The sequence below is a fragment of the Synchiropus splendidus genome, chromosome 12 (genome assembly GCF_027744825.2).
Source record: "Synchiropus splendidus isolate RoL2022-P1 chromosome 12, RoL_Sspl_1.0, whole genome shotgun sequence".
NCBI classification, from domain to species: Eukaryota; Metazoa; Chordata; class Actinopteri; order Syngnathiformes; family Callionymidae; genus Synchiropus; species Synchiropus splendidus.
In genome coordinates, this window is record NC_071345.1 from 571,106 (window position 1) to 715,284 (window position 144,179).

The 144,179-nt window shown below is 51.9% G+C and overlaps 2 protein-coding genes across 4 annotated transcripts in view; both read right to left on the minus strand.

Annotated features, from left to right (window-relative positions):
* The window catches only part of fam184ab (family with sequence similarity 184 member Ab), a 60,749-nt gene extending 33,216 nt beyond the window's left edge, over positions 1-27,533 (minus strand). For 2 of the 3 annotated variants that reach the window (XM_053880230.1, XM_053880228.1), the window contains exon 1: positions 26,985-27,533. In XM_053880230.1, the coding sequence (XP_053736205.1) occupies positions 26,985-27,152 (168 nt within the window). In that variant the 5' untranslated portion in view covers positions 27,153-27,533. The remainder of the gene's footprint in view (positions 1-26,984) is intronic. The other variant, XM_053880231.1, reaches the window with a different exon arrangement.
* A 10,568-nt stretch (positions 27,534-38,101) lies between these two features.
* man1a1 (mannosidase, alpha, class 1A, member 1) lies at positions 38,102-114,603 on the minus strand. Its single transcript, XM_053880940.1, has 12 exons — positions 113,865-114,603; positions 87,323-87,419; positions 69,482-69,597; positions 64,889-64,969; positions 56,308-56,402; positions 47,072-47,195; positions 46,738-46,831; positions 45,402-45,517; positions 43,967-44,186; positions 43,374-43,546; positions 43,193-43,308; positions 38,102-42,488 (listed from the first exon to the last, which is right to left on the minus strand). Exons 1-12 carry the CDS (start codon positions 114,381-114,383, stop codon positions 42,362-42,364), a joined length of 1,878 nt encoding a protein of 625 aa, XP_053736915.1. The 5' UTR covers positions 114,384-114,603; the 3' UTR covers positions 38,102-42,361.
* Positions 114,604-144,179: the final 29,576 nt, after the last annotated feature.

Here is a 144,179-nt window from a genome sequence, read left to right on the forward strand (position 1 = left end):
TTCTGGAGATGCTGCTGGTTCTTTATGAGTAGGCAGCAACTGTTCATCTGTGAGGTACATGGAGCGAGGTCGAGGTAGCACCTTCCCACAGAACTGCTGCAACATTTTAACCAATGACCAGATAAGATTCCAAAGTAAACCAAAGAAGCCGGAGGGATAAAAGCTCGCCAGAGATGTTCCATGCCATTTTACTGCATCCCCACGCCACCACATCAGGCGTCCCACTGCACTCACTTGAAGCTCCCCATCAGCAGTTCTTCCAGGTCATGGTCTCTCTCCTGCAACATTCACCAGATCGCTGTGCATCAAAGAGTGAAGCAGAAGGAACGATGGTCCAGACCGGCGCTTGTTCTCGGCAGGACACTGGCAAAGCCTCCGGAGGAAAAAACGACCTCATCGTGATGTGATGATGTGACGATAGAGCGATCATGAAATTGGAGCCGTGGGAGTTGAAAGCTCTTGACAGAAAACCGGCGGCGTGACATCCACCGACTTCCACGAGCGTCTTGATCATCTCCCATGACCTCGCCTCTCTCTGCTTCTCTGACCTCCTCTTCGTCCATATTCACACAGCAACACTGGAGAGACACCAGACGAGTCACATGTGGACTTCAAACCACAGCCACCCCCTTTAAACATTTCCCTGAACTCCGTTTAACTCCAGCTGCTACTTCTGTGCACCAGTGGAGCGAGTGGGGACTCTTTGTCGCCCGAAGACACGAGTGAGGAAACGAGAGACTGCTCCGGTAATAGAAGCAGCGGGATATGGCCAATCCTCCAGACAGGACCGCAGAAAGTCTGAGGGTGGCAGACGCGGGGTTTGGGCCACACTCATCAGCAATAACACGGGACAGTCATAGGCAAGTGGTGAGAAGGTTCCTGGCGACAGAAAAAAATGACACCTGTCCTCGTCTCTCAACTCTGGCAGAAAAAGCATGTCAGCCAGTGGGAAGTCAACGTGGCAGCTCAGAGCAGCTCTTCACCTCCGCCGGAAGTTGAGCAAAACAAACAGACGACTTGGATGCCACCCTCCCTGAGACCATCAGGTCCTTCAGAGGGTCAGAGGAGCTCCGTGTCTTGAGAATCCCAGCTTCTCTTCCAGCCCTCCTTCTTGCCGATGAATTTTCCGACTCTGTAAACCTTCCTCTGATTCTTCCAACTTTGTCGTTACCTGAAATGTGGCACAAGCAATGCATTGAAGCTGTGACCCTGTTGCCCTAAATGTGTTGCATCCCATAGTGTTGCGCAACAGTGCAAGCCTCCTCTCTTCAGACCAGGCAGGTTTGGGTAGACAGCGGCAGGAACAGCTGACGCGCAGGAAAGGAGCCAGAAATTGTCAAAATAAATGAAGATGTCACATTGGAAAGTAAACATAACTGAACCTTTCTTTCCCAGCATTTACAGACACCTGGAGCAGTGACTCTCAACCACAGGGCCGGGGCCCATGGTGCCTCCGAGAGGGCCGCCTCATGTGTCGTCGTTTCACACCTCTGAGCCGCGAGAGGCTCACTATTCATACATTAGTCATGTATGGTGGCAGTAGTGAGTCACTGAACTGATTTGACAGAAAAGACACAATGGTAGAGAAAGTGATGTCGCCCTCCAACAGTAAAAACTGTTCATGAAAGCACCTGGTGAAGCAGTTCTGAAAATGTTCATGGCGATACTTTCAGTGACACTTTATTATGTCTTTGTGGGAGATTAAATCAAATATATTATTCTTATTTCAAGATGTTTTGATCATGTTTATTATTCCGTACTGCATACTCGGCATCAAAGTATTTTTTTCCCCTTTTTTTCTTGAGTAAATGCGACGAACATGACGTGCACCTGGTTCTGGACCTCCCGTGACAAATCCACATCTGCGATGACGACCTGATTTCACCAGTCATGAATCCGTGCTGTTACTTGAATGGGTCCGGAGATCAAAAAGGTGAGGAGTCCCGGGTCCAGACTGTTGTCCGCTCAGGAACGTTGATTCCACTTCTCATTTCCTCGTCGTCAATCAGCTCATGTGACCTCCATTTCTTCCTCCAGAGGAATCCATCAGCATTGATTCCGAGTCAAATGACATCCCCAAAAAGTGAATTGGTCCATCTATCTTACACTTCCCTTCCAGCCACAGGTTGAGAAATGGAAGGTGGCGGACGATAAAATCAATGGGGACCAATTAAACAGCAACACGGGTGGAAGACAGGCGGGCCGAGGGAAACGGGAGCCGACAGCCACAAACATGCAGCAGGCAGCTCTGATCCATGATACGTGGATTCACTCCCGGACCTGGAGCCCACCTCTGCTTGTCGGAGAGGCTTTACGACCAACGTTGGGGGCGTAACAAGGACAAAGTCATTCCCACGTCCATTAAAGCGCTGCCCTCTCGCCCACTGCTTCATCACCCCCCACGCGCTATAATGGCGAGTCTGAGTCACTGGTGAGGGAGAGACACCTCAGGCCCGACGGGCCTGTTGAGAACTAGACTGAGGTGTTGACTGAGTGTGGCAGGATCTGTCATAGATGAGCACAGAGAGCAGACGGTACCGTCCCCAACACACATTCAAGAAGAAGAATACAGACGCCACATGGAAAGTCCAGGAGACTCCATGCTGGGCCAGCGTCCTGAAGGACGGCTGAACCTGAAGAAGCAGTGGTGCTTGGGGCTCTGGGAGAGCAATGTTCTGACCCTGCAGAGACAGGGATTTCTGTCCCCATAGGACTGACGGCAGTCCGCTGCGTGTAGCCAGAGTAAGTCAGAGAAGAGAACTGACCTCTCTGGGGAAGAGTGATCCTACAGACAGGGTGGGGAAATATGAGCAAGGGAAGGATAGCTGAGAGACCAACCCGCTAGGTCATGAGGAGACGACAAAGAAGGAGCCGAAACGGAAAGCTGCTCGCCTCGGTCGTGACCAACAGCTTGCTCATCAAGGAGCGATTCAGAGCAGATCTGCTACGCCTCCAAAACAAAAGACACCAGGCCAGTTGGCTCTGGCAGCCGCTGTGTGACACGCTTCTCACGAACGCCTTTTTCTTTTGACATAGCATTTCCACTCCTCTTGGACGTCTCTGCATCTCATGGCACCACGGCACAGCCTGCCGATGAGCTGAGCTCACGATAACATTTGAATGGACAACAAGACAGAGGACCATTTTGGAGTGACTGGGAGAGTGCTGTCAGAACCTGCATCCTGGTCTTCTTATGTTAATTTGCTGCTCCATACTTTCATCTGCTGGACAAAATGAAAGGCTTAAAAGCTCAGGCGGAGAAGGCCGAGCCGCTTTACAAGTTGTCCTTAATTCAATTCCGCCTCTGACTTTGTGCTTGTTGTCATTAGTCTTATCAACTCAGGTCCGTGTTAGCTGGTCATCTGAAATGTGTCAATCCCTGCGGCCGGCCAGAGCCAGCTCCCAAATATCCCTTTACTCACTGCGGTCCAGTTAAGCCAAATTGGAATTTGGCTGGATTAGAGTCCGCGGCCGTGGCGGCCGACCAAACGCATTTGCCAGCGTGCCGCTCCGCCGTGAGGGAAACTGGCTCGCGCACCAAACACAGCACTGAGTCTTGCAAAGTTAAGTTGGCTGTAGCTGTTTTTATCTTCTGGAACAAGCTCTTGAATCATCGCTGCACTTATTTTGCCACCAGCAGGGATCAAAGCTGCTCAGAAAAGACTTCCCATCATCTCGAGTTGTGCTTTCATTCCCCATCCGACAGTAAGGCTCGGTCCAAGCCAGTCTCTGCTCTCTACCAACCATCTGTCCTCCCTAACTTTGTCACCAAACTTGTCCCTGTGATAGACTCGTTTCTGATCTCGTCTCCAACTCTTCTCACTCCAAACACCACTGCAGTCCCATAAAACCTGCCTTTCCCTCCTGCTACACGGCCAGCACTCTCTTCTTCTCCTCCCCTCATCTCTGTCCATTGCTCCCCGGAGTTTTTTCAGGTCCGTTCCTCTTTTCTCCAGTTCCTCCTCCTCCTCCTCCTCCGTTCACTCCATTGTGCCTTGGAAACGCCTCCCGCTGGTCTGTCCAACCCCAAACAGGACCTGCCCCATGACCCGATCCTCCTCTCACAGCACAGTTTTGGACAGTCATCTTTGTTGAAGATAAATCATGATCCTTGTTGTACACACACCATGACACTTCTCCTCTTTCAACTCCTCATGATGTCTACATTTCAAGCTCACTCCGCACTCCAATCTTTCATGTGGCCCCATGAGGACGAGCGGTGGCTGCCAGCGGAAGCTTGGAGAGTGCGCAGCTCCCTCGTGTTGAAAGTGAGCTGGTGGAGGATCTGATTAAGATGCATTTGGTGTGGAGTATTCCAGGCACGTGGCTCAGGTGAAGAAGAACCTCGGCGCTGCTCTCCTCATCTGGCCTGTGAACAGTCCCGGCTCCTTCCTGCACAGCCGCACCGTGATGCTTCACCCCACTCATCTCAAGCATCCATAAGCACGGAGGCAGTGACAAATATTGCCACGTCTAAAAAAGGGCACTGGCACTATTATCTTGAATGAAATGTGCTCATACATATTCAGCTGTTCCCGGAGAGACACTTTGCTCGCTTGCAGGCAAATAAAAACACAACTTGAATTCCTCCAGAGGTCATCGTGTCTTCTTCAGCTCCATTCTTAATGTCTACACTTGGCACAACTTTAAGGAGTCACATGCTGACGGGAGGCGCGAATCAAACCTGTGAAGGTCAGGTGTCGTCACAGGAGCATGGGTTTCCAGCAGCGCAACAATCTTTAGATTCAAAAGCCTGGCCAAGCCAACCATGGAGGGAAGCGAAAAGAGACATCAGCAACCCGAGCTCTGCAGACAGACGCTCCACACTTTGGCAGGAGGCAGCCAATATTGATGCCAGCCACCATGAGTCTTCGCGTGAGACACTCCATTCATCCCTCTCTGCGCTCCTGCAGTCCGTGCAATTGAAGGCTAGAAAAGGACCTGATCTTCTAGTCTGCAACGGTGCAGTAAGGTGGCTGTCACGTCGCATTCAGACAAGCCATGCTGCTGTTGCCGGGCCTACAAACTCTACTGAGCACCACAGCAGTAGTTTTTAAGTAGTTGTACTACAAAATCACCACCACCTACGGCGAGATGACATTTTAGGAGGCATCACCAGATCCTTGACAATGAGCTTGCCACGCTCAAGTCTGAGGACATTTATTCCCTTCAAAGGATCCAGGTGCCTGGAGTCTGTCGGGGCGGGACAAGGGGGGCGGTCTGGACAGAACCCTCGTCTGTGACAGGACGACCACTCACACCCTGCCACACATGCAGCCAGGCGTTAGCAGGAAACCTCTGCTTGGTTTTGGACGGAGGTCAAACACAGGTTCACCGTGCTGTTATTGGCAGCAAGGGCCAATTTAAAAACGGCTGTCCCTCCACTGTCCGATCCTGTGGTGACGTCACCGCGGGAACTGGCAGATGGAGGTGTTTTGAGCGCTACTATCAAAGGCTGGTAGTAAAGCTAGACATGGCTCTCTGAGTAACACGTGCAGTTCCAGCCATCAGAACTGTGTCGGCAGGAGCTCGGTGTTCTCCAACTAAAAGATGCCTCAGAGATCATTCCAGGTTATCGACCATCAACATTAGTCTGGCAATAAAACCTAAAGCTGTCAACCGACGCGCACACACACACACACACACACACGCGCTTGTGTTTCCCCAGCTTCCACTGGCTTCTCAGCTCTAATTCCCTCCCAGCGTCCCTCCTGTCTCCGCAGATACCACAACACCAGACAAGACTTTCTTACACTGGAGAGAAAAAGCTCCAGGGACGTTTCCAGCCGGGTTGGTGGAGGAAGGAGAGTTGTGGCCTTCTCCATCTGATTCCCCGCACCGCAGGCCTTCCCACGCACACGCCCACGCACGTTTAGCCTCTCATCTCTGGTCGGCTCGCCGCTCTTTTATGTTTCCCCTACTGCTCTGGCAGCGAGCTGCAGAGGGCCGCGTCCCGCTTCGCTGAGGATTTGACGAGTTTCCGTCGGCTTGTTCGTTGAATGTCTGTTACGTTATTGGGCCGAGCACAGAGCCGCTTCTCGAGGACAGCGGCATCGATTTTGACGTCTTCAGCCTGCACCAGAATTGAACAAGAGACGTTCAGCACGGAGACTGATGGAAGTGTTGTATCATTCTCTTTGAAGGGAAGCTTCACTGGCACGTTGAGCTTCCAAATATAACCAGACCTCAGCTCACACTGGCTCTGTATTTGGGCGCGGCAGTCGCCAGCAGCACGTACAGGGAACTGGCCTCTTCATTAGACCAGGCAGTGACTCTGTCGCTTTTTAATTTGGACGCTAAATGAATAAATTGTTCGTCCCCGACAGTGGCGCGGCACCATCGGGAGAAAAGACCAGGCATAAGTGGATAATAAATTGATGCAGATGTTGCAGCGCTCAGTTGCACTTGGCCCACTCTCGCTTCACTTTACAACCATTTCCATCTCCATCCGCCAAGAATCTGGGCTGCAGCATGTATCCGGGCTCCCGCTCGACTGGGCCTGCCCCGGACAGCGAGCAGGGTTTCTGTTTTTAGGAAGGACGGAGATGAACTGACGGGTCGGACCTGGCTTCTCAGGTGCCTTCTACTTCAACTTTAGATTTTGTATGAAGCGCTCCTCTGGATACCAAACCTATCAACTTGAAATAGCCTCACAGCAAACCATAAATAAATAAGGGGTGCGATCACAGAAGGTGGACTGTCACCTCCGGTTCAGCATTACGAGTAAGGTCAGGAGTCCAGTTGGACTCAATCACACCTGTCCAGTCAAGCTCCTCCTGAAGGTGCCGCTGGCTTCTTTGAGGATCCCTCACGGCCAGGCCGCACACTCAGGCCTGCAGTTCAAAGCCAAAGCGCAACACTTCTCCTCAAATCTTTGTTTAACCTCTACACGTCTCTGGCTTAGATCTCCAGGTCTAATTAGCTGCCTGCATGGAAACTAAAAACACAGCCTCAGGCGACTTTCCTATTCTGAGGCGAAGAAGAGGGAGATTCCGCGGCCCACCCGGGCTGTTGCTGAGCCACGCCGGAAGATTCAGACGCACAGAGAAACAAGTGACTCCACGCTGACAAAGATGAAAGTCTTGTATTCCAGTAACTGCATACTATGAATATTGGGCTCAGTCAGGTTCAAGCTTATTGTGGATAAGCTGCTGGCGTTGTGCTCCGGCTGGTAAAGAAAGATATGGCTGAGATTTTACAAATGGAGGTGGAGCTCTCGACTGGACCACACTCTCTGCTGGAGAGAGTCCAGTCAACCGGAGGAGACCCAGAGGAGAGCCGGCGCTGCTCCAAGAGAAGACACACGAGCCGGTTCCTTCAGATCAGTGGATCGATCAAGCAACCGCCGGCACACAGACTCTCGGACACCATCTCTCGACCTCGCCGACACTAAAAGCTGCTTTTGTGGACGGACTGACGGATTTCTCAAGGCCGTTCTTTCCCCTCCTCCTGACGTGCTATAATCCCACAGCCAGTCTCGACCCGCAGAAGAGAGACGACTTGACTGACGCAGTCATATGCAGTCAAGTAAAAGCCTTCTTAAACCTTTGAGCAAGACTGTTTTTAAATAATCGACTAGAACCGTGAACCACCGACCAGTGTTAACTTGGATGTTTCAGTAAAGACCAAGTGAAAACTGGATCGGCTCAAACGTTCATTCCCGCAGCCTCGCGACGTGAAGCTAGCGACGCGGAAGAGTCGGAGCGCGTGGGCCTCTGCACGGCGCACAGCGGAGGCAGCCCATTCACCTGCTGTAAATGGGAGCCATCTTCTCATAATGCCAAGGAGGATCCCGCTACAATAGCAGCGGCGGTCGCACAATCGCTCTTGGCGCTAATCTGGCATATTTGCAATAAAGCCGGGCAGATAAAAACACAGAGGCTCCTGGAAGCAGATGACAAGTGTCACGGCTCAGCCCAGATAAAACTGATGAGACGGCATTATCTTTCTTTCACAGAAGAGGGGAGCGAGAAACGCTAAATCCCATTTGCCTTGTTGAAAGGCAACATGAAGAAAGGAGAAATGTGATGTCATATCCTCTAGATCGGACACTTGGAGAGCAGCGCTTCATGGTCCAGAGATTCTTAACCGTAGAGCGCCCCCTGGAGGGCCGCCACAGGTGTTTCGTGTCACGCCTCGGGGCCGTGAGTCGCTCAGTTTCAAGCACTTGTGTGTGACCAGTGACCACGGTAGAGAGTCACTGAACTGACTTGACAGCTGCAAATCTGTGATAGTTACCAACTATGGAGAAGAAAAAAAACAATAAAGAACATGATGGCGCCCACAACAGTACACACTGTTCATGAAAGCACCTGTTGAAGCAGTTGATGCTTATATCTACTTATACATTTGTTTTATTTCATGATATTCAGAGATCATATTTATTTTATTCAGACTTGTATTCAGTTTTTCCAATTGTTTCAACCGTTTGGATCAAGCATAGATTTTTTCTTTCTTTAGTAAATGAGATGAACATGACTTGCACCAGCTTCTGCTGCTGGCTGGACTTTTTCATAACGATGATCACATGGTCTCATGTCATTTCACAAGGTTTAGGTTTGTTCAAATATGGTTGTTGATCACAAATGAAGGAGTAAAAATCTGTTCTATTACTTGAATGAAGTGAAGAAGCCATGTCTTAGTCAACGGCTGTTTTACTGGAAAGAGAACCACTGCACCTCAAGACAAGGCAGCTGAGGAGGCTCGGGCGTGCTGCCAGAACCTCCAGGACCAATGAGGCGCTCCACTGGGAGGAGGCCCTGGGGCAGACCCGGGACAGCAGGCCTCTCAGTTGCCCTCCTCTGCCTTCCCCGGGAAGAGCTGTAGGAAGCCTCTATCTGCTTTGGCTGCTGCCCCCACGACCTAATCTTGGATAAGCACTGGCAACAGACTTGAAGTCAGCTGGAAAAATCAGTCTTCACAGGTGCAAACACACTTCAGAACTATATGTCGAAACTGAGTGGGTAAACTGTAATTACATGCTGCACTGACAGCTGAGGAGACGAGGAGGACATTTAAACAGTGCACCTCACAACACACACATCAACGGAGTGGCAGGGCTTAACGCAGGGGTTGCCATGGCAACCGGCCACCGCTGCCTCTTCAGGAGAGGGCAGTTGACAGAGGTGACAGAAGAGTACGGAGGAGAGCAGACAGGCAGCGGCTGAACTCTCTCTGATGCAAGCCTGTAGTTCAATGGCTGGCTGGCAGGCAGCTATCAGCCCACCACCGGGATCACCAGGAGGCATGGCCCGCAGCGATCAGCACCAATCATGCACGGCACGTTCATATCTGCAGAGGCGTCTGCCATGTTCCAGCAGAATCCCAAGTGTCAGCAGAGGCGATGGACAGTGAGCGCAGCTCCGCTTTAATGGCCGGAGCGGCGCTGCATCGGTGTTTCAACAGCTGTCACTGTGTCCTCAGGAAGGGCCTCCGACACTGGGGCTGGAGCGGTGGATGGGATGACTGAAAAAGAGTAGGTATTCAACTGATGGAAACATCAGGTCATCTACAGCGCCTCCTGTTCCGTGTGGTGCCAGTCGCTCAGCCCAACAGCTATAAAGCGGAACACAAGCCAACAGCCAAATGACACAAAACAAAGAGGCAGGACCTCACCAGGAGAGACGCGGGGGCCGCAGGAGACAGTACACTTCCAAACTCAAGGGCCTGAATCAAGTGGGTGTTTCAGTCTGACCCTGGAAGAGATTAGCAGGGAACCAAAACAGTCGATGGACTCTAGAGCGCACTGTCTTCTCAAAAATCTGAACGTCGACATTTGGCTTCAAACAACAGCAAACACCCCGCACTAAATCCAGGAGAGAAGACAAGCCATCCACTGACATCAACCGATATCAGGCGAATGCGCTGGTGAACACGGGCTGGTGAAAAAGGAACAGTCGGGATGCTCAGGGTTTTAGCAGCCCATCACCGATACCAATCAGCCAGAATCACCACCGATCACATGGATTGACTTTAGAATCCAAATGATGTGATCTTCTGTGTACATGATGTGAAAACATGAACCAACAAATCATTTTCATTCAGACACGTTTTTATACACCTCTTCAAGAAGATAAAAATAGGGGGAAAACCTTGCAGAATGCAGCAACTCTTCTGTCAAAAGGACGACTGAAAAACATTTCATTTGATGTGCGACGTCGCAGTTTGGTGAATGGCAGAAAGTTTCCACTCTGGACGTTTTCTGACTCGCGACTGACGAACGCTGCCCCTGACTCCGCTGCTGCTGACTCCGCTGCTCACCTAGCTCAGTGAAATGAATGATCATTTCTCCGGAAATAAGCTGAGTGTCATGCTCGAACCGGTGGGTGTAGCTAAGCGTTAGCAGGGCCTCAACAGCCCGCTGCTGAGGAACCAGCGCTCTCACTTTCATGAGCCCGGAAAACTCTCCGTGCTCCATCAAGTGCTGGAGCTTGAAATGGCATATTTAATTTTAACGCACATTTTATCATGCATGTGCCGCAGGATGCAAACCTTAAATGACAGCTTGAAAGAAGCTCCACAGCAGACAGCTGCTTCGCGGCTGCTACTGAGTGAGCAGCGAGGAGCAGACGCATCACGACCCGCGGGGCTTCATCAGAGCGCCGGCTGTCACGCCTGATCCATTGTTGTGATCGGCAATGACAGGTAGTGATCGGCATTCACCGGTCACACCGGAATCAGCCGATCACGATCGGTGAGCGGTCGATCAGAGCATCCCTAATGAACAACATCTCCATCCGTTGTCTTTGACGAAGCTATTGTTAGTGTCCGCTGCAAACAGCAGCATGCCTGAAGTGGAGTATCGGTCCCACCCCAACATCTAAGTAGGACCAGCAGCAGGCTGACACGCGAAACACATCCACACCCGGCAGCATTTGGACCGACACACTGAGAGAGAAGATGGAGACCAGAGCAGCAGCGGCCTGTTAACGTTAGTGCGAGGTGACAGTCTGACCGTCCACCGCTTGACCACAATTAGCAATGAGGGTTCTTCTACATCTCCATTACCCAGACAGGAGTTTCAATGGTAAACAACCGTCAGAGGACTCAAGCGAAGGGAGACCGCCAGACTGTAATGGAGGTAAAAACAGACAGCTTTGTGGGTCGACCGATCCCAGAGCAGGTGTGGGCGGTGCTGGAGCTGGGGCACGTGACTCAAAATCTCAATTGCTGATCTAAATAGGACCAGCAGGAGAAAGAATTCCTGGTTTTCCAAGTGGCTGCATATTTCTCTTTTCAGCGCCTCCTGTTTGCTCTGGGACGACACTGCTCTTCCCTCTGAGAGCATCCGGCCACTGAGGGTCCATGCAAAACGCACACCAAGCACTTTTCAAACTCCCCTCGTTCCTCACGCTGCTCCACCGTGAATCCATGCCAGGGCTTTGGCGCTTCAGCCTGCCAGCTCCATCCTGCTTTCTGCCGTGCCACCTTCTGTGTGTCGCTCTCACCAGCAGCCTTTTCGCGCGTCTCTGCCTCCCCTTCGGCTGCTGTGACATGTGTGGTGAGACTGCTGAGGTGGCCTCGCTCTTCACATTCACGCTGTGACCAGTTCAGCTGCTGCATAAAAACATCTGCCCCTCGCGCTCCCTGGTCAAGAAGAAGAATGAACAGATCAAACCCACAATGTAAACTTCACCTGTTAAATATCGGAACGTTGCCTCATCACCTGACTCAGCCACCAATGAGTATCTCTGAGGGCAGCAGCTGACAGCGCATCTCTGGTCTTCAACAACAGAACTGCTCGTCCAAAAAAACCTCCATTAGCATTGGCTTCTGCAGCGGTTAGCTTGAGTTAGCTTTGGTCCGTTAGCCTCGAGGTAGCTCTTGACTTTGGCACGGAGACTTGAGTGTCTTGCTCCGTCTGATCATCTTCTCATCATGTATAAATATACATAGCATCATACTAAAATAAAACGGCTTACATTTCTTTGTTGATTGGCCGATCATGATGACCTGATAAAGGGCCACACTGCCACTGATCAATCGGTGCATCCCCACATGATATGACAAAAAGTTTGCCACTGGGATCGTGATACAACGTGAAACCTCGCTGCACGGGTCACGACAACATAAAGACTCAGCACAGAAGTGACAGGGGCTTCAGCGAGCCCAAGTGAGGTTTGGATTTCTTCCCTGAGAGCTTCTGAGGCTTCTGATGCTCGAGCTCAGGAGAACGAATGAATGAATGAGATCACTTGTTGCCAGATAGAAAAAGAAGGCTCCAAAGCAGCTGTTGAAGCAGAAGCATCAACATCAGTGAAGCAAGAATCCAAAGCTGCTAATTGTTTGTTGGCGTGTGAATATTGCCAATTATTGCGCAGCGAAGCTCTGCTGACAAGGCCCTCGCTGCTCTGCAGAGAGCAACAGCTGCTCATCTATTCTCAGACCTGCTTTCACAGCCAAAGACAAAAACATGCTGAAATCCCTGGGCTTCCGTTTTCCTTGTTTTGAAAGAACAAAGCTGGTGAATCAGCGTCAAACAGGTTCCACCGGAGGACACTGCCTATGCTAGCACACAGGCCATGCGTGTTCGTCTCATGCCGTCGTTGCAGCGTCTGTTGCCGCTTCTGTTCGGAATCAGGTCAGATGAGTCACCAGCAGCTCACAAGTCTCTCGCTCTCTCTGCCACGGCGGGCACCGGTCGCTACCTAAGGGCTCACCCATACGTCTTATGTGTCCGCAGCCTCAGTGAAACGGAGTGTTTATCCTTCATGCAAATCATCACAGACATGGAGTGGATACGGTTCCCATACAACGCCATCACGGGGTCCTGAGCAAGCAGCCCAGCTAACAAACGGCATTCTGAGCATCAATATCACGGACGTGCGCCCGCTTTCTTGGACCTGGCCATAAATACCGGATTGTTTTGACTTGTATTTTTCCTAACTCTTTGAAATGAAATGTCATCTCTTGTTCTTGGTGCCGCCGTCATATAGTAGACATGTCGTCTAACCAATGACTTGGCCAATTGAAAAAATATAGGGCAGAACACTCGGAGAGTGAATATTCCACCGCAGCGGCCCAACTCTCAACAGAGCCAAGATGATGAAAAAGTCAGGCTAAAGTCAGAGTCTGTTCGACTGAGGGTGAATTGACAACAGCAGAATCGTTGAAGCGCCAGCATCAAAGTGACAAAGTTGAGTCTCAGACAGTGAAACAGACGCACCGTGATGGTGAAGTGCTTTGGTCCTTCCGATTGCATTCCGCGCCAGTGGCTCAGAATTGAAAACATGTAGCAGTAATGGCTTCTGCAGAAACAAGTCTGTCGGTGTGGCTCGTGTGTGTGTCGGCGGGTGGGGACCGCTGTCCTGCGGCTGTCCCGCTCTGACCGCCACAGCCACAAGCCCCGACCTGGAGGCCTCACGCAGCGGTGCGCCTTGTTTACGGCCATGAGGAGTTGATCTGAGCTGACCTCGGCTGCCGTGTTTGCTGTGTGTGGACGTGTCCACAGCTGCAGATTGATGAGGAGCACTCCATCACCTGCCAGCCAGCGACTGCAGCAAGCGCACGCGCGGTCGCCAGCCAGAACGCCAAGATTTACCTCCGCTTGGTCAGAAGAGCGACGCTGTAAAACAAAGCGCGGTGGAAGCAGCGCTCTGACTCAGCAGAGGGCGCTTGATAAGGTTGGAGCGGGATCCACCACCGTCCATCAGCAGCAGGGTCAGTCGGCGAGGCAGGAGGACGTGTTGGTGGCCACGGGCGGGTGTCCCCGGGCCAACGCTGAATGGGACTAAATGAAGCGCTGCTCTATTAAAAGGCATAGTGGGTGATTTGGGGAGCCATCTCCAGATCATATCACAAAAGGAGCATTAAGAGCATCATGACTGCAGATCTTTATGGCACTTCTCACCAAGCAGCCCCTGGTGAAGGTGCTCCCTTTCGTGGTTAGGAGCAAGACATCAGCAGTGCCACCACCACACTTTCCTCCTGCTATGACACCAGTGGTCCTCGGGGACTCAACACCTGGCTCCAGCGAAGGCTTCAGTAGAGACTGACCTTTGACCTCTCACTGCATTTGCTCTTCAGAGCCTTCTACAGGTGGCGCAGTACCCACCGCAGCTATGCAGAATAGATGAAAGATTCCTCAGTCACTAGTTCTCTTCCACTGAACACGCACGCTCCAGATTTGAACCCTGAACCTTCTTGCTGAGGCAGCGGTGCTAACCACTGCACCACTGTTCTGCCCACATCTACTGTGCACAGAGATGATGTTGGGAAACATGGCTTCCAAGCGTTAGCATGTGGGCTTAGACGTACGAGTGAGGCAAGCGCCAAGAATAGCTCGGTGCACGCTGCCTCTCTCTTCCATTAGCAGTGGCATCAGTGTCTCTCACACTCGCAGCCTGCAGCCTCTGTTTTGTGTGTGTCGGCGCGCGTCTCTGTGTGATCGCATCATTTCTTACACTTCAGACTCAGTGGGAAGGAGAGCAACCTATTTAGCCAAAACAAGGAGACATTTTGGGAAGCACCAGGCTGCGCCGCATATTTGATGGCTCCGACCGAAGAACCACATGAAGATGATGAGCAGCAACGCTTCAGTCAGGTCCACAAATAGCACAGCATCCGCATCATCTGTGGCTCCAAACATGGGTGAGCTTTAACTGCAGACGTGCAGCTGGAGCTCTATCACGATACCCGTTTTCATGTCACTCGATGTCCATTATTCCCCATATTTCATGTGACCTCACTCCTGCTGTCGGGGGCGGTGTGTTCGACCATAGAGAGGGCGACCAATAACTGTCCCCAAATCAAGGGAACCGTGTGGGACCCGCAGCAGCGCGTGCAGCAGAACCGTCTGCTGACACTCAGAACTCAAGGATGGCGCTTCACTGTGTAGATGAAAAAGTGGAACTGTGGACTGCTCCCAGATTTGGCCACCACTCCCCTTAAATTACAGCCGAGAGTCTGTCCAGTGGATGACTGCACGTGCGACGGGCCGTCGGAATGATGGGGACAGGAAGCTGCGGACTGACAAACAAGCCCACTGATGGAACACCAGCACGAGCTGGGAAAACACTCAGCACAAGTGGTAATAAGCGGCAATTCCACGGATGATTGGACACATGTCGTGTTTACTGCAAAACAAGAAGTGACAAAGAATCTCATTCTACACTCGGACAAGCAGCTTGTACTGCATTTGTACCTCCCGCCGACTCCACTGAGCCGTCTGGACTGATGGGCGGCTGGAGCCGAGGAGGATGCTGTGAAGAGCACACAAGAGCTCAGCGGCGTCACCGTACTGTCACGCATCACCAGGGATGGATCTCAATGCTCTCCGGCGCATCAGCGGCTGGGACCAGGTGAGACTGCAGCACACAGACATGCTCACACCTGAGTCCCTGGGCCAAGCTCACTTAGGCAGAGTGACTCGTTCATGCCCAAACCCAAGTTGTGCAATTCTTCTCTTCCTGTACCTCTGAGCTCCATGGAGAGAAGAGATTTTCTAGCCAAACAAAGGTCATTTCAACAGGAACCGAACACGTCCTTGCACTTGTCGCCTCCGGGACAATCTCGTGCCAGTCTGCGATTATGCAAATACTGCTCAGAGACGGAATACTCCAATGCCATGTAAGCCACATCACCATCTTTATCAGCTGTGAAGGTTGATCGGCTCGCATTAATCTCTTCCACACGAAGCTAACCTCATTTCACAGAGTCCTAATGAAATTACTCTCATTCCACAACCTCCTCATGCTGCCTCGCCACCGTCAAAGCTCAGGCTGAATCTGTCCAGCAACGTCACTCCACGCTGCCAACACTGATCTACACTCCAAACCACGTACGGATGAGGTCAGGAGAGCTGACACTCATCAGACAGACAAACATGACAGGAAAGAGGCAGCCATGTTGGCGAGGGAGGCAGAGACGGTCACATCTCGCCTGCCGCGACACTCACATTTCCGCTGGTCGACGCGGCATGGAAGAGCGACGCCATCAGTTGGCTGTCTGACGCCAGGTCAGTTCAAAACTTTAAACAATTGTTTACAAAAGGAACAGAAAGTCTTTTCATCGGACGAGCCACATGGCGCCGCATGACACTCCTGTGGGAACGGCATGCAGCGTTTGCCGAACAACGCGTGAACATATATAGAAATATACACTTGTTGCAGTCCTTTTTCATGGAAAGGCTATGAAACATTTTCCAAACCAAATCTCTGGTGAAGAATGAAACAGACCAGACAGACAAGACTCAGAATTGTTTTCTTGTTCAACTGTGTGAAAACCATCACCGCCTCACAGCTGATACGACTCTGCGCCTGTCTTGCATCACTATATGAAGGAAGGTGAACAAAAGTGTTGAGGAGGCAGCGTGGAGTCAGGGTGATGATGATTGTTTTAATGAGTCAGGCTCAGTTATCTGAAGGAGAGAGGCCCATCCTCCAGACCCCCAGGCCTTTTCTGCACCATCACTTTGTTACTGTGACAGCTTTTATGATATTTGACCCAATGTGCTTGGTGTTAAGTTCTAAATGACTTTTGTACCAATATATCTTTACTGCGTCTTTTTTCCTTTCTTTACACAGACAGTTATGTTAGTGGACAACATCGATGCTGGTGTGTCGTGGAGGGGAAGGGGCTACGGACGCCTTGTTTCAAAATCAAAATCCTAGCTCAAAGCCTGGTTGGCAGCCCTTCACTGGGCCTGTCTAGGTGACCGGGTGGGCGTGTGCTGAAGACCATTTGGACACTAGAAGGAGAAGAACAACTCCAGAGACTGAAGCATAGCAGAATTCTCTTGAACCTGTCACCTGCCTTCTTTCCGCATGACAACCTCCTGTCTAATCTGCAGAGGAGCACACTCCTGAGCCATCGCACCAGCCCGAGCAACATAGACAACTTAGAGGATCAATTCATCTGCAACGTTCCTGCAGGTCTCTGCAGCGGGTTACTCGTCATCCGCCACCCAGTCAAAGGTAAACCTGTCTGTGTTTTTACAATGTAGAGCTGTTGCACCTTCAAACATGGCCGACAAACTCAACTGTCTCAAGAAGCGTCTCATTCTAACTCCAGGATGTGGAGAGTTTCAATGAAAAACCTGAGGAGCTAAAGTCACCTCCTCCACAGGGTCACCAGGGTCATGACCAGCCCTCTGGAACCTCATTGGTTCAACTACTTGATAGGTTGGAGCAGAAACCTGCACCTGGCGGAAGCTTTGAGTCACGGCTCGTGAGCCTTCATAATCCGTGCCACGGACCTGCACCACCATTGATTCACATATCACAAACCATGACCCGACACACCATGCTCAGTGATCATCTCAGTGATGGCCCAGATGTTCAGGTTGCCACCGAACATCTGATCCAGTTTGCCATCGGGGGACAGCAGAAAAGCCAGCGCGACACATGAGGCGGGGAGCAGAGGAAAGGCAGTGTTATTGATTCCACATAAAGCACCACAGGACGGGGCAGTTTCCAAATGCTGAGTCATGGCGACGCTGTGCGCTCACGTGGAGCCCCTGTGTGTGACGTGACCCGCAGAGTGTCAGCAGACTGAGAGGTCAGATCCTTTTCAATGAGTGACATGCAATAGAGGCCTTTCAAATGTCTGATGAGAAAGGATGAGTGTTGGCTCCACGCTGGCTGCTCTTCCTCAAGTGTCATCACAGATCACAGCTGCAGCAACCTGGTCTTTCCTGCAACTATCACTCCAGATAAGGACAAAAGGAGCACGTCACGAGGCAACAGCTCCAAGACACGTCCCCAGCAAAAGAGCCCTATTTTTCAAGATGCAGACCACAGGTTGACACAGCGGTTTGGTTGGTCCTGCTGTTTCTGGCTCTGAAAAAGGCCCCAATATCCCCGTCGGGATCCGTTTCATCTTATCTGTAATGGGAAGACACAGCGAGCGCTGCCAGAGCCAATCCTTCTGCTGCTGGACGTCCTCTAGCTGGCGGGAAGGACAGACTGATAAACAGAGACAAGGAGAGACAGGAAAGAGAAGAGAAGTAAACAGGCTGCCCGAGACGCTCTCGTGGTGGTTCAGTGGTGTTCTTCACTGTGGTCACCATGGATGAATCGCTTGCCGTCCCATCCACTCCTACAGCCACAGACACCTCAACTAGAGGTGCTACTCTGAGTCTCTCCTGGTTGCATCTTCTTCCTACGGTCACCGTAAAGCTGGTGAGTGCTCCAGACTGTGGTCTCCACACTGACCCGGGTTTCCACACTTGTCCACATGGAACAGATCTCATCGGCGACAGGTGCTGCACGCTGTGGTTCACAGCGTCAACACAGAATTCAAAGGGGGGACTGTGGCGGCTCATTCATCAGTTCAACATGACACAACGGATGTCTCCTCTCTGGTCCACTTTGTTTAGGTCTCCTCAAGTCCAATTATCTGATCCACATTGTCTCATTTTACAAATTAATTCATGGCCACCGGGTCCTGAGAAAAGGAAAAGGTCTTTTTCAGACCATTATTTCTGACCTTTCATGCAAAGCCTTCTGCGCCACAAGCTACTCTCACCTGTGCTGCCTACTGAATGACTTCAACCACCGCCAACCAAACCAAAAGACCACTCCAATACAGTGGAACCTTGGTTTTCCAACGTCCCTGACTTCCAACAAATCGGAGTTCGAATAAAAAATTCAAGATTTTTTTGCTTATGTCCCTGAAAAAAGCTGGAACAAACAGAACGTGCACAGACCGATCAGCTGACCCACGAGGCGCTTTGTTATTGTGTACAACGCAGCCCCTGTGTGCAGACGTGTCCCGTTAGCTCCATTTACTGACTGTTTCTTCTTCATACTGAGGTGTGAAACCTTTCCTGTCTCCACACTGGACCGTGGCAGAGTGTCACAGGGGCGGTGCTGGAGCAGCACTCCAGGGTATGATGTCCTGTTGTGGGCTGGAGCTGGGACAGGGATGAGGCCAGTCTGGGACAGAGCCTGACTTGGTTTAGGACTTTGTCACAGCCAAACTGCACAGAAGCGCACATTCAGAGCTGGACACGCACCGGGCACCTCTTCCCTTCTGGAGAGACGTCACTCACTGGGCAACCCCTCCCACATGCAGCGGCCACACACATAGAGGAACGCAAAAACATAGCACAAGTGAGAAGATCTTGAGAATAAAACAGACTGCAACATTCCCTCCTTTAGCCAGAAATAATTTCAAGAACCATTTGGAAGCGATTAGGCTGTCAGCAGTTTTTTAAGTTCTACATTTACAACCAGCCAGAGGACACAGACGCTCCTCCAACAGTAGTGTGGAACTAAACGGTTTGCGGATGGATGAAGCAAAGAACCAAACAAAATGAATTGCAGCAAGCTTTGAGGCTGATAGAGATGAAGAAGGTATGTTCACTCTAAACACGACTTGGCTACTCACTTTGAGCGGCCGCTGGTTTCCAGCCACCAAAGAGACCGCGCCCCCCATTCCCCGCCTCAGAAAATGCGTTACAGGTGAACAAAAAGGTCTGATTTTTGGCTTTTAGCTGGGAGGGCGTCTTGCCGTCGGCAAACATGAAACAATGGACGTCTGATTCTCCACCGTAGATTGGCCACCAGATTACGCTGGTATATGGTGGCATCTGGCGGCCAAGCTACGGTGGAGAATCAGACGTCCATTGTTTCATGTTTGCAGACGACAAGACGCCCTCCCAGCTAAAAGGCCGGTTCAGATCAGCTAAGATTTTTACCTTCAGTGTTTGGTGTGACTGAAGACGTTGATAGAAACGAACTGAAGCTGAGACCCAGACTTATGATAATTAATGCCCAATGCACTACACTCGCACGGGTTTGACACACCAGTTACACACAATTCAGGAGGTTGTCATCACCTTACAGCAGGCCTGTGCTTAAAGTGGACCAGCTTTGAAGGAGATACTTGAGGAGACAGTTGCGTGTCGCAGTGTCGTTTGTTTGAGTGTGAAAAAGTCAGGCAGGCGCTTGAATCTCCATGAAAAGACCTCTAACCCCGGGTGTGTAATGGGGTCCCTGCTAGTGCCGTCTTCACGCTGCTGCTGAGAAGACAGATTTCCGCCTCCGAAATCATTCTCGGCACGGACAGGATCTGCCAAAACATTCCCATCTGCTCGAACGTCAGACGCAGAGGCTTCTACCTTGTAGTGGTGTTCTGTCAAAATCACGTCATGGAAGTCCAAACGCTCCTGGGAGGAAATGACTGCTGGAGATTTTATGCAAATCTGTTTATTATATAACAGGCCCAACAAATAAAGATCCTTCACCAGCATCACAATGTTTCCAAGTCCACGCCGGACCATTCCTACTGCCTTGTTTTGAGCGCTAATATGCTATTCCTCTGCGAGGCACCGTTGTTGTTGATGGAAACCCTGCTGGAAGGTAACAGCCGAGGACAAGTCGGTCAGACTTTATCAACCTTCCACTGTACACGTCACAACAAGGCGCGTACAGCGCCGCGCTGGCACTCATTGGCCCTGCAGTACAAACAGTGGAACCAACCCTTGATCAACAGCTGTCCACACTGAGGGTTTGGTGGAGGGACATCTGCACGACACAAGCCCAGACTTCTGTCACCTTACCTGAAACAGATGGAACTATAAACCAGCGGATTAGTGGCAGAGGTCAGCGTCATCGGCTCATGAACAAACGCCTATAATCGAAGTAACGAGTGCATGACGATGTGGGAACTGTCTCTGTCACACACACAGCCGTAGGAAGGAGTCAGGGCAGAACGAAAGCGCTACGGTGTGAGCGCCCACATCAACCAGCACCAGGGACTGTGCGGGGCCAGAGGCGCACCACAGCAGAGCACCAGCACTGCCCAGACACGGCAGTCTGGGATGCTGGGTCCACACGGCAGGGTCCATGGGACCTGGGCCAGGCCATCTGAGGACCTCCAAAAGGAAGGCAAACAAGCAGCTCTACTCCAGGTAGGACTGAGAGAGGCCGCCATCTTGGATGTGCCCGGTGGAATCCATTTCTCATCTCATTCCATCTGTTGTTTTAGAGCAAGTGAATGAAAGTGGGAATGGAAAGGTCTGTTGAGAGGAGAGCAAGGTGTTGTCTTGGTGAAGAGCACGAGAAGAGCGTCTGAGGCCTGAACCACTCAGGCAAACAATGTGCTGACATCTCCCTCAGAGCAGCCTTTCGTGCTGCTCCATCATTCAGGGGACTGGACAGAAGATCCACTAACTCCAGCAAAGTGGTGAGGGCAGAGTCTATGATGTCTACAGCAGCCAGAGCAAATACACTGCATACGGCGTAAACAGTGATATCAAACTTGGATGTTTCATTGACAAACATCTGGCGGCCAAAGGATTAACTTCCCGTTCAGTGATGACGCCTGATGTTTGGGTCTGAAGTCTGGCATTAGCAGCAGTCACAGGTCGGAGGAGCCGTCTCATCGTAGCTTTTACAGTCAGCCGAATCCTCCCTGAAACAAGCTCTCTGCTTGTAAATTCAACTGCCTGTTTGCAGACAAACTCCAACTGGAAGTCAGCGACTCCTCAAAAACATTCGCCAAACAAACCAGACGTGGCCGACAATCGGTCACGAGCTGGCGTGGCTGCGAGTCTCGCCGTTTGCCCAAACATCTCAAGTCTCCGTGAGGCGCCTCGGGCACGTCCAGAGGACACATCCAAGGTCAAACACCGAGGCCGACTCATGTGTCTGCGTGGCTCAGTGTCCGGGACAGCGTTCTCCTTATCTGCCTCCCCGTCTCTTCCCGTGCGTGTGTCTCGCTGCAGTGGAAGTCTGCCAACATATGGCGTGTGGAGGCGTATCTTAATGAAATCTGACAAAGAATGGTGACAATCAGTGGAGGTTAATAAGCAGTGCTCCTCGTCGCAGACTCTTGTCAGCTCTCAGATTTCCTCCCGACAAATGTATGTTTAGAGGGCTGAAAGGGATTCTTTCATGTCCAGCACCAACATGCTGAGCCATCAGTCTGCCTGGTCATCGCTGTGAACTGTCCGAGCGTGGCAGCAGGGGAAGGTCACGGGCATGAGGGGCAAGGTCACGGGCATGTGGGGGAAGGTCACGGGCATGCAGGGGGAAGGTCACGGGCATGAGGGGCAAGGTCACGGGCATGCAGGGGGAAGGTCACGGGCATGAGGGGGAAGGTCAGAGATTAGCTCAGGGAGCACCCTCAACACGTCATCTGTCACGGAGTTAAAGAGGATTAACCAGTTTGGTACAACAGACAGAAAGATACAAAAGAATGAATCAGCAAATGAGGTCGACTTCAGCCAGAACACTGTCGTACTTAATCCTGGTTCACAGCGAGTCATGCGGCGACAGATGCATGTCCCACCACCAGAAACCCTGGGGTGTCACGTGCACCCGAGACTCACTGATCCAGTCAAACAAACCGTCTCTGTGGACATTACAGCGTCAATCACATTTTGCCCAAATGTGCGCCTGCTCCGGGCACTTGGGCGTCAGAACTGGAGCAAGGACGAATGACGGTAGGTGGCCAGGCCTCACGAGTCACATGATCCCTTACATAAGAGGGATGGACTGGTGCTCCGCAGGGCAACATATGGCGTCACAGTTCAGGAAAGCCAGTGGACGCAGTGCGATGCTCGGGGCAATGACCTGCTGCCACACGCAGTCCTGCGCTTGATTCCCACACGGTCCTGATGGAAGGCTCCTCCGACGACGGCGGCCAGACAGTTGTCAAGGCACGGCCATGATTTCTCCCAGTCTCACAGTGACTAAGCCTCTGCTGGTAAACACTTGTGCAGGGATTGTTCAGGACTAAAATATGGATGGAATACTGAACACAGATGAAGGTCTTGACTGTAAATGATTCATGTTGGTTGACCCATAAAGGAATTCCAGATGAGTCAAGATATTCATCCTGCCTTGCGCTGTGTTAATCCTGGTTAACGCAGCGCAGTGGAGCGTACCTCCATCTGACTTCTCTCACGCAGCATGCCATTATAAATATTACATCACACATGGAGGATCAGCTAGAACATCACATCCTTGCTCTCCAGGAGGCGGCGCTCGTACTCTCCAAGCCTGGTGGTGCTGCTTCGACCACCTGCTCTCTGGCGCTGGTGGCTATCGCAGGTCAGCGCACTTCCACCACGCACTACTGTGCACAGGCATTTCAATCCGACACACTCGCACGTTTGTGCACGTCTTGCCTCGCACACGTGCACAGACAACTCACGCCGTAGCGTGTTAGAAGGAGGTCGTTCAATCTTCAATCGGCACAAAAGAACGATTGACGATGTTCGGATGATGAATGCAGCAAGAAAACATCAATAACCTCGGACCTGGAAGATAAAGCGCATGATGAGGTCACGCTATGGTGTAATCCGCCACCAAACCTTTCCATCCATCATCGTACAGCAGTGTACTCGCCGCAGTAAAACTCCACAGGTGCACGTGAGTATCTTTCTAGTGAATTCTTGCATTGATTTTGACTCCGATGACACCATGACCTTCATACTTGACGTGATTTAGCGTTTGTTTTGCTGCCGTCCAGTGGTCATAAGGTGAAATGGTGCTGGTTCATGAAGACAGAGAGTTGGCGCAGCTGCATGTACAGTGAACCCAAGTACTAGAGTAGTGAATATCTGACAATATATTTGGAATCCAACAGACGAAGAAGAGGAAGAAGACCAAACTGACTCGATGTGTCAAATGTGTGCGGTCAGAAAAGAGGAGAGACATGACTTTTTCACTGAGAATGGGACCGTCCCGCGGCCCCCTCCCATTCGCACACGGCCACAACACTGATGAAGCGCTCACGTCGCTGAAGCAGAGGCTCCGCTGCGAGCATCAACTTCATCCATCATCATCGAGTTAAAAGCCAAAAGATGGTGGAACTGTCACAAGGAACCGGATGAATTGGAACCTTGACTGGATGAGCAAACTAGCAAGTGCTGCTGCTCCCGCCGGTGGCCACACATGGCATCTGCTCCACAGCTCAGCACAACAGAGTTGGTTTCCAGACACCACACGGTCTTCCACTCTTTCAGCATCCCTCACTCACTGCCAGACGTTGTGCGTCGCTCTCAGGTGGAGTGCTGACTTCAAACGCTGAAGTCAGTCAGTCAGGCGTCGCTGATGAAACACACACGTGTTCTAATCTCCCTGCCATGCCAAGACTCACTTCCTCAGGAGTCTGACAGCTTCCCACTTCAGTCCCCACTGTGGTAAAAGCCTCGTGACCTACATGCACCCGCGCGTTCCCGATTCATCAGAAATGTGCCAAAACCTTACATCACTATTGACGGAGGCTCAGGAAAAAAACATCTCTGCCGAGTCCGATGTACACAATCAAGTGCAGAGCAGCTGCGTGGGACTTTACATTTCCGCCAGACGAATGAAATAAGAGCGGCAGCAAACAAGCGCCGCATCACAAATGATGAATTTCAAAGCCTCGAGGGGATTGCAATCGATGAGCATCTCACTGACTTAGCAGATGCATATTGAGCCGTCGGGATGCCAGAATCCATCCGGACGCAGCTAAATGCCGAATAAAAAAGCCCCAGGACCAAGGCCTTGGCTCCGGCGCAGCGCTCAGGACGTCTGTTGGGAGCCACACACCAGCACCATCCCCAAAACAACTGACCCGCGGTTTGATCACCGACACTGAATCCTGATGCCATCCCTCCGCTGGACTCGGGAGAGACTGGGAGCAGAAGCGCCCGTCCTCCCCCTCGGGCGAAGCCAGGTGAGGAGTAGAGCCCATCCCTGCACTCACGCTCATTCACACCAATCACTCATGCAGCTGTGAAGGAGAAAAGGCCCGGGCAACTGGGGCCGGGGCTAAATGCAAGGGGTGTCTGAAGACTCCATTGAATTCCAGCGCTGACAACCAAATGAGTGATTTGATAAGAGAAAGGCGACAGCAGCCCCAGCCCCACTGACTGGGCTCAACACGCCACGTCACTCTCAGGTGCCACCTCGCCACATCTCAGGACATAAGCTGTGGGACATGCCACATCACTGAGTCAGGCCATCTCAATGGAAGCGCGGACGACATCTTGATGCCTCCTCAGACACAGCGGGCCGGACGGGTCACGCGGAACAGGACGTGTCAGGAAACTGCTGAGAGTGCTTCTGTGCTCCCTATTTATTCCCATACACACTGGACAGCGGGAGGAAAAGGCCGCCGGCGTTATTAGACAAATAAGATCCAGGGCTGGGACCTGGCGCCACATGCATGGGAGCCGATGCTCGTGTGTTCGCGGTGACGGGGTTGTCGGGAACATTTAAAGATAAAGGTCAGGCTTGTGATGGATGCAGTGCCATGACTTCCTAGCACCAAGCGTTCAAAGGTTTTGAAGGCGAGCCAGACCTAAAGGGCATTTATGGGCGGTGACCCTGGAGGATCTGATCCCAGGTGGACTACAGAGTACAAAGGGGACTTGCCAAGCTGCAACCAACAAGGCCAGGAAAACCGATGGTCAGCACATGACAGAAGCCACCGAGCCGTCTGTCTCAAACGCTGGCAGCTAGCGAGTGGTGGCGGGGCGTGGCCCTCAGAGAGGCCGACTGTCAAGGCGCACAGGTGGAGCCGACAACCAGAAGCACTCCACAACAATATGGCTGTCAAGCAACTGGAGGTGGGCGTTCCAACATGACTGGAGTGGAGCGCCAAAAACCGGACGCACCTTCCAAGTCTCAAATGAATAGAAAGACAACAATCTCCCGCTCAACTATTGGGGACCTATCTGAGCACAAAGCTCTCTGCTCGCTCTCCAACTAGATCTCAATTGTACTCAGATCTTTGAAGGTCACTACCTTGTTAGGCTTTTGGTGCAGGACGCAGAGGGGGACCAGCTCTTCCGGTCACCATGAAGCGCTCCCTCACGGTCGGCCAACAGGACTCGGCCTTCTAAGGCACAGCGTTAAGGAAGACCACGAGAGATGTACGATGTGCTCTGTCGTCCATCAGGATCAGAGTCCCAACGTGCTGCCCAGGCCATTTGACGCCGTGACCCCACACTTGCTGAGCAGTACAGAAGACCTTGGGGCTGGGCCATCTGACGGCGCCCTCCATCCTGGACTATGCCAAACCAAGCCCAGGTGTCAGAACGCAGAGCAGAGCCTTCAAATGGCCACGAGGAAGTGTGTCTCGGGGAGCATCAGAATGATGACCAAGTGACAGGGTTGGAAGTTCACTTCAGCTGGCCAGAGAACATGCTGGCGCTGAGGAATACACGCACGGCATAAGAACATGCTGCATCGGACTGCACGCTGAAGAGGCGGCACTTCCACACTCTTGGAACACACAGCAGAGACGCTCCTGACATTTGCAGAAGACCATGATGACATGAGAAGCCAAATGCCACCGAGGCTCGAGATGATGAACGACTGGGAGGATAAATGTGGGGCTGGACGACTGGGACGTGATGGATTCACGGGCTGAGCCAGAGCACAAGTCCACACGCGTCTGCACCAACTCCAGGCTCGGTTCGCTCTGGTGTGGTGTGGAAAACACGCCGACTCCAACCTGTTCTCAGTCCACATGAGACAAGAGAAAAGACAGTGGCAGTAGCCACTGAAGTTCTCATGAAGAAGCGAAACCGTCCATGGGACACTGGGGCTGAACCATCCCTTCACTTCTCACTGATGATTCACTGGAGGTCACGGAACATCTCCGCGTCTCTCATCCCAGGCAGCTGGACTGAAGCGAGTGGAGGGAACGACAACAGGGGCCACTGTCATGTAACATGGACAGGACACCCACCACTCGCACCGTCATCTCCAGCTGCCATGTGGCGTGTCTCTCTGCGGAGCGGACGCAACCATAAGACGTGCCTTTTCATTCGGTGACCCGAGACACCAGCGGTGGCTCCGCTCTTGTGAGGACCCGTGACAAATCGCTGACGTGCCATTGCAGATTCCGAACGACCCACAAACGAGAGGCGAGAACGCGCTACACTCTGAGTCAACGCCGAACCACGGAGAATTGTCCGCACTCTCGGATGACATCGCTCTTCTTGTCATACAGTGAGGCGCGCCACCGCGAATGAGCGTGGCGGTGCTAAACGGGCAGGTTTCCCGGCGGAGTCTGGCCGGCCAGCGGCCTCCTACCTTGGTCAGCTGGGCGATCTTCTTGCTCATCTTCAGGTGCAGGTCCTGCGAGTATTCCAGGGCCAGGCCCGGCGGGAAGGTGGGCGCGGGTGAGCTGAACCTGGCCGGCCCGGCGGCGGGGCAGTAGTGCGGCTGCCAGCCCGAGCCCGAGCCCGAGCCCGTCGCCATCTTCACGGCGACGCTGGCGCGCGGAGCTTCGACGGAGAGAGAGCGGCTGGGAGAGAAGCGGCGTCGCGGCTAGCGGGAATCAAACGCTGCTCGCGCGGCTCATGCTGTGCGGCTCCGGGGGGCGGCGGCTGGGTTAGGCTCCGGCGGCTGCGAGCATGTCGCCGCGGCCGTCGGTGGCGCTGCGGGTCGCGGCTGCCGTCAGCTGGTCCCGACTTCAGTCAACGGACGCCGCAGAGAGCGAGGGGCTGGTCGGCGCCTTGCGGCTTCATCGAGCAGCGTGTGGAGACTGGAGGTGCGCGCGCGGCGGCTGCGCCTCTGTTGCCATGGATCACCTCAACACGCAGGCGGGCTGGGAGTCGCGCTGCGTTCACGGACCGTGGGACACCAGGAGGCGGCGGTCGCTCACCGCCGGGGCGCTCGGGACACTTGCGGCATGGTTTCCGGTGTGGACCGTAGGTTCCACTTGGTGACGTCATGTCCGCTGACCACGCCACACATTGGAGGCTTCCATGGTCCGGACTGGTCAGTTGACCATCTGACCCTCTGAACCCTCAATACGTGCCTCAACCTTTGACAGGATCCCAGCCTGGATGTTTCCAGCCTGGCACCTGACTAACCCCAGTGTCGAAGAGCACAGCACCTCATGGATGACACACGCACACACAGGTTAGGTTTCACAGCCAAAACTCCCGTGAAACCCTCTGTGAAAATTAGGGGGATCTGGAAGAGCAGCAGACCACGGTCAGCTCTGAACTGCCTGGATTCTGGACAGGTATTCATCAGGCTTGGATCGGCCTCAGTGTCATGGAGCTGCTGCTCACTCTCACATGCCACTCCTGCTGCGTCCTGACTCTCACATGCCACTCCTGCTGCGTCCTGACTCTCACATGCCACTCCTGCCGCGTCCTGACTCTCACATGCCACTCCTGCTGCGTCCTGACTCTCACATGCCACTCCTGCTGCGTCCTGACTCCCACATGCCACTCCTGACTCCTCCTGACTCTCACATGCCACTCCTGCTGCGTCCTGACTCCCACATGCCACTCCTGACTCCTCCTGACTCTCACATGCCACTCCTGCTGCGTCCTGACTCCCACATGCCACTCCTGACTCCTCCTGACTCTCACATGCCACTCCTGCCACGTCCTGACTCTCACATGCCACTCCTGCTGCGTCCTGACTCCCACATGCCACTCCTGACTCCTCCTGACTCTCACATGCCACTCCTGCTGCGTCCTGACTCTCACATGCCACTCCTGCTGCGTCCTGACTCTCACATGCCACTCCTGACTCCTCCTGACTCTCACATGCCACTCCTGACTCCTCCTGACTCTCACATGCCACTCCTGACTCCTCCTGACTCTCACATGCCACTCCTGCCGCCTCCTGACTCTCACATGCCACTCCTGACTCCTCCTGACTCTCACATGCCACTCCTGCTGCGTCCTGACTCTCACATGCCACTCCTGCTGCGTCCTGACTCTCACATGCCACTCCTGCTGCGTCCTGACTCTCACATGCCACTCCTGCTGCGTCCTGACTCTCACATGCCACTCCTGCCGCGTCCTGACTCTCACATGCCACTCCTGCCACGTCCTGACTCTCACATGCCACTCCTGCTGCGTCCTGACTCCCACATGCCACTCCTGACTCCTCCTGACTCTCACATGCCACTCCTGCTGCGTCCTGACTCCCACATGCCACTCCTGACTCCTCCTGACTCTCACATGCCACTCCTGCTGCGTCCTGACTCTCACATGCCACTCCTGCTGCGTCCTGACTCTCACATGCCACTCCTGCTGCGTCCTGACTCTCACATGCCACTCCTGACTCCTCCTGACTCTCACATGCCACTCCTGACTCCTCCTGACTCTCACATGCCACTCCTGCCGCCTCCTGACTCTCACATGCCACTCCTGACTCCTCCTGACTCTCACATGCCACTCCTGCTGCGTCCTGACTCTCACATGCCACTCCTGCTGCGTCCTGACTCTCACATGCCACTCCTGCTGCGTCCTGACTCTCACATGCCACTCCTGCTGCGTCCTGACTCTCACATGCCACTCCTGCCACGTCCTGACTCTCACATGCCACTCCTGCCGCGTCCTGACTCTCACATGCCACTCCTGCTGCGTCCTGACTCCCACATGCCACTCCTGCTGCGTCCTGACTCTCACATGCCACTCCTGCTGCGTCCTGACTCTCACATGCCACTCCTGCCACGTCCTGACTCTCACATGCCACTCCTGCCGCGTCCTGACTCCCACATGCCACTCCTGCCACGTCCTGACTCTCACATGCCACTCCTGCTGCGTCCTGACTCTCACATGCCACTCCTGCTGCGTCCTGACTCTCACATGCCACTCCTGCCGCGTCCTGACTCTCACATGCCACTCCTGCCGCGTCCTGACTCTCACATGCCACTCCTGCTGCGTCCTGACTCTCACATGCCACTCCTGCTGCGTCCTGACTCCCACATGCCACTCCTGACTCCTCCTGACTCTCACATGCCACTCCTGCTGCGTCCTGACTCCCACATGCCACTCCTGACTCCTCCTGACTCTCGCATGCCACTCCTGCTGCGTCCTGACTCTCACATGCCACTCCTGCTGCGTCCTGACTCTCACATGCCACTCCTGCTGCGTCCTGACTCTCACATGCCACTCCTGCCGCGTCCTGACTCTCACATGCCACTCCTGCCACGTCCTGACTCTCACATGCCACTCCTGCTGCGTCCTGACTCTCACATGCCACTCCTGCTGCGTCCTGACTCCCACATGCCACTCCTGACTCCTCCTGACTCTCACATGCCACTCCTGCTGCGTCCTGACTCCCACATGCCACTCCTGACTCCTCCTGACTCTCACATGCCACTCCTGCTGCGTCCTGACTCTCACATGCCACTCCTGCTGCGTCCTGACTCTCACATGCCACTCCTGCTGCGTCCTGACTCTCACATGCCACTCCTGACTCCTCCTGACTCTCACATGCCACTCCTGACTCCTCCTGACTCTCACATGCCACTCCTGCCGCCTCCTGACTCTCACATGCCACTCCTGACTCCTCCTGACTCTCACATGCCACTCCTGCTGCGTCCTGACTCTCACATGCCACTCCTGCTGCGTCCTGACTCTCACATGCCACTCCTGCTGCGTCCTGACTCTCACATGCCACTCCTGCCACGTCCTGACTCTCACATGCCACTCCTGCCACGTCCTGACTCTCACATGCCACTCCTGCTGCGTCCTGACTCTCACATGCCACTCCTGCTGCGTCCTGACTCCCACATGCCACTCCTGCTGCGTCCTGACTCTCACATGCCACTCCTGCTGCGTCCTGACTCTCACATGCCACTCCTGCCGCGTCCTGACTCTCACATGCCACTCCTGCTGCGTCCTGACTCTCACATGCCACTCCTGCCACGTCCTGACTCTCACATGCCACTCCTGCCACGTCCTGACTCTCACATGCCACTCCTGCTGCGTCCTGACTCTCACATGCCACTCCTGCTGCGTCCTGACTCTCACATGCCACTCCTGCTGCGTCCTGACTCTCACATGCCACTCCTGCCACGTCCTGACTCTCACATGCCACTCCTGCCACGTCCTGACTCTCACATGCCACTCCTGCTGCGTCCTGACTCTCACATGCCACTCCTGCTGCGTCCTGACTCTCACATGCCACTCCTGCTGCGTCCTGACTCCCACATGCCACTCCTGACTCCTCCTGACTCTCACATGCCACTCCTGCCGCCTCCTGACTCTCACATGCCACTCCTGACTCCTCCTGACTCCCACATGCCACTCCTGACTCCTCCTGACTCTCACATGCCACTCCTGCTGCGTCCTGACTCCCACATGCCACTCCTGACTCCTCCTGACTCTCACATGCCACTCCTGCTGCGTCCTGACTCTCACATGCCACTCCTGCTGCGTCCTGACTCTCACATGCCACTCCTGCCACGTCCTGACTCTCACATGCCACTCCTGCTGCGTCCTGACTCTCACATGCCACTCCTGCCACGTCCTGACTCTCACATGCCACTCCTGCCACGTCCTGACTCTCACATGCCACTCCTGCTGCGTCCTGACTCTCACATGCCACTCCTGCTGCGTCCTGACTCTCACATGCCACTCCTGCTGCGTCCTGACTCCCACATGCCACTCTTGACTCCTCCTGACTCTCACATGCCACTCCTGCCGCCTCCTGACTCTCACATGCCACTCCTGACTCCTCCTGACTCTCACATGCCACTCCTGCTGCGTCCTGACTCTCACATGCCACTCCTGCTGCGTCCTGACTCTCACATGCCACTCCTGCTGCGTCCTGACTCTCACATGCCACTCCTGACTCCTCCTGACTCTCACATGCCACTCCTGCTGCGTCCTGACTCCCACATGCCACTCCTGACTCCTCCTGACTCTCACATGCCACTCCTGACTCCTCCTGACTCTCACATGCCACTCCTGCCACGTCCTGACTCCTCCTGACTCTCACATGCCACTCCTGCCACGTCCTGACTCTCACATGCCACTCCTGCTGCGTCCTGACTCTCACATGCCACTCCTGCCACGTCCTGACTCTCACATGCCACTCCTGCCACGTCCTGACTCTCACATGCCACTCCTGCTGCGTCCTGACTCTCACATGCCACTCCTGCTGCGTCCTGACTCTCACATGCCACTCCTGCTGCGTCCTGACTATCACATGCCACTCCTGCTGCGTCCTGACTCTCACATGCCACTCCTGCTGCGTCCTGACTCTCACATGCCACTCCTGCCGCGTCCTGACTCTCACATGCCACTCCTGCCACGTCCTGACTCTCACATGCCACTCCTGCTGCGTCCTGACTCTCACATGCCACTCCTGCTGCGTCCTGACTCCCACATGCCACTCCTGACTCCTCCTGACTCTCACATGCCACTCCTGCTGCGTCCTGACTCCCACATGCCACTCCTGACTCCTCCTGACTCTCACATGCCACTCCTGCTGCGTCCTGACTCTCACATGCCACTCCTGCTGCGTCCTGACTCTCACATGCCACTCCTGCTGCGTCCTGACTCTCACATGCCACTCCTGACTCCTCCTGACTCTCACATGCCACTCCTGACTCCTCCTGACTCTCACATGCCACTCCTGCCGCCTCCTGACTCTCACATGCCACTCCTGACTCCTCCTGACTCTCACATGCCACTCCTGCTGCGTCCTGACTCTCACATGCCACTCCTGCTGCGTCCTGACTCTCACATGCCACTCCTGCTGCGTCCTGACTCTCACATGCCACTCCTGACTCCTCCTGACTCTCACATGCCACTCCTGCTGCGTCCTGACTCCCACATGCCACTCCTGACTCCTCCTGACTCTCACATGCCACTCCTGACTCCTCCTGACTCTCACATGCCACTCCTGCCACGTCCTGACTCCTCCTGACTCTCACATGCCACTCCTGCCACGTCCTGACTCTCACATGCCACTCCTGCTGCGTCCTGACTCTCACATGCCACTCCTGCCACGTCCTGACTCTCACATGCCACTCCTGCCACGTCCTGACTCTCACATGCCACTCCTGCTGCGTCCTGACTCTCACATGCCACTCCTGCTGCGTCCTGACTCTCACATGCCACTCCTGCTGCGTCCTGACTCCCACATGCCACTCTTGACTCCTCCTGACTCTCACATGCCACTCCTGCCGCCTCCTGACTCTCACATGCCACTCCTGACTCCTCCTGACTCTCACATGCCACTCCTGCTGCGTCCTGACTCTCACATGCCACTCCTGCTGCGTCCTGACTCTCACATGCCACTCCTGCTGCGTCCTGACTCTCACATGCCACTCCTGCTGCGTCCTGACTCCCACATGCCACTCTTGACTCCTCCTGACTCTCACATGCCACTCCTGACTCCTCCTGACTCTCACATGCCACTCCTGCTGCGTCCTGACTCTCACATGCCACTCCTGCTGCGTCCTGACTCTCACATGCCACTCCTGCTGCGTCCTGACTCTCACATGCCACTCCTGACTCCTCCTGACTCTCACATGCCACTCCTGCTGCGTCCTGACTCCCACATGCCACTCCTGACTCCTCCTGACTCTCACATGCCACTCCTGACTCCTCCTGACTCTCACATGCCACTCCTGCCACGTCCTGACTCCTCCTGACTCTCACATGCCACTCCTGCCACGTCCTGACTCTCACATGCCACTCCTGCTGCGTCCTGACTCTCACATGCCACTCCTGCCACGTCCTGACTCTCACATGCCACTCCTGCCACGTCCTGACTCTCACATGCCACTCCTGCTGCGTCCTGACTCTCACATGCCACTCCTGCTGCGTCCTGACTCTCACATGCCACTCCTGCTGCGTCCTGACTCCCACATGCCACTCTTGACTCCTCCTGACTCTCACATGCCACTCCTGCCGCCTCCTGACTCTCACATGCCACTCCTGACTCCTCCTGACTCTCACATGCCACTCCTGCTGCGTCCTGACTCTCACATGCCACTCCTGCTGCGTCCTGACTCTCACATGCCACTCCTGCTGCGTCCTGACTCTCACATGCCACTCCTGACTCCTCCTGACTCTCACATGCCACTCCTGCTGCGTCCTGACTCTCACATGCCACTCCTGCTGCGTCCTGACTCTCACATGCCACTCCTGCTGCGTCCTGACTCTCACATGCCACTCCTGACTCCTCCTGACTCTCACATGCCACTCCTGCTGCGTCCTGACTCTCACATGCCACTCCTGACTCCTCCTGACTCTCACATGCCACTCCTGCTGCGTCCTGACTCTCACATGCCACTCCTGCTGCGTCCTGACTCTCACATGCCACTCCTGCCACGTCCTGACTCTCACATGCCACTCCTGCCACGTCCTGACTCTCACATGCCACTCCTGCTGCGTCCTGACTCTCACATGCCACTCCTGCTGCGTCCTGACTCTCACATGCCACTCCTGCTGCGTCCTGACTCCCACATGCCACTCTTGACTCCTCCTGACTCTCACATGCCACTCCTGCCGCCTCCTGACTCTCACATGCCACTCCTGACTCCTCCTGACTCTCACATGCCACTCCTGCTGCGTCCTGACTCTCACATGCCACTCCTGCTGCGTCCTGACTCTCACATGCCACTCCTGACTCCTCCTGACTCTCACATGCCACTCCTGCTGCGTCCTGACTCCCACATGCCACTCCTGACTCCTCCTGACTCTCACATGCCACTCCTGACTCCTCCTGACTCTCACATGCCACTCCTGCTGCGTCCTCTAGTAGGTTCGGGATTTCATGTCTGACCACTTCATGTTCAACCTTTGTTCATCACGTTCTTCTTTCTCCACCTGAGGCAGCTGGAGGTTCTCCGCCTGGGGCAGCTAAAGGCCGCTGCTGCAGCTCAGAGGTTTGTTGTTGTGAAGATCCAGAGGCTGAGTCTCATCTGTCCAAGTGCTGGCAGATGAAGGGGATTTGCTCACGGCACATCAACACAACCGTGCACTCAAGTACGACTGGGATTTAGAAGAGTTGTCCTCCAGCCGGAGATCTCTGCGGGACCAGGGGCTGCGTTTGCCCTTCACTCTGCGGCCCAGGTGGGTTAAATCTGGTTGGAATTACAGGTCTAATGACGCGGCGGCGCAGACCATTCGCTCCGCTGCAGACGCTCCGGAGGACGTGAAGGTCAAACAAGTGTTGGACCAGTTGTGGCGTCTTTGACTGAAATAAAAAGATGAGCCGTCTCTCCAACTGATGTTCACCTCTGCTTTAATTGCCGTCGAACATTGAAGGTGAATCACCGTAAGAGCTGAAACAAACGGATAAACGGAAACTATTTGACACGTATTTAATGAGCCCCATACCGTTAGCAAAGCCAAACGCACTAAAACAAAATATTCCCCACATGCTGTCCGTCTCAATAAAGTCAAGTCACAGAGGAAACATATACAAACCTTGTGCCCTACTCAGTCAAACGCCAAAATTAAATTGCTTAACTCCGGTAACTTGCGTCAAGCTCATAGTGTGGATGATTAGAATACTTCCGGGATAGCCTTTCAAATTAAAATAATAATTCTCACCGAAACAACAAACATCGAACTCAGAACACCATTTATCTAACATTAAATCTGTTACACCAGTCTCTCTGTTCACTGGTTCAGCGGAGTAAAGCGCCACATATCGATGCTTCAGGTGCTTTTCCTTTTACTCTGTTTCAAAGTTCAAACTTTTCCTGGAATGAGTTTGCTTTTTACAGTCGACATTTGGTCAACATTTTCCTCCAGTGAAATAACCATCAACATCCTGCTTCCATGTATTACAGGTGTGTAACCTTGTAATATTTGGATCTTTCTAAATCCATGATGTGGAGTTGCTGCAGTGGCTCCTCCCACTGGGTGAAACCCTCTGATGAAGGACGTGAGCCGGTGCCTTGGGTGGGGTCGGGACATGCACGCGCCTGGATGTTGGGACGGCTGTCGGGGAACAGCAGCGCCGGCGCCTCATGGGCCCAGCCATTACGCTCCATGAAGCGCGGAGGTTTGTCACCTCAGAGACGGGAAGAGAAGCGCGGCGAGCTCGGCCCAGCCACACAGCAACTTCCTCTTGGCAGCCTGTGCAAGTGTTGGAGGCGGAGCCAGCTCCTCCTATATCAGACGGTCGATCACGCTTTCTCAGAGGCACTCGCTTCTTCGTATGCTTTATTTTTTTATCAGACACAAGAGTGAGAGCATCACTGAAGTCCAGGACGACTCGTGTTGAGAGGGGCCGGAGCAGCCGGAGAGAAAGAGCTGAGCCAGAGGGCTGGGGGGCAGGATGAGGGCAGCAGAAGTCTCTTCTCATCCAAGATGTTCGGCAGTGAAGCGGGATCATAGAGTTGACTCTGTTCTGGACCCCGAATGACTGGTGACTCAACTGAGTGGAAACCCACTCGCAGCGCACACTATCGCAGTGAAGGTCATGTGTCATTGAACTGCATTAATCCACTGGTCACGGAGCTCATTTGCAGCTTCTCTGCAGAGCCTCGGTGTTTTCACGTCCCCACTGAACTTGGTGTCAATCATTCAGCTGGACGGTCCTGCAGGTGGAGAGTCATGGTGAGCAGCAGCAGATGGTTTCATGTCGGCGGAGACGGAGAGCAGTGGCACGGTGGGAAGAGAAGCTGGTGCAGGAAGGAAGGGGGTCCTCAGTGAGTCAGGTGGAGATGTCTCCTGCCGCATCACAGGCTTCTGCTCACCAGTGAGGGAAGGCCCGGGCCGGAGAGAGGCTGCAGGTAGCCACACTTGTTCTTCCTTGTAAAGTCAGCCGGAAGAGCCGTCTCATTACGTAACGCTGACGGTGAATGAAGACATTTCAAACAAATGGACACATTTCTTCAGCAAACGCCTTTTTAGTCTTGAAAAGTTTGTGGATTTGTTTTCAGAGTTTGTAAATGTGTTTCCAATGTGTGCACATTTTCATTCGGAGACGGAGGGCGCCACATGACGGACGTGAAGCGCTCGCTGGAGCGGTCCACTTGTTCTGGTCACCGGGGGGGGGGGCAGCCTGCTGCCACGAGTGTGAAGGTCAAAGGTTACAGCCGGCGTCTCCACCTCTAACTCCTTGGCCTTTTTGACTCTTTGCTCGCTGAAGGAAGTGTTAAACCGCGTGGGTCGTGTCGCGTGTCACAGAGAGACAGACAGACAGAGAGAGAGACAGACAGACAGAGAGAGAGAGAGAGAGAGAGACAGGGAGAGGAAGAGAGGGAGAGAGAGAGACAGGGAGAGGAAGAGAGGGAGAGGGAGAGAGAGAGAGAGAGAGAGAGAGACAGGGAGAGGGAGAGAGGGAGAGAGAGAGAGACAGGGAGAGGAAGAGAGGGAGAGAGAGACAGGGAGAGGAAGAGAGACAGGGAGAGGAAGAGAGGGAGAGAGAGACAGGGAGAGGAAGAGAGACAGGGAGAGGAAGAGAGGGAGAGAGAGACAGGGAGAGGAAGAGAGACAGGGAGAGAGCTGGTGCTAGTGACTGCTTGAGAAAGGAGGGATTGGAAGAGGCAGCAGCTGGTGTAGTGGGCGGGTCCAAGCCTCCAGGCCCCGCCCCCTCCGATCCCAGCGGAGCTTCCAGGTCGGTCCACGGCGGACAATGGTGGTGACGTCATGAATAATCCCTGACACGGATCATAATCTCCAACAGGCCTCAGTTGAAAAGCCCGGGGTTTGACTCCAGGGATGAAGAGCATTGTTTACTGGGCGCTTGCTCTAGTGCTCACGGCACCACACGTCCAACAAGGACCCACCCTCTCTGTGGCCCCGGGGCCTCCTCCCAGAGGGGCACCTCACAGACTTCCTTTGTAAAACACTGTAAACATCTGTTAGTCCAAAAATAGCTTTGTATCAAAACAAACCTCAGAGTCAAACAATGGTTCACCGGGATGAACTCAGCATCTGTTGCCATGGTAACAATCTCAGACCTGTCCTGGGCAGCTGTTGGACTGTTGGCTTCATCTTCTCTCATGCACTTCTGCAGGATCAGCAACAGTTGTTTAAACGTCCATGTTGGCTGCACGGCACGGAGGAGCGGGGGGAGGAGCTTCAACCCAAAGAAACGGCAAATCACTCCTGGGATCAAAAAGCCATGGGTTGGTTCAGTCAAGCACTGTTCCCCGTGTGGAACTTGTATCTGCACTTTCCTGCTGTCATCCCACCAATCACAGCGCTTCCATGCCGCGAGTGTGCAGAACCGCCAGATCACGGCGGTCAACAAACATGGCGGCCAAGCTACGGCAGCACCAGGGTTGAGAGTCGGGGAGCGGCTTCTTCAGGTCCCTCCAAAGCTGGTGAGCACAGCTGAGAGGAGAAAGCCAGCGCTCAGCTCTGCCTCCTGGCTCAGCTCTCCTCACACTGACACCAGTGACTCGAGCTCCCCAGCTGCGGACGCTGCTACCCTCGCTCTGCCTGGGAACAAGCCCCCCACCCTCCACCCCCCACACACACTGTGGCAGTAATGACTCTCCGGTGATCGACTCCAGCCGCCCGGACAAGTCCTGCGTGTTGAGACCTCCGACGTATTGCCGCGAAGTTCAAGCCTTCCTCCAGGCGCCGGCTGGTTGACTTGAACTGCGGCCTCCCGGGTTCTTCAGCCAGGAGCAGCAGTCCCGCTGATGGAGCCGCCGATGTCCGTCACGCTCCTTCCTGTCGTGGCGTGGGAGAACCTCGCCATATTTGGAGAAAGAAGACACACAGGAAACAAGGAATGACACATTTTAAAGCCAGGAAGTGGCTTCAGCGCCACTGAGCGTTTCACACTCCAGTAATAACCGGTCGACAGGTCCAATATGGAGCGGCGCACGTCAGGCACGGGTGAACCGGGCCGGGCTGGGCCCGCGGGCCTTGGCTTGACAGCCCTCATCACACGAGCGGCTGACGGCTGGAGCCCAGACGCAGCAGCGCTGGGGTTGTTGGGAATCGCTTCCCCACATCTAAACAAAGCAGATGAAGCGGCGCGCGCTGAGGAGCCCGAGAGCACGACGGGACGTGAGCGGAGCCCAAATCAGCGGGAGCGGCTATTTTTAGACGCCAGTGAAGCGGCGGGTCGCTAACAGGCATCGACTGCTGGAGAGGCCGGCGTTGCTTGTTTCCATGGCGACGGTTCGATCAGCCTGACTGGCCCTGTCACGAGGGCGGCCATCATCATCATCATCATCATCATCATCATCATCATCATCATCATTCATGACTGTCCAACCTCTTTGGGTCGGAATTAAACTAACACTCTTTTAAATGGAAAGAACTGAGTATAACATTTAATCGGGACAATGAAAAAGCAATGCTCTCTTGGCCCCGCCCCTCACCTGAGGTCGCGACAGGTGGAAGGCGTCTCACGTGATCACGTTGTTTACAATCTGTTTGGTTACATGTGTGTTTTCCCGGTCAATGAATGAGGCGTTCTCACCTGTGGTTAACTGGGTACGTCAGAAACAGCCAGGCAGAAAGCTAACAGGAAAAATGGGCTCTGCAGTTGACGTGAATCCAATGTGCCGTTTGCTCCAGCGACGGCTGGACTTGAACAACTGCTCATGTGGCCTTCAGCGCTCCATGCTCCTGCTGCTCAGGTCGGACCCGAGTCAGGTTCACCAGTGAAGGGACGCGGGAGGCGGACGGCAGCGTCTTCAGTCGTCCAGGAGAGACTCGGAGCAGAGCCACCGCTCCTTCAAGAGAAGGCTGGAGAGATGACGTCACTCTGACCTGGGAACAAGTCGTGCTCCTGCAGGTCTCAGGAGAGAGACAGAAGCTCAGGTGGACTTCAAAGACGGTGATGAAGACGCCGAACACTTGTTCAAAGAACAGGCCTCCCGGTTAGTGTCGGTCTTGTTTCAGCGGAACCTTCCATCAGTGCCGCAGGAGGCGCGTGCAGGCGCGGAGTTGAGGGCAGAAGGTCCTTCACATGGGGGAGTGCGGAAGTGGAGGAGGGAGCACTCTCGACCCGCTGCCTCCCTCTGGTGGCCAGCGTCAGCACCTGCAGCCGGGGTTCGGGTCCTGCAGGCTCCATGCCAAGACTGAGGCGAGGGGCCGCCAGTGCACAAGACAAACCCTGACACAGCACTGTGACCGGACTTCTGTCGAGTTTATTGAGGGATTTCAAACAGCTCTTGAAGCGGCCAACATCCTGGAAACTCTGCCTCTTTTCAAGGCACTTTTGAAGGACAAAAACATTCATTTCTCAGGGAGAAAAACTCAAAGACTCAAATGAGCTTTAGAAGACTCCAATCCAAACGCGGTTTGGTCCCCACAAGACACCACACAGCGTCGTAAAAACAATCCTTTTATTCACAATAGAAGTGTAACAAATATAGTTTATTCCAAAGTCTGCGGCTCTTTCACGTCCTGTCTTGTTTTCTCCAGAAGCTCGCCAGTATAAATGTAGAGAGAGCACTATGTACATCTTGGTCTCAGCACGAAGCTCGCCACGGAACCACGCACGGCTTGGTGCACGAGGGACCAAGGGCGGGAAACCGACGGGGCGAGGTCATGTGACCCCCCCCCCCGCGCGTCCGCTCCCGGCCTCACAAACACGCTTGCTACAAACGGCTCCACAGAGAACTGGACTGGAACTAATGAACTTGACTGGAACTAACGACGAGACTCGGCTCCAGGAAACACACTCGCCGTGACGCCATCATCATCATCATCATCTCGGCTGGAAACTGCCACACAGCTGTGCAGTGACTCCGGGACACGACGGACACGCGCGAGGTGGTGATTGTTCACGCGCTCATCACTGACTCCCGCGGGTTTGGTGACAGCACAAACGGTGTCCATCAAGCTTTTGGTACTTGGGTGGAAGCGGGGAACGTTCCCGAACACAGGAGCGACGCAGGGTTTGTGCTTCAAAACGGCGATCGTACATTCGGTTCGTTCGCCCCCAGCCACGTGACCAGTCAACGAGCGGCAGCGAGGCGGAGGGACGACGGCAGCGCCACCTGGTGTCGGCCGCGCGCCACAGACGGAGCAAGACAGCGGCGTGTCTCGAAAATGTGAACCAAAATAGAAATACCATTTCAATTAAATAGTGGATAAATATAAGGGCAGCGATGAGGTGAATTATTAACCAGACTTTCACCTACCATTGAATCATAGTCACAATAAAATTCCCATCCATCCGAACTACTGAAAACACCTCCATCACAATCCTCCTCTACGTGACGTCACTTGTGGAGTAAAAAAAGGGAAATTGATTCATAATTTCATGAATGATTTATAGTTTCACGGACACTTCAATATACGCTCTTATTTACTCTCTAAGTAGATTTAAAACAAGTGGTCAAACATCGAATTAATTATGAAAAATATATATATCTATTCTCATTCTAACTAAATGGCAAATATATATATATATATATTCAATGTCGTATGAAATGACTTTAAAATGGCTAAACATTTGAAATAAATACAATAAAATCTATAATGCCCCCGAATGTCACCTTCAAATTCAAACATTTACAAAGTTCTACTTCCATAACCTTTAAAAATTCAAACAAAAATCGGACTGTTATAACGTAAATATCAGTATCATTGGAAATGTTTTCGCGTTTGTGAGCGACATTTCCTTCGACAGCTGAGATATAATTTGGCTCTTGATGAAGCATCACATGTATTTCAAGACTCAAATCAGAGTTTGGATCAACTCCCTGAAATGTAGCTGCGGGTTTGAGCCCTGAACCGTCACTGGCAGTACCTGGAAGAGGGCACGGGGTGGCAGTGTTGTACTGTAAACAGCGCCTCGCCAGGTTTCGCTCCTGCACCTGTGAGCCAACAGTGTCCAGCGCGATGGATCAGAGCTGCTGAGTGAGTCGAGGAGGCCCGCGAGCTGCGCGTCCCTCCGACTCGTCCACGGCGAAGGCACTAGATCAGAGGTGGACTGGGGTCTGGCTCCGGGGTCAGTGTCGGGGGTCAGTATGGCTTGTTGAGGGGTGCGGGGCGAGGGCTCGGCGTCTCCTCACGGAGGAGAGAAGATCCGAGCCCGAGGAGTCAGAGCAGTCGGGACCGCATCACCACCCACCACCCAGTTCAGACTCAAGTACAAGGCCAGGAGAGCACAGTTCATGTTGGTTAAATATGAACGACTCACTGGAAGAAGAAATAAAACCCCTCTCATTACACATCAAACAGCAATCATTTAAAATATCAATCAGAATCTGAGCCGCGAAAGACACTGGAAACAGCTCAGCAGCAGTCAGTTTCACTCTATTCTGCCGAGTTTTAACTGGAAATTTCACCAATTTTTAAAAAGTAAAATTGATCTGTGAAAATGAAAAAAAAATCCCTGAATGGAGAGAAAAGAAAAAATGAAGCTGAAAACTCACAGTTTTGGGATTGAATGAAGGACTAAAAGCTGTTTTGTTTTGAACTGGGGGAGAAATGTCGACCGCCCGAACCGCTCCTCGCTCAGCTGTTTCCACGCGACGCCTCTGGTTCCGTTGCCAGGACAGAAAAGCTCGGCGTGAGGGTCCGTGTGGCGGGAGCAGCAGGTCATGTGACCACAGACAGCGGACGGAAGCCGTGATTCAAAAACAGACGAAGCAGTCTCCCGGATCAGATTGAGATACTGGAGTGGTACAGCAGGAATGACGTGAACGCAGCGCCCCCTTCTGGACTGAGGCGTCCCAGAATGCCATCAGAACCGGTCCGGTTGAGATGTGCTTCTGACAACATTCCGGTTTGAGAGGTCACCTGGGCTCAGCGGCGCCGCTACTCCACCGTGTTGGGTCGGTCGGTGCCGTCCTTCCTGATGACGGGCAGCGGGTGGGCCTCCGTGTTGAAGACCCAGTGCTCGAAGGACAGGTGGGCGTCGTCCGAGAAGAGCAGGTACAGGTACCTGCGGGAGACCGAGAGACCGCAGTGAGGCCGCGCTCCAAGCTCCGCCCCCAGCGTCTCGGCGCTGGCCTCCAGTGTCCAACTCAGAGAGGAGTGTCAAGGAGAGTGAAGGGGAAAATACGACTCCGTGAGGAAAGAACGACCGTGGAGCAGGGCGGACTATTAGCCACGCCCACTCCATTTAAGCAGTGCGCCGTGCTGTCTGAACCCAACGTTCTGAGCCGCTCCTCACATCTAACAGTGCCATTCGACTGCTCTGAATGTGTCGACACCTCAGCTGCTGCGTCTGGTCTCTGTGTCACAGGCCTGGACCTCAGCAGGCTCGCTGTTCTGACCCTCAGCTGCGTCCTCGTCGTAGCGGCTTATCGTCGGGACATGACGGTCAGTCAACCGAGTCGACGACCAAGCAAAGTCGCAACTGCAAACCCAAGCTATAAAACAGAGAAATAATCCACCACGTGAACGTGAAGGAACAAGAACAAAGTAGCTGGAATCAAACCCGTCACCCTCCAACTGGTAGATACCCATCTAAGCCATCATCGTATCCATTCCTTTCATTTTGACGGCTTCTGACTCCGGTGGCTCTCAGTGTTTGGCTGTGACTGTGTGTGTGTGTGCGTTCAGGGGGAGAGGCTGGGGAAAGGTCCTCACAAGCTCGCACCGTGTGTGTGTGTGTGTGCGTGTGCGTGTGCGAGCGAGTCTCACTTGAGCGTCTCAGCCAGGTAGAAGCTCTGCTGCACGTCATCGTGGCTGGCCGTCGACACGTAGACGTCCCGCACGCCGCTGTAGCCGCCCTCTACCTTGCAGTGCGTCTCCAGCGCCTGGCGGAAGACAGACAGGTGCAGGAGTCAGTGAGACGCGGGGCCCTCGTGCAGGGGGGCCTCACCTGCACCGCCTCCCAGCCCCACTCCCGGTACTTGGGGTCGTGGGTGAACCTCCACAGGTACATGTAGGTCTCGATGACTTCGGGCCGCAGGATGAAGTACTTCTCGTTCTGCCGCGTGGCGATGGCCTCCACGCCGCCGTCGAAGCGGAAGGCTTCTGGCCCCAGCTTGAGAGCTGGAGAGGGTCAGAGGTCAGAGGTCATCACCTTTGTTTCAAAGGATGGATCCAGTAAACAAAGATAATGGGAGAAAAGAGACGATGGTTTCAATGGATTTTAAAGGAATGGCTGGAAAACGGCTCAGATGAAAACACAGAAATGACATGATGACAAAAGACCGATCCAGAAAACAGAGAGGCTCAGCCTGGCCATGACGGCTCCATGTGGACACCCTGCCATCACATGCTCCAGGGCTTTGACTGGAGGCTGAGAATGATGTGAACAGTTCAAACACCTGCACTCAAGTTTCCATCGATCTTTTCATTTCTTCTATTATTGACGGACGTAGACACAAATCATTGACTGGTCCACCCCCAGTCCACCATGAGCGAAACACACATGTGAGCAGGATGTCTAAGGAAGGGGGAGAAACGGACCCGTCCTGGCGTAGGACTCGTGACAGGTGCGGGCGATCTCGGCCGCCTGCTCCATCTGCCGCCCCGTCTTGTCCGCCGGCGCCCCGTCGGCCCCCAGCGCCATCATGCCGCCGGCGAAGCAGGTCAGGTGACCCATCTTGTGCTCCAGCAGGCCGCCCTTCCACTCGGCGATGTAGGTGAGGCCGCCGCTCGACTTCCTCATCAGGTTGGTCTGGATCGCCTGGCGAGACACCGGCAGCAGGACTTAGATCGGCGCCAGACCGAGGGAGGAAGACCGCTTCCTCCAACCCCACGCCACCACCCTGGCGAGCCAGGACGCTGCTGACCAGCTCAGTGGGCTCACAATGAGCGGAAATAAAAAGGAAAAACAAATGCGCTCACGGATTGATTTCTCACCAGGAACTGCATGACGTTTCATTCTAAAATGTCAGCAATGTTTTTAATGACATCCAATGGTCAAAAATGAGAATCATGATTCCAATTGCTTTTGTTATCTAACACCAATTCTTACTGGGGAGAATACAAGGAGAACTAAGGCACTGTTGGAACAGCAGGAAGGAGGATGAACGTGAGCAAACACAAAACTAGCTTGGGATTTCTTTGGTGATTCACCTCAAACCCGCCAGCTCCTGTGACCAGGCTAAGACAGTTAGCATGTAGCAAAGTGCGAGACTCCAGCATCAGTCACTTCCTCGCCTGATATGACACGAGTCATCTGAGCATCGTAACAACCTCCAGCAACACTGTCATCACAGGCTCCAGGCTTCTTATCGGAGGGGATGAAGCACATTCATCTGCTTTTCTTCTTCCTCCATTTCAAACTTTCTTCTCTGTCATGTTTTTATCATTTAAAACAAATTCTTACCTAAGATTTGTTAGAAGAGCAAAAGAGAGGACGAAAATGAGCAAATAAAGCAAAAGCTCACCAAGATAATAAAAAAAAAAAATATTGTAAAAAAGGTTTAAAATGTGACTCAACAGTCTGTAAAGGAGTAAGTCGATCAGCGACGCTCAGCTCTCTGCCTCGGTAGAAACGCGCCCCTGGTATTCATGGACGCAGATGTCATTTCTCTCCGGCGCATGCGTGCGTGCGTGCGTGCGTGCGTGCGTGCGTGCGTGCGTGCGTGCGTGCGTGCGTGCGTGCGTGCGTGCGTGCGTTCGAGTGTGTGACCAACAGAGTGAGGACACTTTGGCCGGTCCTCACTTTGTCAAGCCTCAGTTTGAGGGCTAAAACGACAAAACAGCTGGGTCACTGTAACTGGGCTCCAGTCTGGTTCAGAGTCAAGGTTCAGGTTAGGTTCAGGGGCAGAGGCTGGCGGAAGGGTTGTGCTCATGCACGTCAATGACGGTCCTCACTAAGACAGGTGTGAGTGTGTGTGTGTGTGTGAGTGTGTGTGTGTGTGTGTGTGTGTGTGTGTGAGAGAGAGAGCGGCACCTGCAGGGCATCGTAGTACATCTTCCGCGCCTCCTCGTCGCTCTTGTCAGACATGAGCCAGGCCTTCAGCAGGTACTCGTAGAAGCTGTCGCCCAGACCCCCCACTGACACGTGATCTGCAACACACACACACACACGCACGTCAACACACACACACACACACACACACACACACACACAGGTGCCTCTGCGGGACCGTCCCGGCCGTGAACGCTCTAATGGTCACAGTGACACGGCTGCGGAGGAGAGAGTGGCGCCCACACGGCAGCGTGCGGCAGCCGCTTCATCACTGTGTGTGCGGGCTTCTTTATTTCGCTTCATGGGGACCACTTCTCGTTTGTGCGGACCTTACGCCTTTGTGAGGACCTTAGCCAGACCCCACCAGGTGAAGCTTCAATTTGAAGACCTCAGGTCCAGAGTCCTGGGGTGCAGGCCAGCCTGAGCTTCGGGTAAGAGGCTGGGGAAAGGGTGACGGCCAGCAGAGGTCTCCACAGGGGTAGAGATACACGTGTGCGTGTGTTGACTTTGGCAGTGATATCTGAGAGAAAGACGTGGAGCTGACCCAAACCCCAGCTCTCATTAGATTTGTGAAAGACCTGAAGGAATCCTTGTTTTGCTCTCCACTTCTTTGTTGACGTTCTGTTTCAACTGCGCTTAAAACACAAAGGCCGTGTGTTCTTCGCTTCAGTGTGGCTCTGAACCCAGCGAGACCCAGACATCAGTGAGTCTGGGGGGTATCGAGTCCCAGTCTACATCAGGAGTCTGAAAGTGATCCACGACTGAGCCCTGCAGTGAACCCACAGGTGGAAGAAGCAGCACCGGCCAGACAGTCTGCAGACACCTGACTGCAGTTTGACACCGGCGCCCACTAGTGGATCCGTCTGAGACACCTGAACAAAAACACTGCTCTCTGTCTGGCTCAACTGGTCTGGAATAGAAATCCCGAGTCAGAGACCCTGAAAAATTGCTCTGGAGACCTGGAGTCCTGCAACACTGTATTACAGAAGAAAAAGAAGCAAGCACTGTGCCTTGAGGTGTCCCTCCATAATATACTGGCTACGAGCGTGAATAACACACAAAAAAAGACATTAACAAGTAACTCAGACTTGAATGATGGAAGTGAATGAATTAACAACCAGAAAAGAAAAAAGAATAAATGGATATGAAATAGCTTTTCAACGTTTTCTGAAGTGTAAAGCAAAAAAAAAAACCAGCCTGGAGGCACATCTCCACTACATTGAAAGAAGAGAATTTGGAGGCATCAAAAGACATATTTCCATCCATGAATGCAGGTGAGAGAGGGGGCGAGGACGGAGAAGAGCAGGCAGACACTCACGTTGACCCCACTGGCCACTGTTGGGGTTCAGGTAGTTTGGGTAGAGTCCCTGGGGCTTATCCAGCCGGTTGAGAACTTTACGGATGTTCATCACCTGTTAGGAGCAGACAAGCGTGTGACCGAAGGCCAGGAGAGAATGGAAACAATCCAGGGGAACCAGAGCTCACTAACAATGGATCATAACAAATGACTTATGCTCTGATTCTGTTTCCTTTGACAACACATTTGTTCTGGAAAGGTGTGAAGAAGAAGAAGATGAAAATTGGCTGCAGGATAATTCTGAATAAAATAACCCATACGTGCCATCATAAAAACCTGCCATCGCATCGCTCACCTTCTCGGCAAACTTGGGGTTCCCAGAGAGCTTGCTGAGGTGCATGAACTCCAGGTGAAGGGTCCCGTACTCCGCCAGGATGCTGCTGCCGCCGGACGCCCAGGGCCAGTTCCTGCCGATCCCACTGAGGCAGAGAAGAGCGCAGACGTCAAAGACCGCGCAGCTCGGCCACGTCACAACCTCGGGCCGAGCCTCGCCCACCGCCTCAGAGCTTCACGCTCTCGCTGCACGCCTCTTACAAAGCCACGTAAAAGCTCTCCTCGTGACAACTAAACACCTGCGCCACTCGTGCAAACACAACGTGCTCCGGGTTTTTGTCCGGGCCGCTCCGTCCTTCACTCCTGCCGAGCCTCCTGAGTGATGGAGCAGCGCGGCTCGTATTTCTTGAGCTGACGGCGGCGGCGCTGCGTGAGCGCTCATGGATTTGTCCTATTGACTGGTCCTGTGATGGCGGTTTGGTTGGGGAGCTGTGCTCATTACAGCTGGGGAAACTACAACCCTTCCTTCCTGTTGGAGAGCTACCAAACCTGCCAAGTGCTGAGCAATCCATCACTCACTCTTATCCTCTCCTGCCGATGAAAAGACAGGCAACACATCTCGAGACAGAGAAACCTGGAGAGAGACCAGAGAAAAGACCACAAGAAAGGCCTGAGAGAGAGAGACCTCAGAAAAGACCTCAAGAGAGACCGCAGGACAGTCCTTGAGGAGACCTCAGGAGAAACTACAAGAGAGAAGACAAGCGAGACCTCAGATAAGACATCAAGAGAGACCACAAGAGTCTTCAAAAAAGACTTCAGTGAAGACCACAAGAAAGACCAGAGAGAGAGAGAGCGCTCCAGAGAGACACAAGAGAATTCAAGAGAGACCGTTCTCAAGAAAGGCCAATAATAGGCAACGATGCAAGACCACAAACGTACGAGGCGAAATAAGGTGAGACGAAATGGAGCGCAGATGCGGCTCAGCTTCCCAGACTTCTCGGCGTGACGCTTCCGCTCAGGCTCCTCTGGAACGGTCCGGCTCCCACCTGCAGCCGCGCATTTACATTTCAAGAGGCGCTTCAGTGCGACTGCAGCCTTGTCAATTTGATTTCCCTCTTCAGGGGGATGACCAATCCCCTTATCCCACCTTTCAGCAGCCGCCTGCGAAATGACAAAATGCTTCACGCTACTTCTACATCCTGCAGTGCGTTCAAGTGTGATTCTAATTCTGAAGTGACCCTGCACTCACCTGGAAACATCAAATAGGCATTTCATCTCCATAAATTACCCGAAGGGGGCCACGCAGCCCCCGCGCCTCGCCCCCTCCTTGGTGGGTCAATGAATTAATATCCAGATATGAACTGTTACGGTTTGCGCGGCCGACAGCGGCTCTCCGCCGTGCCGGGGGAGAGTCACAGCCAGTGGCTTCATTAGAGGCCTCACATCGTGACAGGCGTCTCCTGCCGAGGGTTGCGCCACAGAATGTTCTCCAGTATTTATTTTTTTTTGAAGATGTTTACACAAATACGAAAGGAATCAATGTTTTTCTGCGAGCTTGGCAAACAGCCTCCTGAAACGGCTCTGATGAAAGAAACGGAAAATAAATGTGCAGATAGAGATGGAAAGACTTTCTCAGAGCAGAAGTCGATGACTCAGTCGAGAGCGGAATAATAATCAAAGGAAAAGATCAAACATGAACACATCAACATGAGAGAGATGTTTAGAAATATCCGGGTCACCAGGAGCCATGGACCGACGACTCACGCCGAGAGTCAGAGATGAAGACACTGCCGGGAGGACAAGAGCAGGAAGGAGTCTATCAGAGGCACATGTGGAGAAGTCATGGTGGCCAGGTGGCAGACTTGGACCAGGACGGCTGGAGGTGAAGGAGAGCATCTCCAGAGGAGTAAGATCAAGTCCATATACATTCTGGATCTGGTGGAGATCCGCACCAGATCCGGCCCAGACCCAGTGAGATTGAGTGACCTTGGTCCGGTGCAGAGGCATTTAGTCTGATTCCTACTCAGATCTTGTGGCTGGTGCCGATCCGGCTGCTGTCTGGGTCATTGTAGCCCACGTCAGCGCCGCTTGTCCATGTTGCTCCACAGAATTCAGAGCGATGAAAGGTGGCTTCAGTAACCCGCAAGATGTGAGGGATTTAATCGGACAAAAAACAGGGTTGTGGTGGCAAAGAGACGGCGAGGAAGGCTTGGGGTGGAGGAAACTGCTCCATCGCCTCCTGCGAAAAGTCCAGGGTCCCATTCTCACTTCCTGATGCCCTACACTGAATGTCACGATACAATCTGCTAGCAGGGGAGGCACAACCCACCTCCTCTCCTGCTCCTCCATCAGGACAGTACCTCAAGTCTTCATCGTGACTTGTCTAAAGAGGTGAGCACACCCAGCACTCAGGCGTGTTCCGAGTCAAACGCTAACATCAGCTTCACTCAAGAGGCGACTGAAAAGACAACGACACAGAAGTTCACATGTGAAGAGTGTGTCAGAGAGGAAGTGAGTCATGGAAAAAGGGAAGTGGTGAGTCTGCAAACTGCTCATGCGAAACCAAGCAGTGGCCTGAAAAAACCTTTCCAAAGAAAGTCTGGTGAACAACAGGAAACCGAAGCAGCGGAGAGGGAAGTGGACACTGTCCTGAGCAAAAAAAACAAAAAATCTATTCATTTATTTAATGCATTGTTTGATTTGTAAATAAACAAAACAGTATAAATAAACATAGAGAAATAATGAAATTGAAAAATACATGTAAAATGACAAAATGAATAAGAAATTGGTGTCCTACCAGGACCAACTACTTGATTTGGTCCTCTGAGCGTTTAGCTTTGGTTTTAACTTCATCATTTCACTGAGCTGTCAAAGTCCTGACCAGAAACAGAAGTTGCTTTATTTATGTGACACTTCTACGGAGGCGAGTCAGTGACAGAATCCCAGCTGAGTATATCAAGAAGTCTAACTCAAACTTCATCCGTGGATTTGTGCTCCTACATCACCGACGACGGCGGACGCCTGACAGCTTTACGGCTGCCAGTGCACTTAACAAGAGTTTTATGGCGGGAGACAATGAGAGAAGCCACATAAACAAAGGATAAATCAGAGAAGGGAAGTGGACTGAACACCTCTCATATTTACCGATGCTTAAAAGGCAAATTTAGGGACAAATGCTCTCCTGGCAGGACCAGCGGCGGCGGATCAATGGTGTGGGATCAATGTTCTCCCAGCGTGAAGTCCCTCTCAGTGAGGGTCAGTCGATGAATCGCTCAGAAGAGAGACTGGGGGCCGCACGCTTCCTGATTTATAGGAAAGTGTTTACACCCAGTAAAGAATAGCAAAGTTTGCCTTTATTAAAAGTTGCTGGCTCACAGGGAGGCGCGGGGGACGAGGGATGTGGGAAGGTCGGCTGCAGGGAAAGAAAGGGGCTGCAGGTGGTGACGAGGGAAGAAGGTGCCACCTGCCATTCCTGGCTAAATTATCAAAAATATGTCACACTTCATCTCATAAACTCCATCTGCTGGGTGATGACCCCAGCGAGAGATTGCTGCTGTGAGCATGTGCAGCTCCGCACTCCCTGATTTTTGCCACCGGGGCGTAGCTCAAGCGTTGTAGGCACCACAGTGGTCGTATTCAGGAGGGTCTGCACGAGGACGGGCAAGATACAGGGAGAAAGGTAGGTCTGTTGGATTGTACCAGGATTGATTTGAGGGTATCGTGAGTAAGACTGGGGGAAGGGGAAGGTAGAGAGAGAGGAGGGTTGGAAGCAAGAGGAGCCGAACGTTGGCCAGGCCTGGTGCACAGGTCATATGGGAAGGTACAGTTGGTCAGGGCAGGAGGGCAGGAGAATGGAGGATGGAGGGTAGGACGATGGAGGGTAGAAGGATGGAGGGTAGGAGGATGGAGGGCAGGAGGATGGAGGGCAGAAGGATGGAGGGAGGAGGATGGAGGGTAGGAGGGTAGGAGGGCGGGAGGGTAGGACGATGGAGGGTAGGAGGATGGAGGGCAGGAGGATGGAGGGCAGGAGGATGGAGGGCAGGAGGATGGAGGGCAGGAGGATGGAGGGCAGGAGGATGGAGGGAGGAGGATGGAGGGTAGGAGGGCGGGAGGGTAGGACGATGGAGGGTAGGAGGATGGAGGGCAGGAGGATGGAGGGCAGGAGGATGGATAGTAGGAGGGTAGGAGGATGGAGGGCAGGAGGGTAGGAGGATGGAGGGTGGGAGAATGGAGGGCAGGAGGGTAGGAGGATGGAGGGTGGGAGAATGGAGGGTAGGAGGATGGAGGGCAGGAGGATGGAGGGTAGGAGAATGGAGGGTAGGAGGGTAGGAGGGCAGGAGGGTAGGAGGATGGAGGGTAGGAGGATGGAGGGAGGAGGATGGAGGGCAGGAGGATGGAGGGAGAAGGATGGAGGGTAGGACGATGGAGGGAGGAGGATGGAGGGTAGGACGATGGAGGGTAGGAGGATGGAGGGTAGGAGAATGGAGGGTAGGAGGGTAGGAGGGCAGGAGGGTAGGAGGATGGAGGGTAGGAGGGCAGGAGGATGGAGGGAGGAGGATGGAGGGCAGGAGGATGGAGGGAGAAGGATGGAGGGTAGGACGATGGAGGGAGGAGGATGGAGGGTAGGACGATGGAGGGAGGAGGATGGAGGGTAGGACGATGGAGGGCAGGAGGATGGAGGGTAGGAGGATGGAGGGTAGGAGGATGGAGGGCAGGAGGGTAGGACGATGGAGGGCAGGAGGATGGAGGGAGGAGGATGGAGGGCAGGAGGATGGAGGGCAGGAGGATGGAGGGCAGGGGGATAGGACGATGGAGGGCAGGAGGATGGAGGGCAGGAGGATGGAGGGCAGGAGGATGGAGGGCAGGAGGGTAGGAGGATGGAGGGCAGGAGGATGGAGGGCAGGAGGATGGAGGGAGGAGGATGGAGGGAGAAGGATGGAGGGCAGGAGGATGGAGGGCAGGAGGGTAGGACGATGGAGGGCAGGAGGATGGAGGGTAGGAGGATGGAGGGCAGGAGGATGGAGGGTAGGAGGATGGAGGGCAGGAGGGTAGGACGATGGAGGGCAGGAGGGTAGGACGATGGAGGGCAGGAGGATGGAGGGCAGGAGGATGGAGGGCAGGAGGATGGAGGGCAGGAGGATGGAGGGTAGGAGGATGGAGGGCAGGAGGATGGAGGGTAGGACGATGGAGGGCAGGAGGGTAGGACGATGGAGGGCAGGAGGATGGAGGGAGGAGGATGGAGGGTAGGACGATGGAGGGCAGGAGGGTAGGACGATGGAGGGCAGGAGGATGGAGGGAGGAGGATGGAGGGTAGGACGATGGAGGGCAGGAGGGTAGGACGATGGAGGGCAGGAGGATGGAGGGCAGGAGGATGGAGGGCAGGAGGATGGAGGGCAGGAGGGTAGGAGGATGGAGGGCAGGAGGATGGAGGGAGGAGGATGGAGGGTAGGACGATGGAGGGCAGGAGGGTAGGACGATGGAGGGCAGGACGATGGAGGGCAGGAGAATGGAGGGCAGGAGGATGGAGGGCAGGAGGATGGAGGGTAGGAGGATGGAGGGCAGGAGGATGGAGGGTAGGAGGATGGAGGGCAGGAGGGTAGGACGATGGAGGGCAGGAGGATGGAGGGAGGAGGATGGAGGGTAGGACGATGGAGGGCAGGAGGATGGAGGGTAGGAGGATGGAGGGAGGACGATGGAGGGCAGGACGATGGAGGGCAGGAGGATGGAGGGCAGGAGGATGGAGGGCAGGAGGATGGAGGGCAGGAGGATGGAGGGAGGAGGATGGAGGGCAGGAGGATGGAGGGCAGGAGGATGGAGGGAGGAGGATGGAGGGTAGGACGATGGAGGGCAGGAGGATGGAGGGAGGAGGATGGAGGGAGGAGGATGGAGGGTAGGACGATGGAGGGCAGGAGGATGGAGGGAGGAGGATGGAGGGCAGGAGGATGGAGGGCAGGAGGATGGAGGGAGGAGGATGGAGGGCAGGAGGATGGAGGGCAGGAGGATGGAGGGTAGGAGGATGGAGGGAGGACGATGGAGGGCAGGACGATGGAGGGCAGGAGGATGGAGGGAGGAGGATGGAGGGCAGGAGGATGGAGGGCAGGAGGATGGAGGGAGGAGGATGGAGGGCAGGAGGATGGAGGGAGGAGGATGGAGGGTAGGACGATGGAGGGCAGGAGGATGGAGGGAGGAGGATGGAGGGCAGGAGGATGGAGGGTAGGAGGATGGAGGGCAGGAGGATGGAGGGAGGAGGATGGAGGGCAGGAGGATGGAGGGAGGAGGATGGAGGGCAGGAGGATGGAGGGAGGAGGATGGAGGGCAGGAGGATGGAGGGAGGAGGATGGAGGGTAGGAGGATGGAGGGCAGGAGGATGGAGGGCAGGAGGATGGAGGGTAGGAGGATGGAGGGAGGAGGATGGAGGGCAGGAGGATGGAGGGCAGGAGGATGGAGGGTAGGAGGGATACTAAGAAGGTTTGGTGGAACGTTGGTATGAAAAGAGGGAAGCTTTGTTGGAGGAAGTGTAGAAGTTACTGGGAGGCTGATGTTGTGGGACGGAGGGTGGGTCAGGATGTCTGGGGGGGGGTAGAAGATTAAGGACCATACTGGAGGAACAGTCCTACGTCATTGGGCTCCTGTTTTCTTCAGCTCTTCATTGCTGCTCTGATGATGGTTTGTTTTTATCTGCCCTCAGAAATGTCCTTCACTCTGACTGAGGAGACTTGAGGGGACCCGCCTGGATCAGGACCAGGATCTGGGTCAGTGTGAGGAAGACGGACGGACCGACGGAGGAGGAGAGCGCGCAGTTTAGAACAAACGGACGACAGAGAGCACGAGAAGTGGGATGAAAGCAGCAGATAATGAGCTTTGCTTTGCTCCTGCGGCTTGTGCAGATCTTTCTTCTCCTATTTGGGTCAAGGTTACGTGGGCGGACTTGCCCCGACTGTAATGAGCGCAGCACGGACGCAGAGCAGCAGGGATGGTGTTGGAATCAGGGCCACAGGTGAAGGTGTGAGGAGCACGACAACACGACACCAGTGAGCAGCAAGAGGCTGCAGCAGAGCTCCGAGAGAGACGTCCAGAGAAGATGGAAGAAGCTGCTGATCGCTGATGCGCCAGGTGTGTGTGTGTGTGTGTGTGTGTGTGTGTCTCACAGCTCAGTCATGCAGGTAAAGTCATCATCAGCTGCATCTGCTCAGGCCTCTGGGGACCTCTCGGTCTCTCTCACACACACACACAGGTGTGTGAGAGCAGCCACAGGTTCCTCACCCTCGTGTGCGAGCAGCTCCCCCCTGGGACGAGGGGTTGGGGGGAGGGGAGGCGGCGTCTCTCACCCACACAAACAGAGCTGTTACTCGCTGGATGACAAGTTTTAATTAACAGCTGGATCTCAGAGGAGACCAGAGCTTTTTTTCAATTATTTTCAGTCTTTAATGGAAGCAAACAAGTTTCTATCATCACGGTTCTGATGTTCAGCAGCATGGAGACAAAAGCGTGTCTGGTCCTGATGGTTCTCTCCAACGTCCGCGTCCCACAGTCATTCAACACGTTGGTTTAATCATAGACATTCTCATTATTAGCACGAGCGAATGTTGCAGCATAATATTCGTCTTTCTTGTGTTGAATTATGATTGTATACAAAATGGAATTATTCCACAGTTCGGACCATGTGTAGGTTTGGTGCCTGGTGAATTATGTTTCTTCTGAACCATTAGTTTCTTTGGAAAAAACCCTTTATCTACCGAAGACTCTATTCATGGTGAAGACGACTGAAGCATTTCCAGGACTGCTTCCATGGCTGGGGCCAGTTATCATGAACAGGAATCCAGCTGAGAAGAAACCTCGGAGACAGTAAACACCTCTGGCCTCTCCTTCTCTGAGCAGCAGCATGTTTCCACACAGCTTCTCTGCGCGCCAGTGTGTGTGTCTCACGCCCAGAGCTGGCCAGTGTGTAAAGAAGGCCTGACAGTGACCCGTGACCTCGTCAGCAGCCGCCGAAACGTGTGGCCTGTCTTCCCAGTCAATAGTGGGCCCCGCAGCCGGCGGCTCGGCGCCGGGGTGAGGAGCTAAAAGAGCCGCGGCCTGTCACGGAGAAGTCCGACATCTCTCTGTTCTCCGCAGGAGAGTCAGAAACCATCACGGAGGCAGGGAGTGTGCGTGTGTGAGTGTGCGCGTGTGAGTGAGTGTGTGCGTGTGTGAGTGTGTGCGTGTGAGTGAGTGTGTGCGTGTGAGTGAGTGTGTGTGTGAGTGTGAGTGTGTGAGTGAGTGTGTGTGTGAGTGTGAGTGTGTGAGTGAGTGTGTGTGTGTGAGTGTGTGCGTGTGAGTGTGTGTGTGAGTGTGTGCGTGTGAGTGTGTGAATGTGTGAGTGTGTGCGTGTGTGTGTGTGTGTGTGTGTGTGTGTGTGTGTGTGTGTGTGAGTGTGTGTGAGTGTGTGAGTGTGTGCGTGTGAGTGTGTGTGTGAGTGTGTGTGTGTGTGAGTGTGTGTGTGTGAGTGTGTGCGTGTGAGTGTGTGTGTGTGTGAGTGTGTGCGTGTGAGTGTGTGTGTGAATGTGTGAATGTGTGAGTGTGTGCGTGTGAGTGTGCGTGTGTGTGAGTGTGTGAGTGTGTGCGTGTGTGAGTGTGAGTGTGTGAGTGAGTGTGTGAATGTGTGAGTGTGTGCGTGTGAGTGTGTGTGTGTGTGAGTGTGTGTGTGTGAGTGTGTGCGTGTGAGTGTGTGTGTGTGTGAGTGTGTGCGTGTGAGTGTGTGCGTGTGAGTGAGTGTGTGTGTGAGTGTGAGTGTGTGAGTGAGTGTGTGTGTGTGAGTGTGTGCGTGTGAGTGTGTGAGTGAGTGTGTGTGTGTGAGTGTGTGCGTGTGAGTGTGTGCGTGTGAGTGAGTGTGTGTGTGAGTGTGAGTGTGTGAGTGAGTGTGTGTGTGTGAGTGTGTGCGTGTGAGTGTGTGAGTGAGTGTGTGAGTGTGAGTGTGTGCGTGTGTGTGTGTGTGTGTGAGTGAGTGTGTGCGTGTGAGTGTGTGTGAGTGTGTGCGTGTGTGAGTGTGTGCGTGTGTGAGCGTGTGTGAGTGTGTGCGTGTGAGTGTGTGCGTGTGAGTGTGTGTGAGTGTGTGCGTGTGAGTGTGTGTGAGTGTGTGCGTGTGAGTGTGTGAGTGAGTGTGTGAATGTGTGAGTGTGTGCGTGTGAATGTGTGTGTGTGTGTAAGTGTGTGAGTGTGTGAGTGTGTGTGTGTGTGTGTGTGTGCGTGTGTGAGCGTGCGTGTGTGAGTGCGTGCCACCTCTTGAGGTTGAGCAGAGCCCAGGGGATGCCGGTGGGCGTGTTGAAGGCCGGCAGCAGCTTCTCTCCCAGCTCCACTGCTTTCCTCCGGAACACCTGACGGGGAAACACAGCCTCCTTATTTGGGTGTTTTACATTTCTCTGACGCCCCAAACACACACAACGTCCGACCTGAATCCTGAAATAGAGCTGAAGCCGACGACCCAGAAGTGTCTGAGGTCTCTGAAACAACCTGAGACTTGAACATCCACCGAGGCGCGACGGCCTATCAGGAATTAGAGCAGGTTTCTAAAGCAAATCAAATCAAAGAAAAGGCAACTCTGAATTGCTTCACTTTGAAATCAAAGTTCCTGAGACAGTTTTTCTCCTTCTCATTGTACAAAAAGGGCATGACACCATGGAAGGATCTAATCAGGTCCTGATTCATGAAAGAGATTTTAAACACATTTGAGACGTAATAAAAAAGACACTTAGAAGACGGGACTAATCCTGCTCAGCGTCGTGCCCTTAATGTTCAATTAGAGGAGACAAACAGGTGGTATTCCAGCAAATCTTCCGATTCTTTCTTGTTCTTCAGTGGCTGAGACACGAGATGTTTGAGATCTTTCTCAACTATCACCATCAAATGAGCCCAGCGGGTCTCACCAGGCCCTGGATCCACAGATCCACAGCTGAAGGAGAAGCCACACGTTTGTTCAGGTTCAGGCTCCAACACACTCCACCATCACCGCTGACAGAACCAGAAGCAGAAGCAGAACTGCGGCAAGACAAAGCCACAGCACGTGGATGATGCTGCATCCCTCAGCCAATCACAGCGCAGCGTTCTGAACAGCGTGCTCTGACTGGCTCATACCTGTAGGCCACAGAACCCTATGATGCAGAGACAGACTTTTGCATCTACCTGCGTGAAAATACAGTTGGACACAAGTGAAGACGCTGAAGTGGCATTGAAAGCCAGAGCGAGCGTCAGAATCACACAAACAGTCACAAAAGCCTCTGCTGATGAGAGCGACACGAGTGACTCTGAGTGACTGGAGGACGAGAGGAGCAGCACGTCCTGAAGGCGTCTCCGCCTCACGCTGAAGACATGAGTCCTGAAGGCCTTGAACTTCAGGTGAGTTCTCCTCAGAGGTGACTGGACCCGTCAGCGCTCCACTCTCTGGGGACCCGCCGTCCCACCAGAGACACCCGGAGTGGAGAGGGAAACCACTCTCCGACTTCATCAACTCTTCTGACCAGAGCACTTGGTGAGTGTGTGTGTTGGGGAGGCAGCGGGGGCAGGAGAGTGTGGTAACCAGGCGTCAGATGGCAGTGAGGAATGTCTTTAATAATGGCGGGAACACAGAGGGGAGGAATAACAGCAGAGGCTGAGCCACTGAAACACACCCGGGGTCCATCGAGCAACGCGCCAACCAGCTTTAACAGGCAAATGAATTACACACAAACAAACACCGCGTGCACGGGACACGCCATCAGTAAAAACTCCGGTTGATAATCAGGTTTCACACCCGGCTGCTCCTGCCGGAATATCCATCAGGAAAATCAACTTCCTGATGTCTGCGTGTGTGTGTCTGTGTGTGTGTGTGTCTGCGTGTGAGTGTGTGTGTGTGTGAGTGTGTGTGTGTGTGTGTGTGTGTGAGTCAGTGAGTGTCTGTGTGTGTGTGAGTGTCTGTGTGTCTGTGTGTGTGTGTGTGTGTGTGTGTCTGTGTGTGTGTGTGTGTGTGAGTGTGTGTGTGTTTGTGTGTGTGAGTGTCTGTGTGTGTGAGTGTGTGTGTGTGTGTCTGTGTGTGTGTGTGAGTGTCTGTGTGTGTGTGTCTGTGTGTGTGTGTGTGTGTTTGTGTGTGTGAGTGTCTGTGTGTGTGTTTGTGTGTGTGAGTGTCTGTGTGAGTGTGTGTGTGTGTGTGTGTGTGTGTGTGTGAGGGAGTGAGTGTGTGTGTGTGTGTGTGTGTGTGTGTGTGTGTGTGTGTGTGTGTGTGTGTGTGTGTGTGTGTGTGTGTGTGTGTGTGTGTGTGTGTGTGTGTGTGTGTGTGTGTGTGTGAGTGTCTGCGTGAGTGTGTGTGCGTGTGTCTCTGGCACATGGTAATCAGTCAGCAACGAGGTTCGGAGTGTGACTCGAGGAGGAGTCATGGGAGCATCCTAACGGTGACACCACCTGTGTCTCCTCTCCTGTCAGACCAGGAAACACAAAGGTGTGTGTTTGTGACGTGTGAGAGCAACTTAGTTTGTCTGGATTCAAGACCTGACGAGTTGTCAAAAAGCTCCTCTGGAAAGATGCTCGGCGGCCGAGCCACAACTGGATGAAGCAATGCACAACTCTACACACACCAACGCACAGAGGTGCGCACACATGCAGACACACACTGACACACACAGAGGTGCGCACACACATGCAGACACACACTGACACACACAGAGGTGCACACACACACACACATAGACACACACAGAGGTGCACATACACACTGACACACACTGAGGTGCACACACACACAGAGGTGCACACACATGCAGACACACACAGAGGTGCACACACATGCAGACACACACTGACACACACAGAGGTACACACACACACAGACACACACAGAGGTGCACACACACACAGACACACACTCTCCCGGCGTCTCTGTCTAAAGAGGCAGACGGCTGTTGTTGGCCCTCAACAGTCCACGTCTGACATCACAAAGACATCAGACAGACTCACACGCCAACGCACACGTGGAGCCGCAACAGAAGCCTGATGTCATTAGATTGTAAGCGGGCTCACCGGGTCGGGGGTCCAACCACCGAGGAATCAGTCACCCTAGTTTCCCTACTATTCACCTGGCTGAGAGCCAAGCCTGACAACACATGATGGGCGGGGCTAAGCGCTCTCAGGGCAGTTGGGACAGTGGAGACGCTTCATCATCAGTAAACACCAACCCAGAAGCTCTGTTTGGTGGCTCGGAACCTGGAGGCCCACTGGACACCCTGGCTTGGTCCCACCGTGCTCCAACTCTCACGCTTTTCTCTGAGGAGCGAGTCACGACCGTTGAGCTGAAGATGTTTCCCCCAAATGTTGCTTTCCATGGGTAGAAGAAGAGACTGACAGCAACAAGCACCCGACACCAAGCGCGGCGGCGGAGTCAGGCGCTAACCTGCCCGAGACAGCGAAGTGTGAGAGACGTCTCCCGTCAATCACAGCGAGGCGCTCCGTGATAAGTAACAAGAAATCGGCAGGCTCGGAGATAAGGTCCGAAGAAGGAGGAGAGGAGGCGCGTCAAAACAGACAAGGCCCCGGGGAACGGCGAGGTGGGAACAAGAGCCGACTGCAGACGCCGCGGACACGTACGCTGCAGTCAACACACGAGGTAGCGATGAGACTCGTATCCTCCATCTGCACCTGTGAGTCACAAGTCTATTCACTGCATCAGAGTCAAATCCTGACACGTGTGGAGTCACTGATCAAGTCAGTCTGCAAGATCAGACGACGGACAAGAAACCTCACAGGACGTGGACTTGGCTACTTTCAGAGTTCCAGTCAATGAGCCTCGAAGCATGAGTTTGGCTTCCAGATCACGTCCGTCACCTGGAGGCTTGTTTGAACCGGAGATGCTCTCTATTTCAATAAATGGCTGATCAGCTGTGTGAAAACGTGGAGCTGTTAAGACACACAGCAGTCTGAGGCAGGATCCTCCACTGCTCCTCCACAGATCAGAGAGCCAAAAAGAGATTAGGATCGTGATGCACAACGTTCATTGTCCACGGCCGGTAAAGAACATTTGCTACGCTCGGCCGTGCGTGCGTGCGTGCGAGCGAGCGAGGCAGCTTGACTTGAGCAGGAGCAAGTGCTGCGTGTGTTTGCGAGCCTGGTCTCTTCAGCGAGCCCTTCCCTGACACGTGGAGAGTCAAGCTGGGGTTGGTGAGTCCGGCGCGTCGGCACACAGGCCAGGCTGGATCACACCGCCTCTGTTTCGGCAGATCTCATCGCCTGCAGGAGCCTTGTGCTGCCTGCATTTTTAATAAACTCCAGGAGCAGGACCAGTTCCTGGACCCCAAAAACTCACTCACTCTCTCACTCCTCCTGTCCCACCTTTACATGGAGCAACGACATTCTGTTTTTACACCGAAATGATCAGAAAAACATATCGAACACATTTTATGACTAATATCAATATATATTTTATCTTATTATTTTTCAATATTTTGTGGATGATGAGACAATTATATATGAAAGTCTTTGACATGTGTATGATACACTGCTACATATTAATAGATCAACTAAAAACCTCCACACGAACCTTCACGCACAATCCCACACCAACCGTGTTCTGGTGCTGCTAAAGCCACTCAGAGGTCCATCGGAAGACGTCCAGCGCAGGCGTCCTCTCCTGATCAGGAAACCACCTCCCCGGCCAGCTCCTCCTCTGTGGTCCGACTCTTCTCCTCCTCCTCTTCCTGCTGGGCTTTCCATCATCTCGCCCATTTGGCTCTGGTCCCTCTCTTCAAGCCTTTCAGGTAATTACTTCACTCAGCTCCACAAAGCCAGCGCTGCATTCAACTGGCCGCGAGTTTCTCATCGTCAACGAGTGAGTACTAAACAACAGCAAGGAATGGCTCCGCGAGTTCACTGTGCTGCCTGACTGCAGGGAGAACCACCAGAGTCTGCACCTCATAGATCCAGAGTTACATCCAGGTACCTCTTCACCAGCCGTACAGACCTCAGTGAGACCAATCCATCATATGGAGGTCATCGCAGGTAGAACAGGACGTGGTTATGTTTCAGTGCATAGCTCAGGATTTCATTGTTCAAAAACATAAACCATCAAAAGTGCTGCGATACAAAGCAACCACAGGTTTGCAAAAGAACATTTTCCGCATTTCTTTGTCACCAGTTGAACTACATTCAAAGCAATGAAGCGTGTTGAAGCTACGCGTTGAAGCTACGCGTCGAAGCTACGCGGTGAGACAAGAGAATGCTAGCTGATTAGCATTAGCATATGGACATGATGAGAGCAACGAGCAAATGATGCTAAGAAGAGGCTTTTCAATCATTTTAACAATGAAAAGATCAAAACATTTTCCAAAAAATGACTCCATCTTTCAAATAATCTTGTCAATTAATATTAGATTTCCAATAATGCGTGTCATTTCTGGCCATTTCCAGTTTTCTTGAAGTAAAGTTAGTCTTTCTTTCTCGACATAAATGAAGCAATTTGTGTTTTGATATTTCCTCATGATATATTTCATTCACTTGCAGGATCATTTTGTGTTCAATGATTAACCTTCTTTTGTATCGAATAATTCATGAGATTTTTTTCACCCCTCCCTCCTTTCTGCTTCAGTGCATCGGAGTTCCTGGATGACTTCTTCAGGAAAACATTTGAAGATGGTTGGGGTCACAGGAAACGACTGGGTGAGCCAGCTGGGCGCCGGCGCCTTTAGTCTGACATGTATCTGACATCAAGTCAAAGAAATCAAGGGGAGTGAAGGGGATAATAAAGTGCTCTGGCACCTTCCACACAGGCAGAGAGTGAGCGAGTACTTGGTCAGGTATTTCCTGTTTCATCTCAATCCCAACCTGACGCCAGCACCAGCCACTCAGGCGTGGCGGTCTCCTCCGCGGCCCGTCTCTCGCCGAGGCTGATTAGCTGGAGACGGTTGCAAGGATTCTAAATGTTTGAAAAGATTAGACCGCACGCACGCACACACACACATTGACAAAGCTAGCTGGGCCACACCAGTTAATCCAGCAAGTGTCGTTTTGGCTGACGTCGGTCCTCATCTGGGTGATTCTGCTGGACGCCTGCGAGGTCCAGATTACAGCCACTGACCTGAAGATGGAGGGATTAAGCTTGGTCACCACTTCTGTCTGACGCTAGGTCTCACAAGCTCCTCCGAGGGCTTTCCGACATCCGTCTCTCGTCTCGTCTCTCTTCACAAGAGCAGACCTGCTGCCGCCCTCCTCCGCGTGGCCTTCAGGGTCCCGTCCTGAACACCGGACTCTGGCTCCGCTTCATTTACACGCCATCCTGATCCCACCGGCGGGCGCTTCCTGACAGACGGCGAGGAACGAGACCTCACCGTCTGAATAATGTATGGGAGCATCACTCTCTGCGAGGCGGCAGAACATGTCCAGGTGAATAAAAGACTGAAGGGGGGCGGGGATGGGAGCATACATAGCAACACAGGACGGGACCTCTGGTTGTCAGATTTCTTCTTCAGAAATACACAAAGAGGTGCAAGAGCAGCTTCTGTCAGAGAAACTTGGGGGCTAAATTGTGTGAGCGATGGTCAGACACCTCCTGGTACACCAGGTGCAGCAGGAGGAAACGGAGCTGGAGCTGGACCAACCATCACTGAAGTTCCACACGCAGGAGCTCAACACCAGCAGCAGGTAGAAGCGTGTTGGCATCAGCTACATGGATCCAGGGGTGAGTCCGTGGTCCACCCTGGACTCCGAAAATAAACAAACATTAAACTTGTGTTGAGCGCTGCTGAACTCCTCCCCAGCTCCATCTGGAGACCACTCCTGACTGGAGCTGAAGACAGAGCGCCCCCTTCTTGACAGGCCGCCAAAGTTGACAGGGGAGTAAGTAAACCATCCTTCTCCATGAAAGTCTCATTCCAGCCATTTCATTACCGGCGGTGAATAATTCAGAGGCCGGTCGAAGGTGCGCGGCTGTGTGGTCGCGAATAAAGACAATCATTAAATATTTACTCTCCAAAATAAAAGAGAAACGGCTGTGAAATTGGCAATTTAAGCCCAAATGAATTCTCCTGCAGCGTCTCTGCTCGCAGGTGAGTGTAGGTTGTGTTCCGTAAAAGGACTCTAATGAATGGATTGGCGGAGCAGCGCTGAGGCTGGGGAAGCCGTCCAGGCGGAACCTTCTCATCTCCAGTTCAGCCGCCGGCTTTTGTCTCCGCTCTGTGGTCTCACGGCCTCTTCAAAGGTCAGAGAGTGAATCATCTCTGCACGTGGACCACCTTCTAGCCTGCGCCTCGCCGTCGTCGTCCACCACCTCGATCTACCGATGTCGGCTCCAGCTGAAAAATAACTTTGTTTCCTGCTTACTTTCAGATGAAAGTGACTCACTGGAGTTTCACGTGGGTAACTGACCATCACCACTGGTCTGAATCTCCATCCACTCACCCATCCATCCATCCATCCATCCATCCACTCACCCATCCATCCATCCATCCACTCAGTCATTCATCCATCATCCATCCATCCATCCATCCATCCACTCATCCATCTATCTATCCATCCATCCATCCATCCATCCACTCACCCATCCATCCATCCATCCACTCACCCATCCATCCATCCATCCATCCACTCATCCATCCATCCATCCATCCACTCATCCATCCATCCATCCATCCATCCACCCATCCATCCATCCCACGGCTGCTCCGCTCCCAAACTGCCAGCTTCCTCCCTCTGACTGTGGCGACTGTCTTTGAACTCGATCTGCTGTTTTCAGCGACCGTCTTGTTTCATCTGCTGCTCATGAATTAAAACTATTGGGACATAAAGAGGACGTCACCTTGAAAGTCACGCCTCATCACAGAAGTGTAAATGAACCCGGGTCTATAAAGCAGCCCCTTCTCTGTCACCACCATAGTTCTTGGGGTTTGTTTCCAGGATTGACGGCATCCTTCAGCGGCGCCGGCCTGAAGGCCGTCTCCCGCCCGCCTCATCTTTCAGGGGAAAGGTGACCTGCAGCTGCAGCCAGAGGGGGAGACTTCTGGATTTATTGACTGGCGGAGACGGATGGACGAGGCTGGGGAGATGATGACACGTCGCTGTGGAGCAGGCCCTAAATCAACAGGCCAGTCCTGAACCTGGTCCAGACTCGTCTCAGAAAAAATACCTTTGACTGAACTAGGAACGTGAGGAGGAGGGGGAGACTTAGGCAATGAACCAGACTGTGTTGACTCGCTCCCAGGACGGAAGTGACGCGCAAGACTCAGCGTTCAGACACGACAAGACACTACGAGTCAGGCAAAGCTGAGACACGTCACAAAGTGAGGCAAAATCACCAGGACCCGTGACCTGAGTCCCACCTCTGAAGGCACAGGACACGCAATGAAAAGTCAGCCAAAGACAAGTCACACAACGACAAGGCAAAACACACAAGAGGAAGCCAGCGACGGAGCAAATAAAACCCCGACATCACTCTCAGGTTTTAAAAGGATGTTGAGGCAGTAAAAAAGCTCAGTGAACTTGAAAATGGGTTTTTGCCAGCAGAGGAGTCGCGCTCCGACTCCAGTGTCTGTTATCTCCGCCCACTAAGGAAGAAGCACTTGGCCTGGCAACTCCGGTTCCCTCGCCGGAGAGATGAACGGAGGTGATCTCCGGGCGCCAGCACACTTCTGAGAGTCAATGAAAAGCGACGATCCCACTCATCCACGCTGAAGGTTTCTCCTGACGTTTCAGAGTTCCACACCCGCAGGCCCTGCCTCTGCACCCCTATCTGACTCCACGAATGATCCAAACTCCAGGCCAGGGGCCCAAAAGCGGCTGCTGGGATCGTTCGTGAGGCCTCCCATTCACGCGCGACCCACATAAACATGGCCGGCAGACGGCAGAGTCTTACCTCCTTCCCGGACAGGTAGTAGGCCGACAGCAGACCGCCGACGAAGCGAATGTTGACCTCGAACACGGACACCTCAGCGTTCTGCAGCGGACAAGACCAGAGAGAACAAGGTCACTGGAGAAGTAGAGAGTTTCTGTTTAATCAAAGTAGAACGACTGTAGACAGCACTTTGATCAACCAGGTTTTATTGTTATTTTCCCAGCAGTTCCTTATTGCTCACGTTTTTGTCCTGATTTTTTCCAGACTTTCCTCTTGTCTGTCTTCATTTCTTTCTAGTCTTCATTGTCATCTGAATTTGTTCATCATCCACTTCCATTTTCTCGTCTTTTGCACCATCACACTCTGAGTGCAACAGTATCAGGTGGCAGACGACAGCATGGCGATCACTCTCATTTGCAACAAGACACAGCAGGCGGCAGAGAAGAGGCACAGCGCCCCCAGCTTCCAGTTGCTGGCTCCCACTTGTCCAGCCTGGTCAACGAGGCTCGCCAGCGCCTCTTCTTCACTGGTCCTGGCGAGCTTCTCCCGCTGCGTGCCAGAGAGCATCCTCACAAACGCTTTGTTGAGGCTCCTCCCACCACTGCTCTGCCTCCCTGGGGCAGGCGCTTCAGGAGCAGCAGACTGAGGAAGAGATCCTGGCCAGAGCTGTGTCTCTGCTGACCTCCATACGCCACTCTCCTCACCTCTCATCTCCTCCCAGGAACACACCTGTTGAGCTGCACCTTTTATCTCGACCGATCATCTGCACATTTCCTCTCGCTCATCTAATTCAGCCTCAGATATGAGGAAGCAAGGTCAGGTTCCTCATATCCTCCGGGTGCCTTTTCAAAATAAAAGCACCAGTAAGGACACTGCGTCTCATGGCCGGACAGCTCACTCGCAGGAACACGTTTCACCAACTCATTCATCGCACTATGAAACAGACATGGATGAGCAGAGCGTGATGTGAACATCATGAGAAGACCCCTCCAGGTCCATCATCAACCAGAGCAGTGGTGAGCACAGCAGGCTCACGTGTGCGTCACAGCGCTGCCTCTTCACACCCGCAGAGCCTGGGCTCCGGTTTCCACACTTTGTCGTCATCTCTTTGTGCAAATGTGCAGAGTTTTATCCGGGTCGATATTCCAATCTTCATCGTTCCACTTTGATCTCCTTGGCTGCGTTTCATCTGCTCATTAGTCCAATTTGTCCAGATTCCATCAGCGTGGCTGCTGACGCACTGCCCCCGCGACGCAGCACCCAGAATCAGAGCGGCTCTGGATCTGCCGGGCTGGTCTGAACAGATCCGGAGTGTAGGGATCTCAGACGGAGTCCTCACCAACGGAGACACGGCAGGTTTGTCCCTCAAGTCGTCTGGTATGGACTTCTGGGAGGGAGCCGGTCTGAAACGCGGAGTCATTTACTGGCAGAAGGACGACGGTCCAACATCGGAGCGGGGATCCAGCAGCACAGGCTTCAAGTCAGGGCTACAACCGACCAAGCGAACCGAGGGGCCCCTGGGCTTGAACCTCCGATCACACCTTACCAGGGATGCTAACAGAGTCCAAGCACTGGGAGTATCCACAGCTCCCTCTAGGGGTGGCAGGAGAGGACCGTTCCTTGGAGAAGTCATTAAAAAAAGAAGCACAGGACAAAGGTCCACTGTCGACTTCCAAAGGATGTTTCCAAGAGTTTAAAATAACTAGTCGAAGCAGTCGAACGTAGCAATACTTGTCCTTCCTTAGAAAACGTCACCAGTTAATCGAAAAAAAATCTCCTGAAAAATCACATAAAACGTAGTAAGAAAATTGTCTTCAGGAACTTTTCGTGCTTTATTTCGGAGTGTTAATAATGGAGCGCCTAAGTCACCGGGGCCATCATTGACAGCGACACCAGAACAAAAGCAAATTCTTTTTAAATCCAGTCCATAATCAAGCGAAAACATCATCAGCCGACTTTTGCTGGCTCAGCTCCTCCGCTTCCTAAAGAGCCGCCGACAGTTATCGGCTGCGCTCATCTGGCTGCAGCCCGTAACGAGTCCTCTGCTTTGTCAGATTCCCCTTCGCTCGGTAATGACTCCAGTCTCTTCCCTCCTGTCAGGACGGCGGGATTTATCGGAGGTCAAGTGAAGGCTGAGTCAGCAGGACGGGGCGTCGCCGTGACCCCCCTCCACACAGAGAGGAGGAACTTTCTCCTAACGCAATGAATTAGCAGCGATGGCACTCATCTGGCTCTGACTCTGACGGGTCTATTGTCCTATCGGCGGGTGACAGCTGCGACGCGCTGCCACTCAGGCACAGTGATGGATTCACGAAGCTGTGCCGCTCCCCGCCACCATTGTTGCCGCTCAATCGGAGGCAACTTCCTCGGCACCAGATGCTTTGTCCAAATCCTGTCATTGTGTTTTTGTCTTGGAGTTTTTATCGCTGTGAAACAGCGTCCGTATCTGCGCCTCTTTTTCATGACAAATTACTGAGAAGTTGTGCTCGGGAACTGAATTCAGCAAAACCCGTCCGACTGTGGAAAAGAAGGAATTTCCCTCCAGACCTGCTCTCATTAAAAACACCGCGCCCCGCGTCGCATCAAAACTCTATTATCGGATCATAGCACTGGGACGTCCCAGCTTAGGCACCAGGTCCGTCCGTCCGTCATAGCCAATAGCTCGCCCCCACAGGCTGGTGAAGTTTGTGGAGCACAACTTGGTCCCCGTTCCTCTGGTGATCCAAGGTCGCAGGGGCAGCAGCTGGAGTCAAGAGGCCCAGACCTGCCTCTCTTCTTTGAGTCTCTGCAGCCTGACTGAGCTTGTCTTCGGTGGATAGCTTTGCCTCCTGGCTCAGCTCTCAGATCTTCTCCAGGCCTCATGGAGAAGACGCTGCTCTGACTGTGATAACAACCATCAGCCTGACCACATGATGGAGATAATGATCCATGTACTCATCCCAGCTGTTGTCATCTACTCACCACCGTCTTCATCACCATCATCTGACGCGTCATCGTCGTGATGAGCTTCAGAGTGGGAGTCGCCTGTGGATGGAGTGCGCTCTGATTTCCGCCCACCGTCCAAATGCTGGAGACTTGACAAGCCTCCTTCATGTGGGGACATTTGACCTGTCCTCACAAGTTTTACAAGGTTCAAACTCCAAAATCCAAGTGGTCATAACTGGCTTCCAGACTGGTCCAGAGTCCTGCTTCAGCTGAGCCATGTGGTTGGGAGGGTTAGGTTGAGGGGAGAGGCTGGGGAAAGGGCGATGGCCAGGAGAGGTCCCCACAAGGACAGTAATACAAGCCTGTGTTTGTGTGCCACCTCACACCCCGTGTACCTGGGGTCAGCACCATCACGACGAGTCACAGTTAACTCCATGTGCTCCAACTTCTTGCAACTTCTGTTGTCCTCCATCAAAGATTGGCTCTTTGACACTTCCTCTGACTCAGATCCCTCCTCGGGTTCTTCTCCGCAGGCACTCCTTCAGGTCCTCCTGCGATCATCACGGCGTGACACTGGCTCGCCTGGTGATGAATTCGCCGCCGCCTGGGGCGGCGACATCTTGTTCCCCCATCAATTATTTCTGACTCATCATCTCACACGATTGTGGAACGAGGCTCCGAACAGGAGAAGAACCTGAGAGTGAATTCAGCAGAAACACCGGCGAGGAGAAAAACAAGAGGAGTCGTGCTGTTTTGACTGACAGGACAACTGCAGGCGAGGGGGCACCACCACATGAGGCAGACGTGGGGAGAAGAAAGTTCAGCAGAGAAGTACGACAAGCGATCTGGAGTGAGTCGGCACTCATGTGGAGGAGAGGCGCGATGGCTCTGGTTCACCAGAGAGCTACAGTCAGGAGGACTCATCAGCATCAAGGTGAGGAAAGAGCTGAGCCACGAGACAAGGCTCTCCTCGCCTCACCCGTGGTCACCAGCTCACGTACGTGACATGCAAGAGGAGACCACGGGACAGACCCAGGACTCGGTGGAGGCAGCTGCACACGAAAAGATGCAAGTCACATAAACGACGGCTGCAAAGAGAACCGACCACTTGCGGTTGCCAAGTCTCCTCTGTCACCTCTGAGGCACTTTTCTGGGACGTCTGCGTCTCTGCTCAGTTCATTTCCATAAAAGCAGCCAGGTGTGGCGCTAAATCACGGCAGTCAGAACCGAACCGTCGACTCGTAGATCAGGCTCCGTCAGGGGAGCAGCGCCGCGTGACCACACGACTCCCTGATTCACGAGGTTCCTGGTCAAATATTTATGGTCCTCGCAGGCTTGTTTCCAAGTAGCTGCCCTTCACCAGGGGATCCGTGTTGTTGGGAAACAACTGGGCGGTTTCAAACAGGCTGAGGTGATGCGCTTGGTCTTTCTGTCGTGTGAGGTCGCTGATCGAAGCTCTGACGCTGACTTTTCTGACCCGTGAGTCACAACTCTTCCACTGACTCTGGTCGCTGGGCTTCAAAGCTAAACGTGGTCAGTGGAACGTGATTGGCATGGCAAAGTTGGTGTCCACCAGAGGGCGACCTGGCAGCATTCTTTCCTCTTAAATGTGTTCAAAACTGTTGTGATTATTTTATATACTACAGGTGAGAACTACCTGTCAACCACGGCACACGCTGAAGTACTCACCACGTTGAAGTCCAGATTCTTCTCCACCCACTCAGTGGCGGCGTCAAACTCGTCGTACATTTCCATGATGTAGAGAGAGTCCAGCGCGTCCACGATGGTGGCTCCTTTAATGCTTCCTGCAAACACACCAGTCTCAAATGAGTGGAGTCCCCACGGACCTCGCCGCCAAGCTCTGATGCCTACACGAACTGCACATTGTCAATTATTCAAATTACAAAGGATCTTTTCAGCCTTTTTGGGTCACATCCTGGAATCCAGCAATATATCTTGTAAAAGTCAAACTTTTTTTCCCTACAGTCACGTGTCTTTTTTATTTATTCATTTCCAAAACGTGATTGCCTCAGGTTCGGTTTTACAGCTGTGTAAAAAACATCAATTTAAGGTTCCGTTGATTTATGGCTGTTTTTATTAAACCCATGGCAAGGTCGAGCTGACTTTCAAAGATGTATTCTGCAATATATTTCTTTCTTTGTTCAACTGTTGAATCCCGACCTCTTTATTTTAGGCGTTTTCATAACCGATTATCTCGTTTCCAAACTTTTGACACAGTTTCCATCCACCTCAGCAAAAGTCTGTTCATTTTGTTTGTGGATTTTTGAACCTGGTTGCAGTGTCAAGTTTGAATTGAATTGCCTCCAGTTCAGTCCATCATCCGGTCAGTTTTCGGATCCTTGCATGGCGCCTGAGCAGTTGCAGCGCACGGTGCTGTGTAAGATGGAGACCATGTTCTGTTTCACGAGTAAGAGGATCATTCCGGAGTGATGGAAGAGAGCGTTCATGCCGTGCAAGAGGCGGAGCCTAGTGGAACTGGACCAAAGTAATGGTGAACTGGTTCCAACGCGGCGTCACGCTCGTGTGAGAGACAACACCAGCGACGGCGGTGGAACCGGTCGAAGCCGACAGCACAAAGCTTTTAGGCCTGTTTTGCCTGAGTGGAGGCAGAAAAGACAAGACGAGCGTGACACGGAGGAACAAAACCATCAAACAAGACACGGCAGCGTGATTATGTCATGAGCAGAAAAAAACGGTCTGCAACACTTTCAGTGAAAGCTTGAGAGCACTTTCTGGAGCCGTCAATCATCTCATGTATTTCGGTTCAAATCCCCCCGGCGTCAAGACGGACGCCATCTCAAACGTCTACAAAGAGAAGCAGAACTTCTCAAACAAACTTCTTTGTTCAGATTTTAACTTCTTGCTGCGGCAGTGAGGAAAACAACCAGAGTTCAGAGCGACGCAGGCTCTGACTCGCTCGAATATGACACAACTCCCACGACCAAAAATCGACATCTCCTCCAGCTTTCATCTGGTAAAACATTGTTTCGTTGTTTTTTTGTTGTACGGGTCACTTTTTGTGAGGGCTGTCTTCGTCCAGACATCTTTTTGTTGGCCCTCCATCAGGCGGACTAAGCAGGTGCCTGGCTCCAGGATGCCATCTCCTGATCGGGACTTGAGAGGCAGAGTTTGCAGCGTCACACAGTGTTCTATAGATCCGTTCCCCATCTCTGGTTGGGCCTGATAACTAAAAGGACCTGTTGAAATAGGGAGCAAATTGTGTCCAGTGACACGAGAAATATGGGCAAACACGTTGGGAAAGGTTGCCAATTGTTACGGGCCCCAAGCAGATGGGGGACCCCAGAAATTGTCCCATATCAGTGACAAAACAATGGCAAGACTTCAGACACTACAACGAAAGAAATGTCCCACACGTCCTCCTCCTTTGAGAGCTGTATCTGTTTGTTGGGGGCCGCGCCGCGTCACTGGCTGAACCTCAGCTAGCTAGCAACAGCTATGACGTTCGGCACCACGCTGCATTTAGCTACACAGAGCTCAGCGTTGAAAACACTTCCATGCGCCACAGCGCGTCACTTTAACATGGAGTCCTCCAGCGTGGGCCACGGCTCAGCTCAAGACAACAAGATGGACGCCTCCAGAATCAGGCGAGTGGAACCGAACGATAATGACGGCAGCTGGAAGCAGGGAAAGAGGCCGTCGCCTTGTCCGTGCGGTTTCCCATCCACAAGGCATTTCCACTCCATTTAAGCCTCCAGAGAGACACCAGACACTTTGCTCCTCCATTGTCTTGTCACGCCGCACATCCTTCCCGCTCCGCTGTGTCCGGCAGAGACGAGCATGACGGCTACTTTCAAGAGCACAGAAACATGAAAAAGAGATGCTGCTTCACTTCTGACGTTTGAAGCTGCTCCCGCATAAAATATCCAGGACTTGTTTGTCTGCTGCAACACACTCAATAGCTCTGCTCATTCTGGAGGTTCGACGCTCAGGAGCACAGCGAACAGAACGATCAGCAGGTCCAAGGTTGCTGGAGTGAAGAAAGGGATATGGAGAGTCTCTCCCGACAAACTTTCCTCACTCGTGAACAAGACCTCAAGATACTGGACCTGAGGCACGATGCCCCACCCCAACTGAGAACCAACCACAGGCCAGACTTGGGTCAGATGATCCAGGAAGTCCAGCGCCAACACGTTCCACCCACAGCCATAATGACAGCACGCGGCTCCGTTCACGGCGTCAGCTCTGTGTTTGATGTCCTACTTTCCAATAATAACATTTGAAGATGAGCAGGAAGAGGCTGCCTGTCCAGAGACATGACGTCATGTGACCCGAGGCCAGCCACGTCTCCCTAAATCATCCTGTTTACCATGTTGAGGATTCAAAACTCCAGATGGGAGAAGAAAACAGATGTGTGGGAGGAAAGCGGAGGGCAAACTACTGGCAAGGAATTTCAAATGAAAAGAAAACCAACTTCTCAAACAGAAAACATCTGAAGACACCAGCCATACCAACGAGCAGCGATGACGTCTGAGGCCCAGCTGTCAGGTGGAGGCCAGGAGGTCAGGCTCAGCCAGCGCGCCCCGACACTTCATTTGCCGGTCCACCCCCGTCGCAGACACCAGCCAATCACATGACACTGGGCTATTTTCCGTGCCGAGTCGATCATTTATCACTTCAAAAGCACACGGCCAGATGAAGAAGCAACAAACAAGTCCCGATTTCACGGCAACTGAACGTCACCTGCCACTTCAGATGGAGCAGATGAAGCCACTCCCCAGGAACATAAGAACAGGACGCGCCGTTCCAAGAGGCGTCACGCAGAGCGAGGTAGCACCGTCGCGCGAAGGCAACACGCATTCATTCATTTGTGTTCAAGTGTTGTGTGGCCATCGACTGCAGCAGCAGCAGCAGCAGTTCGATATGTGTTGCCTGGGAACGTTACACCTGCTTTGTTCAAGATGGCACTTCAGCGGTTCTGTTACAGCCAGATATATCCTTCTGTCTAACTGGGTCATCCTTCACCACCACCACTGTTCCACACGCTGACCCCGGCTCTGGACCTGTGTTCTGCTCCTCGTGGCTACTGTGACACCACGCTCTCCATGCTCGGGTGCTGTTGTTGTTGTTGTTGTTCAGAGTCCACTGAAAAAGAAAAGTGAGAGTTTGACCCAGAGCTGGAGGGCAGAGTCGGCGCTCGGGTCAGGCTTTGTGTGGGAAACCAACCACCGGAAAGATTAGTGCTCTAGTGTTCCAGGCGCTGAATGTTTTCTGAGGCTTTCATCAGGGTCTCTTCTTGCTACCAGCCTAACAACAGTATTGTGCGAGGTTGCGCAGCTTCACTAGCAGCTGTTGATCTTCACCTGCGGATCCAAAGTCAGATCATGGGGGCAGCAGCTGAAGAAAAGAGGCCCTCAAACTGAGAGATGACAACCTAGTCACTAATCTTCTCCTGGAGGAGCAGAGAGAGTACTCTGAGAACTCCGAGTCCACAGGTGAGAGGAGAAATCCACCGGTCAGTCGAGAGCTACGCCTTCTGGCTCAGCTCTTTCTTCGTTGACTGATGACACCGTACTGATCCATCCGTCCATCTCTAGCCTTCCTTCACCCAGAAGACTCGACCTCCTCCATCAAGAGCGGATCAGACCTCCAACAGGAACAGGACATTCCAAGCTTATGGACACAGAACCACGGTGTAGGTGGAGTCCAAGGCAAACCACTCAGGATGATGTTGTCACGTTACACGACAGGTTGGTGAGTTGGTGACGCGCTGATACCAATTCACCATGGTGGTAACACTACAATCGCGAGCGCACAACTGTAACTCCATGCACTTAGCTTGCTACTGGATGAATACTGGACGTGTTGCCAGCCATTAGCCAGGGCTAGTAGCCTTTAGCTCGCTAACATGACTCAAACCTCCCCTCTTCTTTTGAAGAAGTCGAACTAAAGTCACTCAACTAAATGAATGATCCCAAGTCATTTGGTTAGGTATTTGGTCATAAGGTCCATCTCCACCAGGTGGAGCTACATAGCATCTCCACAAAGACAACACCAGACATGTGTGTCCACCGATGAACTAACAGCCTGTGACTTGTGTGTCTGAGGTCATCGGCGTCTCATTGGCCACTGATCCACAGCTGTGTGAGGAGAAAGAGCTTGATGTGTCAGTGTGCGGTGAGAAATAAGGGTCAGGCTTCTGCTGACGGACACCATCAGCTTCCTTCTCACACTCCCTCGGTCGGCTCAGGTTGTTGGATGTGCCGGCGGCGGAGCCCACACAGTCCAAGTTCTATTGAGAAAATGATTCCCATCAGAAGAGCAGACATGGAAGACAGGGCTCATGAAGGAGGACATGAAGAGGACAAGGTCAAGGTGGAGGACGAGGAGACCACCAAAGTCTCCTTTGACTCATCGAACCAATAGAGTTTGTTTCAAAATGACTCGCTTACCTTCGCCTTCACACGATAAACGACTACCCCAAGTCGACTTGTAAGCTCACCAAGTCTCTCTCTGTTTCTCCCAGTCGACCGTGTGTATACTGGTCACAACATATGACCACGTTTGTCCAAATGGAGCCCAGTGTATTTCCGACTCCATTTCAAGCTTCTCCTCCTGCTGATTTCCCAGGTCTACCCACGCTGTCGAGGACTTACCTGGAGAGCAAATGCCCCTGGACTTCCCCACTTTCAATTTCAGACTCCAAGTCACTTGGACTCCTTCCACATGAAGTGGACTTCAGACTCAATCGTTAGCAAGCGTATGTTGAACTTGGACAGATGTGACTCTGTGGATTGGTAAGTATTTGTCAAAAACACCAAGCCAGGATGGCATTCCCCAGAGTCCTACACGGCATAGCAGAATCCACGAATCCAAAATGAGCCTCTGGAGGGAGCAATGGGTCGGAGGAGGCTGCGCAGTGGGACAAAGAAGGATGCAGCGTGGCTGCGCCACTGTCATGGGTAGCTCAGCTAGCGCCGCGCAAATGAGCCCACACATGAATTCATCTCTTCCCACTGAACAGACTTATCATCCTGCAGTGTTTCACGATGTTCATAACATCCAAAAGTCATTAGCAGAAATAAGCAGACAACAGTCCACCACAGGACCTAGAGGCTCGATTACCTCAGCTCTGCGGAACATGACAATTACGCCGGAACATCACACGATGTTCGGCCAGCGCAAATGCTGCAGACACTCAGTTGGCTCATTTGGTGGAGCTCCGTTTTGTTCCTGACAGCTCCTGCCATGGAAGCAACCAACAGTCAGAAAAGCGACGGCGCTGAAAGCAAAACTTCACCCGGGCTTTCTGCAACAGACAAATGAATATTGGCACGACACGCTGACACGGCACTTGCGATCCCAAAATAGCAGCCTCAGCCTGAAAGAGACAGACAGCAGTCAGAAAGAAGCCAAAGCAGCTTACGTCTTATGGAAATACATTTCTCCTCCCTCAGCAAACTGATCTTCCAATATTGCTCCACAGTTCAACGGCCGGCTGGGAAATCCTCAGGAAAGTGCTCCACATTGTGGTGGCGCTAACTCCACACAAACTCAAAGCTAATCCTCAATCCTACAATATGATCCACATCTCAACATCTCCGGGCCGGTGGCTGATCCCATTTAGCCCCGACTACCGTCTCCACGTGGCGGACCTGAGCAGGTCACGGAGAGAAGGCGAGGGAAAGTGATGGCCCAGCATTCAGCTAATCACGTTACCGTGGGCGGAATGCCTGAGTGAGCTGGAACACACCTCCGCAGTATATTAACCTCTCGGCTACCGCAGCCAGGAACACTTTTTGGTCAAGGTCAGGATGGGAGAGGGGCTGGGGGAGTCTGGGCGAGAGGGTGCGCATGCCACCCAGACAGCCCAATAAAGCCTCTGGCAGCTTCTCTGAACACGGCCGTCGTGCTCTGCTGCAGTGATGGCGCTCACCTTCAAAGCCAGCCAGCCGTACAGGTTCATGTGAATAGCTGAACTAGCTAGCAGCAGTGATGAATCCTGTTTCACCCTCAGAAAACACAGGAGCATCTATTGTGTTTGAATATCCGGGCAGCTTGTTCTTAGCACTTGGCTCGCTCTGTGACCACAGACACTTGCAACATGTAAAGGCTAGCTTGTGACGCTAGCATCCAGTCCTGAGAGTCAATGCCAGCTCAGACGCCGACTTGCAATTCCAGATTTTGAGCAGATAAAGAGCGGAGTCAGAGCAACACCATCAAATGTCCACATGAAAAACTGCGTCGTTGAATCCTGACAATACCACTATATTGGATGAGAAAGCTAAAAGCCAGAGTGTGTCACGGCCAGATGGGGAATATGGGCCTGGCAGCCAGTTCAGCTGTCAGACTGCCACCACGCAGAAGTCGGTGTCATGAGGACACGGCGCCGTGTGTGCCGTTACCTCCACCTGATTGTTATCTGATGAAGAAGTTGTCATTCCAGTTCACCCAGGAGGGAGCGGGTTCTTACCGAGGGTGGGGAGAACAAAAGCACTGTCACCCTTCCTCCCCACTCACACATACCTGAGGGAGCCACATCAATGGAATATCAGGTCCCCACACAAACACGCTGTGGAACAGGAGCTGGAGCTGGCCCCGCCCGCCCGCCCCCTCTCAATGCTAATGTCTCGTCTGGAGCAGGGAAAAAAAAAGACTGGAAGATGATGAGCACACTTAAATATCCGTCTGTGACAGAGCGGGGCAGAAATTCAATTGGACAAGATGAAAAGGTCGTGGCACAGAAGAACATTTCCCGAAGAGTTGAGGGGGCCGGCAACGTCTGAAAGGTTTGAGTCGTCACTGACTCTACAGCTTCTTAAAACGATCACCTGGTGAGCTGAGGAAGACCTGGCGGCCACTTTCACCCAGCTAGTCAGCGGCGTTGGCCTCTTCTGGAGTCCATCGTACACCTGCCGTCCTAGCTCCCGTCACGGACAGATTCCCTGCCACCTACAGCAGGGCCATTCCAAGCTCAGCCCAGCCCGACCTTCACTCAGGCACATGCAGACGATGGCGGACAGCTCTGAAGTTCTTGGCCAAACCTGGAGAAGTATGGCGACAGTATGGTGGAACAGCTTCAACGGGACGATAGTCTGGCCCACCTGCACATCGTCCCCTGTGGAGCACCTGGGCCACGGTAAATACTGTTAAGGATGAACCACTACACCGTCATCGGAAAACCTGCAATGCTGCTCCACACAAAACCCAAACACGTCTCTGGCAGCTGGTGCAGGCAAACACAAAACCCTTGGCTTTTACGTGTCGTTGGGTTGAGGCTCCAGCTCCAGTCGACATGAACATATATAACATCAGCGTCACTTGAGAGGGGAAACAACACAACAAAAGCCTTTGACATTCATTCATCCGATGGCCTTTTCAACACTTCTCATGCAGATGTGAAGAGATAGCCTCCACTGGAGTGTGAACGCCGGTCTCTGGAGGTAGACCCACTTATCTTTTATCGGCCAAAAACCTCTTCAAAGTTTGCCTTTCACAGGGCTGCTGTGGGAGCGCTCAGGTCGACATGGAGCGCCGGATCAAATCAGTGGGAAAGGCTTTGGAAAGTCAAGTCGCGGTGCCTTTTGTGACTAAACACTGCAATTGTCAGTGGCTCCGCTTCAATGAGCACCATGCGTCAGTCTGTCTTCTGAGCGCTACTATGATCTCACTAGGCAGGTTGGAGCCAATAGATCCCGCCCATAATTGTCGAGGGGAACAGGTAGAGAAGGGATGCGAGCAAATATTGAAACACTCAAATACCACCACACTGTCTCATACCTCACATGCACCATGTGGATGTTTCATATTGAAATGTTAGATTTTGTTTGCGTTTTTCAGCTGTACTGAGGCCGACCACTAGTTCGCAGCAGGCCCACTTCCGCCCTCGGGTCCTGGATTCCTGCTCAGGTTGGAACGTGAGCACCAGCTAACCAGTTGGATGGTTGACTGTGGAGAGTTCAGACTGTCATCTGTGGCACTCAACAGAGCTTTAGAGAAAGACGTGCCACGCTAGAACCCAATACTCAGCGTGGCACCGACATCACTAGCGGACGCTCCTTCACCAACTCCAGAACAAGTGTGGGCAACACGGACGGCCTGGACACAGTCGAGGGCAGAAAAACCCTCTTCAGCAAGGTCAATATATTAGGCCACGGAGGCCAGGGTGTGTCAAACCCCTCGCGAGAACACAGTCTGTTAGGAACACAATAACAAACCGAGGTACCAACAAACTACTTAAATATTTACAGACGCTCAATATAAACACAATGAATAATAAACAAGCACAAGGCGCACACACACACAAACAAGTAAACAAAGTTAGAGTAACACAAGTGCCACGCACGACAAACCCAGCAACAGAAGAAAAACACGGCTTTTGCGATTGAAATCTTATGGATCTCTGAGCGTGTCTCCAACAGGAAGTCAGGGACGACTCCTGTGTCGGACCAATGGGTCTGATATATGCCTTCAGACACGTTCCAAGTGGAGTATTCATGTCTCCTGTCAGAGCCGATACTTGCGTGACATATGGCCACCGTCTTTCAACGAGTTGGCCAACAGCCAGAAACACCACTGCTGTATGAGTGAGTTATTCTCGTGCCCCCAACGGGCTGTTGCTACCGCCATAATGAAGAAACATCACGATGGAGTTAAACATTTGTGTGGACTCATTTGGCCCGTGCACGGCATTAGGACCAACCCAGTCAATAACTTCCCAAATATAGCATCAGTGGGAGCGTTTGTCAGCAGACACGGTGGAACACTTCCACACTGCTTCACTCCTGAAATGTCAAAGGCTTCCAAAAATCTGCCGTTTCCCCTCCCACTGAAACATCAGCCACAACTGGTGACCTTTCCATGAGCTGCTGCTCAGTCAAGTGTGCTCATTGAACACATCCAAGACACAACAGGAGCGGCGGATGGGTGAACACAACTCGCTGGAGAGACACGCCACAGCAGCGTCTGACAGGGTTGAGAGGCTGAAACCAGGGACGGAAGGGCTCCGCTAACCAAACAAGTGGATGGCAGCCACCTCACTCACCAGCAGTGCGGAGTAACTGATGACGGAGAGCGAAAAGACGACCGGAATATCTGGCGCGATCATGGCGTGTACGAATCTCACTGTAGAAGAGCACAACAGTCAGTGTCAAGTTTCACCCACACGCTGTCTCGCTCCCCAAGACACTCACCGTCCTGCAACTATTGGAGCGCAAAACAGTGAGGGGCTTGGAGAGATCATGAACTCCACAGAGAGTCGGCCTCTTGTTGTTTTACAGGACCTTTCCCGACTCCACTTCCAGGCTCCTGGGCCACTATTGAGAAACTTGTGACAACGCGACATTATGATCCAGCATCGGTGGGACTCTGGGCCCAATCCGCTTACACTGAATCTGCTCATCAAATACCGAGACCAGGAGCCAGTAGTGGGGAGCCATTTGGGGGTCGGAGGGAATGTCAATGGAAGTCCAGGCACAGAGAGAGCTCTTGAACTGTGCCCTCTATAGATGTCTGCCATGCACTTAAAGGGCTACTATAGACTTTTATTGCTGTCCACTTGTCCTGGGAACAGGAACATTTCCATCTCTGCCATTATGAAGTCACCCCACGTCCCCAGTCGGAAGGTGGTAGAAGTCTCAAGATGGCTGCTTGGAGTGTCAACAGGGAGTCCAGCTCCTGTAGTTTTGCATGTATGCCATTTATAACTTTTATTGTCACTCAATTGGTCCAGCACTGTTTGACGCGTATACGTCGAACAGTTTCTGTTCTGTCATTTTAAATGTCGACAAGGCAAAACGACAAGGCAGCCCATGCTAACTCTGGCTATCACACCGGTCGACTTCCCACTTGACTGGAATGTGCTGAGCTCAGCAATGACGTCACTTCGCAGCTCAGATTTCCAGGGCGCTCCACGTCCGATTCACCCTCCACTCTGCTGATTCACACCTCTGCCTTCTGAGCTGCAGCCCATTGTTTCAGGACTCCACTGGTCCAAAAACAGATGCTTGATAGCGACTTCTGGCGGTCACGTGTGACCAGCGTCTCTGTTGTTCAGGATTAACAAAGTTGAGAACTGAAGGACAAGTGTCTTTTCTTGAGTGGTTTTCTTCCCAAGTGCCACTTAGACAATGTTTTCAACCGCAGCCCACTGTTTCTGGCATGTCACTCCCTGCATCTTAGCCTATGGCCAACTTCCACACTTCCTGCGGTGAGAAATCTGGGACACAACCCATCTCTCCAGGTGGATTCAAGCCTGGGGCTTTTGGATTTTCGACCCAAATAGACTTTGACCTGAGGTGGTGTCTAAAGTGCGAGAGGCCCCTTAGGTGACCGACCATCTGAGGGACTGTTCCACACTCTTCCCTGACTGATCCCTTTCCTGGCTCGGGTTCTGCAGAAGCTTCTCTGGCACGGATCCCACGCCGTCCAGGACGGCATGTCACATGCTGCACCAGAGTTCTAGTCGGACCTGGCAGACATCTTGATGACGGTGGAGTCTGACACTTGCTGGCCTGAACGATTCAAAATGTTGGCCCAACTCAAGGAGAACACCGATATTTCAGGGAAGCTGGTCATGACGGCCGGGCTTTGGAGCAGGAGATCGGTCCAGAAGACCTCAGCGGAGACGGCTGCCTCGGGGGACCTGTAGAGCGCAGTGAGGTATGAAAGCTAGATGTGTGTTGTAGCCACCAGCGCTCACTCCTGACACTTTTCAATCACACACGCTCAGCCAGCAACACGTTAAAACGCCGGGTTGCTGGATCAGCAGGCTTCCGCTCCGACAACAGACGCGACTGCAGCGAGCGCGTGCTGTTGCCACTGGCTGTAGCTCTGATAGAAACCCTTCCAACAGAAGTTTTTATGTCAGCGTATGATGTTATTTCCACGGGGAGCACATGGTTTTATTAATACTGGAGTTAAATCTTGCAGATGGAGTCTCTGCGGGCTCGTGCACGTCGTGACAAACAGTGAGGGAAATTCTTGACTTTTCTGTCGGAGGCCTCCCATTCTTGTTCCTCCACACAGGAACCTGCTGCAGCTCTTCAGGCAGCAACCTGAGGTGTTTGCAGACACAGTCCCAGGTCTGGCCCGGTGATGAGGCTGTGCTCATCCTCATTCACAGTTCAGGAAGTACGCTCACCGATCAGCACACCCCTTGTAAGAGAAAAGCATATCAGTTCCGATAATGTCTCGTAAAGTTGACCTGTGTTGTGGGCGTGAATGTAGCCGAGCGAGAACGGAGCTGGCTGAGGAGCAAGTTTTGTGCTTCATGAGGTGACGACAATAACAACGGCATCTTCAAATCCCCAGGTGTAAATTCAGGGGTTTTGGTCCAGAGAGCAGCGGGTCCAGTCCACTTCCGTCTTCTCATACACTCACTCATGACCGCTGCACAAAGCGGCTGGTGTCCAAGCACGTTGTTGGGGCGAGCACAGCAGCGTGTGCTGGCGGGGTTGGAACAAAAACCTGCCCCCACTGCAGCCATTTTGTGCATCAGTTGGACAAAGAACCTTCATAACGGACCGTGCTCTCGCCACGGTGGCCACCTGAAGGAAAAAGTGCAGCCAGAGTTCCAGCATCCTGAAACTCCTGAAAAAGAACAAAAGTTGAATTCTTGTCGACTCAAGCGCACGCGAGCACGAGGACGACGTGGACCTGGCTCTGGACTTGTTGACCTGACTTGACAAGGGAGAGCGTGAAGGTCGCTGTGGACCACCAGCAGCACAGCTGTCCACGGGACAACAACAAGCGCACGTAAAACTGTCTGTCACTCCGTTACCGTGGCAACGAATCGGCGCAGTCTATCAAGGATTACTGAACCGTCCTGATGAGTCAGCACAACACACTCTTGGCCCCTCACCTCCACGAAAACAGTGCCGGGATCGTGACCCTGCAGCTAAATCAGATTTGCCGAAGGGTTGCCTGGCAACAAAAGCAAACAACTTCCCAACAGAATCCCTCCTGATGGGATTAGGCGCCCTCACACTCTGCTTAACTGATATGACCTCATCAGGGGAGCTGCATTGGTCGGCGGCGGCGGCGGCAGGCCGCGGTCCAGCACCCCTGACTCACCCCTGTTTACTTCAAGTCAGAAGCCTGTCGCTAACAATTCATACCTCTGCGGCGCTGGCAAACGAATCGTGAGTCACATCATCTTGACCTTTCAGCGTTGGAATATTAAAACAACCCACTTCTGAGTCGGGGCCCTCAGGGCAGATTTGAATGGCAGGAAACAAACGCATGGGTAAACTACAGATGAATCATTGTCTGGCAGCCGATATTCAGGCCACGATCCCCCTGAACCACCGCGGAAATCAGGAGGTTTACCGGGGATGTTTCCACGGAGCTCCGCTTCAACCACCGAGATCAGCTGCTGTGGAGCTCAGCTTCATCCAAGAAACACTTCTTTGGAGCCTTTGGTTCAAGTGATGCAATTTGCTTTTGGAAATATTCACTTGGAAGAGAGGGAATTCCAGGTAATCTCCCCTTTAAAAAAAACACATCATGGGCACTATTTCTGCCCATATATATATATATATATATATATATATATATATATATATATATATATGGTGGTGGGACTTTAACAAGTTAATGACGATTCATTATTGAATTATTAATATTATTATTCATAATATGAAATTATAATTATTAAAAATAATTAGTGTAAAGGAACAGTGTGTTCTCTCCAGACAGCAGGGAACCTTTGTCAGCGCAGCAGCTCCTGCTCCACTGCTCCCACTGATGCAGCCAGGATGAGAACAACAACAACAAGCATGGAGGAATCCGCAGAGAACACGCTACTGAGACGTATGGGGGGCACGTTTCATTTCAAGAAAGTGGAAGCCTTGACAAGAACGTGCTTTTGTGCAGATGGTGCAAAAAGGAGTTTGCATAGCACCGAAGCACATCAAGTCCACCATCACACCTGAATGCAAAGCGTGTTGCAGCCAGCAGCCAAACCACTGGAGCTGTTTGCTCTTCAGCTCCTGGTAGAGATGCCACCTGAAGTGGAATTGTTGGTCATTTAGTTCACATTTCAAATGAGGACTCTTCTGGACTTGGCTGTGCTTGAACGGCACTTTAACCGTTAGCTGTTTGATCTGTTATCATTGGAAGAGAAATCTTCTCAAGACATTCCAAGAGCTGCAGTTGGAATAAGGCGAGAGGCGAAGACTTGAATCCAGCCACCCGGGTGCTTTGTTGTGCTGTTGTCAAACAACATTCTGCTGCTTCACTGTCTGTGTGGCTCCATCAGGGGATTCACTCAGAGACCACATTCATTCACGTTGAAACACGTGGCTTCTGGTGGCAATACGATTAAACGAAGATTAACTGAGATTAAATAATCACAATATATATATATATATATATTTTTTTTTTTTTTCACTTAGCGATACATATCATAGCTAGATGACTTTATATTCATTACACTTCAAGACATTGTCCTGTTTTTAAGCACAGAGAGATACCTGAATGTTAGCTCGCAGATATAGCTGTGCCGGCGGCTACATTCAAAAAAAGAAGAGTTTGAGCTCAGTGTTTTGGTTTGACTGACAGAAGAAGGACGCGGAGTTGACACTTTAAAGGTCACGTGACTTTCACAGGCGTGGTGACCAAAATACCAGTCGTAACATGCCACACGTCTGTTTACGGCTGCATTCTCACATATAATACGTGATAGTCAATATTATTTGCTTGGCAGATTCTTGACTTTGGTGTCGGGGTTTTCTCCGTCAAGACGACTGGGACTGCAAAGGAGGCGCTGGTGTCGTTCAGGAGGCGGGCGGGCGAGATGGAAGGCCCCAGCTGCAGCGGGCTCCAGGACCTCACCTTGATGGCCAGTCCATCTGTGCCACAGAAATGACTTGTCCTGCAACACTCCAGAACCAGCCGCGGTTGACCTCATTCATTTGAGCATCTCACTTACTTCAAAATGTTTCTTAGTTTTTCACTTTTCCCCCACAACTTGACTCATTTCTAGTTTACAGATTGTCATAGACCATTTTTCTGTTCTTTTTAAAAACTAATGTGTGTGGGTACTTCTCTGTCCTTTTCACCTTTGTTGACTAGATTTTCAATCGTCCTAACACAGTAATGTTGTTTTGTATCTCTACGTACTTTTATCATGGTCACACTTTGTCTGTGAAAATGTGTATTTCTCTCTCATGCTGCCATTCTTACTGTTTGTTATTCCTACACAGATACTCTTTATTCTCAGGGAGGAGGTATAAGTACCAGGATGAAGAACATCAGCATGGACGCGCCCACAAGTGGAAATGCCAGATTTCGGCAGGAAACTTCTGCACCAACTGCTCCACAAACTCATCCCGTGACCCCCTCCAAAATGAATATTTGTGTTGCACCCTGCAGCTGTGGGTGAAAGTTGGAGAACAACTTCACGCCGCGCTGTCATGAGAACAAATCCAACCCACGGAGGACGAACACAGGGCCCGAGGCCTCCGACATTAGAGCACCATGTTTTTTATTAGCGACGGAAGCGAGCGCAGGTTATTGTACCGCAGGAAGACGGGCCGCAGTATTGAAGTCTCTGCTGCATAATATTGCGGGTGGGGTCGATATTATCGTCATGCATCATGTCGGAGCCGGTTGCAGACGGCGGTGACAAGGCCCCGGGGCCCAGCCGTCTTATTTACTGATGAGAGCGAGGTTGCAGGAGCAGCCGACTAAAACCTGTTTGCTCTTTTGTGGAGCGACGGAGTTACGCAACAAGACTGAGAGATGAACGCGCTAATCTGACCATTAGTATTCACGCCAACGCCGCCGCCATCCTCGCCACGCTGACAACTACGTCCACTCGGGTGCTGATTGAATTTGCTCATTAGGAGAGAGAATGTCATTCTGACGCTGCATGATGAAGGACAAGCAGGTCTATCTTGGCGTTGGCATGTTGATCACCAACACCTCTGGGGAGGCGGCGCCTGTCGCCGGCTCACTGTCGCGCCAGCCAAATGCACATCAACATGCCAGTGGATTCATTCTCTCCCCACATTGCCAAGACTTTGACTCACTTGTCTTCTTCATCTTCTTACCTCCCAACAGGGACGGGCAACATGGAGAAATAAATGTTGTGATTTCAGCGATCACGACAATGATCAGGATGAATCCATGTTCCTTCTCCTCCATGTGTTGGACACTACAGTCGCTCTGTTTGATGATGGAACTCAGGAGTGGAGTTTGTCTCCAACACCATGGTTTGTTGACGTCTCAATAGAAGAGTGAAGTCTGCAGTGCAGAGATGAGCAACTCAATGTTTCAGGTCTCTGGTAGAAGCCGCTGGTGTCTGACAGGCTGCTCTGCCAGCTTTATTTAGGGCTTCAATGGAGCCGTCTGTCTGTCTGTCTGCTGTGTCTCATGTCTCTTGAACTATGGAGCAGTCTGGACACATTTCCAAGATGCTACTGAAGAAACATTAGAAACCATCAGGTGAAGAAATGATCATGGAGTCAGAGTCTATTCTCCAGATCATGACCCAAACTCTCAGTCCTTTGTCTTGTGTGGTGTAAAACCACAGTTCTCTCTCCTAAAATGCTTGTTTTCCATGGCCTTATTGAAGATGTCACTCAGACTTTGAGGCTTTAGAACTTGTTGATGGTCCCTAACTGATGGCGGCTCCTAGCATTAGCGCTGCCTGTGAGAGTGTGTCCTCCATCAGTGAAGCCTCATGGGGACGTGGAAGAGGACGCCGCCACCGCCGCCAATATCCAAGTGTTGTCACCCTGGCAGCGGGAGAGCTGCATGTGTTGATGTGAACCAAGGCAGAGGAGCACGTCAGAGAGCCTGTGAGGACCACTCCATCTCATCAAAGAAACATGTTTTCAGTAATTCTTAAATATATGTATTTTCCTGAATTTAGTTTATTCTCCTTTATTTCTGTCTTTTTAATAATTTATATTTTTTTGTTAGAACTTTTTTTTTTTGCTTTAATGTAATTTTTAGAATTTTGTGTCTGAATGTGTTTTTTTTTTTTTTTTTTTTTAACTTATCTTATTTCTGAATTTGTTTCCCTCATTACCTCTGTTCACTTTCTTGTTTACGTTAAACTTTTTGTTCTGTTTGCCTTTTTAGCGTTTGTTTATTTTTGTTTCTAAACCTAACTTGCTGTTCTGACTGCAGTGTCTGGTTTGGTTTGTTAAACCCATTTTTTGTTTTAGTAAATTGAGTTTCTGAAGACGGATGGATTGTTTGACATCGTTCTTATTTACTCTTTTGGACTGAATTCATTTCTTTCATTTTTAATTTCAGTTTTAACTGCCTTCAAAGGTGTTATTCTTCTGGCTGGTAACTTTTGTTTTACGATGCAAATCTGGGTTCTCCTCAAACAGTGGGGTCTTATTCACCACCCCTGACACACGGAGTGTGGTCCGGTCTTCAGGGCTCCTTCAGTGGAGCTTCTCTCCGGCAGCTTCAGGAGCTGGATCCACGCTCGCCCTCACATCTCAGAAGTCAGACAAGTGATCAGTGATGCATCAGAGCTTCGCTTGCACACATTTGATCTCGCCGGGCTTCGCTCCAGACCGCCGCTTCGCCACCCACCGGCACGCGCAGCGGTTTAATTAGGTCAAGAGAGAGTTTGGAACAGAGCCGCTCTAATTAAAGAAATAATTCCAGGCTGGCACTAATCACTTCAGCGAACAGACAGAAAAGTATTTACAACATCGTGTTGATGAACAACTGACATCTCGAGCCTCAGTTGACGTGGCAGAAGCGCCTGAGACGTTGTTTCTCGCCGTGGAGAAGCAGGAGGCAGCGTCTGAGCTGAAGCGAGCTGACGCTTCCATCTGGCTTCTTCAGAAGGTTTCTGCACCTCCTCTGGACCAGGCAAAGCAGGGAGTCGGTTGGTGTCTGACCCGAGGGATAAACCCGAGGATGTCAAGTATCTCAGGTCGGTCCAGTTCATGAGTGGGGGTGTGGACAAACCATCATGAGAAGGAGCTGAGCCAAAATCCTCCTCTGAGCAGGGGATTACTCCTCCCACCTGTGGTCACCAGCTTTGGAGTGACCAGAGAAGAAGATGCAAGTCGGGACTTCACCTGGGAGACGCTTAGAGTCGAGCTCATCTATGAGCTGATCTGGTTGAAGCTACCAGAAGAGTTACCAGGTGTCTGGGCTTCCACTGCTGCCCCCAATGACCCGGCGAAGGACAGATGAAGTTTGTTCCCAGAGGACGAGTCAAAGTAAACAGTCATTTCCCAATAAACAAGATAGAAACAAAGTCACCACCAAGGAGGAGAAACCGCTCATGTGCTTCATCACCACACAAAACACATCACAGTCTGAGCAAAAGAATCAACAGTCCGGCAGAGATGCAGGGGGTGAGTTTCTCAGACAAGACAGACGCATCCATGAGGAGCTCTGAATATGAATGCATGAGGTGGTTGACATTTGGAGGCTCCAGAGACGGATGGGCGAGGGTGGCGGCGGCCAATGTGACTGCTAATCTAAAGGCCAAGACTGTCGGCCGTCACGGACAGGAGATCAATCCCGGAGCCGGTGCGTGTGTGTGCGTGCCTGCGTTGCCTCACTCACCAAACAGATTGCTGGAGTGGCCTTGCTTGGAGACCGGACGCAGCTCATTGGAACCCCAAGCGTAGCGCCGGTAGCTGCCCCACGCGTGCTTCATCATCTGGGGAGGAGAGAGGAGGAGGAGGATGAGGAGGCCGTTGATCAAGGACAACACCAGCCCCGGGCCAGGAAACATTTACACACACGTCTCAGAGATCATCACAGCAGTGCAGGCCGAGGAGGGTCGCCATGATGTCATCCACACACCGTCACAGTCAGTTCAGACACAAGTCAGCCGCATTCATTCATTCATTCAAGAAGTGAAACGTATTTGTTCTTTCACACGTTTCTATTTTCAACCACACTTTTGTACAATTCAACTTTGTTTCATTTGTTGCGACAGGCTACTTGCTATTTTTGCCTTCTACATATTCACCTCTACATTGCCAACTTGATGAGAGATGAACACGTTTTTCGGACAGATTTCATCAGTTTTTACTTTTGTGAGGTTAAACACTATTTACTTTTTGAAAACATTCTTTTTATTGCTGCGTCTGACACAGTTACATTTCTTATTTAGTCTGACATCTGAATTTCTGAGAGGGCTCCTTTTGACAGCTCTTTTTTGAATGGTTGTGTTTTCAACATAGAATTATCTGACACAGTTTCTTTTTGATGGTGGATCAGGACAGTGACCGTAGGACACACTGGGACTAACAGTGCGAGTGGAGACGGACGGCTCGAAGATCAACCGTTACTTAACTAGCAGGCACCCGTGTTGGCGCTGCAGCCGCCGCCCTCAACCCTGTCGGGCTAATCCCAGCTGCAGCAGCGTCGGGATTAGACGCGCTAATTCACCTTCATCCTCCAGGATCCCGCAGGAAAGCTCTTCACAATGTTTCACCCTGACAGGATCCAGAATTCTCCCACCACAACTCAACTTTCAGGAGCAGTTCTTCTTCGCTCCTTTCCTCCACCTCCACCTTCACCTTCACCTTCACCATCCTCCAGTCACACCTCCGTCGGGAGCCTCATCGTTCTCCAGAACTCCAAACCATCACCTACATTTGTCTCCACACGTCTGTGGGTCAGACACATTGTTCTCTTTAAGGACCATCTGGCTTGTCTTTTTCCAACAGATTCCACAGCTTTTCCGAAATGTGTCAACCTTATAGAACGGTTCTATGCTCTTTTTTCCATCACCAGTCTGTGCCTTTTACAGTTCTTTTCTTGTCCATTTATCCCAGTCAACATCTTTTTTTTCACTTCTTTTTTCTTTTGACTTTCTTCAAATAATAAAGGTTTCTTTTTTCCTACTGTCCATCTCTGACACCTCTGATATGGTTTTCCTTTTTCATTCCTTCTTTTCAGCTTTCTTTGAAAATGTTGTCTTTCCTCTCATTCCGCTTTGTTTTTCCATCACATGCCATTATTTTCTGTCAGTTCCGAGAGTCACTTCATTCACTCACCACGACAACACTGAATCACAATCCATTTGTTTCTTCTCACTGAGCAGGAATGATCTTTTTAAAAAGGTCATTTTTCTCTTTGTTTCTCTTTGTTGAGTTTTCCCTCCGTCTTCCTGCCAGGGCCTCTCGCTCCTCAGACCAACTCAAACCCCCAGACATTTCATTGACCTCGGTCTTGATAGGAATCTGATTTCATGCCTCCTCCATTACGTTGCATATTAAAGCGGTCACATGACACGCCATGGAAACAAGAGCCGCGCTTCGCTCCTCGTGTGGACCCCTCCTGAGATCAGACAAAAATACATCGCTGTTCTTCCACAAACATATAATGACAGGTGAGTTTTGTCGCGTGAAGCAGAGGCGTCTCATCTGCGTCACATGGCCCACTCACATGAAGGACAGCCGGAGAGTCTCACTCCATTTAACGCTGCTAATGAGAGCTAGCGGGCCTGCTAATTCTCCTGCGATATGCGCGTGGCATAAAGAAATCTGCCTCAGCGGCCACTTCACATGCTAATGGGACGAGGGACGGGGCGCTCCCTCCGTCTCCTGGACATCAGGCTGGTCAGCCATCCAAACTGGACTCACACAAGTGTCTCACGGAGCAGCGCAGATCATTTCCGGAGCCCACTCTTATTGGATTGGACGCCCAGGTTCCGAATGTGTCGACTCTAATTGGATCAGGGATTATGTGAGCTGACCGCTGCGGGAACTCGCTGGCGTTCCAGACACGCCACGGAGCCGCTGGATCCACGTTGGGCCAGGACTTCGCCAGGTCCACCCTCACACAGCGAGCTTCAGAGGACCTCCACTCCACTCCACCCTCAGCTTGGGATGGCACAGATTTTAGCAATTCCCATTCTGTAATCCCTCAATGGGGAAAAAAGGAAGGGAAATAGGTCAAAGAGTATCAATAGATGAATGATGCGACTCACTGGAACTGCCTCCTAACAACTGTCCGTTTGTAAAGAGTCAAATCAGGATCAAAGAGAATGGTCTGATCTCTGATCCACTTTCTTAACTATTCCAGGGCATCTGACTCTTCTGAACCGGTTCTGCACGGGACGCCCATCCCCATCCTCAGCCAACCAAATGTCCACTGGTATTACACGCTAATGCTACATGATGAAGTGTGAAGCCTAAACACAATCCATTATTTTTGAGTTATATGCCTCAAGAATAAAATTGTATTTTTTTGATTTACTGTCCAAGCCCCTTTTCCCATGTAGCTGGGACAGACTACTGAGAGGAATAAATGAGTGAAGAGCAGTTCTTGCCATCCTGAAGCTCTGGTTTGAGTCCTGGCTGAGCCAGCAGGATGAGGCGGGCTGGTTGTCGGGCAGATAAGGACGCTGGGCAGCCAAACAGCATGTGGACGCTGCAGACAGAAACAAACAGTCGCGTGTATCTTCTGCCAAATGCGGCGTTCCCACAGAGAGGCAGTTGAATTGCAGATGCTTGACTGCAATGTCCCTGCCATCTCCACCAGAGACAGAGACAAAGATAGAGTGGGATCTTAGAGAGGAGGAGGAGGAGGAGGAGGAGGTGGTGGAAGTGCAGGAGGGAGAAGAGAAGGAGAGAGAGGAGCATCAGGACAAGGAGGAGAGTGAGGAGAAGAAGGAGAGGGGGGAGGAAGAGAAAGAGGCGGTGGAAGTGCAGGAGGGAGAAGAGAAGGAGAGAGAGGAGCACCAGGACAAGGAGGAGAGGGAGGAGAAGAAGGAGAGGGGGGAGGAAGAGAAAGAGGCGGTGGAAGCGCAGGAGGGAGAAGAGAAGGAGAGAGAGGAGCACCAGGAGAAGGAGGAGAGGGAGGAGGAGGAGGAGGAGAAAGAGGTGGTGGAAGTGCAGGAGGAAGAAGAGAAGGAGAGAGAGGAGCACCAGGAGAAGGAGGAGAGGGAGGAGGAAGAGAAAGAGGCGGTGGAAGTGCAGGAGGGAGAAGAGAAGGAGAGAGAGGAGCACCAGGACAAGGAGGAGAGGGAGGAGGAGGAGGAGCTCTGCAGACATATCTGCGGCGACTTCAAGTGACAGGAAACATGGACCTTGTGTCACAACCTCAAGTGACTTGGAGGCGCATCAAGAGCTCTTGTTCTCGAGTGAGGGAGGGATGGAGATGGACGGACTGATCACAGCAGTGTCTTCAGTCGTGATGACTCTGTGTCTTGGGGAAGAATGAGCTGAGCTAGAAGACAGAGCGGCGCTCAGTAACAAGACCACGCTCACAACGTCATCGCTAGCTGCCGTTGCGATAGCTCATGAGAGTTTTGAGAGCTCACAAAGATCACTGTGTTTCTGCTCCATCCATCACAGGTTAACTAGACTCACATTATCGATCACATGGATCAGAGGTTTCCTACAGTCTCAGCCAATAATCCATGAGTTCATCAACAGGCTCTCCTTAACAAGCAACAGCCTGCCACCTGGCGTGTTGCTAGGCTAGCTGGCGCTCACATCTCTGAGAGCAGGCGAGTGGTGCCCGGCGGTGAGTCTGCTAATCCCAAACAGCCTGGCGGCTCCTGTCCCGCCTCAGCTCGACGGTCCCGCTGTACTTGGAGCGGTGAGCACACAGTGAGGAAACCTCAGGAGGACAAAACCCTGCTCCTCCTCTCACTCCATATTCCTTTCATTTCCCCTCCCTCCCAACCCGTGTAGCTGGGACAGAGTGCAGGCCCTGTGCTTCATCTCGTACCTCCTTCGCTCAGCCCACCTCTGACTCCATTTAAACATGGCAGCCTGAGACAGACGTCCTGTTCCAACAGTCTTTCCCGCTGCCTTCTCCTTTTGCGGATGATTTGTCGACTCGCACTTGAAAACAAAAATGTAAGTCATGTGTTGATTAAATAAAGATGCAGGCGCTGAATGAAAGGCCAGCGCCGACAAAGTGATCAGAGAGGGAGAAGCAGAAGAAGGAATTTGCTCTCTGGGCTTCAATAACGGAAAGTTCTGCCGGCTGCTAATACATTTCCACTCAATCCTTCAGAAAGGTTCCAGCAGACATTTGCAATATTACTTTGAAGTTGATCCACTATCTTGAATTATTCATCGCGCTCAGCTTTCGCCCGTCACAGCCAGAGGACCGCGGGAAGTTCTCCGTCACACACCAGAGGGACGGGACTCCTCCGCAGGTTCTGCTTCTGCGGCATCAAACATCCGCCGCAGCTCCTCACAACCAACATCAACGCCACCATGGGAGCCGACATCAGTGAGGAGGACTGTTGAAGATCACAATGACCAATCACAGGCCTCCGTCAGGAACCTGCCAGCGCACGCTCCAGTCCCAATCACAATTTGGTGCGGACGAGACCCTGCGCCGACACACTGGCAGCTGGACTCACCGGTGCCCTGGGCTCCTAGCCATCGTGCTGTGTGACACCTGAAGCTACTGAAGTGACTGGGGTTCAGGGGGTGGACCAGGATGATGCAGCACACCATCACAAGAACGTAAGTAGGTGAGAAACTGAAATAAAATAAAGGTCGATGATAAAAAAAAAAAAAAATTAAATACACTTTTTCAGAATATAATTGAAATCAACTTGGAGAAGAACAAAAAAGTAATTCCATTAAAATTTCCATTTTTACATGAATGTGGAGTATAATTAACTATATAATATGAACAAACAACTATGTTCTGAAATGATAATGATAACAAACAATAACCTACAATGAAGAACAGCCTGCAGGAACGAGTAAAACAACGCACAGATGATCAACAGTGGCGAGATGTGGGTGGCAGCCTTCTGGCTCAGCTCAGCTGAAGCCCTGTTCCAAAGCTGTGGGCAGGAGGGGGAACCTGACGCACACCGCCCCCCTGCGGCCCCCCTGCGGCCCCCGCATCAAACGGTCGGACGTCTTTGTCCTGTCCAATCAAGCGGAAGCCCTCTCCAGTCTCCAACACCACATCCTCTCTGTGGCGCAGCAGCGGCGCATGATAATGAGCTCTCATCCAATATCTATAAACTCACCACTGTATTGTCTCCGTGGGCCTCGCAGTGAAATTGCTTTTCATTTATTTAAGCAGCCGCGGGACTGAGCTCGGCGAGGAGCTGCGCAGCAAATGTCTGGGACGTCCAGGTCAGCTCGTGCGGAACGGCTGGACCTCCGTCGGGAAGAAGACCGTGCCTCTCCTTCACTCTGACTTGGTCCCACGCCCCCTCATGCATGAGGGACTGGCCAACACATGCATGACATGCCCAGCACAAGTCGACGCACGCTGTGGTGGGAGCAACATCTCTCAGGGGTCAGGGAGGATTCCCAACCTTCTGGCTTTCAACATTCAAGTATAGGTCAAATATTTGTCCCTGAAATGCATACGAGGGTTTGACAGTGTTTCCATGACAGCCAGATGTAGCTGAATCTCTGAGCAGCTGCGGCACAAAAACGTCTCTGAAGGACCCGGGTCTCCCATCTGGAGGGGAATCTGAGAACTTGCTTTGGAAACCTGGAACTGGGGGGCCTGCTGGGGAGCGACGGCAGCCTGAATATTCAATATACGGATTCCCTGTTTGCTGTTCCCTAAATAATCCATGCTCCCTAACTAGCTGCAGGAGGTCAGAGGTCGGTCCCACACAATAACTTTACACACTGATCAATATCACGGGTGAGAAAGTCAGGAGGGAAGAATGAGGATCAATGAAAGGCATCCACGCCGACAAATGAAAGACAATCCATACAAATATAAGGCACCATCGATTCGGAGAGGATTTTCTGGTAACAGTCAAACAAACAAGCTCCACACTTGGAACCAAATGTGATACATGGGCTCCACTGACTGCCAAGAACGTGCGTTTTACAAATGGATTCTGAGGCCGTCGAGTGTTTCTCCTCTACATGACCAACCTGCAGCCGCCTTGTTTCTGTTTCATTTGTTTTCACGCATAGACAGTTGGAATTTCCACAACGATAGTCATCTTTATGTTCTAATGTGTTTATTTGTGTAGTTTGACCACTGATGTGTGGGGTCATATTTTACAGTTACATGGCAAAAAATTCTGTTTTACTGCATTTCATTTTCATATTATTCTCATTGTATTCTATCTTATAGATTTTCTAAATCATTTCTTGTTCAATATTATTGTTTTTATTATTTTACACTTCAATGACAATTTCACTACAAACTCTTTTTCTGACTTTTTTATTGAATTATTATGCAATTAATTTCAAACTGTTTTTCTTGCATTTGTTTTCTAACAGATTATCTTACTTATTTCACTATTTTATTCATGACAACGGTCCCTTTCCAGCTTTATTCAGATGTTTGATTGCTGTGTGTCGAACATACTTGGCCAGGAGGGAGTTGTAATGGCAAACCAAAGAGAAAACAAAACAAAAATGAGACACCGTCTGTAGCGTAACGAATGTTTGCTGTGGCACAGCAAAGTTCATGAGCAAGTGTCGTAACACGCTCCGTATCCGCTGTCACGTCATGACCTCAGGTCATTTGAACACTTGCTGCGAGGACTCGTGACTCTTCGAGGCGACAGGTCCACGAGGGTCAGTCAATAATTGAAAGATAATGAAAAGTCTGACACTCAGTGAAGGCCGCTGCACGCACACGGGCGCGCGCGCAGGTTTATTGACTCGACCTTTGGCTTTGATGCAGGAAGCAGCCCAATTGGTTCTGACCCAGCCGCTTGACAAAAGGCAAACTAATGAAGACTTTGTGAAAGGCAAATTGATTTTCCTCCCCCTGCGGTCATTATCTGGCAGCTCCGGCTGGAAGACAAGCGGCGGCTCAACTCATCGCTCATTCCTTAAACCGGTTTGAGAGGAGGAGGAGGAGGAGGCAGGGGAGAGGCGCACAGCAGGTGCATTCGAATGACTGGGGGGGACGAGAGCAGCACTTCAGGAGAGGCTCGGCTCCTGAAGCGGTGGGATGAGCTCGGCGTGATGGTGCTCACAAGCACAGCACAGCGATCACCCCTCTCTCACCACCTTTGACCCGACTCGCCGGACACGACTCGGCGTTTCACAGTTTGTCAATGCTTGTTACCACAGTGGGACGGCTGTGGTGGCTCCTCCTGTTTTGGCTGGTTCAGCAGACTTTTACAAGCGGGTGGTGTGATCATGTCTGCTTCCCTCCTGCCGACATTTCTGAAATGATCTGTCAACCACTAGCTTTTGCCCTCTTTTCATCCAACATTCTCAATAAAATGATGGCACCAAATGAAAAGGTTGATGGTGAGACCATCAGAGCAACGGACGACCAGAAGCTTTTTTAGTGTAACTGGAACATGTAACATGTATTAATCCACACTAAATCGTGTGAATCTGAATCAGCAGAACAAAAGCCATCTGCAGAATCAACACACAATCAGGAGGCAACAGTAATTGGGTCTCCAGGCCATGAACCCATGTCCAGCATCATGTGAATGGCTCTTACTTCGACAGCGCTTTCCACGCTTATCCAGCTGCCAAGGTGCTTGACACTGAGTCACCCATTCACACACTGACTGCGACGTAGCACGCCATCCCAACCGTCAGGAGCAAAACAGGGTTAAGTGTCTCAGGGACCTGAGGACCTCAGGACCTGCCAACCACTCTACCATCTGAGTCCAAATGCCGAGGCCAAAAACGCCAGTTGCTATTTAAAGCCCCTCAAACGGCTGTGTGCTTCAGTGACACAGTGACTTCCTGGAATGCTACACACCAACATGGCTGCCTGTGGAGTCAGTATGGGACGCAAAAGTCCGCCTTGCTGAGAGCACTGAGGAAGGGTTGGCTGGCGGCTGTAAGCACTCGGAGCAGGCGAGTGTTTCCCTCACCAGCGGCTGAGGTCTTGGTTCGTTCTTGTGGAGGTGGAACTCACTTCAGATGCAAGCATCTCCTGAATCCAGGAGCTGCAGTTGGGAAGCCGGACAACAGAGTGGCGGGCGACCTCGCCGCGCCCTCCGCCGAAGCGCTCTGAAGAGCTTTAATTAACTCCGATGAAACAAACCTTTTTCTTTGTCAATACATAATTGCGTGGAGGCTGTGAGAGAATGGCCGGCGACGTTCCGGAGCAGAAAGACTCTCTTCCCAAGCTGGGCCAAAATCCAATGAATCTCCTCTAGCCAGTTAAAGCCTTTCATTTGTATCCATTAGCGCGGCCAGCTAAAGGCTCGGCCCTGATCCTCCATGCACTTGTTTTCAGGGAAGAAATCACTTTGGTCATAATCTTTGTTTTCCCCGAGCAGAAGACTCGGCTTTGTGTTGGATTAAAAGGAGGTGAGCGCTAACTGGATGTGGGCTTTGGCCGCTTGGCACGGGAGGGTTTTTAATAATGTGAAACCAGCGTGGACAAAAGATCACATTTTGGATGAGGCTTCCACAGCGGCGGCGGCGGCAGCAGCGGGAGAGAGGACTCAGACAGGTCTTACGCAAGCACTTCTCCCTCTGCCTCTGGCTGCCGGCGTTTAAGTCGAGTCATCGTTCACTGCGCTCACATTAGCCCGCTGACTTTGGTTATAATGGAATATTGAACCTCTGGACGGACGAACATGCGTCTCTGATGTAATCAAATCCTTTCTTCCGTAAGTGCAGCTGAACATGGTTTTCTTCTCTGGATTACACACACTGCTGCTCACAAAACAAACTCAACACAAGGCCTGACGTCCTCACTGGCACTAGCTGCCCTGTGACCCGCAACAAGAGACTCACGGCGACTGTGCTTCCAGCTGAGCTGCCCAGTCCGATCGTGTCACCTTCTCCAGGCTCACACGCAGTGCAGATAAGAATTACTGAGTCCTTCCCCTCCTGACCAGGGGTGGCGCCGTGAGCTCTCCAGTCCTTCTGCTCCCTCTGAGCGTAGAGGAAGAGCAGTGGCAGCTGACAGGCAGCGAGGAGCCGCTTCACACTGTTCTACTGAGCTGTGGAGACAGCGATGGTGCTGACTGATGCACTGGTTTCACTGCAGAGCTCAGGAATCACTGAGCCACGGTTCAACACCGTCACGGAGCTGCCATCGTCCTCAACACGCTGCCTTCAACAGGTTTGGTGGTTCAACTCCTGACGAACATGAAACAGGGATTGTGTTGACCTCGTCTTTAAGAATGACAGATGTGGAGAAACTGAAGTACAGAGTCGCGCTTTGGATCACCGACCTGACTCTCGACTAGCTTAGCGACCATGCTGACGGTTGCTAACGTGGAGCGAATGTCGCCTCCTTCCATCAACAAATCACGTCTTCTAATCTTCTCATGAGAACGAAGGATCCAAACCACCTGGGTGAAGGAAGGTGAAGACACATGAGCAGATCATGGTGGTGTCACGTGATCACCGCAGACATGGGCTCAGACCCGGGAACAGACTCTGCATCAGGTTCCACACTGGTTACACCAGCTCAGACAAGGAGAAATTCCAGTTTTACTCCAGTAGTTGGAGTAAGCTGTTGACAAGCTGTTGACTAAGGCAATAATTCCATTTTCTGAGCCGTCGTGTAACCGCAGTCAGTGACGGCTACAAGCGGAGGAGTCCACCAGCAGACCAAAGACAAAGGTGGTGCTGTGGGTCTTGACATAACACTGGCAGCATGTCCACATGAACACGTCACAGTGGACTCCACCATGACTCCCACGATGGAAGCCACACACCAGCACAAGGAACTTACCAAGACAGGCATGTTAGCAGGGGAACTCTTGACATGCTGTTCGAGGGAAAACCCGTGAAGAACTTCCAATGACAATGTACATGAAGACCACGACATACGCCTTGGAACCACAACAACCTCGGGGCGGGACGCACAATTGAACACAATGACTCGCAACCTCCTGCCAGGAAACCCAAGAGTCAAACTGGAACCTTCAAAGGTCCTCCACCTTCAGATCGTATTAACGGCAGATATTTAAGTTTCTGTGTGTTTTAACTAGATTCCAATTAGCTTTAAGAGCGTTAGCGCAGACAGACGGAAGTAAGACCAATGGTTCCTTTGCTACAATTTCACTGTGAATTCTGTGTCCAATTATATGCTGAACACGTCGACCCATAAAAACTTTAATCAGGAGATGAAATCGGTGCAATCAGGAGCCAATTAAAAACAAGGTTATGTTTAAGGGCTCCAGCTATTATCAGCCTCCACAGAAACGGCGAACGGCGACTTGCCTCTTTACACCAATCATTCTCACCCCTCGACAATGGGCCTGACGGGCCAGTTGGGGTTTAGGGGAGGCACAAGAAAAGATCTTCTTTCAGTTTCTCGAGGGAAACTGTGCTCAGCTGTTCCAGCAGAAGAGCTAACCATGCTCACCACATCAGGTGTCATGAGATCTGACAACACCACAACACTCTCAAACAAGACGGTGAGAGGAGATACAGCAACCCAACGAAGGGAAAACCATGAGCCCTCGGAGCCTGAAGACACCAGCATTTCTTAGCTTCTCGTGAGCGCTGCGTGGAGGTTTCCTTCAGATGAAGGTTTAGCAGAAAATGCATGTGTAAACACCAGCATTCATCACGGCGCTCACACGCTCGTATTCCCCCGGCGTGCCGGTGTGGCTGCAGGATTCAGGATGAATTATTTAGCTGCTGTTCTTGGCCGTCCTCGCTTGCTCGTAAATTGAACCGGGCACTATGTAGCCAGCGTGCGTGTCTGCGAGAAAATAAGAAAACAAACCAAAACAAACTGGAGCTGGCAAAGAAGCCGAGAGGGAGCGAGAGGCGGAGGAGTTTTGGCCGTCACCTGTCGACCCCGTGAGCGGAGAACAAATGGGGATGCTCGCGAGACCGTGAAAGGGAGCTGTGAGCGGCGACCCACATCACGGAGCTGCATCTCCACTTCATGAACGAGGAGTCCTGTCGCAGTTGACATTTTTACTAGGACGAGGATCAGCTCGCCTCAGCCTCAGGAGAAGTCGCAGTCCAGTTCCAGACCTCACAGTTACAACTACACAGGCAGGATGTAAATAAACCAAAGGGATGGTTGGATTTAACAAATCCTCACAATCACAAAAGAGGTTTATCCTCACTGACTGTTGTTGACAAACAGGCGTCTCTGTGAATGGAAGTCCACATTCATAGTCTTGAGGCTCAAAGCACCACTCACCAAGAAGCAAGTGAAAATTGGATGATGACTCGCACACGTGTGAGACAAGAATCAATCTTCCGGTGACGATCGACAGACTTTGAGGATTGGTCATGATTGGGAAAGGAGAGACGGAAAGTGAAAGTGACCCTCAAACAGTATATTCTAGAACACTATATCTGAAGTTCTTAAACGTTTTCGGGTTGATTTTTGAACAATAAATTGTTGGGGTGTAAGGACAGTCTCTGACTCGGGAGTCAGAGACGCCCATATACTGGGAGAAAAACCGCAGGAGGAACCCTCACCAGCGAAAGCTAACCACTGTGATGGTCTAATGTGAAGATATGAGATCGGCAGCTGCGGCACTCGAAGGATAGCTGCAGTCTTCGTAAGATACGCCATGCTACAGTCAGGTAGTCATGGAACACAAAAAAAAACAACAATCGCAGCGCTGCACCAACATAGCATCACGGCTAACAAGTGGCTGTTATTCTTTGGAACTAATGTTGTTAGTTATTGTGTTTTTTGTCCCATAAAATAATAGGTTTTGTAGACCAATTTTACAAAATATCAGCATGTTTATATTGCTATATATCATCACAGCCACAACGGGGTGCGTATCATACCTCATAGTTAGAGTTTGTCCCATAAAAGTGACACATTTTTAGCGTCCCACTCAAAGAAAGGTCTGTGTAATGTCAGGTTATTGGATGTGTTTGTTTAAGAAACATGAGTTGAGTGGGCAGTAATTAGCACAGATCCTAGCAACGGGGACAGAGACAACAATGGCACAGCAATAAATGGATTTAAAAGTCTAAGCATCCACTCGAGACACGATGCTCGCTCGACCAATCACACTATTGGTGGACATTCCTGAAGACAGGACCAATATCACCAGGACTCATGAGCGTGCAGCGCCTCACTCAGCTGTTAGCAGGCAAACGCAAAGAGACGAGGACAGAGGAGCTGATGATTCCCAGTTTCACTGGGACCGCGGGACCCTGCAGTGGTGAGGAAAGCCTGATGTTGGACACCCTCAGGCATCTTTCCGAAGGCAAATATATATTTCATTCCCCAGGAAAGATGCATGAAGAGTTTTAAGCCGCAGCACAAACACACTCGTAAACACAGACAGCTTGTTTGTATTGAAGTGTGAAGGCTTGAAAAGCTGCCAGGAGTGGAGAGAGTGGAACGATGTTCCATTACACAACCGGCGTCCCTGGACTTTGTAACGAGCTGCAGGACCACACAAACAGGCTGGTGAGTGAGCCGTGGAGTGGGGCAACTAGATTACAGCCGGAAAAAAAGCAGATCTGCTTACAACTGGAAATTCCAAAAACGTTGGTGATGTTGGTGGCTCCAGCGTTCCGAAAGAACATGCTGTGATGCCCACCGGGAAACAGACCGCGTCTGGATGAAAACGTGCGACTGCTTTCACCCGGCGACAGCAGGCAACGTAAAAGTGACCTGACATTTCAGTCTAGCCCATGACTCCAGGTGAAACTGACCCAATACAGGGTTGCCCTCAGGGCCATATCATCAAGCCTAGACCCAAACTACTTCCTGGCTTTGACGACGTTCTCCCCAAAAAATTGCTATGGACGTGGAAGAGCAGGAGATGTGAGGAAGGCAGAAACACGCACCATGTCCACATACAGATGTATAATACTATGAGGCTATGGTAAGTATTTCACAGCTATTACGCCACACTGTAGGAGATAAAAAAAAAAACCCAACAACAACGAGGAAATGTGCTCCTGAATTAGTCATGAGCGCCGCTATACTGCAAAGATTTAGTTACTCTCATCTGGACGCTTCTTGCATTTGAAGGCTATAAATATCTGAAGCAAAGAAGACAGAAGTGGATGCAAGAACAGGAAAAGTACTCTTCAACAAACAAAAGGCGTACATGGCTTCCCAGATCACGATCAGTCTCCACACAGGGCGGTGGAATGATTTGCCCTCTCTAGCGGCGGACGTTGATGTATGCCGAGCACAGCGACCTTTCCTTCCCGCGAGTATTGGGGTGAGCACATCCGTGTCAAATCCATGAGGCCAGGCTGCCACTAATGACTGCGCCGTGTGCGTTTGTCGTTGCCGGCGGATTAGCAAGGCCAAAGAGCTTCAATTTGTCTTGTCTTGCTCACAGCTAGCCCACCAACGCCTCATTAGCATTCAGAGGATATTGATTGGCTTATAATTGCCCCAGTGATGAGGACCCGGATCACATGATCATTCCCCAGCAGTTTAGCTGGATAAAGCTTTTAATAACACGATAACGTACATGCGGTCATGGACTAGCAACAACAACACTGAACTCAGCGTACAGAGAGGCCCAGATCGCTAACTCTGGTCAAAAACAGTTAGCTCCATCAGCTCATTACATTTATATTGGAACTCAATGAAAATGAGATTCGAGACGAAAGGTAAACTAGTATATGACGGCTTGCAGCAACGGCCAAGACATGTGGACAGATCTGGCAGCGGCACAAGAACATAAGACAGTAACAGGCACCAGTTGACCTCTCCCTCATCTATAGTTCTCTCTTCTGGGAACAACCAAGCCAGAGAGCATGAGAGCATTAAGTAAGACTTAAAATGAGAAGATGTTGCAGTGTTGACTTCAGGGGACTCTTTGAAAACCTTTACTGCAATGGCTTCCACGTGACTGGCACATAAACTGGGGCCCAACCCCTCAATGAAACCACACGAGTTTGTTTGACTTATCTTGATGAGTTCAATGAAGGAAGAGACAGAAAACAGAGTAAAGTAAATCAAATTGGGGGCGAATTAATGAAAGCATCTACAGATGTGTGTATGTTTGATGGGGGGGGGTCATCATTCATTTTGATTGGGGTCTAGAATGTGACCCCACAATAGCGGCAATACAAGGGTCAGATGGAGTAAAGCACGTCTGTTAGTGCAACCTCTGGTGCAATCACCTATTTTAATCTAGTTTCATTCTTATTTGTTACTTCTTTATTTTCTTCTGTGTGATGCTCTTCCTGACCGCATGCCCTTTCTTGCCTCTATTGCTGCTGGAAAAATTTCCTGGAGAGAGTCATCCCAAAGGGATCAATAAAGTCTCGCCTCAGCCTAAGTCTAAGTCGAACTTCAGGTCTGAGGACTGAAACCTTGGGCTTCACCTCGCCGTGCGGTCGAGCGGTGAGCCACAGTCACAAAACTTTGCTGCAGCCAACCCACTCCACCAGATGGGCTCGATGGCTGAACACAGAGTAAGAGTCAAGAGACGACGAGCCGAGGGAGTCTGGAGGGGATCGATCACTTCTTATTGATGTTTCATTTAGCCGCTCTTTTAAAGGCACTAATTTCTCTCCGTCTGGTCCGAAGCGCTCCAGCTCGCTAACCAATCAAGCCGTTTGGCTCGGCCACTATTGACCCCCTCATCCACTCTGGAAATGCATGTTTGGGGCAGCGCTGCACTCCATTCTGATTTCCACCTCATGAGTGCGGCGCTGCAACCTGACACGCTGTGAGTGGCGGGACACGCAGGGTCGAGGGGGCAACAACCCAAACGAGCAAGGCAGGGACTGACGTTAACATGACTGTGGATTTCATTTATTGGATGGCGTGAATCACACACTGTCGAGGTTATTGATTGCTAATGGCCTCACTAATCCTGATCAGTCTTTACTGGACCAACAGTCCTGATCTGGAAGTCTCACGCAGTTAAAGTCTGCAGACTAGTTTCCGTTCCCCATCCCAGAATAAAGTCTTGATAACCAGTCACAGTTGCGCCACGAGCGTTGCATCATTGCAGATCAACGGACTGCGTCAAAGTATCAAAGGTTTCCACTGCAGCACTCCACAGGAAGGCTGCTGGACCGTTGGAGTTTCATATCCAACCGCTGCCTCGCCTCCGAAGGCAGCTCCATGCGAGAGCCCTGAGCCGGTCGCAGTATTAACAATCCATGCTATTTGTTTTCCAGCGAATCAATGAAAGGCCCTGGGGAGAAGAGGCAGTGAAGAGCTGCCGAGATGGTCTCCCTGCTTTAGAGCTCCACGTCCCACCATCTCCTGGTTGGAGCCTGTGATGTGTGGGAAGCTGGGGCTCGCCCGGGGCGACAGCTCTGCAACTCAAAGGCAATGAGACATGCACATCTCAAAAAGGGAATAGGAAAATGTGCTCTGACAGCTCAAGTAGATATATATTAAATTAACCCAGTGGGACCTCACTGATGCGCACCGACTTCACAGGGCAGCAGAGCTCGCGGTGCGTGACACTGGCAATTCAGATGCTGGTGCAGCAAATAAAGAGGAAACCGTCCTGATCAAGTTAGCGAGCAGTTCCTTCCACGACCTCCAATGATAATGAAAAAAAAAACCCCGCACACACTTAGCATCATCACAGAAGACAGCGGCCGCAATTGCCAGATTCATTCCAAGCCGTTGTGGGGACTCGCCGGGGGTCGGTGTGATTTGTTGCTGATGGGTCTCAGCGGATGACAATTACTTTCCCGGTTTTAAGCCAACGCTCTTGGAGGGGTGCTCCCGGTGTCTGGCCGACAGCCTTGAATTTACTGTGGAGCCGGGAGGGCGCTGAAGATGCAAATGGGGTCCGTGATGTTGCCTAAAGAGCTCGTACATTTCCAGGTGACAGCCGGATGAGTAACGGCGGGAAGCTAGGAAAACCGCAGGTGCAACAATAAGCCCACATTATGGATGCAGACACAGCAAGAGACAATGAGCCAGCGGAGGCGTTTATCAACGCTGGAGCTGTCGGTGAACCTTCCTGTAGAGCCGTGGATTTTACCTTATCGTCGTCATTAACCAAGAAGTGGCGGTAGAAATGCAACAGGGAAGACACCAGTGGCTCAGAAAGGAGAACCTGTTCAGGTCCCTGCAAGCATGGGGCATGCCGACATGACCGGGACACCAGAGGATCTCTGGGTCTCACGAGTCAGGAGGACAGAGAGGGACAGACTGATCTTCATGATCACTGTATCTGTGAGGAACACAGAAAGCAAAGCCCTCGACCGCCGCGGCGAGCAGCAACCTTAGTTCGGCGCTTCACCAGGTCCAGTTAGAGGTGTCCAGACCCACATTTGACTTGAGCTCAATCACTTTCAAGGCCTTCATAAAGTGCAAGTAGTTTCAAGGTGATTTTCCGAACACGAAAACCAAATAGCCAGTTTTGTTTTGCATTGAAACTCTTCAAACATAAAATACAGTGGTTTGGGCCATCATGAATAAGTGTGACGAATATGGATCATCAATTCATTCAACTCACAAACACAAATAACAATTAGCCAAAGAATACTGATAGGTCAACAACAAAGTGCACCTGGCACATGCACCTATCCGCACGATCCCAAATGGCTTTCAGTACGCGTGAACCCAAGGAAACTAGGGGACAATAAGAGGAAACCATCCCTCAAGCCTGATGTCAACCGGGTCAATCAAAACAGCGACATCTTTGAAACAGGATTTAACAAAACACCTGCGACACGGAAGCACCTTATGTCTGACGCTGATGGCAGGAGGAAACCACAGATAACTTCCAGCTTTAACTTTATAACTGACTCGTAGCTTTTTAATCAGAGGAGTATTTTGGTGTTTCTTTGGTTTGAAGCCCGCTTTATTTATCTGTTTATTGTCTGAATGACTGAATGTTTTACTGTATTATACATGTCACGGATACACAGCTCTATATATATATAGATCTATATATATATATATAGATATATATATATATATAGATTTGTTTTTTAACTGATGAGGGTCAGCTGAGTAAAAAAGCTGCCCAGGAGACTCCTGCATCTGGCAGTTTGACTGTGGCAACAGCTACTGAGTCCATCTCTGTTAAGCATTATTTGACTCAGATATTTGTTTTTATAAAAAGTCATTTTTGTGCAAATACATGCTTACGGCTTGTTCTTTAGAAAGCAAGTTATTGTGTCGACATGGCCTGTAGGGGGGAACAGCAAGCGCACACACACTTGAAACCGGTTTTACAGAACAAACCCTCGCTAGTGAAGGACAACAAGTGCAGTCATGTACAACAAAAAAAGAGTGGAACATGGGGCAGGAAAAAAAAAAAAATCCAACATATGGTGACATTAGTTTGCAGTTGGACCGCCCAGGACTTATTTCAGCCACATCTACTGCAACCATTAAACCGTGACACAAAGAACCTTGAGGGTTTGGCGGTAATTATATCTGACACACACACACGCGCGCACGCACACACACACACACTTCAGAGCCGAGCTGAGCAAAGTAGTAAAAAAAGAGAGAAGATGAAGACGAGCTAAAGTTTAATAGCCGCACAAAGACGGCGCTGCTCAGACAGAAATAAAGGCGTATTTTGGCCATTTTAAAAGGCTGGACGAGGACAGAAATAGCTGACACTCATGCATACATGCATGGCAGGACACACCCCCACGTGGAAGCACCACCGCACAAATCATCAGGCCGCTGGAGATGAGAGAACAGGCGGCAGCCATGGGGAAGACCACGGCAAGTGGGGGAGCTTCGGCTGAAGACAGATGTTTTTTTCATCCTCCACACTGAACTTGGACGCAGAGAAGAGAGCATTACAAATCACAAGGAAGAGCGCTGCTCGCAGAAGAGTTTCCCGGGCGTGCACGGGACAGGCTGGTGAGCCAGCGTCCTTAAGACGCGCCTGCTGGCTCTCTGCTTATTTGCATACAGTTTGCATACTTCACATCCAGCACATTACTTCATGTGCTCACAAAGATGATGAGTCAGGGAGCATGGTCGAGAGGCGAGTCTGTGCATACGCAACAAGTCTGCAAGCCGCCCCCACAGAGAGATGTGAAGAACGTAGCGTTGCCCTCAACCTCGGAGGAGAGAACATTAGTGACCCATCTGAGGAGGTGATGGGAATTCATGCAGTACAGCTTGTAGACGCCATACTTTTGTTTGCCTCAAAAAAAAAACACTTGCAAGAGGTTACTGCGTTGTGTAAGAGTGGCATTTGATTGGTCGAAACTAGATGATGCAAGGAGGACAAGCACTGGCCATTTGAGGATGAAATATCGCGCCATCCAAAACAAAAATCCAAGTTAGCCTGGTGCGGACTTCTAGAGAGGCGAACAACCTGGTGTTCCAGACAAAGTCATCCAGTTGAAGTTGAAATAGAGGTGCTACAGTCTGCACTTTCCACCGGATGGTTCGTCCATCTACCAAGACGGGTCCTTTAGCAAGGTAGAACCTTCAGGCCCAACCAGCTCTGGGATGTGCCTGGGAGGCAAGTGGCAACTGTTGGGCTCAAACTGCACCGTGGATGGAACTTCTGGCAGTCAAAGTTTGGGGGTAAATTGTTTCATAGAAACAGACCTGGGCTCGCAGACGCAGGCCGCACCAGAAACCCGATGAGGGTCTGCAGGAAAGCAACATCCAGCCAGTCTCACCCGGAGCACTGCCCCCCAGCACAACCCTCGATCATACTGATGGTGTTAGATCAGCGTGTACGACCCCAGAGGAAGGATGCTGAGCAGCTCTGTCTCGGTTAGCATTGCACGGCTAACTGGGATTAGCATCATCTACGTGGGTCCTTGTACGAGTCCGTGGTTTTTACATGGCCTCAAGTAACTGTTTGATTTGGGTCTGAAAATAAACATTTGGCCCATATATTGAAGGTGTTGGTTGGTCTGGTGAGCATGTTCTCGAGCGTATTTGTGATGCCTTCAAGAGACATGAACAAAAGCCGTCCGTCTGGATCGCTGCATGAAACATGCTGATGGTTTTTTTTTTCATTTTTGTTCATTTTTGATGTTAACATCTTGGATGCTCCCCTCTTACACTGACTGGATGGGTGGAGTCACATGGCTAGACACGCTCGGTCATTGTCGTAAACAGTAAAACTTTGGTATATGGCCCAGCCCGACTGGAGCCTGCACACAAGACAAGACGCTGCAGTCAGCGAGCGTGGGTGGTTGGGTTTCAGGGGTGAGGACAGAGTCATCCAGGATCACAGTGAGGGCATCAAAACTGCCGTCCGTTTCTGAACTGCTAATGCGACAGCTTGCCTATGTTGTCATCCATGGTACCTGGAGTGAATGAAAGAAACCATTGTCCACTGTCTGTAACCACAGTTGCCAAAGAGGAGCAACAGAGACAGAGTGGGATTCGAACCATCAACTATCAACCGCCAGTGTGGCTCATCACCAGTGGCCCATGTGGTGTTCAAAAGCCGCTCAGAGATGTTAGCGTCTGGCGGATCCAGTCGCACTACGTTCAGATGTTTTTGCTTCGGAACCGAAGCCCAACAAACTCTCGTACACTAGTTTTGAAACGATACTCCAAAACTGATCCGACGTGTGAACTACCTGGAGAGACTGTTAAACAAAAAAGGCATTTCTCTACAGCTCTCCGAATCTCAGATGGGGTCGACTGAAAGGCAAAAAAAAAAAGATTCCAGAAAATATTTGCAGCACTCTGATGATGAAGTTTGAATACCAAACACACCAGGCTCTCTGGGATCAATATTTTTAGATCTGTGCTAAGCTCCTCCACTTGTCAAGCTCCCTCCAAAATAAAAACCAGAGAGTCTGACAGACGGCGAACCTGAGAGAGAGGCCAGGATTGAAGCGCCACATCTCATGTCCGACTCCGCAACGATCCGTCTTCCTCCGCCCACAGCTGTTATTAAAGTGGCCGATCACGACGTCAAAGTCCCTTGGGTCACAGATATAATGGAGCTGCTCCCTGCAGACGGTGTCAGAAGCGGTTTTAGAAACATCAGCTCCATGGTGCAGAGCCGGCGTGTGCCACCTTTGATCAGAGAAGAATTTGACTCTTCAAAGAGGCGGCGTGATTTGTGTGTCAGATTCACCCGATAAGTAAAACCTGAAGGAGCATCACGTTGCACAAAGCTACCAGTTAACCTGCGCTATCAGAAGGTCAGGTGGCACCTGTCATGTTGGTGAGTGAACAACATGACAAAAGCCTTATCATTTTTCTTTGTTTTTTATATTGTCCCAGATTTTTCATTTACATGATTTTGTTCTGGGAAACGCTTGTTAAGAAATCATAATCATGAATGGTCATTTATTTCCATATTTTCACAAGGGAGTGAAAAATATTCCCAATAGTTTGTACTTTTAATTCTCCACTTGCAGCTTCTTTCCTTGTCTAAATTTGCTTCACGGTGAAATAAATGTGGAGAGGGATTTGTTCTTTCAACTAAAAAAGCCTTATTTTTTCTCGACCTTCTTCCCTCTGATTGTGTTATTGGTTTTCCTACACACTCACAGTTCCAGTAGTTAGAGTCAGAACAAAAGTGGTCTACACAAGCCATTTGTGAGACCATTTCTTTCCGTTTCTGCTTCCTGGTATGATTCATGTAAGAGGGTTCCTCTCCATCGAGGGCATCCATGTGTTAGCTGACAAAAGCCAAACATCTTCCAGCCTCTTTCTCTTCTCTCAATCCCCAGTGATCCCCAAACTCTCAAGTGTCACAGGCGCAAGAGAAAGAAAACCAGGCGACAAGAGAGAGGGTCCTTTCACAGGGCCGTTGACTTGCAGCAGATCCAGTTGATGGGAGGATTGTGGTGGTCCATCACAGCAAGCGGCTTATCCTCCAGAGTGACCCCGTGCGGCGCTATCCTCCTCGCCCATTACACCGACACAACACCCACCCACTGAGGAGCTACCACTCCTGGATAAATGTCAGGCAGCGGAGGAGTTGGATACAAAGTCTGAGAGAACTTTTAAACGGCTTAAGAAAGCGGGACTTAACATTAATCCGGGAAAGGTCGGGGGAAGTGAGTGCATTGGTCTGGCCACGCTTGGTCAGCTCATTTGTTGGCTTTGCCAGAAAAGAAACATGAGGAGAGAGTGGGGCTTGAGTGGGTGGTGTGTTAAACAACCTTGTGTTTGGAGATGCTTTAATACTCCACACCCGCCTGCCTTTTTTTCGCTTTCACAGCCATTTTGGCAGGAAAATAATACGCAGCGGCTGGAAGTGGCTCATCGTTTTGGAAACATACGGGAGGCATGGATACTGTTGCGAGTGGCAGAGATGACCCACATGCAGAGGCGTTGTCACCTCAACAGAAAGACTGAGGGATGAAATGCGTCGCGCATCATGAAAAGATGCATCAAGCTGCACATCCGAGGCCAATCACACAGCTGAGTCACCGCAAGAGACGCTGAATCCTCCATCCAAAGCTTCTTGACAACTCATTCTGAAGACTGTTACACAAACACTGCATATTCACTTTCGAGGACGTGAGGTCACTCAGAGGCTCCAGCAACATCAGTAGCAGGCAGCAGCGCCACACAATACGCCGAGGTCGTTCGTATGCAAAGTGCTCGTCAGGTAGAGCCTGAGACAGCTCAGTGGGCAGCCCCATACCGAGGCGCCGGTTTGCATAGGACACACAAGCTAGGGCGGACGACTGTTGAGTTTTATTCAGCCAGTAATAATCAGAGCTAACACCGTTCACTGCAGTTCAATGTATTATTACAGGGCTGAATAATCCAGGTCATCACCAGACGAACGAGAACTAGAACAAGGCTGCGCTTCTCAAGGACGTCCCCCATCCCAAGAGCATTCCAGGGGCCACAAGTCTGTCTGGGATGGAACTCGGGATGGAAGTAGTAGCTCCGTTCGCCAGCAGTATGACGGAAGCTCGCCTGATCCTGACCCAAACATATAAACGCACGGGACCGATGCAGAAGTCAGTTGCAGAACATAGCGAGGGGAAGGCACCTTCTAAACTCTAGGGGACTCACATAACACAATCACTTATGAAGCCTGAGTTCAGAAGCGGTGACCACTATGGGAGGGGCTTTATTTCAGTGGTGGCTCTCCTAATCGTAATAGTAGTATCACAGATGAGTTGGGAAACCGACTCAGCAGAGGAGTCAATCAAAAACATCACACATTTTTGGAGCAATGTTATGTTTTCAAACCACAATCTAAGTAGCACTACAATTCTATCGTACAGCAAACGGTTAGCTCGTTCTGCTAACTGGCGATGCAATTGCTCCTCTGAGGTTTCGGACGCTGGATTAAAAAACTATTTAGACACATTCCTCGTGGGTACGCCAAATAGATCCAGTTCACCGAGCAGACCTTTCACCACACTGAGGCAAGGTCTCACTCACCACCTGACACACCCACAATTACACCCTGAAATAAAACAAACACGTTACAAACAAAACAAGGACCAGCACGTGTGTGAGCGGCTGAGTCGTGGTGAGCCTTCCCCTGACATGTTAAGCACGTGAACAAGCCACTCTCCCGTGCAGAAGAAGCACTTCACACTCCACATACCAGTCCAGCAAATCCTCCTCCCCAGCCTGGAAAAGGAGCAAAGCAGCCTCCTCCGTGGCTCCTGCCCAAACCCATTCCAGATCTAATTTGCTAAGCGCAACGTCTTTTGTCTCTGTCAACGTTCCCTTCCCACAAAAAACACAGAGCAGAACGGCGAAGACAAAAGACATCGATCTGGCATCTCAAGAGAGCCCTTGATGTTTGGCCAAATGGCTGACAGGGTCTGAACAGAATCCTAAACTAGCTTTTCGGCAGCGACTAACAGGTCTCTAACAGACCCAACCAGGAGATGAAATTGTGTTATCCAGCTCGGTGTGTGTCTAATGGCCTTGTCTCAGAGGCAGGGTCAGCAAGTTGAAGGTTGCTGGGTCACATCCTGATGGTATTCCAGGACCACCTCGACAGCTCAATGACAGGAAGGAAATTCCTCCTGGCTTCTTTGCAAGTCCGTAAGAGACCATTGCTTCAAAGACGCTCAGCACTTGATCAGGATTTTATCCAGGAAACGCAAAGGACCATAAAAGTCTCCAAAGTATCTGTCAAGCTCACTAACCAGTCTGGCTCGCTGGAATGTGAAATAAATCTTTCTTATGTTTTTTTTTCCCCGTATCAGCAACATATTCACTCACCACACGCATCAAACCTGGACAGCGGGGTTAGAAATCGATAACTGCGACTGCAGGACGCCAATGAAAAAATGAACTTGACTGTATTTCTTGCAACCAAAAGTGCTAATTCAATATTTATCTTAGCTCCACCAGCACAGTAGACTTAGTAGGTGGAGCCTGCAGTGCGTAAATAGAGATGATGAGACGATTAATGGTGTAATCCCTGAGTCAAGTGGATACACTGCACCACAGCACTTTGTCTCTGGTCTATCTTCTGAAGCCAGGAAGACAGTAACGCGCAGACGACCAACTATTCTGATCAAAACTCGAAGTGTGGAGGGCTCCTTTCTGCTGCATTCTGCTTGTTTCCATTGTGCTCATTAGCTGCTTAATTGACTTGGAAGTCTTCCCAGACTGGAGCATTTGTTTTCCTGTCAGAAAATGTTCCGGCAAGTTCCAGCCACCAGGGCCTCAGAAGTACCTGCAGCGACAGAGCTAATCCGCTGATATGATATGTAATCTCAGCGTCTGCCGTCCTCTGACAGGGGCAGCGACGTGAAGGAGCTCAGAACAACGCTGGCTTCAACCAGCTGAAATTCACCAAACTGCACGGCAATTTCACCGCAATATACCTTACCCTCTCATGGATGTGATTTCATCTCCCACCCCACATCTTCCTTAAGTGCAGCGAGGCAGCTTGACAAAATAACATGTTTAGCAAAGGAAGACGTGGCAAACCGCTCACACTAGTTAACGCTGAAATATTCATGCAACACGTCGGTGACCGCGTACGATCGGCCTGCCCATGAGACGTTCCGAAATGTAACTCAAAACAGGTCGTGAAAAGGTTTCTTGTTTAACGTCTGGAGACGCACGTGCCCTGCCCGAGGAATAACAGCCGTTTTGTGAGGTCTTCAGACCTCTGCTGGGTTGTGTCACACGGAGACGTGTGAGGACAAAACATGAGAGTCGATGACCAACTATGATCGGACACCAAAATGACAAGACTGTCAAAACAGATTCACTGTCTTTTACGCGGCTGTCAGATAACCAATCCTGATCAGGGACCCACGAAACTCAGATGACTTCGCTGGGCTTCTTCTGTCACCAGCGTCTTGGTCAGGAGTAAAAAGGTCCTAACATAAGCAAGCAGCCGAACTAAAGACAGGACCTCCGCCCAGTCTCCTGGGGAAACACCCGAGAGACATCGTCTCACTGGGTCTGCCCCCAGGCCTCCTTCCAGCTGTCCAGGAGACACCAACACCGTTCTCATTCTGGAACAAGTGCTTTTTGGGAGCTTCAAAAGCTCTGTGACTGAACCATATTGGTTTAAGTGGAGCTGAAGTAGGAGGTGGCTAAAAAGTGTACGCATCATATGTGTGGGTGTGAAAGGACCCACTTGACGTTCTACCCCTGGATGACTGAGTGTCACTGACTCTGTGAGAGTCCAGAACAAGAACATCTTGTTCTTCGGGTGCCTCAAAGCTGGTGACTGCAGGTGAGAGCAGGAGCCGGCAGGTCAGTGGACAGCATTGTCTTCTGGCTCAGCTCTTTCTCCACCAAAGATAGTCAACATTCCTTGTAGTATCAACTTTTTTTCTTCCTCTCTCCGCCACTCATGGAAGGTGGCACCCCTCCCTCATGCAGAGGGGGTGGTGTTGCCGGGGAGAGGGACATCGGAGAATCAGCAATATCACCGCCTTCACTATAGTACCATTGAAATGGCAGGTGAAGACGTGAGCCAATAAACAGGTCCAGCCCAGCAGAAACACCGACAAATGTGTTCCACTCAGACGCAACACATTTGTGATTTTTCTGCGACCCATGGTGGTTTATCAGCCTCTCAGCTCCCATTGGTAGTTCGCTCTCACGTCCACACAGCAGGTCGGTCAAGTCAGGAGGACAAGTCATCGACTCCATTTGGAGCCGACTGTCAACAAGAGGTCACGAGTTTCACCGTCAACAAATCACACTCCGCTAGTGTGAGGATAAGCCCAAGTGTGTATTGACACTCCAAAGACGTGCACCGCTTCATGACCTATCAATAACAGCAGATCTGTGTGTTCGCCGCCGTGATCCTCGGCTTGAAAGCACTAATGACGTGGAACAAGCGGAGCCTCGCGTTGTGATTGTAATCTGTGGCTCACATCAAGCGAGGTGTTCAGGGAAGATAAGTCTCCAACCACAAGTTGCGTGTGAATTTGCTGACACACGAGGGAAACCACAGGAACGTCGTCCCGCTTTTGTGCTGCCACTTCAGTCAAGGAGATCTCATTTGAGCGTGTCCACTGACCGAGGCCAGATTCAAGCTCCGTTCCCATGACAAACAAGCGGGAGAGCACATGCAAACACCTTCAGCAGGAGTGTCACCTGTTGGCGGCAGACTCGTCCCACGTGTTTTTCACTTGAATAAATTGCATGTCACAAAGCAGGTGATGCACCAAATACACACTGAAGGAAAGGAGCTTTCCACAAATGATTCCCAGCTGTTGCAGACCCAGTGAATGAATCCTGAGTGCGATGACAGGTACGGTTCTGGTCTGAAATCAACAGGTAAGAGACACACTCTCTGGGAAATGAAACTAGTATGACAGTCGTCCAGCCTGGATTGGTTTCTGGATCATGCCGCCACTGCTCAGACAACGCACTGAACCGCCATTAAACACATCGGATTTGAGATCGACGCGGAACAGAAACATTAAACCCGGATCTGTGTGGATTATTCAGGGGGCGGCTGCAAAATAACGTCAACATGAAGTCGCTCATTTTGACTCCATGAGACGTGTGTGACACCGCATGAGCTGAAAGGTGGCTCAGACTCAGGGCGTGCGATGTTGGATGGAGGCCGCTGTAGCCGAGGTGAGGAGACCTCATGGATCCACGGCGATCGACAGTCACGTGTCATGTCGCAAGCCTGCGCCTTATCCGAGTGCACCTTGATGTGTTTGGTGTGTGCACGGGTTGTTTTCCCCCTTTACAACACGCACGCAGCAGTGCTTTGGTAGCAGAAACTTACACAGCTCGTCCCAACATGCACGCGAATCCCTGAGTGTGTCACTCTAAAACAAAACCCTGATGTCACACTTTTGTCTAGTGGCCCGCCCCGAGGTCAAACGTGTTGCCATATACCGAAGCGGGGTCGTGTGACACGACCCAAAGCCGCCGGAGGGTGACCGACGGACATATAGCTCATGGTGACTTCACGTCACCGGTCTGGAGGTGCGGCTCTTACCTCCTTGATCTTCGCCCTCCGCTCCTTGGTTCCGGGGTCCAGCGGCTCGGGTCCGGTGGCGCCCGGCGGCCGGTGAAACTCGACCGAAGGTAAGCGATCGACGTCCTTCCCGCCTTGAGCCAAACTCTCCTGGGCAACTTTCTCCTTGTCGCTCCTGATGTCTTCCTGGATCTGCTCGGGACGTCTCTGCAGCGTGTCCTTGGCCTCCAGCAGAGCCTTCTCGTGGTCCTTCCTGATCTTGGCCAGGAGCTTCTCCTCGCCTCCTGCCGAGCCCGAGTCGCTGCCGTCCGCACCGGTGCGGGTGTTGGTCTCCACGGCGGAGGAGGAGGAGGAGTGGAAGAAGACTCCGCTCAACAGCTTGGACGAGTCCGGCAGGAAGAAGATCGCTCCGAAGCACAGGGTGATGAAGGCGCTGAAGACCAGCAGCAGGATGAACTTCTCCGTCAGCCTGAAGGAGGTCGGGCTGGCGGACTTCCTGCTCGGGGTCGCGGTGAAAGGCAGCAGAGTTGCGACTGGCATTTTCTCCGACAACTCCAAAACACGCAGAAAGAAACGCTGCCTCTCTCTGAGGAAGGGGCTCGGGGCGGCTTATAAATCCATCTCCAGGTCACACCAGCCGGCCGGCCGGAGGAAGCAGCGCAGACGAGGCTCCGGACTGAAGTTGAAGCGCCGCGCGGCAGCAACACCAGCAGCAGCAGCGACGGCAGCAGCGGTCCATGCCGAAGACTGAACTGACTCAGTCCGGGCTCCACACAGGAAGGGGCGCGCGGGGGGCGTGACGGACAGCAGCCGGCGGCCAATCCCGTTCCGCCCTGTACGTGTTGGCGCGGAGAGAAGGCGGGGCTTCCGCCGGCAGCGACAGCAACTCTGTGAGCTGCCGGAAACTTCACTGTCGTCAGGATCAGCTAACAAAGTCTGTGACTCACGCGCGGGTTGGTGCCAGAGCTGACGGCCACGCTCGCGAAGTCACACGTCATTCTTGTAGTCCGCCATCGACAAACTCCGTCTCTTCAGGAAACACGCAAGTTCACATGTGCTCCAATAACAGAAGATAAATGGACTCGACTAGACTCGACTAGATTAGACTCGACTCGACTAGACTAGACTCGACTAGATTAGACTCCACTCGACTAGACTCGACTCGACTCGACTAGACTCGACTTGACTAGACTCGACTAGATTAGACTCGACTAGATTAGACTAGACTCGACTAGATTAGACTCGACTCGACTAGACTAGACTCGACTAGATTAGACTCCACTCGACTAGATTAGACTCGACTCGACTAGACTCGACTCGACTTGACTAGACTAGACTAGATTAGACTCGACTAGATTAGACTCGACTAGATTAGACTAGACTCGACTAGATTAGACTCGACTTGACTAGACTAGACTAGATTAGACTCGACTAGATTAGACTCGACTCGACTCGACTAGATTAGACTCAACTAGATTAGACTCGACTCGACTAGACTAGACTCGACTAGATTAGACTCCACTCGACTAGATTAGACTCGACTAGATTAGACTCCACTCGACTAGATTAGACTCCACTCGACTAGACTCGACTAGATTAGACTCCACTCGACTAGATTAGACTCCACTCGACTAGATTAGACTCGACTAGACTAGACTCGACTCGACTTGACTAGACTAGACTAGATTAGACTCGACTAGATTAGACTCGACTAGACTAGATTAGACTTGACTAGACTAGACTAGATTAGACTCGACTAGATTAGACTCGACTTGACTAGATTAGACTCCACTCGACTAGATTAGACTCGACTAGATTAGACTCGACTAGACTAGATTAGACTCGACTAGACTAGACTAGATTAGACTCGACTAGATTAGACTCGACTCGACTAGATTAGACTCCACTCGACTAGATTAGACTCGACTCGACTAGACTCGACTAGTTTAGACTCCACTCGACTAGATTAGACTCCACTCGACTAGATTAGACTCGACTAGACTAGACTCGACTTGACTAGACTAGACTAGACTAGATTAGACTCGACTAGATTAGACTCGACTAGACTAGATTAGACTCGACTTGACTAGACTAGACTAGATTAGACTAGACTAGATTAGACTAGACTAGATTAGACTCGACTTGACTAGACTAGACTAGATTAGACTAGACTAGACTAGATTAGACTTGACTAGACTAGACTAGATTAGACTAGACTAGATTAGACTCGACTTGACTAGACTAGATTAGACTCGACTTGACTAGACTAGATTAGACTAGACTAGATTAGACTCGACTTGACTAGACTAGACTAGATTAGACTAGACTAGATTAGACTCGACTCGACTAGACTAGATTAGACTCGACTTGACTAGACTAGACTAGATTAGACTAGACTAGATTAGACTCGACTTGACTAGACTAGACTAGACTAGATTAGACTCGACTTGACTAGACTAGACTAGATTAGACTAGACTAGATTAGACTAGACTAGATTAGACTCGACTTGACTAGACTAGACTAGATTAGACTAGACTAGACTAGATTAGACTTGACTAGACTAGACTAGATTAGACTAGACTAGATTAGACTCGACTTGACTAGACTCGACTTGACTAGATTAGACTCCACTCGACTAGATTAGACTCGACTAGATTAGACTCGACTAGACTAGATTAGACTCGACTAGACTAGACTAGATTAGACTCGACTAGATTAGACTCGACTCGACTAGATTAGACTCCACTCGACTAGATTAGACTCGACTCGACTAGACTCGACTAGTTTAGACTCCACTCGACTAGATTAGACTCCACTCGACTAGATTAGACTCGACTAGACTAGACTCGACTTGACTAGACTAGACTAGACTAGATTAGACTCGACTAGATTAGACTCGACTAGACTAGATTAGACTCGACTTGACTAGACTAGACTAGATTAGACTAGACTAGATTAGACTAGACTAGATTAGACTCGACTTGACTAGACTAGACTAGATTAGACTAGACTAGACTAGATTAGACTTGACTAGACTAGACTAGATTAGACTAGACTAGATTAGACTCGACTTGACTAGACTAGATTAGACTCGACTTGACTAGACTAGATTAGACTAGACTAGATTAGACTCGACTTGACTAGACTAGACTAGATTAGACTAGACTAGATTAGACTCGACTCGACTAGACTAGATTAGACTCGACTTGACTAGACTAGACTAGATTAGACTAGACTAGATTAGACTCGACTTGACTAGACTAGACTAGACTAGACTAGATTAGACTCGACTAGATTAGACTAGATTAGACTCGACTCGACTAGACTAGATTAGACTCGACTAGATTAGACTCGACTCGACTAGACTAGACTAGATTAGACTCGACTAGATTAGACTCGACTAATTAACTAGTTGAACCAATGCATCAAGAACAGCATAATAATGCCAATACACGAAGGCAATAAAAGTCCAGTGGAAACGGTGGGTGTCTCGCCAGGGTAAGGAGCGACAGAATTGCTCCCCCGCGCAGCAAGGGTGGAGGAGTCCAACACAAGGCTCTGGGCAGCCTCCAGCTATGACTCTGCTTCGCACTGTGCCTCAGTCTGCCACTGACGCTGGGCTAGCACTGCTAGCTCCTCCATCACCTGGCTGCCGGTGCTGGAGAGACACCCCACTCCTCTTCACTCGGTGCCCGGCTCCAGTCCGACTCCCCCGTCTGTTCCTCCCAGCTCAGAGGGGGGAGCCGCGTCACCGGCACGGAGTTAGCACGCAAGGCTAGCTGTGATCCGGACAGTTGCACAATAGCTGTGAGCAGAGTCTCTGGACGCAGGGGTCCATGTCGGGTCAGGCATATCTGCACCAAAACAAGACAAGAGTAGAGGAAACTAAAAACACAAAAAGTGCAGGAACTGCTGAGCTGGCGCCTTTGCTCTTCCTCTTCCTGGACTCTTCTGCACCAAAGTTCACTCTGGCCTAAACGATTGACGGCAGCTGAGTCTCAACCACGGGGACTCATTGTGACACAGGCCCATGAAGCCAGTGAAGGAGTGTGGCGGTGACACGGGGAGCAAAATAGCGGCGCTGCAGTCCCAGGAGAGTTTTCAATGACAGCTGGGTTGATTTCATCTGTAGAAACACCTTCAGTCGACAGTTTTTGTTTTCACCAGCTGCCATTCTCTGGGACCGCCACAGGTGCCACCGCCCACCTGACTTGACCAGGAATGCTGCGAGAAAGAGCGGAGAGGCTGTTGTGACGTGGCCTTGTTCACGAGTGAAGGGAGGAGACTCCCACCTCCTCCGCCGTCAGGACCCCAACACTCATGTGTTAGGGTCCTGACGGTCCCCCCGACCTGCTGACTGGCCAGGAAAGCCCACTGCTCCTGGACGCGTCACGTGAAAGCAGAACAACTGGCTTGTTTCCCCTGTTGATCCTGACCCACTTCCTGACGGTTCGGGCGCGAGCAGGTCTCCTTACATTCAACTTCTCTTCTCTTCCTTTGTGAGGCGGCTGATTATTATTCATGGGCTTAACAAATGGACAAAAAAACCCACAATGCATCAGCACTCATGCATAAATGCAGACACTTCTCCTGATGAGATTCTTGATCCTTCTTTGGTGTGTGACTGCGGGAGACCAACTTTAATTATTCCTGATTCCTCTGTCGAAGGGAAATTATTTAAGGTGCCACTTTGTTGTTGTCAGAGGTAACGTGAAACATTCATACCCTCGTCTGCTCCAGTCCTCCGACGAACACAGTGAGGAATTGGTGCGGAAACACGCTCCAGAAGGAGCTCCACTCTGTCCAGGAGGTCAAAGGGCAAGTCGCCAGGGACCGCCATGGTCAGCGCTGGCCACGCCCACTTGCCCACGCCCACCACCAAGCACGAACCACAGAGGCGAAAACACAGAGGAGAAAAGATGAAACTCACAACAAAGTGAAATACAGCCACTCCCCAGTGGCCAGCACATTTGTGTCGACTCTCAGAGAAATGAAACATCATCGCCATCATTCAGTCCAACAAAAATCAAAACTTGGAAGCAAAGACAACACCTCTGGAGCCAATAAAAGATAACCAGAACTTTGGAAGCCCATAAAAAAATCCCAGGGAGCAAAATCAAATGAAAGACAAAAACAGAGAGCAAAACAAGGCAGCAGACATCCAGGAACACAAGAACAGCTTTGAAGCTAAATCAAAACTTTGAACCGGGGCTGAAAGAAAAAACAAAGAAGACAGCAAAATACATTAAAGAATGCAGCACAAGTTTCTCCTCAAATAAATAAATATATACGCTAGACATTATGGATAGAATTTAAGCCAAGAAAGAAAAAGTGGATCAGCTACTGTGAAGAGTGCTTAGTTCCAACGCGCACCACGGTGACTGATGCTAAACTCAGCCAGATCAGACGGGAGAAGGAGGCAGCTCGCAAGAGTGGGGACAGGAAGCGCTGCAAAGAGCTGAAGTATGGGTTTCAGAGGGAGCTGAAGAAAGCCAAGGCCGCACCCTCTGCCAATGACTGGGCTGCAGTGTGGAGAGGTCTCAAGGTGCTCACTAACTACGAGCCACGTGCCCCCCACACTCTGAACAACCTCGCTCTTGCACAGGACCTCAACAACTTCTACTGTGGCTTCGAGCAGCCATGTTGCCCCAGCACCTCTGTGGTCTCTCCAGAGCCCTGTTCCACTTTACAACAGAGGACTGTGCTGTCTCTTAGTGACACAACTAAGACCAACGATGTCACTGAGACAGCCATCCTGCCATCCTGAATCATTGTGCTGCTGAGCTGGCTCCAGTGTTCATGGACATCTTCAACGCTTCCTTGGTGTCCTGTCATGTTCCTGCCTGCTTTAAGTCCTCTACTATCATCCCTGTTCCCAAGAAGGCCAGGATCACAGGACTGAATGACTACAGACCGGTGCACTGACGTCTGTGCTCATGAAGTCCTTTGAGCGCCTGCTTCTCTCTCACCTGAAGTCCATCACTGCTTCTCACCTGGACTCATTGCAGTTTATTTTATTTTATTCCAAAACACTTTCCTAGTTGGTGGGATCCCCGATGACCATGGCAATACATTTGATTCTGATTCTGGTTCTGAACAAACTTAAGGGACCTGAATGCAAGAAGACCTAAAAGACAAGGAACCAGAGAAAGAAAAAAGCAAACAAACTTGAAACAAATAAGCAATGGAACATAACAAACAGCCAACAAACCAAATATTAACGTTCATCTGAGCAGAAAAGGCATAAAAAGACAATCCAAAAAAGCAAAAGAAAAACTGACGGTGTAATGACAAAATGGCCAACCAAGTGGTGGAGGAAGCTCCTCACCTGCCGCCTGACACGACGCTCCTACCTCCATCACGTTGCTGAGCGACGACACGCGTCTGTCGGCGATGACTTGCTCACGCTGTGATTCAAGCAGAAAATGAAATCTCAGCCCGAGACGCCTGGATATTACAGGCTGCTGTCGCGCTGCCACTGTCTCCCCGAACTGAGATGGAGGACACCGACGGGTCCGAAGCTCCCGCGGGGGGTTCGGCCCATCACCAGTCGCCTCTGTTGTTTGCTTAAACCCCGAGGGAAGCTGTCAGCCTCGCGTGGGAATCGATTTGGGATATTTTTGGGCCGACGTCTTTCTTCATTTGCTGTCAGCAACAATGCGAGCGAGCGCAGCTTCGCTCTGGAAATAGAAATCCATCAGATGAAGCGCTTCTGAACGCTTTAATAAAAGCTTCCACCTGACAGTTCCACACACCGGAAGTCAAACCGACTGAATGGTCTTTTAATGCTGCTAAATATGATGAATAATTCCTGACCCGAAGCCGAACCCGGCGCGCGCATAAACATGCTCTATCACTGAGGTCAGAGGTCAGGAATCTTGTTCTATGAACCTGGCTGTATTTTTCATGCTTCATTTTGAGTGATGAAATACAATATATTTACTATTTATGAACGGTACAGCTTTAGTGTTCAACAACACGCCTTTATTTGAAGAAATTAAAATCAATTGCTTCACCCTCATTTTATTTATTTTTGATGAGAAGATGTTTCACTCTTAATCTATTTGTAATTTTTCAATCTTCATGGTGGCTGTAGTGCAGATGGTTTAATTGACCGAGTCTGAAGTCCGAATTGTTCATGTAAATTCAGCTGCTCAACATTTCCTGAGTGAAAATATTTGGTATATTTTTGGAGCCAACACCCGTCTCGCTCTTATGCAAGACTCCTGGAGAGTCAAGTCCCCAGTGAGGGTGAGTCAGACTCTGGTACATTAGCCCGAGGGCCCGAGTGCTTCAGAGCTCCTCTCTGACCACGGCTGCGTTACTCACCGTCCTCTCTCATGACGCTTCACTGGGCGAATCACCACAGTCAGCCGCAGAGCACTTGACTTGACTTCCCTCACGTACACACTGGCGCTTGGCTTCAGGAGGCACTTGTTGCGACGACTTTCAACAGGGCAGACGAGCAGCGCCACACTTGCCGAGGCAGCCACTTATGAAGGCGCCGCGCTCGTCTGTGGAGGCACAGTTCCAGTGGCATAGACTTGAACGTTGACGATGCACTCACCAGTCGCGGCAAGCGCTTGTGTGGAGGCAGGCAGGAACCATGACTCACACTTACTACGGCACATCCTGGTTGTAGCAGCAACCTAGTCGTGACTCACAACAACACACTTGCTGTGGCACACACGGGTTGTCTCTCACACTTTTCACACGCTTATGGCACTCGCTTGATGTAGAGCCGACCTGCTGCGGCACACGCCTGCTGCGGCACACGCCCGCTGCAGCACACTGGTTATGGCTTAAACTATTATGTGGCACACACCTGCTGCGGCACACACCCGCTGCGGCACACGCCTGCTGCGGCACACGCCCGCTGTGGCACACGCCTGCTGCGGCACACACTTCCCATGGTGATAACATGAGCTGTGCTGCGCCTCACCCCTGGCACACTGAGCCCCAGTGCTCTGTGAATAAGACACATACAAGCTTCATCCTTGTCATCATCATCATCGTCATCGTTGTTGTCAGAGTTGACGGCGGCGGCGTTGTTGACTCTCCAAATGAGTTTTGACTCAAACTTCCAACAGCGTCAGCCTCTTAGTCACGGTCTCCTCCGACAGCCAACTCGCTGATGCAAACTGGGCCCGGCTGAACAAAGCAAACATGAGCTCGGCAGATTCGGCCGCTGCGCCTCGTCCCTCTGGGCAGCGCACGCGCCTGAGCCGCGCGGCCGCAGGAAGAGGACAGACGTCCGGTGAGAAGGCCACTCATCGGGCTGAGCCCCCGCGCAGCTCCTCCACATGTGTTGGTCTCCAGCAGCAGAGTCCCAGGCTCAGTCGGCACTTCAGTGTTTGGTCTGTGGCTTCCTCTGACGGAGACCACATCAGTGCTTCAGAGTTCAGATATTTACGTCCCTCTTTGCTATAATCAAGCTTGTTATTAAATGTGGATATTGTTTCATAACTACATGCTGTCGTCTCCCCCTATTATATTCAAATGATACTGAATCATTTCATGCTGCAGCGTTTTCTTTCCTGTGGTTTGTGACTTTTTTTAATGCTCTTTTTTTAAATATATAAATGTTTCTATAAATGTTGTAAAAACAATATTGTTGATGCTGGAATGATCCATCTTCTTTAAAATAAAACAAAGTAATCTGCATTTGCTTGAAACGTAATGCAAAATAAAACGTTCTTTGAATGTCGTTTCTTTTCATTTCTTTAACTATTTTTATTTCGTCACATTTTTGAGCCATTGTTTTCCTGAACAACGCTTTTTATGCAGTGTTTCCCTCTGCTCAATTCCTCTGGCCCCCCATGACTCTTCCTCCTCCAGAGTGGAGCGTCCGCTGGCGTCCACTCACAGCCGGACACTGATCAGCACGCGGCGCTCTCACAGCGGCACCACGCCTCTGCTTCTCCGTCTTGTTGACAAATCCGGACAAACACCGGAGTCTGGCTGCGTTTGCCGACGCTAGCCAGAGATGAAACGGTGCACGGAGAAACTCGGGAGAAAAGACGACGCGGTAAACATCTTTCATCGCAGACCTTTTCACATCTGTGAGTTCCTCTCTCCAATGAATAATGAAACAAAGGCCCATCTGTTGGGACCACCTCGCGGTGTTTAAGATTTCACGCGGAAAACGTGCGTCCGCCCAGACAACTGGTGCAACCTGAATCCTCCAGGTGCTCACACCTGGAGAGACAGCCCAGTGTCTTGGTCAGTCAAGTGCTCCACGGACGCACAAGTGAAGCCCGCACTCTCACTGGTGACAAAATCACACCCAGCTGAACGACCTGAGACGCGAGACGAGGAAACCTCTCACTGACACTCACCGAAACAAATGATCAGAGTGAGTGAAAACCTCACACTCAAGTGAGGAAGCACTCTTTTGGTGAAAACTCACATCATGCAGCGAAGACATCTCACAAACCTCTCGTGCGCAGTCCGACCTCTCCACACAGTGAAAACCTCACACCCACCCGCATGTACGTAGTGGAGGAAAAACCCTGTCGGAGAGTCAAAACACAAATGACAAAATTGAATTGAGGCAAATGAAAATCTTTCACAAACACAAGTAGAAACCTCTCACACACGAGGTCAAATCGCCTGAGTGAGAACCTCTCCAACATGCATGCGCGTGTGACGTGTGTAAAATAGTGACAACCTTCTGTACTCAGAGGGGAAAACCTCTCGCTCACAAGTGAAAAATTGTCCCACGTGAATGATGGAGTCATGTTGAAGCCTGGCTCAGTTCAACATTCCGATGTGTTGTTTTTGCCTCAATCCTTCTGCTGCTGTGATGAATTCAACTCTTCATCTCCTTACTGTAATTACTTTTCCCCTCTTGTGTCTCAAGATCTGGGATCATCGCTGGAGCTTTTGGGCTCCACAGGTTCTCAGGAAGAGTCACTCCTCAGCCTCTGTAGGAGGATAAACAAAGGCCGTCACGGCTGATGTGTTCCTGCTGAGAGTGGGATGACTGAGGGAAACAGAGCTCCCCGCGTCTGTCCGTCACTCCCGCTGACAGCCAGGGTTCGGGGGCGGGGCCGGGGCTGGGGACCGTCGCTCGGGTGAGCATATGTGCGCCGGCTAATTGCCTAATAATTGAATGTGACGGCAGGACGGAGCGCGAGATGATGAATTGCCGGCGGTGAGCGCGGCGGGTGGCAGGCAGGTGTTGACCGCGCGCGTGTGTGCGTGTGTGTGCGTGGTGTCCCAGGAGTGCTCCACTTGCCTGCACACACGGAAATAGCAGGCGGATTTGCATCCCAGCAGCAGCAGCCAGAGTCTACGGGACGACTTGAATATTCAGACATCATCCAAGATGGAGCCGCAGCCCCGCGCACCACACACTTATCTCACGCCGAGAAGTTTCCTGGATTTGCTGTGGGAGCAGATTCCCTCTCCACAGCAGATAACTGTGATGAGGACATTTGCTCTGGCGACAGAGCCTCATTCTCCTGCCTTATCTTAGGTTCAAGAGCACATTTGCCGCAGATGAGTGGCAGGAGGGAAGAGGGCCATTTCTACCGTCAAACATCTCTATGTAATAACAGAGAGCGGTCAGGCCCAGCCAGGTGTGTTTCCTGCCGCAACTGAAGTGTGCCGAGCATTGCTAGCTTTAGCGCCACAAGTTAGCAAGCGCGTACCAGCTGTAGCAGATCAGAACAAGAGCAGATGTTCTGCTTCAAGTGTGCCGAGGTCTTTGAAAGGAAGTGTTCATCAGGGCCAAGGTGAAATCTGGAGAGGGATTTGAACGATTCAGAACAACGTTCAGGCTTGGGACCAGAAACAACACGGCTCGGAGCGCTACAGTCCTGTTGGCACCAGTGCTGTCAGTCTCCCCCGAGTCTTCTCCAGACCCCCCAGTCAGTGAAGAGAGTCCTCAAGCATGAAATAGTCGACCGATTCCTACTCACCATCCGAAGCAGGCCAATGTCAGTCAGGATCCCAGCAAGTAGGAAAGTGAGTGAATCGTGAAAGTCTGAAGTCTGAAGGCTAAAACAACAAGTGTCTGTTTACAGCCAAGCTCAGGAGCGACTGTCCCCCCACAGTCCGAGGCCACTCTCATTAACCTTGCTGTGTCATCCGAGAGGAAGACAGCAAGGTTCTGGTCCAACGTTTTGGCCTGACTCAAGTGTTTGCACAGATAATTGATGCTAGAGTTGAATCTGGTGGCAGGCTGGTGTCAACAATGGAAGCTAGCAGAGCCCCAGATCTCACCGTCAGACACGGAGACAGAGGTCAGAGGTGGGGAAAACGTCCGTCTTCATCCAGGACACGTTCTGTCTGCGTGACGCTGCGTCTTTTAGGGCACTAATATGAGACCGCATCCTCAGATACGTACGTTATCATTTGACTTGAAAGTCACGTACGTGCGCATGCGAGAAGTCTTGATCATGAGGGTGAAAACATGAACATTCACACTGGTGCAGCCCAGACACGTGGGCGCGCAAGTGCTTGGTGCCACCATCGAGACACGCTTGAGGACAACTGAGTGCGTGTGACAAAACCAACTCACACTTGAGTCCCAAAACAACGTTCAAGGATGAAAAGCAAGGTCAAGGGCACATTAGGACAGGAGTAGCATCTTGTTGTGACATGATCAAAACACTCCAGGAGGATGAAACCGTCTTGAAGAAAGATGCGACACATTCCAGGGTGAGGTCAGCAGTGAACCATTGAAACACACACGACTGAGGGAGTCTGTCTCTGGTGTTCAGGAGAAGGAAATGAAGATCCAGCGGTGGACTCAAGAGTCGGTGGTACAGTTCAGGCTCTGCACCACACGTCCACCAGTGAATCCAGCCGTTTTGGCTGGATTCACGTCTGGATTTGATTGAAAAGTAAAAAGAAAACAGTTTAGAAAGAACAAACGCTGTGAAGCCGCTAAATAATAAATGGATATAAATCTTTTAATCTGAGTCTGGAGAAGCTGCGCTGTGATTTGGAAAGCAGGTGTGAGTGTGACGGATGCACAACACCGCGATGGATGAGCCTCGCTGTCGGGAATAGTAATGAGACGGAGGGGGGCGGGGGGTGTGTGTGTGTGTGTGTGTGCATGCAGAACGTTGAAGAATCCAGGCGAAGTGAAGAAGAGGATTAGGAGACAAGAGGGGGATGGAGAGAGGAGGAGAGGTGGGCAGGGAAGGAAGCCAGTGGAGTGGTGTCGCCCAGGTCCGTCCTGAGTCCAGAGAAACACCAGGGTGGAGCAGGACTCCGTCTGAGAAGAAGAAGAACGGGATGTGAAAGGTTCTGTTCTACAGCTGACCAGGTGCCTTGAACGCACCATGAGAGAAACACTGGAAAAGACCATGCCGATGGCTCATATCTGGACCGGCTTCAGCCTGGATCAGACTCATATCCTCCCACCGCAGGGGTCCAGGGCCACAGAGGACCCAGGTTCGACGCTCCACCTCCATCCTTGTGGACAAACCTCGGGTGTGCTCAACCTGAGAGAGATCATCATCGATCAGGAGTCGCTGTTTAGTCGCTTCATGCTGGCAGCTGAAGCTAAGGCCCTCCAGCATCTTCCATAGAAAGTCGTGAAGGCTGATCATAATTCACGCTGTGATTTCCTCTCTCATTAGACCCATGTGACTTTCTCCGCAGCTTCCTGCTGAATTCATGTCACAAACCCCAAATTAAAGTGTAATCTGCCACCTATTGATGCGAGTGTTGACTCTCTTTATCAGCCCCCTCAATAGCCGGCGTGTCGCCGGCGTCGAGGCGAAGACTCTTTAAAAAGCTCTGAGGAACGCAGCTGCGGCGGCGCGGCTGACAGGTACTGAAGAGCCACATTTATTCCTCATTCACTGCACATCAAGCTCATTCACAGTCTGCAACCTTCTCTCCAGAGGGGTCCGTGTTGGGGCGTCGCAGATGCTTCGCAGCCCACGTGTTTGCCGGCTAAGAGCTTGGCCCCTCACCTGCTGACGTCTGGAGGAGGGAGGCGGGGATCGGGCAGCGTTTCCAGTGATGAGGAGAAGAGAGCTGAGCCAGGAGACAAGGTCTTCTGCCCTCAGCTGGAGAGCCAGACCAGTGGGCTGTGAAACTGGGAGGAGGCCCGGGGCAGAGCCGGTGACGCCTCGCCATCGCCTCAGAGAAGCAGCGGAAGTGAAATGGATCAAGCTGGAAATAAGAGATGTTTCAGCCATAGGTGCTGTCAATTACAAGACAGAAAGACCCCACAGCCCTTGGAAGAAAGAACAGATTCGGCTTTGAAAAAAATGACATTGAACAGTGTTTTCCTCTGGTTTATGAAAAATATGGGGTTGACATTAATGCAGACTAAAACAAATCAGTTATGGAATAACCAGCAAAATAAAACATTGTTATTTTGCCAAAAACGTTCTTTTTAAGTGGTTAATTTAATTTATGGAACATTGGGTTTAAGGCTTTACTCAGAAAAAAAAGAAAATCTAGCATTAAATAGATTAAGAACTAAATCAATGACACATTTTTTACCTTCCAAAATGCCTTGTTCTGTGAGAGCTGAGCTTCTGCCTTCTGGCTCAGCTCTTCAGCCATCTGGTGAGGAGGAGAGTCAGAATTAAGGGCTGGGTGAAGTGGACATAGATGGCGCCACACCCGTCCCTGAATGCATCAGGCTGCTGAGACTCACCGGCGCTGAAATGAAGCCACGCTACACTTCTGCGAGAGAGAAGGGAATTCTGAGGAAGGCACAACACCATTCAGCCAGACAACAAGAGGACACCTGCCTGATGAATGGTCGCCGCCGCAAACCAGATCCAGATCTTTCCCCATCAAGAATAGAATTCAAGCTAAAGTGCTGAGTGAGCAAGTTTCAGCGCGGTTTCCGTCCAGCCGTGAACGCACCATCCGACGGCTCTGACTGATGCCTTCACTGGCAGCCATGACGGAGAGTTATGAGCCCAGGAGAGACAACGTGAAGTTCACGTGAACATTTCATTGTTATTCTGCGGAACAAAAGAGAGAAACGCAGTGGAGTAGATTCCAGCCGTGAGGCCGCCGTGAAAGATTAAAGAGCAGAGCCAAGACGCGGCCAGCAGATTTACCAGCTGAAGAATAAACGCGTTCAGATTTACACATCAACCTGCAGCAACAGGCCACGTGCGTCCTCACCCCTTTAACCCTCCTCCAGATGAATCAGCCCAACTCCATCAGGGAGCGACGCACCTGAAGCATCGTCCATCATGGAGGGAGGAGCCTGGGGCGGGAGGCCACCTCAAACACTCTGTGTTCAATCCACCGTCTTTCTGCAGGTTTCCACAAAGCTTACGGATACGCAGTACCAGTGGAGACCATGGGGGGCAGTGTTGCTCCCCGATACGTCGCTCTACTGAGACAGGAAGAAGACAGAACAACGCTGCCTCCGTTTCCTCTGTTGTGCCAGAGCTACATGTCGCCATGTTGGTTTTGCAGTTTGTTGTCGTCGTCATTCACTTTGACTTTGGGCTGCTCCCCCTGGTGGATATATTGGTGAACAGCAACGTGAGGAAGCCAAGAAGATCAGTGATGGTGACTGTGCTTGAAACAGTACGTTTTCGTTCGTATCGGAGCAAAAATGGGCCTACAGACAAACCGGCCCCTGGGAGGAAAGCAGAGTGCCCAGGGAAACCAAATCAAGTGCTTAGACAGGACAAATGTGACTTGAGCTTGGAACACTCTCCTGCATGACACTAACCGCTATGCTAGTACAGCTATCCGCTATGTTTCCTCCTGTATCCTGACTTGTTGACATGACACGAATTGGGCTGTTACGGTTAGCGCCTCGTGGCTAACGTCAGCACACACCTGCTGCTGTTTCACACCTGCTACCGCGGCGCCACTAAGTATTGTCGTTCAGCATCAAATTAGCTGGAGGGGCGCTCGTGCACAGCGCTGATGTGTCGCTGTCTTGGCGGGAAAACAAGTTACTGGCGAGCGGGAGCTCATCTACCGCTGAGCGTCGCACGCTGACACAGATTCACCTCCGCAGTGTGTGTTAGTGGCGGCATCACACCAAGCCGCCACGTGCTCAGCGGGAGCATGAGTCACAGCTGGTTCTGTAGCGACCGCGGCTTCCCGCCATCAGTCCGAGACGCTGGGATGACACGCTCACAGACAATCGCTGGGGCTTCAGGGACTACTGCGCCACCTGGAGCCTCTCCGGAGGGATACAAGGACAGGATCTCTGGGAGAGTTCTGAGGCCTCGCTCAGCTGGAGCTGTTTGTGGTGGCAGGTCACAGATCAGGAGGAAGCGGCTGCTGATGTCCTTGCTGGAACAGAGTTGCATCAGAACGTGTGGTGGACTTCCAGCAGAATGGCAGACGCCCAGCCTCCATCAGCATCCAGGGATGGTGACTTCAAGAAGACGCCATCCAAGCTACTCCACTGAGGAAAGTCTTCCTGACTGCTGCACATGATCCACCACTGACGGCCGAACAAGCTGGTGAAGAAGCCTCTGGATGGACGGAAGTGGAGACCAGGCAGAGGAGGAGGACCGGGAGTAGACTCATGAGCGAGCCCTCCTGGTGATGGTGACCACCTCTGGACCAGGATCTCCCACACCTCCCAGAGCATGGAGAACATCTCTGAGAACATGAAGCCGTGTCCATGAAACCACCATGTGAAGTGGGTGGAGACACGTGGCTGGAAGCTTCCTGTGTCGTTCTTCAGTCAGGATGAGAAAATGGTGACAATAAAACTTCAGAGCTCCAGAGGCAGTCGTTCATCTGCGCTGCCTCGGAGCTAGATTACCATGTAATTACCATGTAGTCTAGCGCCACCCAGTAGGCAGAGCTAGCATGACTAGGTGACACGGTCGGTCGCTGAAGCACAAATGATTCCGCTGCGGCACAAATCCCCAAATATGATGATGATGGAAGAAATCACGGAAACAGATAAACAAGCGCTGATCTTTATGCAACAAGATTCTGCTGACTCGGACACGCTTCCTTCCATTAGAGCGCTGTGAAGCCGTCCAGTCCACTCAGCACTTGTGCGAGTCCCATTCAGCTCTCAGTCCAACTGGGCCGTGACGGCGTGGGGCAGGCGAGGACAGCAGGTGCCGAGCCAGCCTGAGGTGCTGCTGCAGGTCACAGCCCCGGGTCACCGTCGGCCGCACACTCTGACACAGGAACATGCGCCTCAGGCTGGCTCTAGCTGAAGCCAGGAATGTGGCTCATCACAACAACACGTGAGAACAACGCTGATTCAACAACCTGCTTCGACACAAACGCCAGTTTATTTTTTGAGTGAAACCTCGTCTGAACTTTCGTATTTTTCATCTCCAACTTTTTTGAGGGCAGCTTTCTTTATAATAATCAATAATAACAGTGGAATTAGTAGCATTGTGGAATGTCGTTTTTCTTGTGGATGATATTGGAATTGTGAAATGATTTTCTCATTCCGATGGTGAACTCGTGCTTCTGTCTGACTCAGACGTTCTTTATTCTTTATTTCCTCTGAATGAACCTCGACGACTGACTCTAATAATTCACATTGTTACCATGTGGTTCTATGAAGGAATCGATGACATCACGTGACCAGCGCCAAGCTGACGCAGCTCCATTGCGACGCCACAGTTTCGCCGGGCGATAACGAAATCTGCGCCAGTGTCTGTCGCTTGTATCATAATTACATCTGAACCTCCGTTCCTCACAGCTTATTGCCACCCGAGGCTCATCTCATGTCGTGAAGCTTCGGGGCCTCTTATCGCCGCCACGCTGGAGACTGGTCGTAAAGCTGCGCGCGACTCGTCTGTTGCTCGACACTGGTTCTCGTCTTCATGGGCTGCTGAGGAAACGGAGCGCCGCTGTATCTGGCAGCGTCTGTGCTTTCATGCACCGGTCTGGAGGAGCGGCGCCAGCGAGGCGAGGAGCAGGCCACAGGCGAGGGATGAGGAGGCTGGATCCTGCTGCTGTCGTATCTGAGGAACCTATCATCACTTTCCCCAGCAGCCGTCTTCATCCTGCCGGACCCGGCTCCATCTGCTGTTATCTACCGCTCCGTCACTCTGTCACGCACCGCCACGTTCACCTGCTGCCTGGAGACGCCTGGAATATTGTGTTTGTCCGGAGCAAGGTCGGCGATAGACGGAGCTGGGGGAGGCGGGGCTTGGGCTGCAGGCGCTTAGTTCACACTCTGAAGTCATTTAGAACTGAGATAGAAAAGAAAGACCAGGAAGAACTGGGAGCAGGACGCACCTGAATGGCGCTGCTGAGGCAGTTGACTATCATTAGTAGTTTGGGTTTTTTCACACAGAAGACTTTATCCACTTTAACTTCAAACCTAAGTTCAGTATAACTTTTGATTTAAGATATGTGTTTATTTCTCTCAGGGAGGGGTGGAGCAGACACGGCCAGCAGGGAGCGTCCCAGGAGACGGTCATCACCTGACCTCTCGGCCAGAGCAGGTCTCCTCCAGGCGGGATCAGAGTCGGAGCTCCACAGGGAGGTGGCTGAGATATGAGGATCCAAACCAGAAGCAGCACTCTGATTGGCCGCGCCGCCATCAGTCCTGAGGAATGATTCCGTGTGATCAGTTTGGGCGGCGTGTGGAACCGCCAGCGTGCATGAGCAGACCATGTGCTGATGGACGACTCTTGTCACAGCGCCTTGATCGATGATGTCACTCCTGCTCTCTGGCTGATAAACCCAGAACCAGCGGATAAAATATGTCATGAGGAGAGCGACGTCTCCCAGACAAAGGAAGCGGCACCACGTCGACATCGGCACGTTAATGCCGTGACAAATGTCGGTTGGTTTAGCGGCTCTGTTTGAAAATGTCTTGGGGCCCGGCAGAGCGCGTCCTGTCGTTTGTCTCCACAAGACATGACACTGCTCATCGCGTTCCACGGCTCGCGCTCCTTCCACGTCCAGGCTCCTGCACTGGGCTCTTCATCTCTACCGTCACAGGTCGCTCGTACCCATGCTCCACTCCCTGGGAAGATCACAAGACCTGCTGGAGCACAGCAGTCCTGCTGGTACTAGCAACTGTGGCAGCGATAGCGCTAGCAGCATCAGGAGCAGTGCAGTAGTGGTAAAAGAGTAGTATTGGTGATAGTGGTAGCAATAATGGCAGCAAGAGAAGCAGTAGACATAGTCGCGGTTGTAGTCGTAATGTAAACAGTGTAATACGTAAGAATAAAGCACCTTTCAAAACGCAGCTCACAAAGTTGAAAGTTGACAGCCAAGAACATAGTAGGTGAAGAGAGTAGTTGTAGTGGTAGTAGTCGTGAGAGAGTGGTGATGACGAAAAAGGTTCATGTACTATTACTAGCAGTAGCATTAGCATCATAACGAAAGTGGTAACAGAAACAGCAGTAGTAGCGATCGTTAAAATATGAGTAGAAGTGATAGCAATCGTAATAATCGCAGTAACAGAAGCAGCAGTAGTGTTGTTAGCAATGGCAGGAGTGCACGGCAGTATCAGTGGCGGCCTCACGCGCTCTCCGGTCGCATGGTTCCGGTGATGTGGAGCTGCGTTCTCAGGTTTGGCGTCAGGGGACCAGCACTCCGCGGAGAGCGCTGCTTTGGAGATGAAACGAGCCTGTGATGAAGCTGCTCTGTTGCGTGAGGAGCAGAGGAACCTGGAGGACATGATGCAAGACAACACGCGTGGCACCAGAGGACACGCTGGCGCTCCAGGACGCTCACTAAACCTCCACTGCGGATGCTCTGCTGCCGCCATCGTGCCACACTGACGTCCCGAGGCTACCACTAGCTCTGGCTGCCACCTAGATGCCAGGACAGACTGCGAACACGTCCGACTTACACCACCATTGACCCACATGTCCGAACAGGTCCGGCACCGTGCCACACACACCTTCAGCTGTGGCCCCGCCGCTGCTCCTGACACAGCTACGCTGCACCTCCACCACTCAACCACTGTCTGCACCTCGCCACAGCGCCGCGGCAGACGCCGCCGCCGGGTTCCGCACTCGGCAGATGAAGGTTTTAATTGCGTTTTGTGGGACAACATGTTTGATGTTGTTTCCTCCTGTGAGGAGTTCAGCGGCTGGTCAGACTTTGGTTCCAGCTATGCTGGATAATTCATCAAGGCTTCTCTGGCTCGTTCCTGCTCCTCCTCCGTTTCCCATCTCTGCTATTGTCACAGCCGCATCTGCAGCGCCTTCATTTCCACAGTCTTATCCGCCACTTCCTGCGCCGCCGGCTGCCTCTTTCCTCCGAATTGACGGCGTTCCTGCTCAAGGTCGCTGTTAAAACCTAGCGGCGAGTGGCTCCACGCATGATTTACACTGCGACTCCGCCGCCGGCCCTGAGGGACCCAGCACATTTCATTTTCCTCCAGGAGGCTGAGAAGGGGCCAAAGTGCGGACGCAGCAGATACCTGCTGACGGAGGAACAAAGCCTGGAAACAGCGCTGCTCTGACAAATGGCTAATCGTCCGCCTTCTCTTGATGAAGACGCTTCAGCGCATGGACCTGAGCACGGCGCGCCGGCGGAGCGTGACCCACGAGGAGCGCCTCAGCGGTTCATCAGCAGACACCCTCCTCTCGCTTAGTTGCTGGGTTGGTGCCACTGGCGTTAAGAAATGAGTGACCCGGAATAAAAAAGATCATGAGGTTCAGCAGCAAACGAAGAAATGGTCGGGAAAATAAATATGAAAGGAAGTCAACATCTGTTGTTCCTTGGGTTCTGAGGGAAAGCTCGATCAATAACAGTAAAAGAACAAATGCTAGTTCTTAAAATAATGATGAGAGACCGACAGACAAAAGAGGTAAAACACTGTCCTGTGAAACAGTTGTATTTTCATTTCTCAGCGAGCGAAAGATCCGAATGACTCCAAGTCCAGAAATAGCTGAGACACTTTCTCTGAGCGTCAATTGGCACTGGACACTAGTAGAGATCATGTGTGTGTGTGTGTGTGTGTGTCTGTGTTGGAGGGGGCTTGTTTATCCTACCTAACAAAACACTATCCTTGTGAGGACCGGATATTTGGCTGGACCCCACAAGCTTAAGCCTCAGTTTGAGGGTTAAAACATCAAAACACCTGGGTGACTGTTAGTGTTTTGGAGGGGTAGGTTTAGGGGCAGGGGTCCCCACAAGGATGGAGATACAAACGTGTGCATGTGTGTGGGGCGCAGAGTGACAGACAAATGACTGAGCCTGGGAAGAGACTGTGGACAGAAATGAAACCACAATTGTTATTGCTAAACGGAGGCTGTGGTCATAATGTTTCTGGCCCAGCATCAGCCACTTTAGCAGGCGGCGGTGGTCCGGAGTCACGCTGCTCCTCCAGCAAGCTAAAGGTCGCTGGTCCCTTCCATGACTCCTGGCTTGTTGGTGCTGCTGTGTGAAGTCAGTGATGCCAGAGAGCGTTGGTGCCTGAGACTCATTTTCATATTATACAATCTGTTATCTATCTTGTTCATGAGATTTGCCACTAAACACAATGATCCTCTTCTTTGACCCACCTTCTGATCAAAAGACTCATGATGTAAAATGGTTGTATGTTCATTTCATGAGTCATTTCTGAATTTATTCTCCCCAAACAACATTGAGGATCAGGAGCGATTGAACACGACTTCATTTCTACTATTATTGAAGCAAAAACAGATCAATTATGGAGCTCCGTTATGGGAGTAAAAAAGTGTGGCGGCGTGTGTGTGACGGTGTGTGGCGGCGTGTGGCGGCATGTGGCACCGTGTGACGGCGTGTGACGTGTGTGGCGGCATGTGGCGGCGTGTGATGGTGTGTGACGGCGTGTGATGGCGTGTGACGGCGTGTGATGGCATGTGACGGCATGTGGCACCGTGTGGCGGCATGTGTCGGCATGTGGCGCCGTGTGACAGCGTGTGGCGGCGTGTGGCAGCATGTGGCGGCATGTGGCGCCGTGTGACGGCGTGTGGCGGCATGTGGCGGCATGTGGCGCCGTGTGACGGCGTGTGACGGCGTGTGACGGCGTGTGTCGGCATGTGGCACCGTGTGACGGCGTGTGACGGCGTGTGGCGGCGTGTGTCGGCATGTGGCGCCGTGTGACGGCGTGTGACGGCGTGTGGCGGCGTGTGGCGGCGTGTGGCCCCCAGGTCCCGAGGCCCTCAGACTGTGACATCAGCTGAGCACGCGCTCACTGGCGTTTGCCTGATCTGTGGCTGAGATCAGCCAATGTACGGCGTGGCCTCTCGCAGCCGCCAGGATCTACGAGGCAATTACGGGAAAAACGCTGATCTCAGCACTCCTGGCTTGAAAGGAGCGACCGCGATGTTAAACAGATTGCATTTTATACAAAGTTAAACAAGATGGCAGCCGACCAAGAGACAGCGGGTCTGCCCGCTTTCCTCGTGCCACTGTCCCCTGTCCAAGTGCTCGCGCGCACGCACACACACACACACAAGCCTCGCTTACACCTGGGACATTGGGCTGACACAGAACTAGCGCCTCCTCTGGACCAGCAGAGGGGACCTACAGTTCCCTGTCGTGGGTGCGAGCAAGGTCCCGCGCCACAGATCCGCTCCAGGATTCTCTTGAGTCACACCATCCTGGGTGACAGCGGGCACAGGGGTCTCATATGCACGGGGGTCAGAGCAGAAGTCTCCAGGACATGAGGGCAAGTGGCACCGACCGGGACCTTGAAGACCTGCCAAGCTCCTGGGACCGAGGTCCAACCATTGCATGTCGGAGCTTCTGCTCATGTTTCTGTGGCAAAAACACTGTTCAGCAAGGAGCAGCAGACGTGGGAGCGGGGACCAGACGTTCGTGTCCGACAGTGATGTGACCTACAGTGGCACAAACACCTCCCCAGGTGGCCAAGCAAATGCTAGAATGTTGGCCAGACGTCCTCCCCCCGTCCCTCCAGTGTGAAGATCGATTTAACACGGCTCGGGCCGAGGCAGAGCCGAGCAGGTGGGTGGGTCCCCCACGCAGAAGACGGAACCTCCCGGGTGACTCCTCAGCAGCTCTGGTGAGGAGGCGGCGAGAGAGAAACGTCAGTGACAGAGAGACGTGGGCTTGGAATGAAAGCTCCACAATAGAGAAGTGCCACTCCAAACAGAGTGTGGGGAGACGTGACAACATGATGCCGCACGGAGCGGAAACACTGACAGAGAGCTGCAGACCATTGTGTGGTATCACATGACTCATTACTTTCAGCATCTCCGAGAGTTTTGTAGCATCTCTTGAGGTATTGTGGCATCCACCCGGCTATCATGTGGCATCCACCCAGGTATCATGTGGCATCCACCCAGCTATCATGTGGCATCCACCCAGGTATCATGTGGCATCCACCCAGGTATCATGTGGCATCCACCCAGGTATCATGTGGCATCCACCCAGCTATCATGTGGCATCCACCCAGGTATCATGTGGCATCCACCCAGGTATCATGTGGCATCCACCCAGCTATCATGTGGCATCCACCCAGGTATCATGTGGCATCCACCCGGCTATCATGTGGCATCCACCCAGGTATCATGTGGCATCCACCCAGCTATCATGTGGCATCCACCCAGGTATCATGTGGCATCCACCCAGGTATCATGTGGCATCCACCCAGCTATCATGTGGCATCCACCCAGGTATCATGTGGCATCCACCCAGGTATCATGTGGCATCCACCCAGGTATCATGTGGCATCCACCCAGCTATCATGTGGCATCCACCCAGGTATCATGTGGCATCCACCCAGGTATCATGTGGCATCCACCCGGCTATCATGTGGCATCCACCCAGGTATCATGTGGCATCCACCCGGCTATCATGTGGCATCCACCCAGGGAACATGTGGCATCCACCCGGCCATCATGTGGCATCCACCCGGCTATCATGTGGCATCCACCCAGGGAACATGTGGCATCCACCCAGGTATCATGTGGCATCCAGCCGGCTATCATGTGGCATCCACCCAGGTATCATGTGGCATCCAGCTGGCTATCATGTGGCAACCACCCGGCTATCATGTGGCATCCACCCATGTAACATGTGGCATCCACCCGGCCATCATGTGGCATCCACCCAGGTATCATGTGGCAACCACCCGGCTATCATGTGACATCCGCCCAGGGAACATGTGGCATCCACCCGGCCATCATGTGGCATCCACCCAGGTATCATGTGGCATCCACCCAGGTATCATGTGGCATCCAGCTGGCTATCATGTGGCAACCACCCGGCTATCATGTGGCATCCACCCATGTAACATGTGGCATCCACCCGGCCATCATGTGGCATCCACCCAGGTATCATGTGGCAACCACCCGGCTATCATGTGACATCCGCCCAGGGAACATGTGGCATCCACCCGGCCATCATGTCGCATCCACCCAGGTATCATGTGGCATCCACCCAGGTATCATGTGGCATCCAGCTGGCTATCATGTGGCAACCACCCAGGTATCATGTGGCATCCAGCTGGCTATCATGTGGCATCCAGCCGGCTATCATGTGGCATCCACCCATGTAACATGTGGCAACCACCCGGCTATCATGTGGCATCCGCCCAGGTAACATGTGGCAACCACCCGGCTATCATGTGGCATCCGCCCAGGGAACATGTGGCATTCACCCAGGTATCATGTGGCATCCACCAAGGTATCATGTGGCATCCACCCAGCTATCATGTGGCATTCACCCAGGTATCATGTGGCATTCACCCAGGTATCATGTGGCATCCACCAAGGTATCATGTGGCATCCACCCAGCTATCATGTGGCATCCAGCCGGCTATCATGTGGCATCCACCCGGCTATCACGTGGCATCTGCCCAGGTAACATGTGGCATCCACCAAGGTATCATGTGGCATCCACCCAGGTATCATGTGGCATTCACCCAGGTATCATGTGGCAACCACCCGGCTATCATGTGGCATCCACCCAGGGAACATGTGGCATCCACCCGGCCATCGTGTGGCATCCACCCAGGTATCATGTGGCATTCACCCAGGTATCATGTGGCATCCACCCAGGTATCATGTGGCATCCACCCAGCTATCATGTGGCATCCACCCGGCTATCATGTGGCATCCACCCAGGGAACATGTGGTATCCACCCGGCCATCATGTGGCATCCACCCAGGGAACATGTGGCATCCACCCGGCCATCATGTGGCATCCACCCAGGTATCATGTGGCATTCACCCAGGTATCATGTGGCATCCACCAAGGTATCATGTGGCATCCACCCAGCTATCATGTGGCATCCACCCGGCTATCATGTGGCATCCACCCAGGGAACATGTGGCATCCACCCGGCCATCATGTGGCATCCACCCGGCTATCATGTGGCATCCACCCAGGGAACATGTGGCATCCACCCGGCCATCATGTGGCATCCACCCAGGTATCATGTGGCATTCACCCAGGTATCATGTGGCATCCACCAAGGTATCATGTGGCATCCACCCAGCTATCATGTGGCATCCACCCGGCCATCATGTGGCATCCACCCAGGGAACATGTGGCATCCACCCGGCCATCATGTGGCATCCACCCAGGTATCATGTGGCATCCACCCAGGTATCATGTGGCATTCACCCAGGTATCATGTGGCATCCACCAAGGTATCATGTGGCATCCACCCAGCTATCATGTGGCATCCACCCAGCTATCATGTGGCATTCACCCAGGTAACATGTCGCACCCACCCGGTTATCATGTGGCATCCACCCGGCTATCATGTGGCATCCGCCCAGGGAACATGTGGCATCCACCCAGGGAACATGTGGCATCCACCCAGGTATCATGTGGCATCCACCCAGGTATCATGTGGCATCCATCCGGCTATCATGTGGCATCCACCCTGCTATCCTGTAACATTATGTAATATCCTATAGCACCACAGAGTGATGTGTGGTCACATGGCATCATAGATCATATAAGAGACATTATGTAGCATCACACGGCATCACATGAGCATCATGTAGGCACTGACCAAATCATTCCGCGACATCTTGTCGGTGTCATGTAGCATGTGGCACGACACGTTAGGAGGTAAGTTGTGCACACCCACCTGTGCACCATCAGGGAGCATCTGCAGGGAGGCACCACGGATGGCATGGCGTCGGTGGTGAGGCTTCTACGCCCCACTGCACTGCAGCATGGCGGCTTTATCCTGGGACATGAAAGCAAGGAAGGTCTTCGCTCTGGCACTGTCATGGATTCCACTTCTCCCTCACCTCCTTATCAAATGTGTGTCTGTTGTTGTGCTCAACTCCACAGCGTCACGGAGCGGCACATTGATGGGCCTCCTTCCTCGGCAGCGTGGATAATCCGTCAGGGCCAGTTCCAGCATCCGTCTGGAGCCGCGCCTCTGTCGCCGTCTCTTGCGTCAGACTCCAGGAAGGAGCCTTTCGTGTCATCGCTCGCCGTGAGACGCCTCCAGCTTTATTCTTGAATGCTATGTTCAATTCTGAGCTCAATATTTTAGTTTTAGTTTTTTGATAAAATAAATGCCTCTTGTTTTTTTCTCCTCTTTTATAATGTGAAATTGAGAGTCAGACATTTCTCTGTGAGGTCGAAACATCGGCAGCAGCATCCTCCCGCCACCCTGTCATGGACTCTCACCTGCTGTCAGACCACGGCTCTTCTCACCTGTGAACAACTTTCCCACTGACAGCTTTGACTCGTCCTCAGCTTGGGCCTGGAGCCTCATCTGTGCCGGGCACAGCAGCCGCCGTCGCCTCGCTCGCCGCCGTGAACGGCTCTGCATCTCAGATGCAGGGCTCCGGGCGTGGCCCCGGGGGGGGGGCGACTGGGGCCCCGTCAGCTTCTGCAACACACAAGTGCATCATGGTGAGGGGGACACGCCCAGTAGGGCATTGATCCGGGGATCAGACACTCACCTGCCTCATGTGAGTGAACTGGAGACCAGAGGGTGAAACCCCTCGGCTTTGTTCTGCCACCGTTTCCTGAGAGAGCGGTGGTCACTGCCATCGTGGACGGTGCTGAGTCACGTGACTCCGCCGGTCACATGATCACAGGGTCACTGCTGTGATCAGTGCTGGTCCCGCCAGACATGACTCATCAACCCGCACAGGAATCTTTCATCCTGTAGCAGCTGATGAAGAAGCAGCTTCAGCGCTGAACCGCGCGGCGCCGTGGCGGCTGATTCGATTCCTCAAAAAGAAGAATATGCCTCATTAGCAGCTTCCGCTCTTCGGCGGATAATTTTAGGTGCAGCTGCGATCCGTCGGCTAAATGCTAATGTATTCAGGACTGGAAGGTGGCGGAGGAGCGGCGCCTCACGGGCCACGCGGTTCCGCTCCAGGATGGAGGCAGCTGCCGACAGGTTGTTTCACAGCGGCGAGTGACACGCACCTGAGAGTCGAGGAGCAGAGGCAGACACGAGAGCAAAGACAAATGGCTCCATGTGACAGGAGGACTGGGATGAAGGGAAGCGGACAGGGATCAGGATGTGTTCACAGGACGAGGGACAGACGCAGAAGCCCGTTCACGGAGCACATGGATTGGAATTGACGGACAGAAGCCAGTGCTGCGTAAACAGAGACAGACACTGGTCTGGAGAATGTAACAAGCAGATGAGGAAATGCAAACATCCGTACTGCCTGCTGGCTGACTATGCTAATGCTAATAGCTTTGCCAGGTCACAGTTTTCTGATCTTCTAGCCTTCAAAGCCGCTAGCTTCCCACAGGTGGGCGGCGGGGGAACACGCACGCGTGCTGCCTACTGTCATGGTTAACACACGTGTTCAGGCGCTGCTGTCAGTGATGTGATTCATGTGAGGCAGAGCGACGGCGTTTACATGCGCGACATGCTAACACGGCGCGGCTTCACAGGCGCTCGTCTGGCGGTGACAGGAGAGCCGTGCTTGTCAGGGACGCCGACGCCAACAGGCGCTGGTTCATCTGGGGGCGGGGCTTCTTTTCGTGATAGCAGTGTTTTGTTTGTTTTCTCTCTTAAAAAATATCCTGTTTTCTGTTTCTGCTATTGTCTTTTTTACATTTGTTTCTGCATTTATATTTTTCTTTTTCACCTTTTTGTCACTCTTTTCCCACAGTTTCCTCTTTAAATGAACGAGTTTGTTCTTGGGCAGGAAGTGTTGTTTTGGCAGTTGAATTTTTCTGAATGGCAGTAAATTTTGAGTGTTGAGGTGGGTTTCCTGAGAAGCTCCCGCTGTGTAACTGGTGAGGTCCTCCTGCATCGGGGCAGCCTCTCAGCAGACCCCACCTCAACCACCAGCTCAGACCTCAGACCTGCACTGCCGATACACCCAGGGTCCCCTCACGGTCAAATGGACCGCCAGCGTCGCGGTCGCTCTGGAGAAGCTCTCTCTTAGCGCGACAACTGGGAGCAGCTTGTTGGAAGAGTAAATGTCAGCACAGACTCGGGCGGCTCTTCTCCGGCTCCTGGCCAGTTCCTGCTCCAGCAAACTCACTCTTGGCCGGGGATCGGCTTTAATCCTGCCCCTCTTTCTGCCGCGCACCTTTCACTTTCTATTTTCCAGATGAGCGGCCGGCTGGGGTTAGTGCCGCGGGACAGTCTGTGAGGGAGAACGCCGTGTCCTGTGACTTCCACCTCGCTCCCCTCTTCCTTCCTTCTCATCCTTACGTAAGGCTCCCTGCTTTGTCTTCCGCTCCGAACAAACCACTAGCTCTGTCCTGATGCTGCGATCTGAGAAAATCGGACACCAAAACTGTCGGTGTCGCCCTCTTTCCTCCTGACAGGAAGAAAACACGAATAAAGGAGAGCAGCGGCCCTGCCCTGCTCAACATGGACATGGACCCCCGACAGCTTCCGGGTACCAAGTCTCAACATTCCAGGTCCAAAGACTGGGACTTCGTGGTCGAACTCGTGGTTGAACTTGTGGTTTGTCCTGCAGATTCCTAGTCTGCTTCGCTGCTGCCCCAGTTGATTCAACAAAAGAGGGGTTTCCTTGTTTATATAGTTTGGGTGAGTGTGAGGGTCTCATTACTTGTGAGTCACAAACAACCACCTGCGTGTCCCTGCTGCCCCAGTTGATTCTGGAGGAGTCAGGTTCAGGACTTGTGTGTGTGCTCCTGGCGGTGAGATCTTTCCAGATGGACCGCCTCTGGTTCCCCAGCAAAACCTGGCCGACTGGCTCCTGATCTGGACCCATAACTGGTTCTGGAAACCGGACCTGAGACTCCCACAGGAGCATCGGCTCACAGCTTCTGCGGACGGTAAACACCGACTTCTAATCTCTTCGTCCAGAAGATTCCCATTAACTCTCAATTCCGGGACTTCGCACCTCCGTCAGTGTCGCGCTCCCACACAAAACTATTTTATGCTTCTAAAAGTAACAATTGAAACGGTGCCGGCACAATATCTGCGGCTGCCACGCCAGACGCGGCGCAGCGGTGATTACCTCGCGCTCACAAAACAAAATATTCCAATCCCGGCGCGAGCGTCTCCATTCTCCGTGTTAGAATGAAGCGCCTCGCGCACAGCTGAGCGTTTTAGATTACACCGCGGATTTCCTTCAGCCTTTCAGAGGTGAAGAAAAGAGGCACCGAAAAGAAGGAGAAATAATCGGAATTGTATCCGTGGTGTCGCTGGCAGAGTTATCAGCCAGGAAGATTGGAAGTTAAACTACTGTCAGGTGGAAAGTGGCGCTGAGGCTGGAAGGCCAAACAATCCCTGCATTCAGCTTGATCCGGAGGTCTGACACCCAGAGAGGAGCATTGTGAGGAGCTTTGGACAGAGGTGGACTCCAGGTGAAGCACGAGTCGGTGGACCACCTTCTGTGTCAGCAGTCACGCTGGGACCAGAGCACGACGCCAGGGAGTTCAGCGCCTCGGCAACGCCCCGACTTAATGGTCAGCCACCCTGAAACCGTCACTTCAGCGCCAGGGATCCAAGCGGCAAACACTTTCATACCGAGGACGCTGCACACTGCAGGTTGTGTCTGGAGACAAAGCTCTTGCGGTGGTGAGCGACTCGGCGCCATGATAGATGCCGGGCAGTGAAGGGTCTGATGGCTCTCTGGGCGCACGACATGCTTCAGAAACAAGTTCTCAGACTCCCAGAACGCTGAGGTGAGCAGCTTCAGCTGCAGGAGACTGGAGCTGGGGAACAGGAGCGCAGCGCAGCGGTCCGGGACTGGAGGTGTGTGCGGGGGGTTGACGATTCATGGATCATTTCTTACCTCAGGATCTGAACTTCACTGACTAAAACCTTCTCCATCCTCAGTCATCTCTCTCAACAGTGTGGACCAACCAAGACGCTCCGTATTACGCAGCCTGTTTCCGACATTTCATTGTAAAACAAACATGACAAGACTCTTTCATGTATAGTTTCGGCTGTAAAACGCCACATTCTCTTAAAGCCGTGGCTCAGCTCAGTCATCCGTTCAGTTCTGAGGTGACCACGACTCATAATGTTAAGAAGTAACAGAGAAATAAGGAGGTCAAGGCCATGGTGGTGAACAGGTTGTCGCGCGGCTGATGACGACTTCCTTGAGACCTGCTTCATCGTGGGTCACAAACCCGCTACTGAAAAAAGGGACATGGACCGAGGCTGCACAGCAGGGGGCGCATCAGACTCAGGCCACCTGAGACAGACCTCGTAGTGTGAAAAGCCCCTGAGAGAGTCACACAGCTTGTGCAGGCGCCAGTGACAGTGTGGCATCACACAACACATCAACATCTCTGAGGTGACTCTCATGTGACTCGCCATGTTTGTGCGTCCAGCATCTTGATACCAGGGGTTCCAATAGCTTGAGGCCACCACATCTGGCCTGGAACAGCCAAATGAAGTTGGCACAGGGCACGGATCAACTTGGGACAGGGCCCGGATCCTCGGAGCAGACCTGTCGCTGGATCTGACGCCGGTTCGACCGGTACCAGGAGGAGGCGCCGGGGGCGAGGCATAAAAAGGTTGGGGCCACTGTTGAATGTCCTTCTCCATCTAAGCAGATAAGGGCAGCTTTCGCGTGAGAATGTGGCCGCAGCACAGCCACTCGCGGCGCTGCTCCCTGGCCTCTCACCTGTCGCCTCCCTCCCTGGACGCTCTGTCGTCCGCTCCCATCATCACAGGTCATCCTTCCCTGCCAGTCCTCCGGGACTCACTTCAACACCCCTTCGTTCCTCACACCCTCTCCCGAGTCCTTCCTGCTATTTGCTCTCCTTCCACTGACGGAGGCTCTGGGCCTGGAGCCGGAGTCACGAGTGACCTCTGGACCCTCGGTGCTGTTAAAGAAGCTGTTGGATCATCTCTCCAAGCATCCACCCAGTCTCAAAGGTCAGAGCTTCAGGCTCCTGGAGTCCAACCCTCCTGGACTCAGAGCTCCTCAGTCTTATGGCTGGTGGAAGACCAAGAGGGCGGTCAAGGTTCTAAAGTGACTGATATTGAGTTCAGGATGGATTTGTGTTGCGCAGCGTAGATGCTTCTGTGCTGAGATCGTATCAGCTCAGCACGTGCGCAG

Bases quoted from the DNA above. Each gene is read 5' to 3' on its own strand.
- man1a1 (XM_053880940.1), bottom strand. From the start codon at position 114,383: ATGCCAGTCGCAACTCTGCTGCCTTTCACCGCGACCCCGAGCAGGAAG. The intron at 87,420-113,864 runs GTAAGAGCCGCA...TCTCCTCCCCAG, and splicing joins GGAGGGCGAAGATCAAGGAG to ATGATGAAGCACGCGTGGGG. The intron at 42,489-43,192 runs GTGAGACTCGCT...GGTCTCCCGCAG, and splicing joins TACCTGGCTGAGACGCTCAA to GTACCTGTACCTGCTCTTCT.